At 42.0% G+C, this 144,179-nt stretch overlaps 2 protein-coding genes across 5 annotated transcripts; one reads left to right on the forward strand and one right to left on the reverse strand.

Moving 5' to 3' along the window:
• Positions 1-502: 502 nt before the first annotated feature.
• NGLY1 (N-glycanase 1) lies at positions 503-62,996 on the reverse strand (the record flags this gene model as incomplete). 4 transcript variants are annotated; one of them, XM_082840482.1, is made up of 12 exons in its annotated part: positions 503-1,446; positions 1,825-2,002; positions 9,138-9,323; positions 13,920-14,084; positions 15,121-15,231; positions 16,880-17,025; positions 18,382-18,503; positions 20,698-20,920; positions 27,289-27,457; positions 43,819-44,064; positions 48,606-48,720; positions 62,866-62,996. In XM_082840482.1, 12 exons carry the CDS (start codon positions 62,994-62,996, stop codon positions 1,271-1,273), a joined length of 1,968 nt encoding a protein of 655 aa, XP_082696608.1. In that variant the 3' UTR covers positions 503-1,270. The 4 variants fall into 4 exon arrangements, with proteins under 4 accessions (XP_082696608.1, XP_082696609.1, XP_082696610.1 ...); XM_082840483.1 differs by having other exon boundaries at positions 504-1,446; positions 48,606-49,113; positions 62,866-62,956; XM_082840484.1 differs by lacking the exon at positions 62,866-62,996 and adding an exon at positions 48,894-50,822 and having other exon boundaries at positions 504-1,446.
• Positions 62,997-72,855: 9,859 nt separating this feature from the next.
• On the forward strand, positions 72,856-76,453 carry OXSM (3-oxoacyl-ACP synthase, mitochondrial; the record flags this gene model as incomplete). The annotated part of the gene is made up of 2 exons (XM_082839333.1): positions 72,856-74,104; positions 76,051-76,453. The coding sequence occupies exons 1-2, from the start codon at positions 73,125-73,127 to the stop codon at positions 76,451-76,453; spliced, it is 1,383 nt and encodes a 460-aa protein (XP_082695459.1). The 5' UTR covers positions 72,856-73,124.
• Between the last annotated feature and the right edge of the window lie 67,726 nt (positions 76,454-144,179).

Consider the following 144,179-nt stretch of genomic DNA (forward strand, 5'->3'; position numbering starts at 1 on the left):
AGGAAGGAGACAAGGCTGTCCAATTTCACGTATTTGGCCACTCTACGATGCTATGATTAACTTAACAGTTTCAGAATTCCAGAAAATTTTCTAATATTCGAGACGTATTAATAAATTTAGATGCACAAGCTACCTTTAAGTGTAACTTTTTAGCAAGAAGGTGATCCTCAGCAGAGTTGGACTACAATTAAAAAGAAAACATAAGACCTTTGTTTCAGAATTCCAGTACATATTTCACAACGCATGTAAACGTGCTAGTGAGTTGCACAGGGTGAGGATGTCTGAGAACGTACTTTTCTGGCCGGGAGAGCTGAGAACTCGCTCTGCAGAACGTGACAAAAAGCATTTAGGGAGTGGGGCCGTGGTCGTCTTCGTCACCGCATCCCTTGCGGTGCACACAAACACTTCATAAATGTTCACTAAGTTTAACTGGAGAGGTTACATGGAACAAACACACACACACACTCTTGATACAGTGTATACACACTGAATAATCCCAGTTACATAGTTTCAAAGTCAAGAATAAACATTTTATTCAATGAGGTAGATAAAAATACTCAAAAGTAAACTCAAAAGTAAAGCATTTTCAGAAGTGTCCACATATTATGGATCTATAATGTATCTTTGAATTTATGCAGTGTTAACTGTTTTCATAATTCTTGTCTATTCAAGTGGTTTTCAATGTTTAGCATACTTATGATTTTTATTTAGCCAAAGTAATCACTAAAAAGATATAACGCAAAATAATTCATTTTATTTCTTAAATGCATACGTATTTACAGTCATAAAAATTTTCATGCTCTATAACTTATGAAATACTACACTTTCACGTTTATTAAAAATTAAAAAATCTTAGGAAATCTATTTCAATTACTTACGGAGAAATTAATGCCAGAATGATCAGAAACTGTCAAGTTACTATTATTAGCTTAAGATGTCATCATAATCACGAATAGCATTTAATCACGAATACCTTCATTTTACTTTTAAAACCATACTTACGACTTTTAGGTTAAAATCTCATAGTGGGGCAGTAAGACTTCACTCCAAATCAGAGTCACATATGGAAGGAAGCTTTTAATTCAAGGTTTCATTAGGGTCCACAGTAAAAAGATACATTTTCATGAGGGTTAACACGATGGATAGCCAACAAGGAAATATGCTAGTAGGGGGTAGAACACTGCCATCTAAGCATGCACGGAACCAACAGACTACTTTAGAACATGCTATGTCCTTGATTATTGCCAGCTTTTCTATAAAGTTCAGGTTCTCAAAGGTCACTGAATTTTATAATTATCTCCAAACAATTTTCTTCAGGGTCATTTAAGCTTTGTCTAAACAGCTGGGTGTGTTGCCAAGCAACAACACCATCTCCTCTGCTTAATTCTGCTTCCAAAATAACTTCAGTGGCACCAGAAAAATCATGATAGGAGCGAAGAATTTTATCTGTTGGAGAAAAAAAAAATTAACACTTTGCTTTTGGTAAGAACATAAAGAGGTAGTTTCGGAATGCATTTGACATACCTGCCTTATAGGTAAAAATCAACCCTTAAAAAATAAATACAAATTATTCTTTATGGAGGAAATGTGTCCTCTGAAAAAAGAAATGATGTTTTCTCCTTCCATCTGTGTTTCACAATGAAAAACATCAGCCCTACTATTAATAATGAGGTTAAACTACAGGTTTTAATTTTTTTTTTTTACTGCAACAGTATGAATAACTCTAGGCTAAGGAAAACTCTTAACTACATCTCAGATAAGCACAATCACCCTTCAGAGTGCTGAACACACACTTCACGATTACTTCTCCCGTCAAATGCTTACCGCCCACCAGCTCTACTTGTGCTGCATCAGATCTCAATTTCCACTGTACTGTTCCTGTCTCAAAGGTCTGGCTACTTGTCCTAATGGAAATGTTATCTACGTTGAGGCCAACTGACCCACATTCAAACTTCCAGGAAATGTAAGCATAAGACGATCCTTCCTTTCGGGTTAAATACACCTATAAAGTAGGTGGGAGAAAAGGAACTGTCAGAGATAATCAAACAGTGTAGAAAAACACATATAGTCAAAGTCTTATTGCCACAGGAACTATGCACAAATGGTTATTTAAAACATAACTTTTCCCCACTGAAAAGATTTTTACTGCTAACAATTTTTCATTTTATTAGCAATCTTTGCGATAGCGTCTTTTGCTATGGATGTAAGGTATTATTTGAATACAGGTGCCTCAATACGTAGAGCCCTAAGGCTGCATGCTAACCAAAATTTTGGTAAATCATATTCTCTTTTAAATTACCAACTCCAGCTATTTATTTATTTTTTATTAATTTTTTACATTTATTTATTTGTTTATTTTTGGCTGCGTTGGGTCTTTGTTGCTGCACGTGGGTTTTCTGTGGCTGCATCCAGTGGGGGCTACTCTGTTGCGGTGTGCGGGCTTCTCATTGCGGTGGCTTCTCGTTGCGGAACACGGGCTTCAGTAGTTGCAGCACGTGGGCTCAGTAGCTGTGGCTCGCAGGCTCTAAAGCACAGGCTCAGTAGTTGTGGCTCACGGGCCTAGTTGCTCCGCGGCATGTGGGAATCTTCCTGGACCAGGGCTCGAACCCGTGTCCCCTGCATTGGCAGACGGATTCTTAACCACTTCACCACCAGGGAAGTCCCCAGTCCAGCTATTTAAAATGAACTTTATGATGAATCCTGCTGAAAATGAAGTCTTTTTAAATGCAATTATTCCTTAATGTATCTTCTTTTCTAAGCCTGGGTTTTCAGATAAGCTTTCCTAGAATGAGATGGGCCATATCCTCTAAATCAAGCAAATACCTCAGTCAGTGCTAAGCAACGGGAAAGGTTTACAAGGCTAAAAGTCCATGCTCCCCGCAAGCCTCTCTAAACAGGATGCTGCCCAGGCCTTCACCGTCAGTGCTGTGACCACCGTCAATGTCCTCCCTAAGACGTCCAGACCGACCGCTGCCTCCAGTCCAGCTCCCTTCACAGTTTCATCCACACTCTTCAAATGTGCTGACGTGAAAACTGAACGTCCACAGCCCTGGCCCACTCACCCAGGCTTGAACCCCTGAGAACCTGACTCTTTTGTCATTTATCCCTAATGTCCAAACTCCCACAATAATCCATGCATTTCTTTGAAATAAGTCTTGAAAAAAAAAAAAACGAAAACCACTTTCCTTTGGTCTTACTGCACTTAACACTTCGGTCATGACGTTACACTCATCTTTCTGCAACTGCCAAATTCATGTTTTTAACATCCCACTGCCTCCTATGGTTTGCTGGTCTAGAACGTACAGCAAGTACCTGCCTCTTGCATGACATCCAAACTCGCAGTTTTCATGGTCCTTCACAAGTGCATCCCGCCTTGAACTGCCAATACTCCGTGACCCAAATATAACTGTTTTATTTCAGGTGTGCTTGTATTATCTAACTTAACCAAATCATAAACGCTCTGGGGGCACAGGCTCTGGATTTATGGGGTTTAATAAACAGTATTTAAGTACTAGAAACTTGCGTGCGCACACACATACGTTCTTTCAGAAACAGCTAATCTACTTCTCACGGGCAAGTAGCTGGCAGCACCGCATGAAACACACCTGCCATGGAAATGTCCAATTCCTTCCTGTTCTAGCCCTCAGCCATCAAGTAAAACGTCAGTCGCTGCTAGCATGCTGTTGATACGCTATTCTGCTCGGCAACCTCTACCTAGTTTTCCTCCAGGTTAAATATGCTGGCTAATTTGAGTTTTTAGAATCAGTGAGCTGGAGACAATGAAACCGTTAAACAATCACTCTCCAGGGAAGATGACTTAAAACTCCTTAGACCAGAAACACATAAAGCGCCTGCTGCTGTCCTGCACAACCATCCCAGCTGTCTGCACGGTCGCCTGCCCCACTCAGGTCCCGGGTACCTCACTCTAGCACCTCGGATGCGTGTGTGCCTCCTGCTCGCTCCCCCGAGAGCTGTGTGCATGGAGAGCCTGGGCTCAGGGCTGCAGCAAAGCTGTCAGGGAGCTGTTAGTCTCACCAACACTAAACTCCTGGGCACCTAGGGATTATCCATAATGTAATTACTCCTCCAGAGAGGAGGCTGGTAAAGGGGGCTACCTGGGAAAGAAGAGCCAGACAGAGGGGTCACTGGAAGAAAGGTGGTGGGAAGAAACTGAAAGACAGGGGGCAAATATATTTATGTCTCAAAACCTGTCTTCTGTGTCTTGTGTGTTTTCAGAGCTCAGTGGCTTCAAATGCCCCCCTAAAAGTGTGGGCATATAAAATACGATAGGCTGAAGTCAAGCTAACTTCAAAGTTCTAGTTTACCCCCAAGAACTGCCTTAATTATATCACGTGAGTCTAGGCCAAAATTTTTTTCTTATTCTTCTTTCTTAAAGCTTCTAATTTTGAGATATGATAGAAAAGTCTTACAGGTACACATGGAAAAGCAATACCTGATCACAGTAGAAAGTGAAGACAATCTAATTAGAACTGTTTTTAACTGTCACAGAAGGCTTATAATGGCTGTTGAACATGTCTGAAAATTGCTTTTTCTAAGACTTACACTTTTCAGTCCTGAAGGCATCAGTTTTTACAACTCTAAAACGTTAAAGGATAGGGTGAAATTCATCATTGAATTCTTAGATGCTTAAATCTTTAAGCATACTGTGAGAAAATAAAAGTTCTCTTAGGCTAAAGAAACAGCGTATGGAGATAAAGTAGACCCTATTTATATTGAAAATTCATGTCATCTTTTGGACGCAACATACTCTGTCTGTAGCACTTTAACCAACTTATTTAACTCAGCATTTTTAGAGACTGTAGGATGTTACTATGGTAACTGAGTACACTATGTATACTCAGTTCCATAGTACGCTATGTATATACTCAGTTTGGCACTTTGAAATGTACCAAAACATCAGGATTTACATAAACCTCCAACTGTGGTCCTGTCTAGGTGTGAAACCAACAGAACCGGTAATTATAATTTATTTAGGAGAAAAAAATACTTTATAACTTCTCAAACAGGCAACTGTTTGCTCTAAAGGGGAAAAAAAGCATTTTTGTAACTGTTGATCGTTCCGAACTTCCTGATTTACCTTCAACAAACGTTTTGCCTGTTGGCTTTTTAAATTTGTACGTGATCCACCCTGGCCCCTCTCTGGCATCTGTAGGCAACGAAAGCACATCACACACAACCTGTGGGGAGGAATGAGACCAGTGCATCTGTGGCTTCAGATCTAAGTTATACTGCTTGCCATGCACCCTGCTGAAACGGGTCCTGCGGGTTGTGGCTGCGACCACTACTCTCAAGACTGTGAACAATCTGCACATCAGCTTCTTTCCGTATTTCACATTCTTGGGAAGATCTGCACTTAAAGATTTTCTCATCACATGAGAAACATGCCAGGCTGGTTAGCCGGCTGTTATGGTTTCCTGGAGGTTCAGTTTGCACTGCACTGTTTGAAGCTGCTCTTCAGTACACACTTAAAATTCTCATTCTGCCACGGCTGCTGAGATGAACTCTGAGTTCACGGTGCAGTCAGTCATTCCTACAGATATCCAGCAGAGCAGCTGTATTTCAAGAAACCCTAATCGAATGCTAGTAAGCTGCTCTGGCTCATGAATCTTATTTTTGGTTATTCCAATTTTTCAACTGAGGTCCAATGTGAACACTGTCAGTTCCCACTGTATTTACATCTTTCCAGACTATGCTTCCTACTTATTCCATCTTTAGCCTCTGGATGGCCAGTGTGATGATGGCCCTCCTTTGCCTGAACTCCTGCAAGGTTTCCTATTGCATAAGTGCAAGGTCATCAAAGTCCCTGGGGCATGACAACCATTCACCCCTCCGGCCTTATTCCCCGCTGCTCTCCCCGCGTTCCCGACTGCTTCCTCTTCTCTGAAGGTGCGGGTGTTTCCCGCTTCTGTGCGTGTGCACACTGTTTCTCATGCCCCTCTCTGAGAAACTCCCCTCTGCCGCCCCCTCGGATATCATTTCTTCTGCAAGCCTCCGGCGTGAGGTGCAGCGGCTCTTCCTCGTGTGTCACACACGGGCCCATGTCCTTCCAGCGCCCACCTTGCTGACCGAAACAGCTGGTCCACGTGTCTTCCTCCTACACAGGCCTAGCTCACCTTGGGTGCGCCTCATTACTCACCACTAGGCCCTAAGTGCCGAGCACAGAGTATGACAGGGTGCACGGCTGCCGAATGGCTGAGGGGGTCAATTCCTGACATCACGCCGTGCGCCCGAAAGGGCTAACGTGACTCTAGTGGCATTGAGAATGACAAAACTGCTCAAAACTGCAAAGTACTGAGGAACATCCACGGGGCACAGTCTGAATGAACAGAGCTCCTGTGGTGCTCGACGTAGCCCTCGGGTGCCGCAGAATTTATGCCGTACACACTCAAGCGCTCGTTCTCACATCCACCCGTCTTTATTATTAAACATTTGCTACGTATCAGGCACTATGCTAGACATGTGAATACTGAGAGCACCGAAGTGAGTAGGAAAAGACAAGGTCTCTGCCCGGGCAATGTTTACAGTCCGGTAGGAGAGAGACAATCTGTTCTCACACACGTGCGTAGAATAAACTTCAGGAAGGGGAGGGGCATGATGCCACGAGTCAATACAGGGTAAAAGGAACCAGCCGGCCGGGACTGGACGGAATGAGGCTTACACAGGTCCTAAGGGTAAGAATAAGTTAGTCTCACAGAAAGGAAAGAAACGAGGTTCCGCGGGGAGGGGGGCAAGGCAGGGCAGTGCATGCAGAGAGCCAGGGGGCAGCCTGGTGGTGCAAGGCGAGGGCCAGACTCAGGAGACCGGAGCTGCTTCTCACCCTGAGAGCACTCAGTAACGAACGGGGTTCTGACAATGTTCTCCATGCTGTAGCCAGAAAAACATCTTTGAAGGGACCAGGGCAATGCAGGGAGACTAGTCAGGAAGCCACTAACATCACTTTTATCAGGGTGTTACTACTTGCTTCCTAAAAAGGAGACTCTTGATTGAGCTTTTTATGTTCCCTTCAGATCCAGACACCACTGAACAGTGTCTTTGCTAAGGAGTAAAATTCAGAGTCTCTGTGCTCCCGGGAGGCTGCCACTGTGAGAGCGTAAGGTTCTGTTCTAATCACCCACAGACGGGCTGCACGGGACCTGCCGTGACTCCAGCGTGGCGATTACTGAGTGGAATGCGCCTCTAGTTTTAGCCGAGTTAGAGAATCCCTAGCAGGGGGCGCCCTCGAACAGAACGACGAGAGATTGATTTAGGCGAAAAATTCATGTTTTAAATGGCGACATGTGACTTTGGAGTGATTAGTCTCTACAAGTGTAGTTAGAATTCCAGCATTCTTCTTAATTTACTAATTAAGTATTTTAACCGGGAATGGATTCATTTAGCTTTTTGAAAAATGGCGCCCCTCGTAAAAGCATACGAAGGCACAAACTTTGTTTCAGTAGGCTCTTGTTTCATACTTAATGGCCCTCACACCTCACCTGCCTTACGTAAAGCCTTCTCACACAACACCCCGGCTCCGGCCACGACCGTCCACTCAGAGATCTGGAAGCGAGCCCTGCCCTGCACGCTCCGGCCCTGCCTCGCGAGCACCTACTCCGCTCTCCGCGCGCAGCCCCAGAGGCGCCCGCGCTGTGGCGCTCTGCCAGCCTCCCGCAGTCCCCATGGCAACGCGCTGGCGTCCTTGTTACAGCGCCCTGCGTCGTGGCTGCTCACGCTTCCTGGGCTGTGAGGGCCGACACCGGTGGCACCTTCACCTGCGCGTCCTCGCGGTGAGAGCTGTGCCGGTTACAGCAGGCGCTCGGTGCGCGTGTGCCGATGAGCAAACGCGGGAGCAGGACGCGAGCATGCCACACACTAGCCCTGCTCCTCGGCACAGTGCTGTCTTCTCCATCAGGCCGGGGGTCAGGGCGCGAGGCATGCCTTGTCTCCAGTTCAGCACACGCTAGTCCTTGGGTAAATGCCATGTCTGTCCTCTCCTGCTTTCTGTTCAGAGCAATTCTTCAGGTAAGGATGGTTTTCCAGAAGAAGCTCATCCTCTCTCATCAGCGAGAAGAGTCAATTACAGATACACATATCTTGAAGTTTTAAATTTTATCTTGTATTACATTTTATGCCCTTCCTTAACTAAGGGAGAGAATTCCTCCATCTACAATCTCAATGAGCCTACAAATCATTCTTGGCTTAATACAAAAAGATGGTCAAAATAAGCACCAAGGTAAGTTTAGAACAAAAACCTATGGGGGGGTGGTGGTGGTGGTGGAAGAAAGCAGGGACCTTATCTTTGGATGTCCTCTGTACTCTGATTAATGGCTGGTACAGTGATAAGCATGTAGTAGATGCTCATGAACACCAGCAGCTGTTCATCTGTGACTCACCTGCTAAATCTACTATGTCTTACAAGTGAACAGCTTCTCACTTCAGGGGGCAAGTTAAAACTGCCTATGAGCTCATTCACTCCAGTGAAACCCATCGATAATATGGTCAGACCTACTGAGGTCATGTGAGTTGCTCTGAGCTTGTTTTTGGTGTGTGCCTAAGGGGGAGGGCAGTCTAAAAGCAAAGCCTCTCATTCCAGACAACAAGTGACAACAACGTACAAGTTGGTATAATGAACTACTACAGTCACACCATCCATTTCTCCCTTTATCTTTAGGAAACAGAGAAGAAATAACCAATATCGCCGCTCAATCATCGACATTCTTATGAAACAGAAGCGTGTTAGATGGTTAGCTCTTGGGACTTTGGACTAAATGGGTTACAGTCCCTAAGAGGCTGCCCGTAGCAGGCAATCAGTACACATCTATGAAGGAAGTGGATAACAGTATACTCTACATATTCATGCAAAAACTAGTCACATGAGTTGGTCATACACTTGATTATTTTTCCCCATGAAAGAATTAAATTCGGCCTCTTTGATGAAAATGGATACTTTCTTGATATAAACAGAGATTTCGAATGGACATTTCATTAAACAGAGAGCAGGATCTTCTTTTACAACTTTAAGCATTACTAAAAGTAATTTTGATATCCGTTTTCACATTATGCACAGCTGAAAAATGAAGCCAATCTATATTTGTTTAAACAACGACTGAAGTTTTAAACAGCTTCATGCATTACATTACCATGTTCCAGTCTGTTTCAACTTTTCTGAATATGGATTCCATTCTCCACACACCATTCTCCCATCCAGAAATGGTTTGGTTATTACTTGAAATGCGGACATAATGATTTTTTACTATATTATAGCAAAGGTGGAGCTGTTTAGAAATCTTCTCGTTTTCAGAGGGGATGAACAGGGTTTCTTTACTCTTAAAAAGAAAGCAGAATTAGCTTTTCAACATAATAGAAAACAGATACATAGAGAGGTACTGCTATGGATAGTGGTTAAGAGATTCCTTCAACTTGAAAATGAAAAACTGGTGCCATTGGAAAATCTGGAAAATATTTTACAGATTAAATATGAACAGGATGATGCTGACGTAGCACCAAACATTACTAGACAGAAAACAAGAAATATAAACTGTAGCTGACTTACACTTTTCGGATTTTGTGTCAACATGACTTCATTTCCACCACCATGTCTTAACTGGATGCTGCAATCCTCTCCTACAGCTGATTTCCCAGCTTTCAACTCTTCACCTCTCCACACAGTCATCAACGTGATTGTTAAAAATGTAACTTGGGACACATCACTTTTTTTTTTTTTGGCTGCACCACGTGGCATGGGGGACCTTAGTTCCCCGACCAGGAATCGAACCCACGGCCCCTGCAGTGGAAGTGTGGAGTCTCAACCACTGGACCCCCAGGGAAGTCCCTCACCTTCCTGCTTAACTGGCTCCACTGACCTCTCACTGCACAGGAACGCCACACCTCTACCAGGGCTACCAGGGCCCACGTGGCTTGTCCTGTGCTCCTTCTCCAACCAGATCCCACGGCACCCTTCTCTGCGGTCTCTTCACCAGCACCGTGTTACTTCTTCTTTAGTTCCTCACAAAGGCCCAGCTGCTTCCTGCCATGGGGCCGTGACACATGCTGTTCCCTCCGTCTGGAATGCTGTTCCTTCTACTCTCCAGCTACGTGATTCTTTCTCACCCTTCAGGCCTCAGCCTAAAGCCGTTTCACCAGGGTCCTTTCTTGATGCCCGAAGAGAGGACAGTGCCTGGGAGGTATAGCTGGAAACAATCTTCCGCACATGTGAAATTGCTACAAGAACTCCTGTTTCACCTTAAAATTCCAGGCAAATTTTGCATTCTATTACAAAATAAATGTTTATTTTAATGTAAAACAGGCGCCTGAAATCACCAGTTGAATCTCAGGTTTGAGGAAGAGGAGGTATTTGTCCCACGCCTGTCTGTGGCACCGACACAACATCCCCTCCCGCTCAGATGTGAGCATAGCAGCGTGTGGTGTGCGGGGCTGGGCTGCCCTGTGCACTGCAGGCTGCTTGGCAGCATCCCTGGCCTCTCACCCACCAGATGCCAGTGGTACTGCCCCTCACAGCTGGAACCCCCAAAATGTCCCTGGACATTACAGATGGCTCCTGGAAGGCAGTCATCCACTGTTGAGAACCACTGCTCTAGTCTGTATCAACCTCTTGCTTCTAACTAATCAATTTACTAATCAATCAAGATAGTAGGTGATGCTTTCCTGTTAAACATTGGGAACTAGGTAGTACACAATGTAAAAACTTCAAATGTACAAGGATCAATAAGTAGAATATAAAACATCTTAGAGATGGAAAGAGAAAAATATTTATAAATGTATAAACAAGATAATTCCCTAGCAGAACCTGGATAAGGTTAAAAAAAAAAAAAAGGGCAGTTTATTATTTTTAGGAGGTGATTTTCTAACTATGAATTAGTACACTACACTTTAAAACGAGCACGTAACAATACTTCTCAATTATTCTCTTCTCTATCAAAGATATTTCAGAGTGCTGATATAACCCAGGTGGAATTAAAATATTACCATTTTACCAAGGATAACTAATTACCAAAGGGAAAAGAAAAATATACGTTACTGAATATATCATATTTCATAATTTCTTTAAAATATAAGATTAAGACAAAACTTCTCTTTATGAAAATATCACCAATGTTTCCTTCTTTTTTCCAACCGATTTCAAGATATAGTTCCCTAATTTTTTAGGACTGACTTTTAAAACAAACATCTATTTGTAAAGAGGAAAATGATTTTTTAAATCCACGGCCCTAATATGGTCTCCAATAATTGAGAAATTTTAAAAATGTTCATCAGGGAAAACAATCCAGGCATAGGACCCAATTCATATTTTTAAAGTTTAATCAATGTATATGCCATGCAAGAGGAAGTGCACTCATCCACAAAAAGAAAAAGAAGCGAAGACCTAAATACCCCCATTTTAAACTGAACACAGCTGTGAATTACATTAGCTCTTTTCAATTGGCTTCATTTAGATTTAGACTTGTAACTTGCACTGCATCAGCAGTGATCTGAATTATTTGTTGAAATTAGATCTTGTAATTCTATAGCTGAACCAACACTTCTAACTGCCAGCTAAAGATGATGGGATAAATTTAAGAGTAAACAAAGTTTACTAGAGATAATTCTCCCCTTCGGGACATATTCCTTTATTAGAGAAATGAGGTGTAACTGGCAAATTTAGAAAAAGTAGATGTAAAACTTTGTGTGGAGCTGTCTGATACTTCTACTGTGACGGATTATTTTCCCTTCAAGCATTTTTCATTGCTTATCTTCTTAGACGTTTATATTAAATACTTTCTAGTGAGTCAACTTTAAGCTCCCTAAGAGCAAAGGACAGTCTATTGTACTTAATGTCCATTACAGAGCACACTGCTTTAATGCTAGTCCCTAACTCTAGAAATTACATTTCCATTGTTCATTATTTAATTTTGGGAGACTAATCAAGTGATAATATCTTCAAATAAGTTTGACTATATAATAGTACTCAGAGCAACAACACTTTCTAGCCCAAACCAGATGCAGGTAAGTATGTAATAAGAAATACACACTTTCATCTGCTGAATTACCCAGGTTCTATTATTTTTCCCACTTTATAAAGTTTTCCTAGCACTGAACGGGACTTCACAAAAGAGGATATCCAAAAGTTTAAAGAATGGGACTTCCCTGGTGGCCCAGTGGTTAAGAATCCACCTTCCAACGCAGGGGACGTGGGTTTGGTCCCTGGTCGGGGAACTAAGATCCCACATGCCGCGGGGTAACTAAGCCCGTGCGCCGCGCTACTGAGCCTGCGCACTTCAACGAGAGCCTGCGCGCCCCAAACTACAGGAGCCCACGCGCCGCAACTAGAGAGAAAACCCACACGCCACAACTAGAGAAGCCCACGCACTGCAACGAAGAGCCCGTGCACCACAACAGTAAGATCCCACATGCGGCAACCGAAGACCTGACACAGCCAGAAATAAAAATAAATAAACGAAAGTTTAAAGAACAGACATTCAACTTCATCATTCAGCACCAAAGTGCAAATTTAAAATCGGAAAAAAAAATAGATATATATGTACGTATAATTGAATCACTTTGCTGTACACCTGAAACACAACATTGTAAATCAATTATACTTCAATAAAAAATAAATAAATTTAAAAAAACCTATGTTTTCCAGGAAAAAAAAAGTAATTTCTTACTAAAAAAATAATATACAATATATTGTAAATAATAATATACAATATACAATAAATATATACAATGATATACAATATTGCGTTAATTTCAACTGTACAGCAAAGTGGTTCAGTTATTTCTATATATATATTTTTCAGGTTATTTTCCATTACAGGTATTACAAGATACTGGATATAGTTTTCTGTGCTATACAGTGAACCCTTGTTGTTTATCTCTTTTATACATGGTAGTGTGCATCTCTTAATCCCATACTCCTAATTTATAACCCATTCCTCTCCCCTTTGGGCAACCATAAGTCTGTTTTCTACGTCTGTGGAGTCTGCTTCTGTTTTGTAAATAGATTCATTTGTATTATGTTTTAGATTCCACATACAAGTGATATCATGTAGTATTTGTCTTTGTCGACTTACTTCACTTAGTATGATAATCTCTAGGTCCATCCATGTTGCTGCAAATGGCATTACTTCATTCTTTCTTATGGCTGAATAGTATTCCACTGTATGTATGTACCACATCTTCTTTATACATTCATCTGTTGATGGACATTTAGGTTGCTTCCATGTCTTGGCTATTGTGAATAGCACAGCAGCACAATTTTAAGCCAAAATCGAGAAACAACCCAAATACCCAACAGTGATGTGGATAAATTATACTATATTCACACAGTGGAATATTATACCACAATGAGAAAATAAATGTACTATAAACACGCAGCAACAAGTGTGAATCTCACTAAATAATGTTGAGACAGAAATCGTCCACAAAAGAGTACATCCTGTATGATTCCATTTACATAAAGCACAATAACAGGCAAAACTAGTCCATGATATTAGAAACCAGGAAAAAGGTCACTCTTAGGGGTGAAGGGCAGTGGCTGGAAGGGAACTCAGGTCGTTCAGACACCTGCTTGTCTGACTTCTTATTCTGGTTAGTGGTCACATGAGGAACCACAATTTGTGAAAATCTGTTAAGCTGTACACTTAAAATTAATGCGTTTTTATGTACTTTAGTCATAACTGCCCTAGAAATTTACGTAAGGTAACAACAGAAAAATCCCATTTTAATTGCTTTGCTAACTCTTGTATGTAATTATACTACATCAATCTATTATTGGTTCTCTTCAAATGTTTACATTTTTTAATAATTACCCTGCAAAGTTCATTGAAAGGTCGTGGCCAACCGTGTTTTTCTGTACGTAAAGGTCACAGGACAGGAAGTGGTAAAGTGAGAAGGTTATCAGGCTGTAATGAAGTAAATACCTCTGGATCCGTTTCACCTCGGGCTACTCTCCACGCCAAGGACCCAGATATCCTTCCTCCAAGTTCTCCAGGCTTAGGGCTTTTGGGAGATATAAATTCAACAAGCTCCACAATGATCCTCTGGAGAAGTTCTTTTCTTCTGTTTTCTGACAAAGATATCTGCCTCTGTAATGCACGTTTAAAAAACCGTCATTAACGATTAGGGGAATGCAGAGGTCCATCTCTAAGTATGAATATAATTAAGACATTTGTATTTTAACAGGGTCTTGGAAAGAAGTAACCAACTTTGTTTTCATACATGTAATTTTGGAAAATAGAAAGGACACTGTGGAAACAAAATACTTTTACAAATTTTATGTTAAGAAATCACTGAACACCCATATCCAACTTCCCATGCCCTTTACTGGCTTAAGTTTAAACAACTGTCCTGCTGAGAAAGGCGAGGACAGCAGGGAACAACACACACACACACACACACACACACAACAGCTGTCTGAATGCAACACAAAACTACAAAGGTATACCAACCTGAAGAAGCTAAGAACCCAAGGGAAGAAACAAACTGAGGTGAACTGAACTGCACCTCTTCTCCCTTCCAGGCATTTGCCAATCATCAAATGGCCCAAGGAGCCAAGCTCAAAACAGGTGAACGTGCTGAAACACTGAATCTCAACCACTGTAAGGTGATCTGCCCTATTCTAATTGCAAAATAATATGCGCATATATAAATATAAATATATATATATATATATATAGTAAAAAAAATTTTCAGTACTACCGAAGGGGTATAAAATCAAAGCTGAAACTTCCCTCTTGGACCCCCCAGTCCTCTTCCCGGAAATCCTCATTGTTAACAACTTCCCGTGCCTTGTTCCAGAAATTTCCCTATGTGGACAAGTGTGTGGGTAATTATATTCAAGACACAATTACTTCGAAAAATAAGGCAACATATTTTTTATGTCAACTAGTATATATAAGGAAATTTTGTTTCACTGAACTTTGAGATGTGACAATTTAAGCCAAAAAAAACCCCGCCTCACAATACTTAAAAACAAGTCCTCAAAAATTTTAAATATTTAAATATTTTTCATTGTAAAATAATGCTACTATTTGAAGAACTTCACTGGGTTAAAAATTGGCTATTCTTGATTATATAATATTTCAAATGTCCTCTGAAAAATGCCAAATGCCCATCACATACCTGCTTATTAAGTGTATTAATAGTTTCTCGAAGTAACTCTTCTTTAATTTCAGTTCTTCTGGAGATTACCTCTTCGTGTTTACAAGAATATCGCCAAGTGACATCAACCACCTCGAATTACAGGACAGAAATATTTAATAAGATTACAACCATCAACATTAATTTGCTAAATACCTAGAATGCATGTAATTCTTAAATAGAATTTTTTAAATGCTGTCCTTTGTTTAACATTTTAAAACCTGTGGAAAAAAAAATCGAAGAGAATATGCTTTTTATTCATTTTCTAACCAGTACACTTCCAAGAAAGACTGTGATTAGGAGATAAAAGTTTCAGAACATTTAGCTGTTTATAACTTACCTACAAAGCCGATTTCACAAAACTCAACAAATAAACACACTCCATTTTTATTGTACTGAATATATAAATTATATATAAATATATTATAGAACTGATTTTTGACAAAGGTACAAGGCCAATTCAGTGGAAAGGGATAACTTTTCAACAAACGGTGCTAGAATAATTCATTATCCATATGCAAAATAATGAATTTCAATTCACACCTTGGACTATCTACAAAAATTAGCCCAAAATGGATCACAGACACAAGTGTAAAACTAAAAGTATAAAACTTCCAAAAGAAAATGTAGGAGAAAATCCTTGTGGCTCAGGCTAGGCAAACATCTCTTAGACATGACATCAAAAAGCAAGATCCACAAAAGAACCAATTGATAAACTGGACTTCATCAATTTCTTCTCTTCAAAAGTCACTGAGAGAATAAAAAGACAAGCCAGATAGGGAGAAAATCCTTGCAAAGCACATACCTGAAAAAGGACTTGTATTCAGAATGTATGAAGAACTCTCAAAACTCAAGAATAAGAAAATGAACAACCCAATTAAAAAAAGAAAGGGCAAAGAAGAGAAATGGATGACAAACAATCCCATAAAAAAGATGCTCAGTGTTGGTCCTCAGGGAAATGCAAATGAAACCACAATGCAACACCACCACACGTCTCCTAAAAAGGGCTAAAATGAAAAAGTCAGACCATACTGTTAGCAAGAATATGGAGAAACTGGGAATTCGCACATATTGCTGATGAGAATGCAAAACAGCATCATCACTTTGGAAAACAGTTGAGCCAGTTTTTTAAAAAGTTAAACCATCACCTAACATACGATTCGGTCATTCCACTAGCAGGCATTTACCAAAGAGAAAAGAAAGCATATGCCCATATAAAGACTTGTGCAGCTGTATTTGAAATAGTAAAAAACTGCAAAGTACCCAAATGTCCATCAACAGGCAAATGGATAAACAAACCATGGTACATTCATACGATGGAATACTGCTCAGCAATAAAAAGAATAAATTATTGATACTTGCAAACACATGGAGGAACCTCAAAATAATTATGATGAGTAAAATAACCCCCCCCCCCCCCCGTCAAAAAGAGTCTATATGATTCCGTTTACATACAACTCTGGAAATGCACATTAGTGTACAGTCTCAGAGAGTAGACCTGTGGTTGCCTGGAGAGGGGCAAGAAGGAGCGAGAACGAACACAAAGAAACTCCCGGGATAATGGATGTGTTCACCATCTTGACTGCAAAGGTCATCTCTCGGGCATATACAAATGACAACACTTATTAAATTGTACACTTTAAACAAGTGCTGCTTATTTCATGTCAATTATACCTTCAAAGGCTGTCAAAAAAGAAAAAAAAATTTATTCTCAGAACACATTTTTTCTCTTCCGTCCTACCTCATCTTTAGAAAATGCGATGATGTAGGACAGCTTCTTGCCCCAGCCGATCTCATAGAGGAGGGGCTTGTCACAGACGTCTTCACACGCGTCACAGTGCAGCCACCGCTGCTGAGAAGGGGAGTACACTTCTGTCCAGACGTGGTCTACGCAAGTGACAGACAAAGACGCAACAGAAAGAGAAAAACGAAAGCTAAGTTTATAAAACCAAGACTTCCAATAACTATATACAAACGCCTAAGATGAGAACCACGTGATAATATGCAAGATTCTAAATTTTAATTAACAAGTGAGCATTTTGTGGCACACAAGACTCTAGAACACCTGCTTTAATTTCTCTTTCTCTCTTTTTTTTTAATAGGGGCAATTCTTGATGACTTTTTTTTTTTACTTTTTATTTTTATTTTCTGGCCGTGCCCTGCGGCATTTGAGATCCTAGCTCCCCAACCAGGGACCGAACCCGTGCCCCCTGCAGTGGAAGCATGGAGTCTTAACCACTGGACCGCCAAGGAAGTCCCTCTTTCTCTCTTTGAAATCCTTGCAATTGTTTTGGAAAATCTCCTTTAATACAGTCAGTTTTAGGCTTAATTAAAAATAATGTGAGCTGGGCTTGCCCGGTGGCGCAGTGGTTGAAAGTCCGCCTGCCGATGCAGGGGACACGGGTTCATGCCCCAGTCTCGGAGGATCCCACATGCCACAGAGTGGCTGGGCCCATGAGCCATGGCCGCTGAGCCTGCGCGTCTGGAGCCTGTGCTCCACAATGGGAGAGACCACAACAGTGAGAGGCCTGCTTACTACCAAAAAAAAATAATAATAAAATAAAAAAAAATAATGTGAGCTATAACTCTGAAAAGGGCAAACACATTGAACAGCACGTAAACCATAGGACTAATGCACACAGTTTGCTAATGTGAAGGAGTTAATTCCACTTTGGAACTGTAGGCCAGCAGAGGTCTAACAGAGGATGTCTGGTTACTGATGGTCTCTATCTGACTGTTAAGAGAACAATAACTATTAAGTGAAGGTTTCATTTTATCCTAAGAAAATAACAGAAACACAAGTAAAAAGATCTAAGAAGAAAAACTTTTTAACATGTGACACAAGTTATAACTAAATAAGGACAATATAAATCTCACATGGCTATTATTATATTTTATTGTATATTAAGATTACTAAATCTTTTACACTAATCTCTACAAAAATGAAGATTTCTACAGAACATTATTACACACGTTCTTATCCACAGAGAAACAGCACTACTAAAATGTCATGATAAGTTGTTAATAAAAAATGTTTATAGTGTAAAGTACCAGGCAAAATGCTAGGGGTACTAAAAACAATCCTGTGATCCCCATTTAAAAAAAAAAAAAAAAACCCCACGAGGCTGGGATTACTGCTATTTACAGAAGGCAAATGGAAACACAGACTGACAAGGCGGGACTGTACACCCCATCCTGAAGTCAGCAAGACCACCCTGGCCTCTGCCCACACGGCGTCCGCACCTGTGTAATCCCAGACGTAGCGGGCTTCGAAGCCCAGGGCTCTGCAGCACAGTGTGAAACAATTGGCCCACTCCCCGCACCGTCCACATCTTGTTTCCAGAAGTTTCTCGGGATTATTATACCTGGTTTAAAATAACAACAACAAAAAGCTTCGATTCATTATAGAAATCAAGCATTCTGAAGAATTTACATTACCTCCGTGCTAAACAGTAATATTTCTTAACTTCATATTCTTAAATAACAATTAAAGAGCCTAGATTACGTGAGGCATTGTGCTAGAATCCTGGGTGGAAAATGATTCAACAGTGGTACAGCCTTCAAGGAGCTTACAGTCCTGAGAGAGGGAAGGAGAGAACACAAATCATTTAAATACACGGCAGACTGTGATACCTACCCTACAACAGGTCAGAATTAGTGGCATGGGGGAGGGGTCGGGGAGGAGGGCTTGATCCTGAACTGGGCCTTGAAGGACAGGCAGGATCTGGACAGGCAGATTCTCTAGGAAATCTGCATTAAGCATTAGTGTTACTCTAACAAGTGGTATAATTAGCTCATTGTACTTCAAAGGTAAACAACTTTAACAAATAACTCAAGAAAGATTTTAAAGCTTAGTTGAACTCAGTTTTACTTAAAATACTATTCTTCTTTCTAACAACCATTTGGATTGAAATTTTATTCTGCTGAATTACTTAAAGGTGTTTGCTAATTTGCAAGTTGTGTTTTGAAATGTGTTGGCAACATTCTTTAAAAAAGTTACTCCAGTTATAAAATTATCATAAAGCTGAAGCACATCAAAATTTGCATATTGTGTTGAGAAGGATTTTGAGCTAATAAAGCTACTCAGGAAAAGTGAGCAGCGATGTCAGCTGTGAATGGACCGTATCTGCAATGACAAGCTATCTGTCTTCAATCAAGTAGATGCTCTTGCTTGAGCTAAGTTAAATGAATTTATGGTTTAGGTAAGGTAGTTACTGGAAGAAGTTGCGTATTAACCTGAAGATGTAACGGCAGCAGGATTAGAGCATCCTACGCGGTCTCTGATTAATAGTGTTCATCCTCCCAGTCCTACCCAGAGAACAGCTAACAGTAAGACAAGCACACGGTTAGGAGGGAAAAGGACGATGCTCGGTACAGACACCTTTGTTAGCCTCTGTCTCCCCGCACTATCAGTCTACACCCAACTGCTTAGACCTTATGAAGACAGGATTTAATCACAGACATCTTCTATCTTCACATCTTTGCAAAGTACCTGTGCACACATATGCTGAATGAAAAAATAACCTGCGCTTATTTTAGATAATTATTGGACAGTGGATTCTGTTTATCTTAGACTCTGTATATCACAGGACTGATTCCTCATTAGGACGGAACTGAGTCCCTAAGCCCCCAAAATCAGGTATTTCAAAAACTTGATATCTTTTCTTGCCTGATGATACAACCAAACTTTACAAGTATTGTCAATTAAGAACATCTGATAAGAGACTTATAAAGTAAAGGATGGAAAAAGTGAACAGAAAAGTTCCAGTTCCCTTAGTTTAAACTTAGAGATATGAGGGTAGGTTAGGTTGGTAGCAGAGGCCCCTAATTAAACTTCTGTCATTCAAGATAAAATATGATGAGGGGACTTCCCTGGCGGTCCAGTGGTTAGGACTCGGCGCTTCCACTGCAGGGGGCGCGGGTTCGATCCCTGGTCGGGGAACTAAGATCCCGTGTACCACACAGAACAGCCAAAAAAAAAAAAAAAAAAAGATGGTCCTATACTATACTTTCACCTTCCATATTTCCATCTGATGATTTTGAGTACAGCAGTGTATTTACTATCACAATGATCACTATTATTCTAGTGTTTCAGCATTATTTTGTGTTATCAGTATTATTATTAAAGTTATCAGAAAGTTAAAACTTATGTATTAAAAGAATAAAAATACAAGATTTACAGCATTAAGCTGCTAGGACTACACTCAATTTATATTCAAGAGTCAACAAACATTTCCTATATAACGCCAGACAGTAGATGTTTTAGACTGTGCAGACCATATGGTCTCTGTTGCCAGCATTCACCTCTTGACATTGTAATGTGAAAACAGTTACAGACCATAAGCTATTGAAGCAGCATGGATGTGTCCCAATAAAACTTTATTTGCAAAAATAGGATGTGGGCTGGATTGAGCCAGTCAGCCATAGCTTGCTGACCCCTGTCCTAGAGGAATATACTTCTAATAACTAAAACGAAGACTACAAGTTGATTTAATAAAATTCTCTTCTAACCATCCCAATAAGAGATTATTCTGACTTCAGTGTCCAGGGGATGCTCACCTTGGAAATCGATTGCTGAACTGGCAGGCGTCACAGTAATGATCTTCCACTCTGTTTGCACCCCACTTCCGCTCATCATCACTGGGGAACAATGACTCGCCTCTAGACTTAGTCTGGCCACCACATTTGCTGCACAAAATGTCATCCACCCAGTGAAAAAATTCTTCCTTAAACCAGTGTAAAAGCTCCAGCAAAAGAAAGTCCTCTTCACTTACATTAGTACCTGAGAAGTTACAACAGAACCAAGTAAGACTTAAAGCACAAAAAACTAAAAATATCCATGTGCATTTTATCCTCAAATATGAAGCTGACATATAGGAAAACAGAAGATGATCTAAAAGGTCTTCACAAATAGGATGCGGACAGAATTGTCAGTGTATTGTGAAGCAGGCCGAAATACAAGGACGTAATCCACTGCACACTCAAAGCAGTGGGACTTTACTGCATCCTCTGACCGACACCATGCTGAATACAACCACCTCTCAGGGAACTACTGACAGTTTGGAGTTGATCCTGAAGCACCTGGAAGGTAACAAAGTCTGATTTTGGAAAACATTTCTAAATGACTGCATTATATTTGTTATCAGGTATATTCACAAGTAAATATGAAACAATCACAGTTATTACAGGCAGAAATCACAGAATTCTGGACACCTTAAAAATCATCCTGTTAGCTTTTCTATTAGTGCTTCAACTGTACAATATATAATTCACCATCATTCAATATAATTTACAAAACACATAAAAGCACAACCATGTGTACTATCTATCTATCTATCTATCTATCTATCTAAAACAACCCTAGCAAGTGAGCATGACATATATTATTATATCCACTTTATCAAATAAAAAGATCTCTCTCTCGACCATATTCAAGACAGTGGTATCTCTGGGGAAAAGGAGAGGGGAAAACAATCTCGGGACATATATGGGGATTCTCATTCCTATCTTTAATATTTTATTATTAAAAATAAAAAAACATATATGAAGGAGATATATGGCATAATGTTAAGATCTAATAAAGTCTGATGCTGGGCACAGGTGTTTGATCTGTTATACGCTATTCTTGTATTTATGTTTGATACGTTTCAAAATAAAAAAACTATAGAAGAAAAAAAAACTACAGAGATATATTAAAAGGCCAAAATACATTATGTTCTTGAATGGGAAAACTCAAAGTTGTTAACTCTCCGCAAATTAACCTGTACTTTAATGCAATCAACTGAAATTACAAAATAATTTTTCATAAACTTTGACAAGCTAACTGCAAAATTCATGTGAAAGAGGAAAGGCACAAAATGGTCAACACAACTTTGACTAAGAATGAGATAAATTTGTCTACAGTACATCAAAACACATTACAAAATTCTAATAATTAAAATATTGTGATACTGATAAAGAACAGACAGAGATGAATGAAACAAAGCAAAGAGTCCTGAAAGATAGATTTCTAAGTGATACACAGTATTTAATAAAGTTAGCCTTTAAAGTAGTTCTAAGAGGATGGATTGTTCAACAAATGGTATTGGGACGAGTAGCTATCCAAATATCAGATCCCTACTACATTCATTCTAATACATATATATAAACACTATACACAGAGAGGGAATATTATAAAAGTAACAGTAGAAGTTTACGTTTATGACTTTGGTGTAGAAAACAAAACACAACTGTAAAAACAAAAACGGAAAAAATAATTTTCTCATTAAAATTTGTAACTTTTGAATTTCAAGATACACTGAATGAAATTAAAGAATACTGAGAGAAAAATGTAATGAGTCTAACAAAGAAAAGTATACAGAATATATTAAGAACGTCTATAAATCAGTAAGAATATTAACAGAACCCATTAGAAAAATCAGTAAAGTCCATAAAAGAGGTTCAATAATTTCCTTAAGTTGAAACAAACACTCCCAGACACTTCTGGTATAAATTGGAAGGCAATTTGTTTGGCAGGGATCCACTGTAGTATAAAAGTATCACACAACCCTTGATACTTTTATATCTAACCCAGTGAAACATTCCTTCATGTAGGCAGGCATGCTTTACAAGGATCTTCACTGCAGCAGCCTTCAGAACAGGGAAATCTTGGTGTCCCTCAGCGGGGAACTGTATAAATAACAGTGCATGCACACTACAGAGCACTAGGGGGAGGGAAAATGACTTCCAAGACATGTCAGTAAATGAAAATCACCACGGAGCTGAATATATGAGAGATGATACACTTTATTAAACCCATGCAACTCTATTTATTTTTACAGATAACTATTCATGGGTGGAAATACACAGGAAAAGATATGAAAAGGAACACGTCATGTGGTAATAGCTGTTACCTGCAGAAGAGGAGGTAGAGGACTGACTGGCAGGGAGAGTTCAGCTTTTCCTGTACAACATGAAAGTTTCTCAACAAGGAGATATTCGTGAATGCTGGACTAAAAATGAACTTTAAGAAAAACAGCACTCTCATCCTGTTTTCTCCAACAGGTCCCTACAGCAGAGTGATCTTTTTAAGAATGCAAGGTAGCCTGAGTCGACTGAAACCCTCCCATGGGTTTCCATCTCATTCAGAATACAAGCCAAAGTCGCCACTCTCGTTCTTTCAGCTGGCCCCTGTGGTAGGCCGAAAAGTAGCTCCCCCAAAAGATATCCACACTCTAACCCCTGGATCCCGTGAATCCTACCAAAGAAGGCAAAAAAAAAAAAAAAAAAAAAAAAGCCTCCGCAGATATGATGCAGTAAGGATTCTGAGCCAGGAAGATTATCCTACGTACTAAACGGGGGCCCTAAATGCAATCACACGTGTCCTTTCAAGAGGGAAGCAGTGGGACACTTTACAGAGGGGAAGGTGACGCAGCGGCAGAGGAGCAGGGTGTGAAGATGCTGGTCTTCTGGACTGCAGTGGTGCAGCCACAAGCCAGACTGCAGGCAGCCCCCAGAAGCAGACAGGGGCAGGGAGAGCTTCTCCCCTCCAGCCCTGCCCACACCTTGACTTCGGCCCAGGGATACTGATTACGGACTTCCGGCTTCTGGAGCTGTGAGACAGCATTCTCCCGCTGTTTCGAGGAGCCACGTTTGTGGTAATTTGCTACAGCAGCACAGGAAACTAATGTTTGCCTTTGCCTCTCTCAGCTTTCTGTCTTGCTCCTTCTGCTACGCCAGGTGCCCTCCTTCCATCCCCTAAACATGCCAAGCTCACTCCCACCCACGGAGCCTTTGCAGTTGCCAATGCCTCTACCAGAAAAGAAGTGTTCCTTCTTTCCTACTTACATTAAAACGCCATTATCCTGCCCTTATATTTTCAAGTGTGAAAGGATATACAGTTGACCCTTGATCAATGCAGGGGTTATGGGTGCTGATCTCCCCCATGCAGTGGAAAATCCATGTATAACTTTACAGTCAACCCTCTGTGGTCCCACATCCACGGATTCAACCAACCTTGGACCATGTAGTACTGTAGCATGTCTTTAGAGAAAAAAAATCTGCGTGTAAGCAGGCCCGCACAGTTCAAACTGTGTTGTTCAAGGGTCAACTGTATACACAATCTTAGAAGTTGCATTCTGATGTGATGAAATTATGGATGGCTTATCTTCCCCCTATTTCCTGAATTTTCTACATAAAACAGGTATTACTTTTATAATTAGAGGGAAAAAATGCCAGGGCAAACGTCAGCAGGGACATTGCTAACTATGTCTCCTCTGCAGGGCTCAGCACACACACAACATGACAGTAAGTACTTGCGAAATAGGCATGTATGTCAGGCATCACGTACAGGACCACAGTACTTTGAAATGGACAGAGCCTCCGTGACCACATGCTGATAAGCATCCTTGTTTTATAAATACAAAAAACCCAAAAAACCCTGTTAATTCAAGAAGAGGAAGAACTGTTTCAAGGTCTCACAACAAACCTGTAGCTTAAGTAAGTTTGGGGAAAGGGCACTTCTCTGACTCTAGGCCCCTCTGGTCTTCCTGTCTCACCTATGGGGGTGAGGCCCGAGCATAAGGCCCCCTAAGACCCTGAGATTTAACCCTAAGATTACAGAATGCTCCTCTCCCACACCTCACCACCACACCAACAGGACTCCGGTACAACAATAGGGGATGATTACAACTAAACCATCTGCAGGATGCAGACTCGAGCTAAGGAGGGGTCCTTAGGGAAGCCCACAGACAACAGAGGGACCCCAAGAACACCAGAGGAACCCAAAGCCCCTGACACTTACAGCAAACATTAAACACAATGTCGTTAACGGTGTCCAATTCCTAGTAAAATGGACATTTACACCTTTCACAAAAGGCCTGTTCACCTCAGTTCCTATTACCCAATACATCGTATCCAACATTTAACAAAAAAATTACGAGGCATGCTAAAAGGCAAGGAAAAACCTGAAGGAAAGAAAAAAGTCTGAAGAGGTAAAGCAAAGCATTAGAACCACTCATATACGGCACAAATTTTGGAATTAGGGAAGTTAAAATTACTATGATTAATATGTTTGGGGCGCTAATGAGAAAGGTAGACAACATGTGAGAACAATGTAAGCAGAAGGATGGAAACTCTAAAAAAATGCTAGAAACCAAAAATGCTCTAACAGAGATAAAGAATGCCTTTCACGGGCTCATCAGTAGACTGGACACAGCCAAGGAAACAATCACTGAGCCTGAAGACAGGTCAACAGAAACATCCCAAACTGAAAATCAAAGAGGAAAAAGAGAATAAAAACAAACAAAGGAACAAAACACCTAGAACATCCAATTATGGTGGGAGAATTTAAAAAATGGACCAGAACATCTAACAATGGTGGGAAACGGTTGATAAATAAAGGTAGAATAGGATACCCTATTTTGGAATATCAGAAGGAGAAGAAAGAGAGAAAGGAGCAGAAAAGATATCTGAAGTAATAATGGCCAAGAATGTTCCAGAATTAATGAGGCACCAAACCACAGATCTGGGACGCTCAGAAAACACCAACCAGGGTAAGTACCAAGAAACCACACATATGCACATCATATGCAAACTGAAGAAAACTAAAAACAAAGAGAAAATCCTGAGTGAAGCTGGGGATGGAGGGGGAGGTGAGGGGCACAGGTGGGAGAAACCTAAAGAAGAATAAAGATAGAAATTACGGTAGACTTCTCCTCATAAACAAGCAGGCAGCAGAGTGAATAGAAATTTAAAGTGTCATTGACAGAAAAAACCCCCACCAACCTAGAATTCTACATCCCAGGGATATCATCCTTCAACAGTGAAGGAGAAATAAAGACTTTCCGAGGCAGAGAAAAACTGAGGGACTTCACCTCTAGTATACCTGCCCTGAAAGAAACAGTAAAAGAAGTTCTTCGGGAAGAAGAAAAGTGATGGTCATAAACTCCGGTCTGCATACAGGAAGAGCATCAGGGGAAGAATGCATGAAGGTAACATAAAATCTGTTATTTTCCTCATTCTTACTTAGTCTAAAAAGTAACGGCTTAAATAATAACAATAGCAATGTACTGAGTGATTACAGTGTCTGGGTAAGTGAAATGAATGACAGCAGAGTCTCAAGGGATGGGAAGAATTGAGACATTCTGTTGAAACGTATCTGCACTACACACGAAGCAGCATAATGCTTTTGAAGGAGGGGGAGGGATAAATTGGGAGTCTGGGATTGACATACACACACCACTATATATAAAATGGATAAACAAGGACCTACTGTATAGCACAGGGAACTCTACTCAATACTCTACAATAAGCTGCACGGGAAAAGAATCTGAAAAAGAATAGATACATGTATCTGTATAACTAAATCAATTTGCTGTACACCTGAAACTAACACAACATTATCAATCAAGTATACCGATATAAGATAATTTTTTTTTTAAACTGGGAAAAAAATGTTTACTGTAAACTAGGGCAACCACCAAAAAAATACTACAGAACCCCCTAGAAAGGACAGTATTAAGAAATGACTTAACAGATAAAAACCAATTCCATAAAACTCAAAGTAAAAATGCTGAAGTTGGAAACATTTAACAACTAAAATCCTAAGACCATTAATGAAAATAACAAATAATTATTGCTTGATGAATGTGGCAGGCACTGTTCTGAGCCATTTACATGTACTATCTCAGTTACCTCTTAAAATTATCATTCCTATTTTCAAATGAAGAAACTGAGGTAAGGAGATTAAACTACTTGCTCAGTAAGAGTCGGAGCTGAATTTATACCCAGGTAGCTGGCTTCTATATCCACACTCTTCATCAGTAACTGTCTATTAAAGGGAGTCAGTGGTCTAATCACATGAATTAATTTTGAGTAAGGTTTTTCTCCGATTCACATTAAAGTCTTCTAATAATGCCATCATATATTCCATGGACTAAAGATCTACTATATCTGAAAGAAAAATCATATATCAATGATTAAACTGCAAATACACATTCCAGTGTGCATGAGGTGTATGCAATAAAAAATTATACTACTGTACTCCTTAAAAATCCAAATAGAACTGGGTTACGTATTTACAATGTCAACAGCAAAAGGCACGATTTCAGCATTCCCATTTATTTAGCAATGATGCATATTTAGCAATGAATGGTTATGTAAAGCCACTACCTTTATCCAATTTTCTAGCTCTAGATAACTTTTCTTGTGATCTCCTTTTTAGTTCTTGGACTGGAATACAAGCCAGCACTTTCTCCTGGACAGCAAGGTTCTCATAGACCAGTACATGCTGAATGTTGGACTGAAGAGCTTTTAGAATGACTGAATCACCAGTAGTAACCTAACAGAAAAAAAATAATGAAATTAGCTTTTCTCCATATGCTATAAAAATAATAACACCGGTTCTATGTTAAACATAATAAAAACACACGGGTTCTATGATTTCACAGATAAAGAATGCACGGATTCACTGAAATATAATAGTTATACCCAAAACCTTTACAAAATTAGTATTAGGAGACAGCCATATCTGTATCACAGTCTAAGACATGTCTGTATTTTCATCTGAAAGTATGTTACTGAGGATATAAATATTTAGGCAGGGATATGCTGAACTCTTGACCACACGCCTGGAACAAGACAGCACTCTAAGCAATGCATCTGACAGCTGTTTCCACTTCAAATCCCTGTAAACGACAATTTTTTTAGAACTTTATAGCGCATTAGCTACCGAGGACTACTCTCAAGGGATCAGGAATTTGGAGGAACTCCTGAGAGGAAAGGCAGATGCAAATGGACTAAGGAAGAAACAATGGCAATAGGCCCTCTAGAGAGAGTGGTTACAAAAACTAAGAAAAAGTTCTCAAAATAATCCCAAGGAGAGAGGAGCCTGAGGACCCGCAGAGCAGGAAGGGGCCTTGGAGTGAGCGTGAGGAAGGCTGCTGGGCTCCACGGGAGGAACAGCTAGACATTCTGGTCACCACTGTCAACAAAAAAGTGTGTCTCTGGGCAGTGAGGGCGGACGCTTAGACTTCTAAAAGGAAAGACGAGCGCCCCGGCTCGGAAGAGGCGCTGCTCAGGCAAAGCCCACCTGGCGGCATGTCCTGTCCCTCCCCACAGTGGCTGAAACCACGTGCGGTATTCACAGATAGGCTAGCAGGGACTCTCAGACCCCTGTGACTCTACAACAACCCGTATTGCTGAGAAGATGCACTAGAATCAACAGCAGGAGGAGGAACCTGTGGCAATGGCAGCAAATACAGAAAAAGACTAAAAAAAGTCTATCTTTAGAAGTGCAAGAGTACACTGGAGTCAGAGAAAGAAAACTATGGATCTAGGAAATTAAAAATGTAAACAAGCACAGATGGTGTGTCAAACAGCAGAACAAACACAGCTAAGTGATCAATCAGTTAGAAGATTGAGACATTTTCTGAGGATGCAGTACAAAAGAACAAATAGACACTGACACTGAGGATAAACCCCCAAACTTCCCAAATCCAGCTAACAGGAAGTCTAGAAAGTAGCGTAGAAAAAAATGGAAGAAAACACTTCTCAAAGAAATAATGGAAAATCTCTGAGAGTTGAAGAAAGAGCCAGTGTGAATGGGAAAACAAAAACTATACCAGGTATGTAATAGTGACATTTCATGACAGTAAAAAGGATTAAAAACAAAATACTAGAAGCCTTCAATGATATCAGACATCTCACTGGAAACAACGGAGTAAAATCTCTGAAATACTGAGAGAAAATGAGAACATATGGCGCATACCCAGGCAAACTAATTACACAGAAGGGCAAAATAAACACATTTTCTGATATGTAACAATGCAGAAAATATATCACTCCCAAATCCTATTTTAAAAAATTATTAGAAAAGTTATTGTCCCCCCCAAATATAAGATAGCCAAAGTAAATAAACAGAACACCAAGGAGTAGAACCTGGGATAAAAGAGCAGGAGCAAGTTAAATAAAAACCAAACAAACTAGTTAAACTTAAGTTCCGATTGTTATAAATAAATAATGATAATTGAAAAGCAAAATCTAAGAAAGGTGGCAGGGAAGGGAGAAGAGTAAATCCTTTCTGAGGTTCCTGTCTTGTTGTAAGATGTTGGTAGAAAAATATAAAGTAAATACCTGCATTAGAAATTTAAAGAGAATAATGAGAAGACTAAAAGGAGGATACTTAGCTTCCTAATTTTCAGAGGGAAAATAGTGGAAGAAAGCTTGATCAATCTAAACAAAAATAGAAAAAGAAAAAAAAACCAAGAAGGACACAGACAACACAAAATAAGATGTCAGAAGTAAGTTCAAACATATTAGAATTACAGTAAATAGGAATGGATTAACCTGTTTATTAAAAGGCAGAGATAGAGTAATTTAAAAAATAAAAACCAGTACCAAATACTTACTGTAATGTCAGGCACTGTATCAAGCACTGGGCATGGGTGCACAAAACAGACATCATCACTTTACAGTCTGAAGGGGAAGGCATTAAACAAGAAACGAGAGAATCTTCACATGAAGTCGACAAATGTTTGTGTGTAAATGTGTGTGTGCGTATGTGTTAGATGATGGAAAAATAATGGAGACCAAACCAGACAAGGACATTATCCTCACAGAGTAGGGAGTCTGTGGATACAGAAACAAATATTGCTACAATGATGCTAATTTACTCAAATATTTAAGGAGCCTTTACGACCTGTTAGGTACGGGGGATATAATGGTTAGACAGTTTATTCATATGTACGGTAAGAGTTATAAAGCAAACACAGAGGACAGTGTAACTGTACAACTAGAATTCCCTGGAGAAATGATATTTGCAGTAAAATATGAAGGATGAGAAGCAGCTGGTAACCAGGGAAGGGAGAAGACCATTCCTGTCACAGGGAGCAACGTGTAGGTAGCCGGGGAGTCTGCACAGGGGGATACACTTAACATGCTGTGAAGGATCAGAGAGAAAGTCAGTGTGTCTGGAGCACAGAGCACCCAGGGGAAATGATGGTGCGAGACAGCTGAGCAAGAAGTTGGGCTGGGGAAGCATCTAGATCTTCCCTGTCTCTTTCCACTGTAATGGGAAGCTATTAAAGAAACCTAAGCAAGGGAGTAAAATGATCAGATTTGTGTTCTCTGAGTCTGACACCAGCTGGCCTCAGAAGACTCACTGGGGGACCACTGCCGAACTCTGAGGGAGCGGAGGCTTAAACCAGCGTGGGGACAGAGGTGGGAGAATAGTGAATGGATACGAAAAACATGTAGGAAGTAGAATCAACAAATCCTAGTGACTGAACCGTGGGGTCAGGGGGCAGTTAGGAAAGTAGAAAAATATTTGGGAATGATTCACATATGAGCAACTGGGTCAATGGTTGAACCACTTATAATAGGAGAAACACCAGGAAATGGTCAACTGAGCTAAAAACTACGAACCGTCAAATAAAAATGAACTGAAGAAAGTCCATTAATTTAGCAGCATGGAGATCACTGATGATCTTAGTAATAAGTTTTGTAACAGTGTTAATAAGGAAAACAAGTTTTAAGAGACTCAGTGGTATAAGTGGTGTCCCGAAGTGGGCCAGGTGCCCCAAAGGAGCTGTACAAAGTGGTCCACTGGGATAGGGACAGAAAATATTACAGCTTCTATTTATATTATTTTTTTGTCCAAAAAGTAAAGCAATTTATTATATAATATTTAATATTTGGATCAATGGTGGCTTCCTCCCAGGCTACAGAAGCCATCCTGAGGGAAGAAAGTCCCACAAAGTGGAGGGGTTCACAGTGGCACGGCTCATTCCTACTTCTGCTCCCATGATGCTACAAACTTCTGCAGTTCAAATGTGCCTGGTTCAGCGGATTTACAGATTATACTGTGCGGTTTTAACTAATTTAACCCTCAACCTGGCTTAAAAAAGATTTCAAAGACCTCTAGGCACTGAGGCTAATACTTACAATGTAAGCACATGTGGAGTGTTACAAGAAGAAAATGGCAGGGCTAACCCATCTATTATTTTAGTATGAGCCCCTTCAACAGCCATATTTTAATGCCAAAAAAAAAAATCACAATCTACTGAGATCTGACAAACAAAATGATCAAGAGAATTTAAAATAAGACATGTCTATGTTCTTGAAATGATATAGTGTTAATACGTTTTTGAAATTAAAAATGTTACTTATTTTCTAGCTCCTCTTTACATTGTTTCATAACGTATCGAGTACACTGACATACTAGTATATGTATATAATTTATAAACAAATAAATACACATTGAGAGGACATGCTCAGAAATGTTTTACTGATGGGGCACATGTTAGAATGAGGAGACCTGCAAGACAAGTACATGAGGAGTACAGATGCAGGGATGCGTACTGGGGATTCTCCCTGAAAGTTGCTGTGAAGAGGAAGTGAGAAACACAGGAATGCACGATCCAGGGATACTTGTGTGACGGCTTGTTTCTAAGAGCTACATGAGAGGTTCATAAACGTTAATCTGCTTGGGAAGAATGCAGGTTTCCAAGCTCCCCCCTCTCTTTCTGGCTCAGCCTGTCTGGGGTTTGTCCGGGAATATGCATGTCCAGGTTATTCTGATGCCAATGGTCCAAGCTTAGATGAAAACTGGCCTAAAGCAAGGTTTCAATGCCACTGAGAAGAATCTCCAAGAAAAGGGGCAGGTCAAGACTGCACAGTCCACCTGCGATCCCACGGTGAACAGAGGAGAGGAACACAGGTACAGAGGACGGGCTGGCCTTTAGTAGGTGCAGACACATTTACTCTACTAACAGATGACAGAAGAGATGGGGCAGACCTGAAGGTGGGAAACCCAGGGCATCCACAGCAGGAAGGAGTGTGCTTTTTACCAGAATTGACACAGAAACAAACAAACAAGCAAACAGGGATGTCTCCATTTTACTTGAAAGAATTCCTATAAAGAGGAGACCCTTATGGTTCTTATTTATTTACTTATTTATTTATTTATTTTTACACACAGATTTTCATTTACTGAGAGGGTAAGAACTCATCCAAAGAATTTTTATTTTCATTTTTCACTCTGGAAATTACCTCCTTCACTGTGGTTTTTAATGGCACTCAAACAATCTTGAAGAATAAACTTTATTTTCTTTGCCTTATTTCTTTAAATACTCATTAGCACAGTGCCAAAAAAACTAATTCATAAAAATAGAAGTTTGCTGATTGCATGGCCATTATAGCAGCTGGGTAACCATGTAGATGAGGCAACAGTTAACTGCTTAAGAGTTAAAAGTTATTTGGAATACAAATGGGAGTTTAAAACGTGAAATCTGTTTTAGAGCAAAAAAGATTTTTTTCTTCACTAATCATACCTGGATTCCAATTATTTGGTTTCTAATGTGAGATATTTAAGACTCTTTATAAGAAAACAAGTACAATGTGTATTTTTGTCAAATCACACAAAATAGAAGCAGTGATAGAAGCAGTGGAATTTGGATCAGCAAATTTACTTCTTTAGTAAAGGACAAGGCTTCTCAAGCCCACCAGCCCTCTTTCTACCTATTTACAACCCTTTGCTTTAATGGCTTTTAAATTTAGAACCTGTTTTCTTAACATAAAAGTTATGTTTAATAAATTTTTAACGACAGTTTTAATCAACTTGTGACTTCAGTAAACATTTCTTACAAAAACCGCTTTATTCTATTTGTAACAGTAATAAATGTTGCAGAAAGTTTTCAGGAAATACTGAATGGTATAAATAATGTGAAATCACTATAATTTCACCACTCAGAGAAAATTATAGCTAAGATATCTGTGTACAGCTTTCCAGACCTTTTAAAAATGAACATATTTATGTATGTGTGTTTTTAATAAGAAAAATGAAAATACACACAAACACACAACATATGTTGTTTAATTTTGGAATTCTTAGTTTACCTTTTTTTTCACCACATAATTGTCTTCATGTCAAAATATACCACATCATCATTTCTAAAGGATATTAAGAATGCCAATGTAAATATGTGTCATAATTGCCTGTTGAAAGTATGTAAATATATGTTACTTTTAAGAATGGTTCACGAACAAGAAATTGAACATTTAAATCTTGTGTCCAAGGGAGACGAGGAGGAGATTTCTCCTCTTACAAAGTTTGCATATAGATCCAGACTAAGAAGTTGTCTTATGAGATTTAAATAGTTTAAAAATCGACTAACTCAGAGGTGCACAGCCAGGGGAAGAAGACACCAGGGCGGCCAGGAGGCTGAACCCGAGTGCTCTTCATGCTGGGCTCCTACCGTTTTAAGTCTGCATTTGAAGGTTCTGCAATTCTGACTTAACTCTTTTAACATCTTCAAGATGGAACAAATTTGACTTTGATGTGGAGACTAGAGAAGGGCTTTGCATACAATAAGCAGAATTGGTGTCAATTTAAAATTATAAACAGAACAGAGAGGAGACAAGATGGTGGAGCAGAGGGACCTGAGCTCATCTCCTCTCAGGAAAACAGCAAAATGACAACTAACTGCTGAACAATCATGGATGAAAAAGACTGGAACCTACCAAAAAAGATATTCTACACCCAAAGACAAAGAAGAAGCCACAGTGAGACGGTAGGAGGGGCGCTTTCGCTGTGTAATCGAATCCCACACCCACCAGGTGGGCAACCCACAAACTGGAAAATAATTATTTCGCAGAGGTTCTCCCACAGGAGTGAGACTTCTGAGCCCCATGTCAGGCTCCCCAGCCTGGGGGGCTCACATCAGGAGGAGGAGCCCCCAGAGCCTTTGGCTTTGAAGGCCAGCAGGGCTTGAGCGCAGGAGCTCCACAGGACTGGGGGAAACAGAGAATCTGCTCTTGGAGGGCGCACACAAGGCTTCACATGTGCTGGGACCCAGGGCAAAGCAGTGACATCATATCAGCCTGGGCCAGACCTACCTGTGGGTCTAGGAGGGTCTCCTGGGGAGGCGGGGGTCAGCTGTGGCTCATGTAGGCTCCAGTGCTGGGACACCTCAGTCAAAGCAACCAACAGGGTGGGAACACAGCCCCACCCATGAGCAGACAGGCTGCCTAAAGACATCCTGAGCACACAGACACCTCTAAACACACCCCTTGACATGGCCCTGCCCATCAGAGGGACAAGACCCAGCTCCACCCACCAGTGGCCAGGCACCAGTCCCTCCCACCAGGAAGCCTGCACAAGCCCCTGGACCAACCTTACCCACCAGGGGGCAGACACCACAACCAAGAATTACAGTCCTACAGCCTGAGAAACACAGACCACAAACACAGCAAGTTAGACAAAATGAGACGGCAGAGAAATATGTTTCAGATGAATGAACAAGATAAAACACCAGAAGAACAACTAAGTGAGGTGGAAATACGCAATCTGCCTGAAAAAGAATTCAGAGTAATGGTAAAGATGACCCAAGATCTTGGAAAAAGAATGAAGGCACAGACTGAGACGATACAAGAAATATTTAACAAAGAGCTAGAAGATTTAAAGAACAGAGATGAATAATACAATAACTGAAGTGAAAAATACACTAAAAGGAATCAATAGCAGAATAAGTGAGGCAAAAGAACGAATAAGTTAGATGGAAGACAAATTGGTGGAAATCACTGCTGTGGAACAGAATAAAGAAAAGAGAATGAAAAGAAATGAAGACTGTCTTGGAGACCTCTGGGACAACATTAAACACAGCAACATTCGCATTATAGTGGTCCCAGAAGAAGAGAGAGAGAAAGACCCTGAGAAAATATTTGAAGAGATTATAGCGGAAAACTTCCCTAACGTGAGAAAGGAAACACTCACTCAAGTCCAGGAAGTGCAGAGAGTCCCATACAGGATAAACTCAAGGAGGAACACACCGAAACACATATTAGTCAAACTTACAAAAATTAAAGACAAACAAAAAATATTATAAGCAACAAGGAAAAAGCAACAAATAACATACAAGGGAATCCCCATAAAGTTATCAGCTGATTTTTTTCAGCAGAAACTCTGCAGGCCAGAAGGGAGTGGCATGATATATTTAAAGTGAGGAAAGGGAAAAACCTACAACCAAGAATGCTCTACCCATCAAGCCTCTCATTTAGATTCGATGAAGAAAGCAAAAGCTTTACCGACAAGCAAAAGCTAAGAGAATTCAGCACCACCAAAAGAGCTTTACAAAAAATCTTTAAAAAACTACTCTAGGCAGAAAAGAAAAGACCACAACTAGAATCAAGAAAATTACATATGGGAAAGCTCACCATTAAAGGCAAACATAGAGTAAAGGTAGGAAATCATCCACACACAAATATGATATCAAACCCAGCAATTGTGAGAAGAGGAGAGTACACATGCAGGATATTGGAAGTGCATTGGAAATTAAAAGACCAGCGACTTAAAACAATCGTGTTTGTACATAGATTCCTATATCAAAACCTCATGGTAACAGCAAACTAAAAATCTACAATAGATACACGCACAAAAAAGAAAAAGCAATCCAAACAACACTAATGACAGGCATCAAATCACAAGAGAAGTGAACAAAAGAGGAAGGGAAGGGAAAAAACCTACAAAAACAAATCCAAAACAATTAACAAGATGGCAATAAGAACATACATACTGATAATTACCTTAAATGTAAATGCATTAAATGCTCCAACCAAAAAACAGACTGGCTGAATGGATACAAAAACAAAACCCATATATATGCTGTCTACAAGAGACCCAACTTCAGATCTAAGGACACATACAGACAAAGTGAGGGGATGGAAAAAGATATTCCATGCAAATGGAAATCAAAAGAAAGCTGGAGTAGCAATACTCATATCAGATAAAATAGACTTTAAAATAAAGAATGTTACAAGAGATAAGGAAGGACACTACATAATGATCAAGTAAATATATATGCACCCAACACAGGAGCACCTCAATACATAAGGCAAATCCTAACAGCCATAAAAGGAGAAATCAACAGTAACATAATAATAGTGGGGGTTTTAACACCCCTCTTACAGCAATGGACAGACCATCCAGACAGAAAATAAGGAAACACAGGCCTTAAATGACACATTAGACCAATGGACTTAATTGATACTTATAGAGCATTCCATTCAAAAGCAGCAGAATACACATTCTTCTCAAATGCACATGGAACATTCTCCAGGATAGATCACATGCTGGGTCACAAAGCACACCTCGGCAAATTTAAGAAAACTGAAATCATATCAAGCATCTTTTCCGACCACAACACTATGAGATTAGAAATCAACTATGAGAAAAAAACTAAAAAAACACATACACGTGGAAGCTAAACAATATGTTACTAAACAACCAATGGATCAATGAAGAAATCAAAGAAGAAATTGAAAAATAACTAGAGACAAATGAAAATGAAACACAACGATTCAAAACCTATGGGACCTGGCAAAAGCAGTTCTAAGAGGGAAGTTTACAGTAATACAATCTTACCTCAGGAAACAAAAAAATTTCAAAGAAACAACCTAACCTTACACCTAATGCAACTAGAGAAAGAAGAACAAACAAAACCCAAAGTTAGTAGAAGAAAAGAAATCATAAAGTTCAGAGAAGAAATTAATGAAATAGAGATGAAGAAAACAACATAAAATGTCAATGAAAGTAACAGCTGGTTCTTTGAAAAGATAAACAGAATCGATAAACCTTTAGCCAGACTCGTGAAGGAAAAAAAGGGAAAGGGCTCAATCAACAAAATTAGAAATGAAAAACAAGTTACAACTGACACCACAGAAATACAAAGGATCATAAGAGACTACTAGAAGCAACTCTATGCCAATAAAATGAACAACCTAGAAGAAATGGACAAATTCTTAGACAGGAACAATCTTCCAAGAGTGAACCAGGAAGAAATAGAAAATATGAACAGACCAATCACAAGCACTGAAATTGAAACTGTGATTAAAGATCTTCCAACAAACAAAAGTCCAGGACCAGATGGCTTCACAGGCGAACTCTATCAAACATTTAGAGAAGAGTTAACACCTGTCCTTCTGAAACTATTCCAAAAAATTGCAGAGGAAGGAACACTGCCAAACTCATTCTATGAGGCCACCATCACCCTGATACCCAAACCAGACAAAGACACAACCAGAAAAATTAAATTACAGGCCAGCATCTCTAATGAACATAGATGCAAAAATTCTTAACAAAATGCTAGCAAACCAAATCCAACAACACATTAAAAGAAGCATACACCATGATCAAGTGTGATTTATCCCAGGAGTGCAAGGATTCTTCAATATCTGCAAACCAATCAGTGTGATACATCATATCAACAAATTGAAGAATAAAATCCATATGATCATCTCAACAGATGCAGAAAAAGCTTTTGACAAAATTCAACACCGAGTTATGATAAAAACTCTCCACAAAGTGGGCACAGAGGGAAACTACCTCAACATAATAAAGGCCATATATGACAAACCTACAGCTAACATCATACTCAACGGTGAAAGGCTGAAAGCATTTACTCTAAGATCAGGAATGAGACAAGGATGTCCACTCTTGCCACTGTTATTTAACATAGTTTTGGCAGTCCTAGCCACAGCAATCAGAGAAGAAAAAGAAATAAAAGGAATCCAAATTGGAAAAGAAGAAGTAAAACTGTCACTGTTTGAAGACGACAAGATTGTATACATAGAAAATCCTAAAGATGCCACCAGAAAACTACTAGAGCTCATCAATTAATTCAGTAAAGTTGCACGATACAAAGTTAATACACAGAAATCTGTTGTTTCTATACACTAACAGTGAAAGATCAGAAAGAGCAATTAAACAAACAATCCCATATACCATCACATCAGAAAAAATTAAATACCTAGGAATAAACTTACCTAAGGAGGCAAAAGACCTGTACTCAGAAAACTATAAGATACTGATGAAAGAAGCTGAAGATGACACAAACAGATGGAAAGATATACTATGTTCTTGGATTGGAAAAGTCAATACTGTCAAAGTGACTATACTAACCAAGGCAATCTATAGATTCAACGTAATCCCTATCATACTGTCAATGGCATTTTTCATAGAACTAGAACAAAAAAAATCTTAAAATTTGTATGGAGACACAAAGACCCCGAATAGCCAAAACAATCCCGAGAAAGAAAAACAGAGCTGGAGGAATCAGGCTCCCTAACTTCAGACTATACTACAAAGCTCCAGTCATCAAAACAGTATAGTACAGGCACAAAAACAGAAATATAGATCAACGAAACAGGATAGAAAGCCCAGAAATAAACCCATGCAACTATGGTCAATTAATCTATGACAATGGAGGCAAGAATATACAATGGAGAAAAGACAGCCTCTTCAACAAGCTGTGCTGGAAAAACTGGACAGCTACATGTAAAAGAATGAAATTACAACATTCTTTAACATCATACACAAAATTAATGTTAAAATGGATTGAAGGCCTAAATGTAAGACCGGATACTATAAAACTCGTGAGGAAAACATAGGCAGAACGTTGTCTGATATAAATTGCAGAAATATCTTTTTGGATCTGTCTCCTAGAGTAACGAAAATAAAAAGAAAATAAACAAATGGGACCTAATTAAACTTAAAAGCTTTTGCACAGCAAAGGAAACCATAAACAAAATTAAAAGACAACCCACAGAATGGGAGAAAATATTTGCAAATGAAGCAGCTGACAAGGGATTAGTCTCCAAAATACACAAATAGCTCATGCAGCTCAATGTCAAAAAGAAAAAACCAAAAAAACCCACCACAATCAAAAAATGTGCAGAAGCCCTAAATAGACAGTTCTCTAAAGAAGACATACAGATGGCCAAAAAGCACATGGAAAGATCCTCAACATCGCTAATTATTAGAGGAATGCAAATCAAAACTACAACGAGGTATCACCTCACACCGGTCAGAATGGCCATCATCAAAAAGTCTACAAACAATAAATGCTGGAGAGGGTGTGGAGAAGAGATAACCCTCCTACACTGTTGGTGGGAATGTAAATTGGTACAATTACTATGGAGAACAGTATGGAGGTTCCTTATAAAACTAAAAATAGAACTAAAATATGACCAGCAATCCCACATCCTAGGCATATATCCAGAGAGAACCATAACTCGAAAAGATACATGCACCCCAATGTTCATTGCAGCACTGTTTACAATTCCCAGGACATGGAAACAACCAATATATCTATCAACAGATGAATGAATAAAGATGTGATGTGTATACACACACACACACACACACACACACACACACACACACACACACAGGAATACCACTCAGACACAATAAAGAATGAAATAATGCCATTTGCAGCAACATGGATGGACCTAGAGAGGATCAAGTAAGCCAGACAGAGAAAGACAAATATCATATGATATCATTTCTATGTGGAATCTAAAAAGATGATACAAATGAACCTATTTACAAAACAGAAACAGACTCACAGACTTCAAAAACAAACATGGTTACCAAAGGGGAAAGGTCTAGGAGAGGATAAATTAGGAGTTTGGGATTAACATATACACACTACTATATATAAAACAGGTAATCAACAAGGACCTACTATATAGTACAGGGAACTCTACTCAATGTTCTATAATAACCTATATGGGAAAAGAACCTAAAAAAGAATTGATACATGTATACGTATAACTGAACCACTTCACTACACACCCGAAACTAACACACACTGTAAATCAACTATACTCCAATATAAAATAAAAGTTAAATTTAAAACAATAAAAAAAATCGTCATTTAAAAAAAATCAACTAATTTTGTTATTTATCATTATCTAATATTATTTTTATAATTTCACTAATATAATCTCAAATGATAATTCTTTTAAACAGATACATATATAGTCATATACACAATGGGCAATAATTTCTAGAGTCATAAAAGCGTTGATGCAAAGTCCTCAACAACTTCATACACATTCTAAAAGCAGTCATATATCAAATAAAAGCATACGTTAGACTGGGCAATAACTGCCAAAGACTTATTTTAAGCAAATCATACTTCAAGAGTCACATGCTTTCAACCTAGAAAAAGTTGCAAAATTGGAAACAATGCTTCTAACACTCTGAGGCTCAGTCTCTGAAAAACTGTCTTTGCTGTTTTGAACCTGCTTTTGGAAGGCAAAGGGCATAAAAATATATAAAGGGTTATCAGGAAGTTATTTCATATAAGAACACTAAATACTCAGCATGTATAACCAGCAAATTTAAGAAATCAGTTTGGTCATTAGGAAAATACAAATTAAAGCCACAATGAGATACTACTTAACATCGACTAAAATGGCTATAATAAAAAAGACATTAACAATTATCAATGAGAATACTGAGAAATCGCAACCTTCACACTCTGCTGGTTAGAATGTAAAAAGGTGCAACAGCTCTGGAAAACAGCTTGCAATTTCTTAAAGCAATAAACATAAACTTGTCATACAACCCAGTGGTTCCACTTCTAGGAATCTACCCAAGAGAAATGAAAACATTTGCCCACACAAAGCCTGGTATGTGGACATTCATAGCAGCATTGTCCATAACAAGCAAACATGGCAAACCCAAATGTCCGCCATGTAATACTATTCAGAGATAAAAAGGAAAAAAATACTAATACATCCTGCAATATGGATAAACCTCAAAAACATACAAAGTAAAAGAAGCCAGAAGCAAAAGACTATGTAGTGTATCATTCATTTACATAAAATATCCAGAAAAAGCAGCAAAATAAATTTCTAACTACATCACCGTTTATTGAGCACCGGTATATTCCAGTACTTTATATCTTAAGGGAAAAACTTACTGGCAACTTCAACATCAATGACTATCACCTTGTCTTATATTTCCAAATTTTACTTGATACAGTTTCAACCAAAGAAATATATTAGGTGTGACACTCAACAGTGCTCAGGATTTGTCTAGTTTATATGCAGTTACATGCTTTGTTAATCTCTCTCCTGCTGCTTTACTTGGTCCATTTTAATTCTCAATATCCCCATTCAAAATGAGAAAGGGAGGAGAACATAATTGTCAAACTCTGTAATACAGCAATTAATGGTGATAAAAGCTTAAATAACAAAACACTTTTTAAAAATGTGTACTTCAGTGATCCATGGAACCAGGAGTTGGCTATAAAAAACAAGATTCATTCTAATTTCTCCCAACTCCCTTAAGGAATACAGAAAAACATACTTTGTCCCAGGGACTCAAGAAGTTAAGAGTTAATATACAGTAGTCTTCTAAGAGCATATGTGTTTGCGAAAGTTTGTTTTCTTCTAAACTCTAAATTCGTTTTGACAATAGGATGACAATTTGTTTTTAGTGTAGTATCCAGGCCCTTTCTGGTAAGTAATTAAAGACCTCAAACTATAACCGAGGGGCTTCCCTGGTGGTGTAGTGGTTAAGAATCCGCCTGCCAATGCAGGGGACACGGGTTCATTGTGGTGGCTTCTCTTGTTGCGGAGCACGGGCTCTAGGCGCACGGGCTTCAGTAGCTGTGACATGCGGGCTTCTGTAGTTGTGGATCGCAGGCTCAGTAGTTGTGGCTCGTGGGCTCCAGAGCGCAGGCTCAGTAGTTGTGGCGCGCAGGCTTAGGTGCTCCATGGCATGTGGGATCTTCCCGGACCAGGGCTCGAATCCGTGTCCCCTGCATTGGCAGGCGATTCTTAACCACTGCGCCACCAGGGAAGCCCCTGTATCACCCTTAACTGCAAAACTGATGAAGACCTGTTACCCAGAGGTGTAATGACATGCTTTAATCCTGTACATGAGTCCTGTATGAGGTACGTTAACACATACCCATAGAAGTATGTAACTCATAAGTAAATAGACACTTATTGGGTTATGCATTCAACATTTTATCACTGGTAAGATGTACAATCAAAAAAGAGTGGAAACCAGTGTCCTAAGGACTGGACTGGCTAGGGTTACTATTCTGTCCCAATAGAGTTAAGTAGTCCCACTTTTCTGTTGCTCTGCGGTAACTTTGTTCTGAATGAAGCAGCTGAGATACTTTACAGAAAGAATTACTGTTACCAAAAGCAAACCTTTAAGTCCTTTACAGTTTATTAAGCTTTCACATATGCTCTTATCTGATGCCCACGGCCACTTAATATCATTACTAGTTGATCCAATAGTATCCAGTAACAGTTTCTTGGAAGCATTCATAAACAATAGCTGTGTTTATTAGTATAAACAAACATTAGCTCTGAAGCTAATGAGAGGAGAAATATTTTAAAGACTTAAACATTAACCTAAGTCAACTGAGGCACAAAAGAATATGTTTTAGAAGCGTTAACCCTCCACAAAAATCTGGGAAACCACTCATCAAGAATTATTATTCAGGGGCTTCCCTGGTGGCACAGTGGTTAAGAATCCACCTGCCAATGCAGGGGACACGGGTTCGAGCCTTGGTCTGGGAAGATCCCACATGCCGCAGAGCAACTAAGCCCGTGCGCCACAACTACTGAGCCTGTGCTCTAGAGCCCGTGAGCCACAACTACTGAAGCCCACGTGCCACAACTACTTAAGCCCACATGCCACAACTACTGAAGCCCGTGTACCTACAGCCCGTGCTCCACAACGAGAAGCCTCTGCACTGCAAGGAAGAGTAGCCCCCGTTCTCCACAACTAGAGAAAGCCCACATGTAGCAATGAAGACCCAACGCAGCCAATAAATAAATGAATGAATGAATGAATAAATAAATAAGAATTATTATTCAAAAGGACAGACACTCTCTCTTCCCCTGCCAGCCCCTACCACCTTCAATTCTTTATTTTTTAAAGACAAGCTTAGGGTATTCCCAACCTACACTAAGGAATGACTGCCCATCATCTGACTACCAGGGAGGTTAGGTTAAAGGCTCTCCAATTATTCAGCTGGAGAAAATTAAGGGTAGATTTAACAACTGACTCTAGATGTAGAGTTCCAGTGTATGGAGGAGAGCAACCAGGTGTTTCACCAAAATTGAAAGAGGACATGAGTTTAAGCTGCCTACTGATAAAATTACTATAGAAAAGCCATGAAAATTTTTCTGACAGTGAAAATTTAGGAGTAAAGTGCTTAAGGACCTTTATTAAAAGGGATTTTTTTGTAAACAGGATAATTTCCTATTAAATAAGGTCATTTAAGTATACCGAGAATGCCTGTTAGACATCAGTAATTTGACTTCAGTTCTTCAGAAGTATATATGTATATGCTAGCACCACTATCAGTAAATTAATGATTATTTACCTTAAGCCTAAAGAAGCCCATTTTTTTATTGAATTGAGTTGCTGATAATGGTAGGTTGTTGGAATTAATAATTCCATGGTAGACAGCAGCAGGTATTACATCAGAAGTGTCAAAGCAATAGAGGAAATCTAACTTGATGGCCACACATTTGTCTAGCAAGTCCTTTACTTTTTCTAGGTTAAAGACATACGCTAATCTGTGCAACTGGTTTAAGTGCCACGGCAACAGGTACATTTACAAACGATAAATTAAATAAAACCCTGGCTGCCTCAGAAACAATAAGTCACAAGTTAACATTTAAAAGTCCAAATAAAAGACAGCCATTTCCCCACTTTTGTTACAGATCTGACAATTGTTTAAAAGAGCTCAGGAAATCTGAATGTATTAGAACTATAAGAACCAACAATGACTGAGACATAAATTCTGGAATAAGTCCTATTTTAAAGCTTCTGCTATATCAACACTTTGAAAGGAGCAGTCAAGGAAGGTTTAATTCTAACATTACCATTGGAGCGGACGGTGGATTTGATGACTGCCCTTCACTGTTCCCTGGATGCTGGGTTAACCCATTAGGACTGGAAGGCTGTGCTGTAGGAAGCTGGGTGCTGGCTGCAAGTTGCTGAGATAATTCTGCTTTGTGGCTCTTATCTGATCCATCCAATCTGCTACTTCTCTCTATGGCAATCAGGTCACGAATCTTTTGCAGCTGCTCCACTGAAGCTTTTTTAGGGAAGATAAGATGGGTTTCTCCCTGGAATTTATAAAATTAGGGAAAATTTTAACCTTTGCTTTATACTGACAGTCATTCTTACACAGTATATATAAAATGGAGCCAATACTACAGAACACATCATATTTTAACAATCTTTCCCTTTTCTTACCATTTTGGCACTTTTTAAAAAAATACAGGCAAAGGTATACTAGAAAATTAAGAAAATATGTCTCCTTGTTAGCATAAAATGTTTAGCCTGTTTTATTCGTTCAAAAGACCTTCAGAAAAATACTTTACCTTTTAGAAACACTGTAATGAGTCAGAAAGCCTCCTAAGAGATGCAAAAATGAACATTCCTATCTCCCCTGCAATAGTATATGATACAACTATTCTCCATGAAATTCCCTATGAAATAATGATACTATAGACACAGCCATTCAAAATGATCACTGGTCACATAAAACCAGTAAGAAGTTATATAACAACCTTTGAATCTTCTAAACTCAAGTCTTTAAGAATAGCTACATGACTAGAAGTCTGTGTATGGAGTTCACTAATTCTTCCAAGATAACAAAAATTACATCCTGAGGGTCAATTCAAAACTATGGAAAAACTATTGCTATTTAGTAATACAAAGGTGGTCCAAACAAAAACAGACCATCAAACAATAAAAATCTGATTCTTTAAGAAGTGATTCATTTAATGAATCCACATAATATAATCAGAGCGCTCTGAGGTACAGTAAACATTACAACAAAGCTCACAATGTAAAATAGTAAATTACAAAACAAACAAAAAAGTGAAATGAAAATATATTCCATCAAGGTTTAAGGGTTGAGAAGCAACAATGCTAAAACAGTAATTCCACCAACTGCAAATGAGATAACACAGTTGTTATAATATGCAGTGGACCAACCTGTAGATTGTGAGCATTTAAATTCAACTCCACAACTGAGAATGACCTTATCTCCCTGGTGATGGCAGATCTACAGGAATCAACTGACCAAAATATTACTCCATCACGACATGAAAATCAATTCCACGTGAATCCTTTTGAAAAAGCTGGAAGAGGCCAGCAATCTCCATGCATTACCCAAAACAGCTGTAAAAAAGACTACTACCATTTACTACATTTATGTGTTTCTAGGTACTGTGCTAAAAAGCACTTTACCCACATTATCTGAAGAATTCTTAACAACCACCTTGAAAGGTAGGTATTGGGTTTATCCCCGCTTTTCATATGGAAATATGAAGGCTCAGAGAAGTTAAATAACCTACCTGCCTGAAGCTACCAACCGTCAGAGCAAGGATTCAAACTGCATGACCTTAATCGCTATGCTATAACTGATTCCACCTGAGACTGAACAGAGATCAAAACCCACAAGCCTGTACAAATAGCTTGAAGGGTTGAGCAAAAAGCATTTCTACAGTTGTGATGATTACATACACGATGATTGGCACAAACTGGAACGCAGTGAATTTTCCAACAGGAGAAAGGAACCACTTCCTATCTATGATGAGCTCTGGGAAGAGAAACCAGACTCCTGGGTTAAAACCAAGCATGGAGGCCTCTGATCTCACACTGTGAATGGAGTGGCACTGAGGAAGGTACACGACACCGTGGCCAGAGGCAGGAGAGCCTGACAGCCATGTGGGTCTGCCTGGTCCACACCCCAGAGAGGGCACCGGTGAGACAGAGGCTGCTCCCTTCCCTTCCATCTTTTCAGGACCAGTCCTAAAAGAATGTATGATTATGACTGAAGTGTCTGTACGAAAAGGTTTAATCGACAGCACTGTATTTTCATAAAAGGACAAAACTGCAGGCTTAATGCACTAGACCCAATAACACTTTAAGAAACCAACGAGGATTCTAGTATTTAACAAAATCTATGTTTCTCAACGCATTCTTGGTGAGACAGTTCTCACTGCCAGATGCGAGTCAACCCCGTCCCTGCTCGCTAAATGCTGGTGACATCTTCCAGTCACCAAGACAACCAAAACTACGGCCCTCGAGGCCCTATCCTCCGCGAGGGTGGGGGCAGCTCCCAGCAAGAACTACTCCACTAAGCCAGCCTGACGGGTCACACGACCATTTGAATCCCAATCTTTCTCAACCTCCTCCTCAGAATTTTCATAAACAAGAATGCAGCCTCAGGGACAAGTGGGCGCAAAGGTGTCCAGGATTTTAATGTGTAACTGAAAATTTCAGGATAGGTCTTGGATTCCTACTTCATCTCAAAGCCCACCAAGTTTCTTTCTGGTGGTAGAGTTCAGTCTCAGCTCCGTTGGCTAACACTGATAAAACATTTACTTCCTACCGTGCGAAGTCCAAAGCCAGCCAGAAACTCTAAGTATAAATTAGTCTTAAAGCATGATCATCTTTTCTGAAATTGTGACTCTACTTGCATCAAATACTACTGCAAGTCTCAATCTGGCTTGTTACCTGGCACTGGCGTGACCAACTTACAAGTTTGCCTGGGACTGAGGGGTTTTCTGCGGGGCTGGACTTTCACTGCTAAAACCAGGACAGTCCCTGGCAAACTAGAGTGGTTGGTCATCCCTCCTGGCACTCAAGTATTTGATGAATGAAAGATAAATATGATTCCACCGAATCTGTGACACTTCAACAATGAGAAACAATGAGAAACTGAAACACTTCAACAGTCTCCAGTTGTCATTTACTTAATTTTCCTGTCATTTGACTCTCAAAAATCTGCACTTCCTTGAACAAATTCATCAATGTTCTCAATTTTTCCCATCTATAGTTTTAAATTCTTTAGGTTCAGATGTCTGTGAGCAACTACAAGCAGATGACGCCATAATTTATACCTCCACCCTGGCCTCTCCTTTTGAATCATCAAAGACTCATATATCCAACTCTCTCCTTGACACCTCTACTTGAATATTTAACAGTATATCAGTTATAATTATCCAAAAGACGGGTCGTTTTTTCTCCCCTGATACCTGCTACTCTCCAAGATTTTTCAACCTCGATGAATAGTACTCCCATCCACTCAGTTGCTCAAACCAAAACCCAGACGTCACCCTGATTCCTTCCTTTCCCTTACATTCCACATCTAGTTCATCGGCAAGTCCCACAGACGGCTTCAACAAGAAATCCTGGATCCCACTACTCCCCCAACTCCACTGCTGTCGGTCTTTACTTCCACAAATATTTACTGGGTGCCCACCTGCTCTGCTCCTTTCCCAGCAGCCAGCACACGGGGAGCAACACAGACACAAAGACTGTCCTCATGGAATCTAGACAAACCACTACCATTTCTCATTGAGACTAACATGATAAGCTTTATAACCGGCCTCCCTGCTTTACCCCTTGCCCCCATCCAGAACATCCAGGATATTCTCTTTCCAACAGCCAGAGCAATCTTCAAAAATACTCTTCCCTGCTTAAAACCTTTCAATGGCTTCCCATCCCACTCATCATAAAGTCCAATCTTTACCGCAGTTCCCCAAACCCCAGGCCTGCCTCTGTGGCCACTTTCTGTGCCAAGGCTACTCCTGCTAGAGATCCTCCACACGTGCGGATCTTTGTGCCTGAAAAACGCTCACCTGAGGGCGTCAGGTATTTGCATTGCTTCTCATCACTCAGGTCCCAGCTCAAACATGATCTCCTCAGGGGCCTCCCCTGAGCGCTCGTCCTTACACAGCTGCCCATCACTACAGTTGCTTATGATGTTCTTTCCATGCCTTATTTTCTTCTTTGTGCTCATCTTTGCTTTCACACCTACTGTCTGTCTAACCTACAGGAATGCAAGCTCCATGTGAGACGGGAGCTCTTATCTAACTAGTTCACCACTATATTCCCAAGGCCTGAAACAGAATCAGGGGAGGGAAGCAGAGAGGCGGGGAGGAAAGCACATCCCAGAGCAACTCAGCATATCTCCTTAACAGCTGCTACGGTCTTGCCAGTTGACTGCTACTGACTGCTTGGCCTCTAGAACCTGGCTGGACTTCTCTCAGTATTCCATAAACTAGAAATGGTTAAGCATATATGCATAAAGAAAACTCATCATCTTGAAAGCTACTTTCATTGTGTCATAAAATTAAACTATGCCACAAGATTCCACAACATGGAAACACCAAGCTTTTCTTTTGACCTAAAAACAAAAAAAACCCACTGAGATTCTTTTCTCCTGTCACAGAAGGGAACCCTTATGCGTGGCAACTAAACTCAACTTTTCTGTTTTTACTCTTCTCATTTCTTACTGGAGACAGGTGGTTGGACCCCCATCAGCAATTCATGTTTGCTCACATAGCAGGTTTTTGCTAAAAGTCTAAAGAGAACCACAATTTAGTCCTTGGGTTGCATGCCTGACCTCCCTATTCTAAAGGACTGAGATTGTAAGAATTCTCCCTGTGGGAGAGTTGTTATATTTTATTGTGAATTTAAAGCATATGGACTGTGACTTTTCAATGTAGAGTAAGTGAAGAAATAACTAGTTCCACAGTTTTCCAAAATGAATCAATCAATAAAAATATTCTTATTAGAAATTATCTATCAACATTATAATGAATGCTCTGTACATGAACTGCGGAGAAGAAACCGTGAACATACTTACCTCTTCAAAGCCCATTTCAAATAAACATTCAACAGCTCCTCTGACAGGCAAGAGTCTAGTAGAAAAAGTTGTGTTTCCAATCCGGATAGATCTGTATTTTTCATCATTAGGGTTTCTGATTAAAAAAAGAAAAGTCTGATTATATATAACAATTTACATTTTTCACCATGTTTTTGCATTCTTTTTCACATTTTATACTGGCTATACGCCTACGAGGTAGTAGAGATCCCAGCTTTAAAGAAAGAGGATGCACAGTCTACAAAGACAGACTGATTTTGTGATTCTTACCTTGTACACACTTACTGCAACATTACTGTTTAACTTCACAGCTGATAATATCAACGCTGACGTAAGGGAAACCCATGCGACATTCTATTTCTGTGCTGTTAAAACTAGAGACCTTTGTGAGTGTTTAGGTTGCTAAGAAAAAATTCCATGCAAGTTCCAGACAGGGGCAGAAAGTTTTGCCTGTTTTCTTCTGATGGATCTCAGTCATCGAGAATAGCGCCTGATGGACACGTAGATGGTGGTTAATAAATATTTGTGAAACGAATGAATAAAAGGAACTAAGAAGCTATAGACAAATGAATCACAGCTCCTCAAAGACGTTACTTCTGACAAACATGAACCTAGGTGTACCTTTACGGTCGCTTGATTTTTCTTTCTTCCCTAGACCAATGGTTGTTTTTACTATAATTTCTGTTTCTGCTAAAGATATATTTTTGTCACAGCAACTATGGTAATAAAATACAATGAAGATATGAATTTCTTTCACCATGATTAAGATTTTGAATAGTACACATGAGATGAGACCAGCACATGAAAAATCTTTGATTTGAGATTTGTAATAACGTTGATAAATCAGAAAGGCTGTAAAAAAAAAATCAGAAAGAAAATAAAAGGTTAAAGACAATCAAGGTATTATACTCAAAAGGCCTTCTGAACTTAATTCAGGATGATAAGTAGGTTTCATATCTGATACTGATGCCCTTAAAATGGTAGTGGCTTCCATCAGTATGGCATTAAGAAAGACTGAGGCTGTCTCAGGGGTCCACAGAAGCAGTGCTGAGGCTATCAGCCTGGGGTCTGGGATGATGGGGTGGCCAAGTGCTGGCAAATGACCAAACACCTTTGTCCTAAACTTACACATGTTCTCTAGATATGGTGATATAAAAACCAAAACAGGGATTGTTAACTGTGGAAGTTTCAACAAATTTCACATTTGTTTTCCATCAAGCAGTTCCTGTTGCCAAACTGTCATAAATACTACACAAAACTTTTTTAAACCTCTTTTAATTTCAAAAATTACAGAATATTCAGAGACAAAAGCTCCAAAGTAGTATCACTTAAAATGTCCAGATTGGTGCTGATCTGTAAACACTTTGCTTTTCATCCATGAGGAGTACAGAAATTGAAAGTATTCAGTAATTATTACAGCAATTTGACACGACCATGAAATTTTCATTGCATTTTACAAAAGTTATAGGTCCACAAAGGATTGGAAATTAAAAATACTGTTCTTTACTGCAGGTCATTTGAAAATCACAGATAACTGAGAAACACAAAGAGATACAGATGCCTTACTCTTTTATTCTGTGTATCAGATCAGGGTTTCTAAACCTTGGCAATACTGACCTTTGGCCTTTGCTATGAGGGCTGCCCTGGGCACAGTAAAATGTTTACACCCCTGGCTTCTATACCACACTACATCATAAGCATGCCGCTCTTTCTTACCACTTAAACATTAAACAGTGAACAATCCTACCTTTACCAAAGCTAGTTACAGGTAAATGAGGCATCTTTTCACGACACTCAACACATTCCACAGGGTGATAAACAATCAGTACCACCAGGATGGTATATCCCACTGGTGCAGAACTGCTTGAGCTATCTTAGTCTATTTTTTCCCAAGAGTTTCCAGATTTCTACATAATCAAAATCTTTCACTGGGCTTAATTTTCTAATTTTTCTTCCCTTTTTCACACTAAAAAATTCTTATAAAACTTACATGAGCTGTTCTGATATAGCTTATTATTTTGAGACATGTTTCAAAGGGTCGAAGCAGCTTCTCTGCTACAGGCTTTGTATAGCTTAGATTTTCCTCTCTAGTTTCTAACGAACAATGTTCTATCTTTGTACAACATCTGTGGACCTCACATATCATTTATGTGTTTTTCTCACTCAACGTATATTGCAAATAAAAATTTGAAAAATGGCAATAACATCCAGGTACCCAAATCCCAGCTTCCTCTTTTTAAAGGTGCTGAGCAAAACTTCCCTGGTGGCGCAGTGGTTAAGAATCCACCTGCCAAAGCAGGGGACATGGGTTCGAGCCCTGGTCCGGGAGGATCCCACATGCCGCAGAGCAACTGGGCCCGTGAGCCACAACTACTGAGCCTGCGCGTCTGGAGCCTGTGCTCCGCAACAAGAGGCCACGACAGTGAGAGGCCTGCGCACCACGATGAAGAGTGGCCCCCGCTTGCCACAACTAGAGAAAGCCCTCGCACAGAAACGAAGACCCAACACAGCCATAAATGAATGAATGAATGAATGAATGAATGAATGAATGTGTTGAGCAGACCAACTATAGTCTTGAGCACAGACTGATGTGAAAGTCAGCCCCTGAAGCCCTCAAAGGCTTACAGAAGTTGGCCCCAGGGCCATCAGACCTCGGATCCATCAGCTCCCATTTCCTGCCCTTGGAGAAGTGCCATACAAACATTCCTGAACCTCTCGCTTCACAGCATCAGCCTGGAGTGGCCACTCTCCTCGAGCCCATTACTACGCTCAGTATCCTGCAGCATCTGAAGTACCCCTACAGACCTTTAGTTTTGATCTTCTTCTTCCACTAATTTAATTTTCTGTGCAGACTTTTCTCAATATTTTTTGCTATAACTCTTCGATTTTTTTTTCCCTATCTCTGGTGACAATTAACTATTTCCACGACTTTATTATTTATCTTGCTTGTTAGCAATTATCTTGCACCTTAGCTTGAGATTTCTTTTTCTGGTTGTTGGATGATGATGTTGAATGAATGAGGTTTGAAAGGGCAGCAAAACTTCCTAAACCTCACTCAACCATCACTTTGAACACATTTTGGTGCCTTCCTAGCTGTCTTACCCACAGATAGACAAACTGTTTCATTTACAGAAAATTAGCCTGTGTATTTACAACCGAATAGTAGGAAAAACACCCGCTTTGCACCTCGAAAGTCATAATCTACCATATTTCTAAGATTTTACAACATGTTAATAATAAGCCTCCCACTGAGTCACAGCATTCCTTTTCTCAGAAAAGGAAAGCTTAAATGTTTCTCTTTCAGAAATGCTAGGAATTAAATATATCTGCGCATTCTCTAGCTCTCTTCCTCTTTAGAACGCATAATCCCAGGAAAAGTTCTCCCAAATGGAAATTTAGTACGTGAGTGCATCCTATAATCTTGCATTTTTATTACTGATGACAAAAGTTGGTTTGTAGGCCATCTGAAAAACTATTTCTAGTCCTTCTGAAAATCTGTTAGTGCAACTTACATGTAAAATTTTCAGAAACATCTCTCTGCCCTTAGAAAACATCTGGGAAGCATCCCTGGCTCTAACTCCACCATTCTCTGCAGCTGACAACAAGGGAAACATGTGCACGTAAACTAGCTTAACATGAAAAACTGAATGAGACTAACAAACAACACATGTGCCATATTCTCTATTTCTTTCTCTCTTTTGCAACAATCTTATAATGTAGGTATCGTTTGTTCCTTTTAAAAATGAGGAAACTGAAGCCCAGTTTACATACATTCTTAGGAAATGGTTGACTGGGACTTAAACCCACTGGTTCGATTACAAACACTCTCCACCATACAAGCTGCCAACAAACTCAGCCATCCTTGCTCAGTTTCTCCAGGTGTCAGTAATAACCCAGGTGAGAAATCTCAAGTTATTTCAGGTACAGTATTTTGTCTCCTCCCGTTACCAGCTCTACCCCTGGCACTCACTCATCAAGGACTGCCAGTCCCTGACTACAATTCTTCTCTCTGTTACATCCACAGTTATGCTTATGCTCTGCAGTAGCTTCAGAAGTGAAATCCATGCCTTGTGTCTTCTCACATCATTATTCCACGTGAATCTCTCGTTATGCTTCTTTTTTGAGTCTAGAAACTACAATTACTTTCTGTTGCCTATCATGTCAAATACATGTTCTCTTACCAAACCTTTGTTCTCAGAACTGTTCCACACTAGGTCATCCAGCTATCTCCTCACATAAACACGTAAGTGCTTAAACATTGTCTTGGAATTAATTGTTCTCTAGATTTTATGCTGTGGCTATTTTCCACACCTGTGTCTTTCGCCCAGACGTATTTATTTTCTTTGAAGGAAGAAGCCACTTTCCATTCTTGGCCCTTCCCAATCACACCCAATACAGTTCATAACCAGTAACTGTGTGCAGTTTGCAAAGGAAACTAGTGGGAAATCAAATATTGTTTTTTTTTACATCTTTATTGGAGTATAATTGCTTTACAATAGTGTGACAGTTTCTGCTTTATAACAAAGTGAATCAGTTATACATATACATATGTTCCCGTATCTCTTCCCTCTTGCATCTCCCTCCCTCCCACCCTCCCTATCCCACCCCTCTAGGTGGTCACAAAGCACCAAGCTGATCTCCCTGTGCTATGCAGCTGCTTCCCACTATTTACGTTTGGTAGTGTCTATATGTCCATGCCTCTCTCTTGCTTTCTCACAGTTTACCCTTCCCCCTCCCCGTATCCTCAAGTCCATTCTCTAGTAGGTCTTTGTCTTTATTCCTGTCTTACCCCTAGGTTCTTCATGATATTTTTCTCCCCTTAAATTCCACATATATGTGTTAGCATATGGTATTTGTCTTTCTCATTCCGACTTCACTCTGTATGACAGACTCTAGGTCCATCCACCTCATTACAAATAGCTCAATTTCGTTTCCTTTTATGACTGAGTAATATTCCATTGTATATATGTGCCACATCTTCTTTATCCATTCATCCGATGATGGGCACTTAGGTTGTTTCCATCTCCGGGCTATTGTAAATAGAGCTGCAATGAACATTTTGGTACATGACTCTTTTTGAATTATGGTTTTCTCAGGGTATATGCCCAGTAGTGGGATTGCTGGGTCATATGGTAGTTCTATTTGTAGTTTTTTAAGGAACCTCCATACTGTTCTCCATAGTGGCTGTACCAATTCACATTACCACCAGCAGTACAAGAGTGTTCCCTTTTCTCCACACCCTCTCCAGCATTTACTGTTTCTAGATTTTTTGATGATGGCCATTGTGACTGGTGTGAGATGATATCTCATTGTAGCTTGGATTTGCATTTCTCTAATGATTAGTGATGTTGAGCATTCTTTCATGTGTTTGTTGGCAGTCTGTATATCATCTTTGGAGAAATGTCTATTTAGGTCTTCTGCCCATTTCTGGATTGGGTTGTTTTTTTGTTATTCCTTTGGGTTGTTTGTTTTTTTGTTATTGGGCTGCATGAGCTGCTTATAAATTTTGGAGATAAATTCTTTGTCAGTTGCTTCATTTGCAAATATTTTCTCCCATTCTGAGGGTTGTCTTTTGGTCTTGTTTATGGTTTCCTTTGCTGTGCAAAAGCTTTGAAGTTTCATTAGGTCACATTTATTTTTGTCTTTATTTCCATTTCTCTAGGAGGTGGGTCAAAAAAGATCTTGCTGTGATTTATGTCAGAGTGTTCTGCCTATGTTTTCCTCTAAGAGTTTGATAGTTTCTGGCCTTACATTTAGGTCTTTAATCCATTTTGAGCTTATTTTTGTGTATGGTGTTAGGGAGTGATCTAATCTCATACCTGTCCAGTTTTCCCAGCACCACTTATTGAAGAGGCTGTCCTTTCTCCACTGTACATTCCTGCCTCCTTTATCAAAGATAAGCTGACCATACATGCCTGGGTTTATCTCTGGGCTTTCTATCCTTTTCCATTGATCAATCTTTCTGTTTTTGTGCCAGCACCATACTGTCTTGATTACTGTAGCTTTGTAGTATAGTCTGAAGTCAAGGAGCCTGATTCCTCCAGCTCCATTTTTCGTTCTCAAGATTGCTTTGGCTATTCGGGGTCTTTTGTGTTTCCATACAGATGGTGAAATTTTTTGTCCTAGCTCTGTGAAAAATGCCAGTGGCAGTTTGATAGGGATTGCATTGAATCTGTAGATTGCTTTAGGTAGTAGAGTCATTTTCACAATGTTGATTCTTTCAATCCAAGAACATGGCATATCTCTCCATCTATTTGTATCATCTTTCATTTCTTTCATCAGGGTCTTATAATTTTCTGCATACAGGTCTTTTGTCTCCTTAAGTAGGTTTATTCCCAGATATTTTATTCCTTTTGTTGCAATAGTAAATGGGAGTGTTTTCTTGATTTCACTTTCAGATTTTTCATTATTAGTGTATAGGAATGCCAGAGATTTCTGTGCATTAATTTTGTATCCTGCTACTTTACCAAATTCATTGATTAGCTCTAGTAGTTTTCTGGTAGCATCTTTAGGATTCTCTATATATAGTATCATGTCATCTGCAAACAGTGACAGCTTTACTTCTTCTTTTCCGATTTGGATTCCTTTCCTTCTCTGATTGCTGTGGCGAAAACTTCCAAAACTATTTTGAATAAGAGTGGTGAGAGTGGGCAACCTTGTCTTGTTCCTGATCTTAGTGGAAATGCTTTCAGTTTTGTACCACTGAGGACGATGTTGGCTGTGGGTTTGTCATATATGGCCTTTATTATGTTGAGGAAAGTTCCCTCTATGCCTACTTTCTGCAGGGTTTTTATCATAAATGGGTGTTGAATTTTGTCGAAAGCTTTCTCTGTATCTATTGAGATGATCATGTAGTTTTCTCCTTCAATTTGTTAATATGGTGAATCATGTTGATTGATTTGCGTATACTGAAGAATCCTTGCATTCCTGGAATAAACCCCACTTGATCATGGTGTATGATCCTTTTAATGTGCTGTTGGATTCTGTTTGTTAGTATTTTGTTGAGAATTTTTGCATCTATGTTCATCAGTGATATTGGCCTGTAGCTTTCTTTCTTTGTGACATCCTTGTCTGGTTTTGGTATCAGGGTGATGGTGGCCTCACAGAATGAGTTTGGGAGTGTTCCTCCCTCTGCTATACTTTGGAAGAGTTTGAGAAGGATAGGTGTTAGCTCTTCTCTAAATGTTTGATAGAATTCGCCTGTGAAGCCATCTGGTCCTGGGCTTTTGTTTGTTGGAAGATTTTTAATCACAGTTTCAATTTCAGTGCTTGTGATTGGTCTGTTCATATTTTCGATTTCTTCCTGATTCAGTCTTGGCAGGTTGTGCCTTTCTAAGAATTTGTCCATTTCTTCCAGGTTGTCCATTTTATTGGCATAAAGTTGCTTGTAGTAATCTCTCATGATCTTTTGTATTTTTGCAGTGTCAGTTGTTACTTTTCCTTTTTCATTTCTAATTGTATTGATTTGAGTCTTCTCCCTTTTTTTCTTGATGAGTCTGGCTAATGGTTTATCAATTTTGTTTATCTTCTCAAAGAACCAGCTTTTAGTTTTACTGATCTTTGCTATCGTTTCCTTCAGTTCTTTTTCTATTATTTTTGATCTGATTTTTATGATTTCTTTCCATCTGCTAACGTTGGGGTTTTTTTGTTCTTCTTTCCCTAATTGCTTTAGGTGCAAGGTTAGGTTGTTTATTCGAGATGTTTCCTGTTTCTTAAGGTAGGATTGTATTGCTATGAACTTCCCTCTTAGAACTGCTTTTGCTGCATCCCATAGGTTTTGGGTTGTCGTGTCTCCATTGTCATTTGTTTCTATTTTTTTTATTTCCTGTTTGATTTCTTCAGTGATCACTTCATTATTAAGTAGTGTATTGTTTAGCCTCCACGTGTTTGTATTTTTTACAGACCTTTTCCTGTAATTGATATCTAGTCTCATAGCATTGTGGTCGGAAAACATACTTGATACAATTTCAATTTTCTTAAATTTACCAAGGTTTGATTTGTGACCCAAGATATGATCTATCCTGGAGAATGTTCCATGAGCACTTGAGAAAAATGTGTATTCTGTTGTTTTTGGATGGAATGTCCTATAAATATCAATTAAGTCCATCTTGTTTAATGTATCATTTAAAGCTTGTGTTTCCTTATTTATTTTCATTTTGGATGATCTGTCCATTGGTGAAAATGGGGTGTTAAAGTCCCCTACTATGAATGTGTTACTATCGATTTCCCCTTTTATGGCTGTTAGTATTTGCCTTATGTATTGAGGTGCTCCTATGTTGGGTGCATAGATATTTACAATTGTTATATCTTCTTCTTGGATCGATCCCTTGATGATTATGTAGTGTCCTTCTTTGTCTCTTCTAACAGTCTTTATTTTAAAGTCTATTTTGTCTGATATGAGAATTGCTACTCCAGCTTTCTTTTGGTTTCCATTTGCATGGAATATCTTTTTCCATCCCCTCACTTTCAGTCTGTATGTGTCTCTAGATCTGAAGTGGGTCTCTTGTAGACAGCAAATATATGGGTCTTGTTTTTGTATCCATTCAGCCAATCTGTGTCTTTTGGCGGGAGCATTTAGTCCATTTACATTTAAGGTAATTATCAATATGTATGTTCCTATTCCCATTTTAATTGTTTTGGGTTCGTTATTGTAGGTCTTTTCCTTCTCTTGTGTTTCTTGCCTAGAGAAGTTCCTTTAGCATTTGTTGTAAAGCTGGTTTGGTGGTGCTGAACTCTCTCAGCTTTTGCTTGTCTGTAAAGGTTTTAATTTCTCCATCATATCTGAATGAGATCCTTGCTGGGTAGAGGAATCTTGGTTGCAGGTTTTTCTCCTTCATCACTTTAAATATGTCCTGCCAGTCCCTTCTGGCTTGCAGAGTTTCTGCTGAAAGATCAGCTATTAACCTTATGGGGATTCCCTTTTGTGTTATTTGTTGTTTTTCCCTTGCTGCTTTTAATTTTTTTTCTTTGTATTTAATTTTTGACAGTTTGATTAATATGTGTCTTGGCGTATTTCTCCTTGGATTTATCCTGTATGGGACTCTCTGTGCTTCCTGGACTTGATTAACTATTTCCTTTCCCATATTAGGGAAGTTTTCAACTATAATCTCTTCAAATATTTTCTCTGTCCCTTTCTTTTTCTCTTCTTCTTCTGGAACCCCTATAATTCGAATGTTGGTGCATTTAATGTTGTCCCAGAGGTCTCTGAGACTGTCCTCAGTCCTTTTCATTCTTTTTTCTTTATTCTGCTCTGCAGTAGTTATTTCCACTATTTTATCTTCCAGGTCACTTATCTGTTCTTCTGCCTCAGTTATTCTGCTACTGATCCCATGTAGAGTATTTTTCATTTCATTTATTGTGTTGTTCATCATTGCTTGTTTCATCTTTAGTTCTTCTAGGTCCTTGTTAAATGTTTCTTGCATTTTGTCTATTCTATCTCCAAGATTTTGGATCATCTTTACTATCATTATTCTGAATTCTTTTTCAGGTAGACTACCTATTTCCTCTTCATTTGTTAGGTCTGGTGGGTTTTTATCTTGCTCCTTCATCTGCTGTGTGTTTTTCTGTCTTCTCATTTTGCTTAACTTACTGTGTTTGGGGTCTCCTTTTTGCAGGCTGCAGGTTCGTAGTTTCTGTTGTTTTTGGTGTCTGTCCCCAGTGGCTAAGGTTGGTTCAGTGGGTTGTGTAGGCTTCCTGGTGGAGGGTACTAGTGCCTGTGTTCTGGTGGATGAGGCTGGATCTTGTCTTTCTGGTGGGCAGGTCCACGTCTGGTGGTGGGTTTTGGGGTGTCTGTGGACTTATGATTTTAGGCAGCCACTCTGCTAATGGGTGGGGTTGTGTTCCTGTCTTGCTAGTTGTTTGGCATAGGGTGTCCAGCACTGTAGCTTGCTGGTCGTTGAGTGAAGCTGGGTGCTGGTGTTGCGATGGAGATCTCTGGGAGATTTTCGCCATTTGATATTATGTGGAGCTGGGAGGTCTCTTGTGGACCAGTGTCCTAAAGTTGGCTCTCCTACCTCAGAGGCACAGCACTGACTCCTGGCTGTAGCACCAAGAGCCTTTCATCCACACAGCTCAGAACAAAAGGGAGAAAAACTAGAAAGAAAAAAAGAAAGAAAGGAAGGAAGGAAGGTCGGAAGGAAGGAAGATGAAAGAAAGGAGGGAGGGAGGGAAGGAAGGAAGGAAGGAAGGAAGATGAAAGAAAGAAAGAAAGGAAGGAGGGAAGGAAGGAAGGAAGGAAGAAAGGAAGAGAGAAGGGAGGGAAGGAGGGGGAGAGGGAGGAAGGGGGAGGGAGGGAGGGAGGGGGAGAGGAAGGGAGGGAGGAAGGAAGGAAGGAAGGAAGGGAGGAAGGAAGATGAAAGAAAGAAAGAAAGAAAGGAAGGAAGGAAGGAAGGAAGGAAGAGAGAAGGGAGGGAGGGAGGGGGAGAGGAAGGAAGGGGGAGGGAGGGAGGAAGGGAGAAAGGGAGGAAGGAAGGAAGGAAGGGAGGAAGGAAGGAAGGAAGGGAGGGAGGGAGGAAGGAAGGAAGGAAGGAAGGAGGGCAGGAAGGATGGAAAGAAAGAAAGAAAGAAAGAAAGAAGATAAAATAAAATAAAAGATAAAATAAAATGAAGTTAATAAAATAAAAAGTAATTATTAAGAAAAAAAATTTTTTTAAGAAGAAAAACAAAAAAAAAACGGACAGATAGAACCCTAGGACAAATGGTGGAAGCAAATCTATACAGACAAAATCTCGCACAGAAGCATACACATACACACTCACAAAAAGAGGAAAAATGGGAAAAACCATAAATCTTGCTCTTAAAGTCCACCTCCTTAATTTGGGATGATTGGTTGTGTATACATGTATTCCGCAGATGCAGGGTACATCAAGTTGATTGTGGAGCTTTAATCCGCTGCTTCTGAGACTGCTGGGAGAGATTTCCCTTTCTCTTCTTTGTTCGCACAGCTCCCGGGGTTCAGCTTTGGATTTGGACCCGCCTCTGCATGTAGGTCGCCTGAGGGCATCTGTTCTTCGCTCAGCAGACAGGACGGGGTTAAAGGAGCTGCTGATTCGGGGGCTCTGGCTCACTCAGGCCGGGGGGAGGGAGGGGCACGATGTGGGGCGAGCCTGCGGCGGCAGAGGCCAGCATGACGTTGTACCAGCCTGAGGCTCGCCGTGCGTTCTCCCAGGGAAGTTGTCCCTGGATCCCGGGACCCTGGCAGTGGCAGGCTGCACAGGCTCCCTGGTAGCAGGGTGTGGACAGTGACCTGTGCTCGCACACAGGCTTCTTGGTGGCGGCAGCAGCAGCCTTACCCTCTCATGCCCGTCTCTGGGGTCCACGCTTTTAGCCACGTTTCGCGCCCGTCTCTGGAGCTCCTTTAAGCGGCGCTCTTAATCCCCTCTGCTCGCGCACCAGGAAACAAAGAGGGAAAAAAAAAGTCTCTTGCCTCTTCGGCAGGTCCAGACTTTTCCCCAGACTCCTTCCCGGCTAGCTGTGGCGCACTAGCCCCCTTCAGGCTGTGTTCACGCCACCATCCCGAGTCCTCTCCCGGCACTCCGACCGAAAACTGAGCCTCGGCTCCCAGGCCCGCCTGCCCCGGCGGGCGAGCAGACAAGCCTCTCGGGCTGGTGAGTGCCAGTCGGCACCAATCCTCTGTGCGGGAATCTCTCCGCTTCATCTTCCACACCCCTGTTGCTGTGCTCTCCTCCGTGGCTCCGAAGCATTCCCCCTCCGCCACCCGCAGTCTCCGCCCGCGAAGGGGCTTCCTAGTGTGTGGAAACCTTTCCTCCTTCACAGCTCCCTCCCACTGGTGCAGGTCCCGTCCCTATTCTTTTGTCTCTGTTTTTTCTTTTGCCCTACCCAAGTTCGTGGGGACTTTCTTGCCTTTTGGGAGGTCTGAGGGCTACTGCCAGCGTTCAGTAGGTGTTCTGTAAGTGTTGTTCCACGTGTATATGTATTTCTGGTGTATCTGTAGGGAGGAAGGTGATCTCCGCGTCTTACTCTTCCGCCATCTTCCCCTCGTCCCCCCGAATTTAGTCAAATATTGTTTTTTAAAGAATGAATGAAGCAAGTTTCCTAGGGAACCCACATGGAATGCCAGTAAAACTACTGCAGATTTTTGAAAGGTAGATACTGAGGAAAGCTGATTTTTATCTATAAGTCAGTGAACTGAAAAAACGGTTCAAACCCATGGTACACTGTGCATGCAAATTAGTATATACTTCATTGTATAATTTTATTAGCTTTACGAGCCTTAGTTGGGGAATAGGATAAACATCATCTGAAGCAGAAATTTCAAACTTAACCCAAAGTATTATTTTCACCAGTGTATAGTGACAAATATCACTGTTAACAGCAACAATTAAAAAACTGCAAATGAAATTCTCAGTTCAACACTCACCCTATAAAATACTATGTCAGATCCTGAGTTAGGAGCAAAGGATATCAAGACAACAATCCCTTATCTCTCATGCTAAAGGAGTTCCTAAAACAGCAAAAGAAATGATGGTTTCCTCTATTCTCAAATAAGTTAGATTAGCCTGTCTGTAATGCAGTGTAGCTAAGGGATCAAGAAGAGGCCTGGGGCTTTTCTGTTAAGAGGCAAGCAAATCACTGGGCTTCGAAGCAGAAGAAAAGGTGAGGTTTTTCCCCCCCTCTGAAGACCAAACGAGTTTGAACTGTAAGAATGAGGGCAGGAACTAATACTATTACTTAAGACAAACTAAAAAGGGTAGTTTTTCATACCATCTCCACTTATATGAGTTCCAGACTCCTAATTCCCTTTCTGGATAAAAAACCTTTTTAAGATAAGAAACATAAGCCATAGTAGAGACTATAACATACACTGACAGCATGCCACGTTTCTTCTATGAGTTTGGTAAACACTCATAATGACGATAATGATGGAAAAGACTTCCTTCCTCAAAACACCTTGATCTCAGCATTTGTGGTTTCCCTGGATTGAAAGCAGAAGTGAATCCTCATTACAAGGGCAACTCCCTTTTCTGAAGAATGGGGTTTAAATAGTTTGGTGGCTTTCCAGATGGGAGGTGCTAGCTGACGGCCTCTGGAGAACTCTGCCTCGGAGTTCACTGTGCAGAACCCTCTGGCATCCTTGCGCTCTGAAGAGCTGTCAGATATCCCAGGGCTGAGAAGGTGAGCTGAGAGGGTGTCACAGAGGAGGAAGGCGGCCCCCATATAGGTCTTAACTGTGCAGCTGTGCACAGTGCACATGCTGCATCCCTCTCTGCATCTGTCACACAACAAGGGCTCAATATGTTCTTCTTTCAATTCACTTTTTAAATCATTAATGTTGCCTATATGAGCCATATTAAAACTGCCATGGGTTAAGACACTGCACTTGTAACTAAGGTCTCCAAAACTGGGTCACGTGAAATCTATAACCTTGACACTGCGAAGGATCTCCTTTTAGACTTCAGGCCAATACATCCACCCCTTAGAAAAGCAAGCGCACCAGGGGCTGGGAGGCGGGGGGCAGAGCCTATATGATCACGGCGCCCTGATAAACGAGCTAACAGCACTAAGGCGGAGGCACGTGGGGCTCCTTTTCCCTCCCCCACACATCCCGTCCCTCAGGACACCACATCATTTGATCTAAGAGTGGAGGGACGTAATGCTTCAAAATGACTAATAAAACTTACTTCCCAATTCCCCAAATCTGTAAGGTTCCTTAGAGGTCTAGAAGTGTGCTCAGAGTAAAAGGAAACAAACTACTCTTAGCCAAGGTTATCCTCACAAACACCACGGTAGTGTTAGGCTCTAGTATTAGGATATTCACAAAACGCTGGGAAGAAAACATCTTGTCCGTGGCAAACTTCTGAGAAGCCCAATGGCAACTGAAGGCTGCTGCTGGGTAAAACGCACGCAGTGGGGATGAAACGCTGTCGCCGCTCCTGTCCTGACACGTAAGACTGTTCAAGCGCCGGACCGAGGCCAGAGCCCGGGGCGCGCCTTCCCCTCCTCCGCCCCGCGCGTCCCGGGACCCGGCTCGCCCTGGGCTCCGCGACAGCAGGTGTCCGGTCACAGGTGCAGAGACTCCCTCCGCTCCGGCAGGGCTGGGCCGGGAGGGTCTCCAGGCCCCTGGCGGGCGGCCCCAGCTCCCCCCCGCCGCCCCCCTGAGCGGGAGCCAGGCCCGGGGCCCTCCCGGCCTCCGCGCCCCCGGGGCCGGCCGGGCGCCCCCAAACCCGGCCGCGCGTGCGCCGCGCCCCGCCCGCTGGCACGCGTCCCTCCCGCGGCCCCGCACCTGAGGATGTTGTCCGCGTAGGTGAGCAGCAGCTTGGAGGCCTCCAGGAAGGTCTCCGGGGTGTTCTGACAGAGCTCGGCCACCGCCGGGGACGCGGACCCACAGGAACTGCCCAGCGCCGCCGCCGCCATACTCGAGCGCGCGGCCGTGACCCCCCCTCCCCCCGCCCGCACCGCGTGCGCCCTGAGCAGGCGCCTCAGCTCGCCGCGCTCTGCGGCCGGCCGGGGGGCGGGGGCTGGTCTCCAGGGGCGGGGCTCGGCCGAGAGGAAAGGGGCTGGTCTCCAGGGGCGGGGGCCCGGCCGAGAGGTAGGGGGCTGGTCTCCAGGGGCGGGGCCCGGCCGAGAGGGAAGGGGCTGGTCTCCAGGGGCGGGGCCCGGCCGAGTGGGAAGGGGCTGGGACTAGTCTCCGGGGCGGGGCCCGGCCGAGTGGGAAGGGGCTGGGACTAGTCTCCGGGGCGGGGGGGGGGGGGGGGGGCCTGCAAGGCTCGTGGTGGGGGGCAGGGCTCGTGTGTGTGGGGTGGTCTCCAGGGGACGGGGGTTTTCCAGGGGGTTGGGGTCTGATATCCTGGGCTGGGGACTCGGCGGGAGGTGAGGGGGACGGCTGGTCTCCAGGGGGCGGGGACTAGTATCCGGGACCGGTGGGGTTCGTCTGGGAGGAGCTGGGGGCTGTTTGGGGCCGTTGGGGGCTTGGGCCGACAGGGGCCTGGTTGTCAGGGCCTGGGGACTTCGACCAGGCTGGGGTGTGGGTCTTGGTCGTCCGGACCGAGGGGCTTTGCCCATGTGTGTCTGGTGGTCTGGACCGCGGGGTGGGGTGGAGGGGCGAGGGTTTCGCGCGGGGGTAGGGGGTGCTGGCTGGTGCATCGCGGGAACCCAGGTTCCTCGGCGCCTCGGGGCCGGCCTCAATAGATCCAGCCAGACGGTGGAGAAACCCCCTATATTCCAACCACCCCTTTGCCCCCAGATGAAACTATTCTACAGCTTCCTCCTCGCAGATGGTCAGGCCTTCCTAAGTAAATGTGGATGAAAGACCCCAGAGGGAAGCAGAAAACCACGTTCAAAACCAAACACATAAACTCTGCTGGGTTTCTCCTATATGGATTTTTTTTGGAATTAGATAAATGATTGAAAATCTCTTGCATAAGCCCCAGCTCAGAGAATATGATGCCTCTGTAAAGAAGTTTTTTTCAAAACTGCAGTTTGCAACATAGTGGGTTGTGGACTCTACTGACCAAAGTAAAACACATATCCAATAACGACAAAGTAGAATGGAATGGAGGAGAAAGGAAAGACAGCAAAATTATGCATCCCATGTAGTAAGTGTACGTATTAATTTGTGACCTTGTTTCGCAGGTAGATCCTGTGATCAGTGTCCTTTTTTCCTCTTAAAAGAAGAATCCTAACATCTTTAATCCATCATCTACCTCTCCATGACCTTGAAAGTGTACTTTACCAATGCCTTCTTTCTTTTCCAAACCTCAACAAATGTTTTTCTTGACACTATATATTTTTAAAAGTTGTTTGTCTAAGTAGCTTCTTTGAATATTCTTGACGCTTTATCTTCAGTTTGCTTTTTAAATTTGAAATTTTCTTCCAATGTCTCTGAGCAAGACCCTGAGCAATAACCACCCACTTCAGTTACCATTCACTTGCCAGATATGTGTGAGAAGTTTTTAATAAATATGTAGGTTTTTGGACCAGCTTCCAAGAATAGTGTTTAACTGATAGTGTGTTGCTAGCTGCTGTAACTGAAATTTTCAGTGACGTAACACGAGAAATTTCTTTCTTGTTCATACAAGAGGTATCATTTGTCAGTGAGCAGCTTTCCTCCAGATAATGATGCAGGGCCCCAGGCTCCTTTCCTCCCATAGAAGTCAACAAACATTTTCTATAAAGGACCAAATATTAAATGTTTAAGGGTTTGTGGCCATAGGGGCTCTGGTTCAACTATTTAACTCTGCCTTTGCAGTTGTTCCATAGGCAATACAGTTTGTCCTTGAACAACGTGGGCACCAACCCTCCAAGCATTCAAATTCTGTGTATAACTTCCTCTGTATCTGAGGTTCCACTGTATCTGTGGTTCTGAATCTGAGGTTGCAACTCACAGTGGGCCATGTAGCACTGTAGCATTTACTGCTGAAAAAAAATCCTCATATAAGTGGACCCATGCAGTTCAAACCCATGTTGTTCAAGGGTCAACTGTACTTAAAATGAATGTGTATGGGTATGTCCAATGAAACTATTTACAAAGACAAGCAGCCTTCTGGATTTAGCGTGTGGTTTGCTAACTACTGCTATATGGCCACAGAGACTTTTGCATTTAGTTAGTGATGGGGCAGAAAGACCGCATACCTGCTTCTTAACCACATGGGCCCAGAAATGACAAACAGCATTTTCTCTACTGTATCATTAGTGAAAATGAAGCCCCACCTAGATGAAAAGGGAGAGAGACTGGGAAATGTAGTCCTTAGCTGGACAGGCACCACCCACAACTCTGGGAATTGTGGGATGGGAGGTGGGAGGCCTGGGATGTAACTAGCTGTCTCTATCACAAACAGTATTCCCCTTGAGTTTCTTCTTTCCATCAGCACACTCATTTATTCTTATAATAATTGTATAAGGTTATCATATACTGTCTAGTATTTATGACTTTTTTTAAGGCTACAGAACACTTTTTTTTTTTCAAATAAACCCTTAGGAGGAAACCTAGTATATACAAAACACCAAAGTGGAGGCGCTCTAGAACTGAAGCAGGAATGCTTGTGTGGTGGGGGAGGAATAGAATGTTATCAACTTAGCTTTCCCCTTGAGTAGATAATGGCTTTAAGGTACTTTTGTGAGGGACATGCAACCACAGTGTGAAAACCAATGCCATAAAATTAATGCTGTTAAAATAACGTACAGTCCATAAAATCATAGAAATCCTCATTTCAATGGTAATTCACTAAATTATTGTTTATTTTAATTCACCTGAAATTTAAATCCTTCCCAATTACTTTTTTTTTTTTTAATTTATTTCTTTTGGCTGCGTTGGATCTTCATTGCTGCGCGCGGGCTTTCTTTTTAGTTGCAGCAAGAGGGGGCTACTCTTCGTTGCGGTGCACGGGCTTCTCATTGCAGTGGCTTCTCTTGTTCCAGAGCATGGGCTCTAGGTGCGCGGGCTTCAGTAGCTGTGGCGCACGGGCTCAGTAGTCGTGGCTCGCGGGCTCTAGAGCACAGGCTTAGTAGTTGTGGCACACGGACTTAGTTGCTCCGTGGCATGTGGGATCTTCCCTGACCAGGGCTCAAACCTGTGTGCCCTGCATCGGCAGGTGGATTCTTAAGCACTGCACCACCAGGGAAGCCCCCCAATTACTCTTTACTTTGAGTAACTACTCTCTCTCTTGGATACCACCATCTATGAAGCTATTAAGGGAATTTATTATAACAAGGGACTTGGCTCATTCTTTTCCCTGTCTGCTTCTTCCACTTAAGTCAAGTTGAAAATATTTTGATTCTTCAGTTTCCTTTAGAAAAGTTAAAGGTTTTAAGCTAGTCAATCTCTTTTTTTTTTTTTTTTTTTTTTTGCAGTACGCGGGCCTCTCACTGCTGCGGCCTCTCGCCCATGGCATGTGGGATCTTCCCAGACCGGGGCATGAACCCGTGTCCCCTGCATCGGCAGGCAGACTCCCAACCACTGCGCCACCAGGGAAGCCCGCTAGTCAATCTCTTTATACCCACCATTGCTCCAAACACATAAAAGGATGTTCTAGTATTAAATCAGCTTTGAACTTCCTGTTCATTCACTTGATTTTTTTTTTTTTTTGCTTCAAGATAATGAATTTCTTTTTAGGATTCCAGCTTTGTTAAGAACATCATCTTTAAAGTTGACATATGGTGGCACTATTCTTAAAATGAAATAAAGATATAACTCACTGAAATTTCCCCAGGATAGGTTTTGTCATAAAAAAGAAAATGTTGGGACTTCCCTGGTGGCTCAGTGGTTAAGAATCTGCCTGCCAACGCAGGGCACACGGGTTCAAGCCCTGGGCCGGGAAGATCCCACATGCCGCGGAGCAACTAAGCCCGTGTGCCACGACAACTGAGCCTGTGCTCTAGATCCCGCAAGCCACAACTGCTGAGCCCGTGAGCCACAACTACTGAAGCCAGCATGCCTAGAGCCCGTGCTCCGCAACAAGAGAAGCCACCACAATGAGAAGTCTGCACACCTCAAAGAAGAGCAGCCCCTGCTCGCCGCAACTAGAGAAAGCCTGCGCGCAGCAACAAAGACCCAACTCAGCCAAAAATAAATAAATATATTTAAAAAAAAAAAGAAAATGTTGACCTCAGTAAAGGTTATTGGCAAGGAGAAGGGTTGAAGCCTCTTAGGAATTGATGTGGTAGCTCACTACTGTGTGACTGTATTAAGTAATTAAGCAACTATTATTTATTGAGCACATGCTGTATGCAAAGCAGTCTGAGATGGATGACATAAGAAACTTTTAATCTAGTAGGAAGGACAAAATGAATAATAATACCTTACATACAGATAGCCCTTCAGTTGATGAAACAGAGTTACTGTGAAAAAATCATTTGGTAAGAAATGCACAAAGTGGTATATGCATAAGGGTATGTGTTTATTAATTCATTCTGTAATTCATTCATTCACCAAATAGTTATGAAGCCAATGGCCGTGCGCCACACACTGTGAAGCAGGGGAGGAGATGAGCACAGGCCCCGCCTTCATAAGAGTCATCGAGTTCGAGCACTGGTGAGACCAGCAGTATCAGCATCACCAGGGAACTATCAGGATATTCTCAAGCCCCACCATTAAAGATGAGGCCCAGGGCTTCCCTGGTGGCGCAGTGGTTGAGAGTCCACCTGCCGATGCAGGGGACACTGGTTCGTGCCCTGGTCCGGGAAGATCCCACATGCTGCGAAGCGGCTGGGCCCGTGAGCCATGGCCGCTGAGCCTGCGCGTCTGGAGCCTGTGCTCCGCAACGGGAGAGGCCACAGCAGTGAGAGGCCCGCGTAAAAAAAAAAAGATGAGGCCCAGCAATGTGTGTGGTAAGCCCTTCAGGTGATTTTGGTGCACGGTAAATTTGGAGAACTATTAGTTTAGAAGAAGGAAAATTCCACTGTGGTTGCAGTTTCATGGTAGAAGAATTTGAAAAGAACCCTTAAATTGGGAGGTTAATGAGATGAGGAAGGGCAGGACTTTCCAGCTGTGGGAGGAAATGCCCCCAACACACACTTAATTAAGGACAGCATCCTAGCACTCTCTCCTCCGTGCCACTGCCTTAGTTTAGGGCTTCACCAGTCTTTTTTTAATTTTTTTTAATATTTATTGGAGCATAGTTGCTTTACAATGTTGTGTTAGTTTCTGCTGTACAGCAAAGTGAATCAGCCATATGTATACATATATCCTCTTTTTTGGATTTCCTTCCTGTTTAGGTCACCACAGAGCATTGAGTCCCCTGTGCTATACAGTAGGTTCTTATTATTATCTATTTTATACAGTAGTGTACATATGTCAATCCCAAGCCCCCAATTCATCCCCTCCGTAGAGCCTCACCAGTCTTAACTCTCTTCCCCATGTCCACGCCCACATTCCCCAATCCCCCTGCACATGCTGCAACGATGATCTTTCTAAACCACCCATCTGATCCTGTTATTCTTCTGCTGAAACGTTTTCTATGGCTACCCCTTGCCCACATGTAACTGAGCAGGACCCTATGAGGCCTTCCCAGAATAGACCTCCACTCACATCCTACACCTGCCTTTTGTTTGTAGAAAAACTTTAGTTGAAGAATAACCAGAGACGTGAGAAAATGCAGAAAGAAAGGAAGACAGTCAAGCAAGACCAAATAACAATACTTTAGCCAGTAAACAGTCAAGGACCTTTAGTTCTTCCTCCAGGACTATAAAGAATATTCTGAGCCACATCCTTTGAGCTGTTTTGCAGATACTGAAAACCCCACAAGGTGGAGGAAGTTACCTGTCTGCTGCCCACAGGCATGTAGGCCTCAGACCGGTTGGAACCATAAGGCTGACGATGCCGACTCCCCATTACCTCACCACCAACCAATCAGAATGTCCACGAGCTGACCACGCCCTGCTCCTTGAACACCGTAAGACTTCTCTCGACCCCCTCCAGGGCGGGGCGCACAGTCTTGAGGGCACGAGCCCACTGTGGCCCCCTTTGCCTGGCAAAGCAATTAAGCCATTTCTTTCTACTTCACCCAAAACTCTGTCTCTGAGATTTAATCTGGCACCAGTGTAGAGGCCAGATTTCAGCAACACACACTCTACCGCCAAATGATGTCACGAGTCAGGCAAGAAACTTGAATGTACTAAGTGGCTTTGTTAAGACAAAAGAACTAGCAGAGAGTCCGGTGAAGGGAATGAGAGAGTTTACCATTTCCTTCCTAGAGGAATTTAGATTCAATAAAAGAATGTTGCAGTCCATGTTAGACCAGGGCTGCCTGCATATCATTTCTGACCTACAGGATCAAATCCAAAGTCTTCTGCACAACATCCAAGACTTTTTCAGATCAGCCCCTGCTTCACTCTCATGCTTTCACTGTTGCTTTGTCCCACACCTCACATCCAGCACTGGCCACATTGAACTACTACTAGCAGTTTGTGGAAGATATCAGGTATCCAGGCCTTTGTTCTACTCTGTCAGGATGCCCTTTCCCACCAAATTTACTAGACAAACATGTACTCATTTTCAAGATGCAGTTCAAAGGTCAACTTTTTTGAAGGCTTTCCTGACTTTGGAAGGTAGTATTGACCCAGTTGTCTCCTTTGTATTATTATAATTCTGTCATATTCTTCTATTCCAGCACCTGTTTCAGTGGTTTGCACATATTTGTCTCCATGGCTGTTTCCTTAGACTATGAACTTCCTGAAAGCAAGAACCATACCCTATTCATTTTCATATGCCAGCTTCTAGCACAGCTTAGGAAGAAAATGAATGTTGAACAAAAGAAAGTACGAGCAAAGATACAGAGATGAAAAAAGACAAGCTGAAGTCAACCTAGAGATGATAAGATCACTTTTGCTGGGTGTTGGGCTGCACCCTACAGGCCTGCAAGCCCTGGGCTTACCCAGCTTCAAGACAAAAGAAAGAGCCCAGAGTCAGTGACAGAGACACCAGTGGTTTAGTGGATGGGGGGATCTTACGTGTCTGAAGCAAGGTCGTGGAGTGACACCCCACCGTCTGCAGCAGACGGTGGGCAGGACATGGCAGCAGTCTTTGCTCCAGGGGGAGGGGGAGGTTACCAGTTATAGGAGAATTGACATCAGGTTGGCTCATCGGTTACCAACAGTGAGGCACGCCCCTCACTGCTTCTTTGATGAACTCTCACATTACAGAGGTTCTGATCTAAAGATTAGTCACCAGCTGGGGCTGGGGGCAAGTCTGTAGGAAGGTCAGTCACGTGAGTAGGCTGTAGGTGAAGCAGGCACTCGTCAGGCAGAGGATGTACAGAGTGCAAGAGAACAGCCATCTTGGATGGAAATCTATTTTAATAGAGAATGGGAACTATATCTGGAAAGGTAGTTTTGAATCACATTACAAAAAATTTAAGTAAACATATGTCTGAACAAGAGGCTATGGCAAGTGGAGCCTTTTTGAAGATTTTGGTACATTAGCTAAAACACCATGGTATTTTAACAAGGAATATGGTACTAAATCATACAGTATAGCTATTAGAATATCATAAAATCTCTCACCCCTTTCCAGACCAAAGGAAAGATCAGAGGTAGAAATAAAAATGAAAAGACTTTTGGTGGCTTTACTTTCCTACAATTTTTTTTCCTGTTTTTTGGCCACACTGCACAGCTTGCAGGATCTTAGTTCCCCAACCAGCGGAAGCGGGGAGTCCTAACCACTGGTCCGCCAGAGAATTCCCTCTACAATATTTTAATTGACTTGTCACTTCTTATCCAAGATAATTTTGTGATGTTACAAAAGAAAAAAGAACAGCATGTTAAAACTGTGTTTCATTTGAGTTTGGCTTCAAAAAATATTTTAGGACTTTTCGCACTATGATTTTAAAATATTATACAGCCATGAAGAGAGGAGACAGCAAGTTTGGGTACCTCTCACTCCTTAACTTTTAGTTGTATTTTATAACCACGTTTGTTTTAATTTCTCTTAAAGTAACTCTATCGTCACTGAAAGAAGGTCAACCTAAGAAGTGACTGAATAGGCCTTGGATCAAGGATGACTCAAGGTCATACTAGGGAACTACTTTAGAAAAAGTCTATTTCCAGACACATTTAAATCCAGTACTAACCAGGAAAAGCTAAGCTTCTCCCAAATTCTTCCCTAGAGCTGGGAAAGAAGACAAAGCACTCTACTTGGAAGCCATCAAGAGGCACACTGTCCAGAAAGAAACAAATACGCTGAGAGGTTCAGATGCAGGTTATATGGTCAATCCTTTATCTACAGAAGAAAGCAGGACACAAAACGCACCTGGGTCAGCACGTGAGCAACAGATGGTCATCTAAACAAATACTACCTTGCTGATTTCTTGCTTTTTTATATTTTCATCTTATTTTTCCCTTGATAGATTCACAGTGAGCTCTGAGCAAATAAAAGTTATAGAATTTTTCGAACACTTAGAAATAAATGTCTACATTCTTCTCTATTCTGTTCTTGTCTCCATTCTTAGACACTGGCTGTGATATTTTGAGCACCGCCCAAGAGCTGAAAATAAGTTTCAAAAAGTAAAAGTAACTTTATTATTACAAAAGCATTGTTTGTATACTATAGAGAAGATGATAAATAAAGCTAAGCAAAAATAAGGGGGAAAGGGAATCCCCTGGCGGTCCAGTGTTTAGGACTCCAGGCTTCCACTGCATGGGGCCTGGGTTCCATCCCTCGTCGGGGAACTGAGATCCTGCACACCACAAGGAGTGGGCAAAAAAATTTAAAAATTAAAAAATAAAATAAGGGAAAAACACCGCAATCATTATACTTGCTTGCAGACCAGACCCCGCCCCCAAGAAAACCCTTTAAAAAAAAGGAAAAATACAAGTTACTACTTGGATCTTCTAAGAAATTATCAACATCTTTCCACATTAATAAATATTCACTTATAAAATTATTCTAAATGTTTGCACATTACTTAGATGTACCACAAAATAGACAACTGCGGTGAGTCCTACTTTGCTATTATAAACAACTCTGGGCGATACAGAGATCACTGTAACGATACGGTAACTTCTTTAATTCTTCCTTAGCATTCCGGGCGAATATGACGGAGTCCCTCTTCCCACAACAGGCGAATATCTGGGATTATTAGCAAAAGAAAAAAAAAGAGATCCCTTTTTGATACGCAAAAATGCTATCTCCCCTCGTTACGTGCTCGTTCCCAAGTTATGCTGGAGTCGGTGAGGGGGCGCCCGGACCCTACCCTCACCGTCTGACCTCCGCCAAGGTGACGCGGGGGAAGGGCGCCCTGCCCAGAGGGCGCGCACGCCGGGCGTGCGCGTGCGCGCCTATGCGGACGTGTGTGTGCGCGGACGTGCGCGGACGTGTGTGTGCGCGGACGTACGCGGACGTGCTGTGCGCGTGCGCACGCCCGCATCGCGCGTGGGACTGCGGCTGCGCTGGCCGCCGGAGGCCGGGTGCAGGTAGTGGGTGCTCGCTCCTCTTCTCCTTCCGCCCTCCAGCTCCGAGTCGGATCGGCGCTGCGTGGGGAGAGGGGTGTGGAGGACCCGGGTCAGGTGTCTTTTCCTCTCGCCACGCTTTCCTCGGGTTTCTGGGTTGGTGCGGGGAGTTGGCCACACCCCCTTCCCTTCCCCCCCCCACCCTTGACCTTCGCGGTCCCCGAAACCCTGATCAAAAAAGTTCTCTCACCGCCACCCCAAATAATAGGCCCTGAGGTGTGTTTTGTGCCTTTTGTAATAAGGCCTCGGTAATCCTGAAAAAGGATGCTTTTCGCAGCCTATATCCGGCCAGGAGTACGTGTATATTTTTCATTGTGAAGTTCTGTTGTGAATCGAATGAGTCGTCTTTTCAGCTCTTTATCTTGGAATGTCTGAGGGTACTGAGAGTCTAAAAAGGGTTGAGTCCAGACAGGTGGTTTGATAAGTAAAAGTGATGTAACATTATTTTCCCTGCGCTCCTTAACAGCTCATACCAAGCATCCGAGAAAAACCACCTTGGATGTTGTTTCTTAGGCCTTTAAGGTATTTCAACAACAGTCAATACCTGCTGGGCGTGTCGTGGTCTGCTACGGAACGTCTCTGACCCTCCGAGTCTCAACCATGCTGTCAAACGGCTTGCAAAGTTTCCTAAAAGTTACAAGCCCTCATCTAATACACACAGGGTCGTGCCAGCGATTGATAAGTGAAAGGAGGTTTTTCGGAACTGTGCCAACACCCAGATTGCGTAGGCGGGTTGTCGTTACAGGCATTGGCTTAGTGACTCCTCTGGGTGTTGGCACTCAGCTGGTGTGGGATCGTCTTATCCAGGGAGAGAGTGGAATCGTTTCACTGGTCGGTGAAGAGTATAAGAGTGTCCCTTGCAGTGTTGCAGCTTATGTGCCAAGAGGTGGTGATGAAGGTCAATTCAACGCACAAAACTTTGTGCCCAAATCAGATATCAAGTCCATGTCTTCTCCCACCGTTATGGCCATTGGGGCTGCTGAGTTAGCCTTGAAAGATTCCGGCTGGCATCCTCAGTCAGAAGCTGACCAAGTGGCTACTGGTGTTGCAATTGGCATGGGAATGGTTCCCCTTGAAGAGATTTCTGAAACCGCGTTGATGTTTCAGACGAAAGGTTACAGTAAAGTCAGCCCATTCTTTGTCCCTAAGATTCTGATCAGTATGGCCGCAGGCCAGGTCAGCATTCGCTATAAACTCAAGGGCCCCAATCATGCAGTGTCCACAGCCTGTACCACGGGAGCTCATGCTGTGGGAGACTCTCTGAGGTTCATAGCCCACGGCGATGCTGATGTGATGGTGACTGGAGGTGCCGACGCTTGCATCAGCCCTTTGTCGCTGGCTGCGTTTTCCAGAGCCCGGGCTTTGAGCACAAACTCTGATCCGAAGTCGGCATGTCGGCCATTCCATCCCAAGAGAGATGGTTTTGTGATGGGAGAAGGTGCAGCTGTGCTGGTGCTAGAAGAACACGAGCATGCTGTTCAAAGAGGGGCTCGGATCTATGCAGAGATTTTGGGCTACGGACTCTCAGGTGATGCCAGTCACATAACCGCCCCTGATCCTGGAGGAGAAGGTGCCTTAAGGTAAAGACTGGTTGTTTGTTCACATTTCTTCAGGTAAGACTCTTTATTGGAGTCTCAGCTTAGGGGAAACTGTAGTATCTGGCCTTGGTGTACTGTATCTCTGTTGTGTTCCCATTTTAGACTAACTAGTGTTTTTGAATTCTTTGCTTTACCACGTTTGAAATATTTGAAAACATGTGAATATCCTTACAAAATCTGGAGTTTTAGCGAAGGCCGGTAACGTTGTGAAGAAGGCCGTGTGTGACTTTGCCACATTTTCATCCCTTCAGTTGTGCTTAACAGCCGGCAGGGTCAGCAGGCTCCCTTCTGCAGCCCTCCATCAGACCTGGACAGTACAGTTAGTGCTTTGTCCTACGTGTACCTGGTCTCTGCTCCATTTCAGCAGGGTTCTGCTGCGACTTCTCATCACCCAGGGATCTTATTAAAATGCAGATTCTGACTCCGTAGGTCTAGGGTGGTGCTCGAGATGCTGCGTTTCTAACCAGCTCCTAGGTGGTGCTGATGCTGCTGGTCTGAGGACCGCACTTGGAAAAGCAAGGTGCTTTTATTGTGAAAGAGGTAGTGAGTTAAGTTAAAAAACCCACAAAACAAAAGACTCCTCTGACACTAACATTATGTGTCAGTATGTTTGTTCATAGGTTAGCTTGCTTAGATCATATTACGTTTTAACCAGTTAAATTAGCCGGGGGTTGGCAAGCCTTTTCTGTAAAGGAACAAGTAATATTTTTGGCTTTGTGGGCCAAAAATATTATCCCAGCTACGAGGGTCTCTATCACAGCTACTCAGACTCTGCTTTGTAACTGAGAGTAGCCATGGACAGTACGAAAATGAATGGGTGTGTTCCGATGAAAGTACAGTTGACCCTTGAACAACACGGGTTTGAACTAAACGGTTCCACTTACATGCGGGTCTTTTCGCTAAGTACATACTACAGTGCTACAGGATCCGTGGTCGGTTGAATCTGCGGATGTGGAATTGGGGGAATGGATGGCCAACGGTAAAGTTATAGGGGCATTTTCCACTGTGTGACGGGTCAGCACCCCTAACCCCCAGTTTGTTCAGGGGCCAACTGTGTTTACAAAAGCAGCATCTGGCCAGGGTCATAGTTCACCGACCCCTGAATTATATTTCTGAGTTTTAGTGAGTAGTTGCTAGTGCTGGAAATGTCAAGCCTAGTAGTCAGCTAGATGAGGAAATAGTTATGTTTAGGTGAAACCTTCCAGCACACTTCAGATGATACTCTGAGCTGCCTCTTAAAGAAATGTATGCAGCCCAGAGATCAACAACTAAAAAAAAGGGTGTTAACATCCATGAGATTTTCAGAGGTTTTCCCAGAGAAGTGTTTTATTTTTGGATTTGTTTCTCTTGGGGTTTGGCTTTGTATTTCTTCATTTATTTAGAATTCTCATATCCTGAATAGACAATTTTTGAAAGGGTGTTTGAGGCTTAAAGTAATAGGACAGACATTTTTTAGATTATTGGGACATATTCCAAGTTTTACATTTAACTGTGAAAGAAAACATTAAAGCATAGTTATAAATTTTTTCCTCCACGTTTTAACTCTACAACACACCCCACTGATAAGAAATTCCTAGAAGAGAAATTATTCTAGGCCTGAGTCTATGTGGCTTTTTCCTCAAGGAAGAAAGGACGATTCAAATAAAATGGAAATACATTTTATTAGAGATTGTAAAATCCATAGGTTTGTATGTTTATGTCATGGTGATGAATCAGTCCAGGGTCCTGGGGGTGCCTTGTTATTCCCATGCAGACAGCATTCCAACTCACACGGTAATCCAAGATGCTGTTCTGTCATTAGAGCATAAAGGGTTCTTTTCATCCAGTGTACTTGGATATTTCTTTTTCGTAAGCCATACAGACAATGAATACCTTGCTAAAATTAGATGTCGTTTCGATAAGTTCAGTTGCTTTTCTCATTTTATTAGATGTATGGCTGCTGCTCTAAAAGATGCAGGTGTACAGCCTGAAGAGATATCCTACATCAACGCACATGCTACTTCCACACCATTGGGAGACGCTGCTGAAAACAAAGCCATCAAACATCTTTTCAAAGAGCACGCCCACGCCCTTGCGGTTTCCTCCACCAAGGCAGCCACGGGACACCTGCTGGGGGCTGCCGGGGCCGCTGAGGCAGCTTTTACCTCCCTGGCTTGTTATCATCGAAAACTGCCACCTACTTTAAACCTGGACTGTACAGAACCAGAATTTGATCTCAATTATGTTCCACTCAAGGCACAGGAATGGAAAACTGAGAAAAGATGTATTGGACTCACCAATTCCTTTGGTTTTGGTGGTACAAATGCAACACTTTGTATTGCTGGCATGTAGGACAAATCATCTGTCATTAAATATTGATTTTTTTACCTGTTATAAACTGCATTAAGTTGAGAAATAATATGTTTACGTAAATGCATGTTTTTATATATCAGTATCCAGATACGCGTTATCTTTGTCAGGGTTTCTCAGCCTTGGCACTGCTGACGTTTTGTGCAAGGTAATTCTTCGTTGGGGAGAGGGGAGCTGTCGTATACATCGTGGAATGCTTTACAGCATCCTAGTCTCTACCTGCTAGATTCTGGTAGCACCTGCTTCCCCAGTGGTGACAACTAAAAATGCCTCTAGACATTTCCCCCTGTTTCTTGGGGAGGGGGCACAAAAGTGAGAAGGGAACAGCCTTCCCCATGTGTTAATGGGCTGCTCGTATTACCTTTGCTGCAGCACTTTATCCCCTATATACGTAAGTCTCCAGTCATGTTCATTCAGTGGTAATCAGTCTTAATTCTCGTGGGCGTATGGTTGGTTCAGTTGAAATTTATTGGGTGCCAGCTGTGGACCTGGTTTTGTACTGGCCACCAGCAATAAAGTGATATGTCAGGACAGGCTTCCTAAGGGTGAAAAGGTCTCAGTCAGGTTACAGGGGAAGGAAGGAAGAGTATTCCAGCCAGGAGGCGTAGTGTGGAACGGCTAGGAAATTTAGAGAAAACCTCAGGACCAAATGTAAATATTTCAATACTTATAGCCTGAGATGGGAGTAGGAGATAAAGCCAGAAGACCTGGTGGAAATCAGGTCACAAAGAACCTTATAAGTTCTGTTAAGGCAGTGAGAGTAATGGAAGCCATCTAAGGTTTGGTGTGTTAACGATGGTTTTGTAACGTGTCAAGTTGGCTAGACTGAGCCGCGTTTCCCAGAATTCGCTCTACCGTATGTTTTTTGGTTGGGGCTGGCCACGAGAGAGTCTTGTAGGAGATATGCAGGGTGGCGTGAAGCAGCAACCATTTTGTAGCTCACGTGTGTTGTGGCTTTGCTGGCTGACTTCTTGAGGTGAGGCAGTGGCTGAGCCTGTAACTGCCCCACCCGCCCCTGGACCCTCCCTCAATTTCCCTGACTCCTGGGCCACATGCGTTTAGCTTCACGAATGGCCCAGCTTCCACCCCATGACGCCAAGGTCAGAGGAAGCAAGAACTGACAGGGTGAGGTTCATTCTTGTGGCTGTGCGTTCCAGCTGGTTGTTGGAACTTTACATCCATCTTCCCTTCCCAGTCGCCTGCCCGGTGGACTTGAGTCTCCAGCAGCGGAAGAGAATATAGGTGGACCTAACAGCCCTACAGAGACTGTTTAGCCGGTTCTTGTAACTGTGTAGGTCAGATCCCTGTAATAAGTATCTACATCTGTATCTCTCTTAGCGGTTCTCTCTCTGATTGAACCCTGACCGATACATGTGAAGAATGGGAGTTGTTGGGAGTAACATAATCACATTTCCTTTTAGAAACATGACTCCGGCTGCAGAGCAAAGAACAGATTGGAGGGAAGCAGGATTCCTATAAGGGAATCCAATCAGAAGGGGAGAGCAAAATCCAGGTAAGAAAAGATGGTGGCCTGGATGGAGCAGGATATTTTGACCCAAGGTTATTTTAAAGTTGAAAATCACGTTCATTTTTTTTTAGTCAGTTTTACTAAGGCATAATTTACATGCAGTAAATTGCACCCATTTCAAGTGTATGGTTAAACGAGTTTTAATAAAGGTGTTACACACACTCGAGGAACTACTACCTCAATCAGAATATAGAGCATTTCCATCTCTGCAGAAATGTCCTTGTGCCCCTTTGCAGTCAATCTCCCCAGCTGCAGAAGAACTTCCTGTCACTATAGATAAGATTTGCCTTTTCTAGAGTTTTATATAAGTGGAGTCATACCCCTTGGTTCCTGTCTTCTTTCTCTCAATTTTTTTGAGATTTATCCATATTATTGAGTGTATCAGTAACTCTTTCCTCTTTTATTACTGATTTTTAAAAATTCTTTAATAGATAGAGATACTTTTGGCTTTTAATCTTTCCCTAATCCCTACTCAGCTTATTTTATAGCATTTTACTTAATCTCACTGTTATTTTTTAGATGGATGGGTATTGCCTTTTGCACGGAAGACAAGGATTTAAAATTTTTTCTAAAACTGATAGCTTCTGAAGTGAAGAATCCTTCCTTTGAAAATCACAAATCTACAAGGACACAGTTGTATAAAGGATATACGGTTGACTCTTGAACAACATGGGTTTGAACTGATCCCTGGATTACTTGTGCAAGGATTTTTTTCCATAGTACATACTACAGTACTACACAGTCCACAGGTTGGTGGAATCCACAGATGCAGAGCGAGCGATACGGAGGGCCAACTGTAAAGTTATACACAGACTTTTGACTGCACACTAGGGAAGGGGGGTCAGCAACCCCATACCCACGTTGTTCTAGGCTCAACTGTGTATATATGTGTATGTGGTGTATATAGATAGACGTGTGTACATCTATATATACACACATTACTGAGACTATTGAACTGGTAGAAATTTGACAGTTTTTTTCTGTGGTCTAGTGCCAAGAGGATATGACTACTTTTGGACCCAAAGACCCTCCTCTCCCCCTGGGTCTTTATGTTTAAGGAAAAAAGTAGACAACTTAGGGTAATAAAAGTAATAACAGTTAGCTTTAGTTTTAATTCAGGTCCCCTGAGAAGCAGACACCAGGAGAGGATTTCCTGTGCAAGTCTTCGGGGGGAAAGGCCTGTGAAGGATGAGGGGAGAGGGAACAAGAGAAGGCAGGGAGCCCCTCCGACCGTGATGAGAGTCTGACACCCATCAGGAGGGGGGGCAGGGATGAAAGAGGGTGGACTAGAAAGGTTTCAGATGGAAGTCCCATTGTAAGAGATTTTGGGCCAGGCCGACGGGCCAAATCGACCGAGAATCTCATGTTGAAGGAGTTCCAGGACCCTCAGGGGTGGACCTGCATTAGTGCCCCCACTGTGATCAGCGGCAGTGCTACCAGGGCACGGCTGGAGACCTGAGCTGTGCATTTTTCGTGGCCAGTGTGCTGCACTCCTTGTACCACAGTGATCTACTTCTGCAAGCAAGTTTAGGGGGCAGGTCCTCTGTGAGTTCTGTGGGCCTCTCTTTCTGAGGGAGAATTTAGAAGAGGGACGTTAGTGGGACAAGCAGTAGCCCCTGATCCTGCATTGGTTTCGGGTGCATACTGGTTGGTACCCATCCTCTCCCTAAGCCACTGTTCTTTCCAAATTCCCCTCACCTTCAGGGATTATCTTGGCAGGCTTTGGCGGCTTCCCTGGTGGTGTGGCTCAAAACCTTTAGTCCTGAAAGGCTGAGCCCTTGGCAATCATACCACACTCTTCGGACAGCAGTTGGAGCTGTGTCCTAGGCACTGGGATCAGGAAGCCAGCGGATACCAGGAGGCACCCAAGCAGACCACCGGGATTCCATACACATGCTACCTTCCCTGGCTGGTCAGGGTCAGATTCCACAGCCAGCATGCTGACTTTCTGGTCCCTGGGCACAGGGAGGCCAAAGTGTCCTGGCTGTAATGAGACACTTTCTGTGGCCCCTGGCAAGAGTGTGCATACCCTCTGGAGATCAGAACTTTTAACGCTGCAGAGCTCAGAGTGGCAAGGATGGAAAGCATGAAATTCCTCGCTGTGATTGGATCACTGGGAGTGATGGTAAGTGGGGCCACCCCTGTTCCCCACCCTGCTTTGTTTCTGGACCTGTGTGTTGTTCTTACTGGGGACTTAGCCCGTATAGAAGTCTTTGATTTAAGCACATACTGCATCCCCAGGATGGCATTGCACCCATTCAGGAGGTTGCCTCTCAGCTGGTCATTCAGGGGTGCCTTTGGAAGGCAGTTCATCCTTCTAGGAGGCCGGCTGCTTCTGCATGGTATGATGTGTCATACAACCCGGGGACCCCGTGTCATTGGCCTATGCCCACGGCCCATCTTTGCTGTGAAGTAGGTCCCCTGCTCGGTGTCAGAGGAGGTCATCAGGAGGATGTATATCACAGCAATAACCAAATTTCCTTGCCAATTGCATTATAATGAGCTCTCATCAGATCTTTAACCTTAGCCATTTTAAAGTCTTCTGTCATTTACAGACTTTTGTCATGCTCTGATGCTTTTGCAAAAGTGTTCCTGTAAGAGTGCTTCATCTTCAAGATTTGTGGAAGAATATAGCTTTCTGATAACTAAGATCATGCTACTAAACAGTAAGAATTTGCAGAACTCTAATGGAAAAACTGATGAGGATGACTATCATTTTTATGATTTTTTAAATTGGAAACACTGTTGATCCTTTTATGTTTTGTTTTCCCAGGTTTAAGAAAAACAATTTTCTTTTCTCTTAAGCTATCAGCAATTTGCTAACATATACCATTGTGAACAAAGAGGAAACATTCACCTTTTCCTCCCTAGCTGACCCCTGCAGAATTCAGAAAGTCTTAGAATGAGCCTTCTTAGTTTCATGGCAGTATAGTTATTTGCATAAGTTCAACAAGAATCTGTTCATCTTGTAACAGGAATGAATTGCAGCAGCCAGGGGTTTGAACTCAGCATTTGGCTGGCGACCACTCATGAGCCTTGGCCGTTAACCCTTTGCCATGACAGTTGGGCTGATCTAAAGGGATTAACCCTGTGGTTTGAACAGCGGGGAGTCGGGAGGTGGATGTTCATGAATAAACCCTCGCTGGGGCAGGATGTGTGGAGAGACGTTTCGGTTCACCTGTAAGAGGCTGAAGCTGTCCTCACTGGCTTCCACCTCCCGGCTCATGAGGCGCTGACACCCCCTGGCAATCAGGAGGCTGATGCCCTAGCTTGGGTACCAGCCCTTGAAATACAGTGAGTTGGTTCATGCAGCAACAGCGTGTCCTGTATGTTCTAAACGGTGCCCAGGGCAACTACCAGAGGAGTCTGGGACCACCCCCTGGAGTTCCCTGCCAGCGAGGGGTTGGCAAATTGATCGTATTGGCCCCTTCCCTCAGAGTGAGGGTTCTAAATATGCCGTGGTTCCTGTGGACACTGCATCTGGCCTAACCCAAGCTTTCCCCTGTGGCTGCACGAACCAGGGGCTGCCACCCTTAGGTGATTAGAGAAGCTGAGTGCCCTGTAGTGATACCCTTGTCAAATAGTGATCGGAGATCCCATTTCAAGGGCCATGCTGTGCAAGACTAGGCAGAGGAACATGACGTTGAACAGAGGGTTCATCTCCCCTGTAACCTGCAAGCAGCAGATTAAATCACTAACAGGTCAAACCACCTTGGCTGGGTGGACTAAGCCACTGTCCCAGACTATATACATTTGAGTGATCAACCAGTAGGGACTGTGGCCCCATGTGCCAGTCCGGGGCCCCCTGCTGAGACCCGCAACACCATAAAATATGGAAGTGTCAGGGGGTAGCAGTGCCCTGACACCACGGATCAACGTGGTGTGCTGCTGAGAACACCCGGCCCCCTCAAGCCCGGGACGGGCGTCGTGTGCTGGAATTTGCAGTGGGACGTCCCACCAGGAGAGGAGAGTTGCTCCCTGCCCCTGCGGGAGGGCGTCTCCACCGGGACCCCGTTGTCCTGCTGCCAGCTGTGCCCGGATTGGAGCGTGCACCATTGAAAGAGGGGAGCGGGGGGGGGTCTGGGTCCTGCTTTGACATAGCCCACCTCCGGTCCATCCCTCACTCCTGACACTGCTGCCTTCCCGGTCAACATGTATGGCCAGCACAACTGGGTCAAGGTCCTAAAGCTGCCCACCTCCCTCTCCTGGAGGCCAGGTGGGCCCGTTCTCTTTTCCACTGGTACCAACATGTGGCCGCCATCTTCGTTCCTCCATTGGCCTGGAGGTTATTCTAGCTCACACACAAGCCCTCACCACATTCACCCAGCAAGCCTTAAATGATAGCTGGCAAAGCCTGCCCCTACCGGACCCTGAACTGTCTCTAGTGAGAAAAGCCGTCCTCCAAAATAAAATGGCCTCGGTCGGACATTACCACTGCCTCACAAGGAGGCCCCTGTGTGTTATCCAGACAGAATGCTGTGTGTTCACACCTGATGGTCTGTTAATGTGTCTTCTTTATTAAAGCAAATGGGGACTCAAGCGAGCACCCTGAGTGAGCCACTGTCCCCAGCCTGGGACATTTAGTGAATCAGTGGTTTGGATCATGGGGCTCTTGGTGGGAAAAGTTGCTACTTACTTTGGGAGTCATTATGTTGATCTGTGTTTTCTCTTGCCTGTGCCTGTGTTGCTACAGTGTAGCCAGACAGCTACCAAACAGGCCATCTCGATGCTAGTGAAACTGCTCGCGGACCTCTCAGAGCCATTGTGGAGGGGCTGAAGGGGCGTGAGAGACTGTAGGAGTCAAGGAACCAGGAGGGCTGGAGTGTGCGGGGAGGTCATTGAGAGGATGCGACCGCTGGTTGACCCTGGAGCTGGCCCCGGGCAATAGGAGGCTTCACAACCCCTCCCCTGTCCTTGAAAGGTACCTTCCGCCCACCATTCCCACAGAGGGAGTTGTTTGCAAGGACGCAGCCTTGAGAGAGCAGTGTGGTGTTGAGACCATCTGGACTGAACACATGACTGAACCCAGTGAAGTTCTCTGTATAAACTTTAAGATTTGGTGGGTGGAGAGGTCTCCTCCTCTTCTGGCGCCCAAGACAAGCCTCCTGTGTAAGTTCCCTTCCTTATTACACCTGCCACCTACCTGCCTCTTTCTTTGGTCCCTCCTTGTCTTCCGTTTGTGGGGGCCAGGTTCAGATTTCTCCCGGGAAGCTCCTGAATTTTTGAGCCAACACTCAGAAGTTGTGTTGAAGGGAATCCACGCCTGTGGACCTGCAGACAGTGGTGCCGGCTGAGGCTCGGTGGCAGAAAGGGCAAACCCACACCTGAAGTTGGAATCTACGCCTGCGAGGGTGAACCGCAGGTCCTCCTTTTGGAGCGTGGTTGGACGTGCAGAGGCAGCAGTACCTGGATTGTATTAAGTAAGCAGAGGCAGCGGTAGCTAGATCCATCTTGGTAAGTAGGGGTCCGCAGTGTTGGGCCCACATGTGGCCTTCATCTCGGCCGCTGTGGCTTCTTTCACAAGCCTTCTGTGTAAGTTCTGGGTGGCCAGTGACAAAGGCTGATAGTGTCAACGGACAGATTCGTTTTGTCTACGTGGTCGTTCAGTGCCTCTACCCTATGAGTGTTTTCTGGTGGGTGTGAATGTGTGATACGAAAATCTGTACTCTCCATGGAGTGTCTGGGTGTCCGTCTGCGTGCCTCTGCTCCAGACCGTCTCATCTCTGGTCTTCCAGAGATGTTTTCTTTCCAGACCCCTGCCTGAAGGCCAGACCTTTGGCCACTGTCCAGAAATACTGATGTATTCTCACTTCTTGGGCAGTTTCTCCTGTACAAAGTGGATGACCAGATGCCTTGCTTGCAGCTCCGCCCATCGGGAAGATTTCCCCTCACCAGTGTCTTTCAAGTGAACTTGTTGAAAGATAAACTGAGGCACAGTAAACATTTTTAAGAGTTGATTTGAACGTTTTTTGATTCGAATGGGCCAAACCGTGAGTGTTTAGGTGACTTCACCAGCAGGAGCTCAGGGACCGACTTGTAGAGAAAAGGAAGCAAAGCGAAGCGAGGACATATTGATTGGCTACAGCTTAAAGCCTAGTTGGCTGTTGGTGATTTGTTGTCCTTAGTTTCAATTTAATAACCTCGAGGCATTTCGGGCTTAGGTGTTGGTTTGGTGACTTAGGCTGCCAGGACATGGGGGCCACCTCAGTCTAACAGCCTCCTGTTTGATTAATTTAACACCCTGAATATGACTTTCATGCAGCTGCCACCTGTTTTCAACTTGAACTACTGCAAGGGATATTTAGGAGACAGAATCAGAGGATTTGGTAAATGATTCCCCTTGTCTTCCTTCCCAGATTCTTTGCTTCTCTCATAATCCTCTGTATTTTCTATCCCCTGCTAAAATATAAATTCCATCAGAGTAGGGATTTTTTCTTTTTGGCCATGTGCCATGGCTTGTGGGATCTTAGTTCCCCAACCAGGTGTTGAACCCAGGCCCCAGCTGTGAAAGCACTGAGTCCTAACCACTGGACCACCAGAAAGTTCCCAGAGTAGAGATTTCTGCTGCTTATTTCTCTGCTATAGTTCCTGGCACCTAGAACAGTACCTGCACAAAGTGTGTCCCCAATAAACGTTTGTTGGATGAACAAATGAGCAGATCTCAGAAAATTGCTCCACCGACCACAAGGCTAGTGGGAGGCAACTTGATTCCTGCCCTCTCCACTTTCCCCCATCTCCTTCTTCCAAAACTCCACCAGATTGTATCCCCAAAATAGCCCCCGCACAGCGCTGCCCTCCACCTCCACTGCTGCTGTCCATCTCCCCGAGTTCCCGCAAGAGCCAACTCTTTGCTCTTCCTCTGCCCACCTTCCATGGCCTCCCGAGCACCATTCATTTTGTCAGGGAACCGCTGACTGAAACCACCCGCCTGGGCTGGGCGTGATGATGACCGCTTGCATGAGTTGTGTCACAACAGGAGGTCCCGATAAGGAACGTGGTGCTGCCACTGAAAACTAACTGGGAGAATTCAGGAGGGGCTGAAAGCAGGAGGGAGGAGGTGCCAGCCCATAATATGTCTGGCCAACCTCCCAGAAACCCTCACGTTGGAATCCATCTTGGCTGAGAGACGCGTGCACCACGCGGGAGGACGCTGAGTGATACCAAATATGGGCCAAGCAAGATGACTGGCCACAGGCGCCCCGGAAACTAACCCATCACCGTAAAACCCGAGACTGTGAGCCACGTGGCAGCACAGTTCTCCTGGGTTCCGTTACCCCGCTGCTCTCCGCCCAGGTGCCGCTTCCCGATAAAGTCTCTTGCTTTGTCAGCACGTGTGTCTCCTCGGACAATTCATTTCCGAGGGTCAGACAAGAGCCCGCTCTCGAGCCCTGGAAGGGGTCCCCCTTCCTGCAACAGTTTTAGTCATAGCTGTCAAGTTGATCTTTTTATGATGTAAATGAGATCGTGCCCCTTCTCTGCTGGAAAGCTTCCAATGGCTGCCCGTTTCACAGTAGATGAAAGGCAAACTCCTTACCAGGGCATGTGATGTGGCCCTGACCCCCCTGCAATCCCACCTCATACTGCTTGCATTCAAGCCAAACTGTGCTCTTTTTCTTCCTCACACATACCAAGCTCCCTTCTGCCTCTGTCTGTGCTCTTCTCTTGTCCTTTTTCATTTATGTGCAAATTGGCTTGCTCCTGTTATTCAGGTCTCAGCACAACTGCCTCTTCTGGGGGGAGCCTCCAATCTAAAGGAGCCCCCTCTCTCCTTCCTAATCTCTCTCCATCCCAGAGCCCTGTTTTGTTTCTTTACATCTATCACGATCAGAAATGATGTCCTTTTAAAAATTATTTATTTATTTTGGCTGCGCTGGGTCTTCACTGTGGCTCTCAGGTTCTTCGTTGTGGCGCGTGGGCTTCTCTAGTTGCGGTATGGGGGAGGGGTCTTAGCTCCCCGACGAGGGATCGAACCCCGGGCCCCCTGCATTGGGAATGCAGAGTCTTAACCACTGGACCACCAGGGAAGACCCAATGATGTCATTTTAAAAATATTTTTTTCCGGGCTTTTTATTCCTCTGTTAGAATGTACACTTTATGAGAAGAGAAATCTTATTGATCTTGGGAACAAAAATCGTATTCCCAGAATCCAGCAAAGCGTGTGGCACGCACACGTGTGCACACACACACCGACACAAAGAGAAGAATATTAGTCCTAACAGTGACTGACAATATCTCTGTTTCAGGAAGACGGTGAGGAAGACCAGTTCGTTCATGGTCATAGAAAACCGAGAGGGTTGTCATTACCGTCTCGAGGAAGTTCTCGGGATGGCCCTCACGGCTGTGATGAGTGAGGGCTGCAGTGCTTTTCTCTGCCTAGTTACTAGAGGCTCAGCTTTGGTCTTTGAAACCAAGGAGGAAGGGTCATGGTTATCTTGGTAGTTTCTTTAGAATTGCTTAAAAGCAGTGTACCTTGAATTATAAAAACCTACTTATGTTGTTTTGAACAAAAATGCCTTTAGCTCAGGGTTCAGCCATTTTTTTTTCCGTAAAGGGCTGGAGAGTTAATATTTTTGGCTTTACGGGCCACATGGTCTCAGTTGCTGCTTCTCAGTCGTGCAGCTAGTAGTGCAAGGCAGCCATGAGCAATACTTAGACAAGTGACAAGCGTGCAGGATTCCACCTGGAGGGGGCGCTGGAGGTGGGAGACAGATTTGGCCAATGGGCTGTAGTTTCGCGACTCCTGCTTTAAGTCTTCAAGGAAGCTCATTCTCTGAAGTGTTTAGCCAGCTAGCCTTTCTGTGCCCGTGGGATGTCTAGAAATTTTGCAGCGTAAAATTAGAAAGCTGGACTTCCGTCCTGGAATAATAACAATAATTATCATAGCAATAGCTAATGCTTATGTAGTATGTCAGGCAATATTTCAACTACCTTTCTTAACGTTTTTGCATTTAATCCTCACCAAACTTGGGTCCACTAGCCCGTGCACGGTAAAGCCAATCTACTGACACCTAGTTGTGGTGAAAGAAAGTGCAGTTTTTATTGCAGGGCACCAAGCAAGGGGTCCAGGGCAGCTAGTGCTCAAAACACCTGAACTCCCCGATAGGTTTCAGCAAAGTATTTTTAAAGACCAGGTGAGGGGGGTGCAGGTTGCAGGGTATGTGATCAGCTCGTGCACAGTTCTCTGATTGGCTGATGGTGAGGTCACAGGGCAGGATCACAGGGGTTAATATTAGTCCTTAGGCTCCAGTAGGCCTGGGGACTGGGGGCTCAAGGTCATCAAGTAGGTAGCATCTTCCATTTGGTGGGGGATTTTGATATCTGTGAAACAACTCAGGAAGTGTGCGTCACATACTGTTATCCAGGTACTTCAGAGAGGGGCTAGAGCAGAGGATACGGGGGAGGGGTCTGTCCCGGGAAGGCCCCAGGGGGTCCTGCTCGGTTACAACTGTGTAATTTAGGTAACATCATTGTCCCCATTTTATGGATAAGGAATTTGAAATTTAGTGAAGTTAAAAAGCTGGTCCAAAGTCACACAGTCAAAAAATGGCACAGCAGGGACTCAAGAGTGTCTTCTGACCCTAAAGAGCAGACTTTTACCCTCATGAATATACCACCGGCCCAAAGAGCAAGGATTGAGGCTCTACCAAGGGAAATCTTATAGGCAGGGGCAGAGCCAGCTCTTTTGGACCTTGTTCTGAATTGGGAGGATGAATCATGCAGTTTCCTGAACATCTCCTTTTGTTTCTTTGGAAAGATGGGACCTGTTTTGTTTTTGCAGGTACTGACACATTAAATTAGAATATATAAAGACGGGTAACCAAACCCCAACTTGAAAATCAAAATGATCCTTCCCTAAGTATATATATTCTACTCTTTCCAGGTTTAATATTAGTATATCTTTATAGTTAAAAAAATTCATCATAGTATCTTAAGGGAATTAATTTATAGGTTAAAAACATTGATGGTATATTTTTCATATACCATCAGATGGTATGTGATATATGCTCATTTAAAAAAACTTAAAGCAGAGCAGAATAATATGTGTCAGCCCATTGCCACACCCCCTCACCACTGGCTAATAACATTTTATAACCTCAAAGTAACTGACACATGTATTGCCATTTTGATCTGGCCTAACTTTAGCAAACAGCACATGAGGATTTCCTTTATCCTTCTGTTACCGAGCAAGGGCTCTTATGCCCTGGTGCAGAAAGCCAAACTCTGACAGCGGGTGTTTGCAGTAAAGTAGTGGTTTATTTGCAGGCACCACGCAGGGAGACCGGGTAGCTAATGCTCAAAAGACCCCTAACTCCCTGATGGCTTTCAGGCAAGGGTTTTTAAAGACAGTGTGAGGGGAGAGGGTCCTAGGTTGCACGATCAGCTTGTGAACCTTCTTCTGATCGGTTGGTGGTGAGGTAACAGGTGAAATTTCTGGAATCTCAACCTTCTGGTTCCAACCAGTCTGGGGTCTGTGTGCTTGTGGTCAGCCTGTAGTCACCATCCTCCCCTTGGGCGGCTGAGGGGGGTCATAGTTCTGCAGAACAGCTCATAGATATGCACCAGATTGTTATCTATATCCCTTCAGGAGGAACTAGGAGTCCTGTGACTCTACTGTCCTGATTGTTAACTGCTTGAGTCTGCTCTTTGGAACTCAGAGAAGGCCCAGGAGACGGAAGCCTTTTTCCTACAAATGAGAAACGGGGGGTATGGGAAGGCTTCTGTGTCTGGGAGGGCCCTGCAGGGGCCTCAGTTTCAATCCTCTCTTTTCTTTGATCTCCCTCAATCTTGAGGGGACCAGGGTGGGACAAGAAAGGGAATAAACTTTTGCAAAGAGAGGTTAATCATAAACTCAGCAGGGGCACTCGGCTTTAGGAGGACTTGGTTTCACTTTCACTGCTTAATTCCACCCTAGCCAAGCTCTGTTAAAGATGGACTGGTGGTGAATAAGCCACCTGAGGTTTCCTCGCTTTCCAGAGTGATGTTGGGGGAAGAGTGGGAGCTTTAGACTCAGTAACCTAGGTTTAAATCACTGTCACTAGGCCTCCTTTTTCTCATCTGTAAGTGGAGTTGTTACTGGACCAAACCTGGGTCCACTTGCCCACCTTGCAGCAAAGCCAATTTACTGACACCAGGTTGTGGTGAAGGCAAGTACAACATTTATTGCAGGGCACCCAACAAGGAGAACGGGTGACTCCTGTGCTCAGAAGAGCCAAGCTCCCCGAGGGTCTTCAGGGAAGAGGTTTCAATGGCAACATTTAGGGGGGAGGCTGCAGGGTGCATGGCTTTCTTCTGATTGGTTGGAGGTGAGGTAATAGGGTGGCGTTTCAGGAATCTCAGTCATCAGCCTCTGATTCCAACCAGCCTGGGGTCTAGTGCTCGTGCTCAACCTATAGTTACCATCCTCCACCTGGGTGGCAGGAGGGTCTTAGTTTCTGCAGAACAACTGAACAACCTATGCATCGGGTTGTTAGGTATATTCCTTGAGGAGGAACTAGGACTGTTTTATCACTGTACTCTTGTCATTACTTTTCTTGTTCAACTGCTTTTCCTTTGTATCTGCATTCCCTCTCTTCCCTAATTAGTAAGGGCATGTGCCTTCTCTTCGGAACTCAGGGAAGCCCTAGGAGAATAAAGCCTTTTTCCACAAACAAGAACTGGGGATACAGAGGGGCTTTTGTCCTCGGGTGGACCCCACCGTGTACTGCTCGGTTTCAGAGTCAATAATGTTATCCATGCATCAATGGTTTTGAGCCTCAAATGAGGTTATCAGTACTGTACAGAGAATACTAAGTGTATCCTCTGTACAGAGAGCGGCTATTTTGTTAAGAGCTGAGTGTGGGCTTTTCCATATGTATGGATTCTCTAGGACCTTCGTTGCTAAGTCCAGAAAATTCAGTTGGTTTGGATTTTATTATTATTTTCATATTTCTATATCTATGTAGATTTATTATTATTATAGCATCATCCATGTGACCTATTATTACATGGGAGAAAAGCTTTGTCAAGGTAAAAAGCACCATATCCAGACTTTAGGATTTTCCCCCAAAATAAGCAGTGTGAAGCATAGAAACGTTAACAAAGAAGCTTATGACATTCCTTCTGAAGAGATGAAAGATGAGAAAGCTGCTGCTCTTGGCTGGCTCAGGCCCACCCCTTCCTAGCAGCAGCGGGGGATCAGATGACCTCTCAAGGTTCCTTGTCGCTGGTGGTTTTGTTTTTTGATGTCTGTTTAAAGATTACGCTAATACTGCTGATGTAAAATCCTTTGTACACAGTGATGGTTAAAAATACTGGCTCCTGACCTGAATCTATGCCTGCCTGGTTAAAATCATATACTTGAGATTAACAGGATTCAAATGCTCGTGTCTTATATAAGCCATTGGGTCTTTTTTTTCCTCCTCAAAAAGATTTCTTGTTATTGTATTTTGGACTAAAGCAAGAGGGGGAAGGTTGATTAAAAAAATACATTTAAATACAGAAGGATTTAGATTATTTTAATAACTAAGCTTAGTTTTTATATTGTGGGTGAGAAAGAGGAATGAATAATAATGTAGAATGCAAAGACCCAGGAGGTGACTCCCCCAGAAAGCTATCACTGGAGCAGCATATTAACTAGGAAAGAGTCTTTGTAGCAGAGAACACAGAGAGTTCCCAGGTCTGTAAAGCACCATGTATCTGATAAGTAACTTGTGTAGTGCTGTGGGAGAATGGGCTCTGGAGCCAGCCTTTGGGGCTTTGGATGCTGGTTCTGAGCTTTTATGGGCTCTGTGATCATAGCAATGCATTTAACGTACTTGTGCCTCATGGTTCTCATCTGTAAAATGGGGATAATAATAGTTACCTACTTCTTAGGGTTGCTGGGAAGATTAAATGAGTTAATAAGTGTGAAGTGGTTAGCATGGTGCCTGGAATACAATGTGTTCAATAATAGCAATTAATTCAAAATCTTAAGTATTATTGTGTTTTATTTTGTTTCCTTTTTGTTTTCACTTCTTTGCTGGTTTTTTTTTTTTATTATTATTATTTTTGCGGTACGTGGGACTCTCACTGTTGCGGCCTCTCCACCTGCGGAGCACAGGCTCCGGACGTGCCGGCTCAGCGGCCATGGCTCACGGGCCCAGCCGCTCCGCGGCATGTGGGATCCTCCCAGACCGGGGCACGAACCCGTGTCCCCTGCATCGGCAGGCAGACTCTCAACCACTGTGCCACCAGGGAAGCCCTCTTTACTTTTTATGATGGAAAAATTTTTAATTTTTAATAATAGAGAGAGGTATAATAACCCCCATGTATTCGTTAGCAGTTATCCATTTGTGGGTAATCTTGTTTTACCTAAATGCCCATTCACTTACCCTACTTTTACTTGATTATTTTGAAACAGATCTCATCCATACTCTATTTCATTTTTAAATCTTCCAGTATGTATCTCTAAAATAAAGGTAGCAAATTATGGCCCAAACTCTGTTTTATGAATAAAGTTTTATTGGAACACAGTGAAGGGGTCCACAATATGCCACTGGTGGATAAAAATTATTTTGAACTGAAGTCATCTGAGGATAGGCTTTTTTTTCTGAACTCTTTTATCTGCCTAAGAGCAGATCCTCCTAGAAGAACTCAGTTGTGATGAAACTCCCCAGGAATGCTCAACCAGGCAAGATTAACTCTTATCACAGATATGAGAAGTTGGAACCACATCTAACCAGACATTGTCACAAAACTATACCTGTCATCTATTCTCCTGAGGGCCCATTTATCTTTCCTAAAAGGCATTTGGTTTTCCATAAGTGTGCTTTCTTCCCCTCCACTTCCCCTATTAAGATAATTTGTAGGTCCCAAATTATAAAGATAAGATACCTTTTTGAGTCATGTTTTTCTGTGAACTCTTGTGTATGTGCATGAATAAAAATCTGTCTTTTCTCTTCCTAATCTGTTTTTTTATTTCTAAATTTTAATTTTATTGGAGTATAGTTGATTTACAATGTTGTGTTAGTTTCAGGTGTACAGCAAAGTGAATCAGTTATACATATACATATATTCATTCTTTTTCAGTTTCTTTTCTCGTATAGGTTATCACAGAATACTGAGTAGAGTTCCCTGTGCTATACAGTGGGTCATTGTTGGTTATCTATCTTATATACAGTAGTGTGTGTATGTTCATCCCAAGGTCCTGATTTATCCCTCCCCCTTTCCCCTTTGATAACCATAAGTTTGTTTTCAATATCTGTAAGTCTGTTTCTGTTTTGGAAATAATTTCATTTGTTTCATTTTTTAAAACATTAAATTCCACATATGAGTGCTATCATATGATATTTGTCTTTCTCAGTCTGACTTACTTCACTTAGTATGATCATCTCTCAGTCCATCCATGTTGCTGCAAATGGCATTATTTCATTCTTTTTTATGGCTGAGTAGTATTCCATTGTGTATATGTACCACATCTTCTTGATCCATTCATCTGTCAATGGACATTTAGGTTGTTTCCATGTCTTGGCTATTGTAAATAGTGCTGCTATGAACATTGGGGTGCATGTATTCCTAATCTGTTTTTTAATCAGTTTAATTCACAGACCCCAATATCTGAACCTAAGAGGGTAGAGAAAAGTTTTCTTTCTCAACACCAGTGATGCCCATTCATGTACTTATTGTGTGTGACTGCTTTTGTGCTACGATGGTGGAGTTGAGTAGTTGTGACAGACTTATGGTCCACAAGCTTAAAATATTTACTATCTGGTCCTTTACAGAAAATGTTCACCAACTCCTGCTCTCAAAGACAAGCAGACTCTCTTTCTTTTTAAAAAAACATAACCAGAATTCATTTTCACACCTAATAATTTTCACACCTAATTTCACACCTAATGCATTAACAATAATGCATTAATATTATCAAATATCCAATTGGTATTCAGATTTCCCCAGATACCTCATAAATTTTAAAAAATATGGTTATATTAAAAACAAGGATCCAAATGAGGTCAACACATTGTCATTTTTAATCTAAAGGAGGCAGTCGTCTTTTCTCTTTTTTCCCCTTGCAATTTAGCTGTTAAAGAAACAGATCATTTGTCCTATAGCGTTTCCCACATCTATATTTTGCTGGTTGAAGTCTATGGTGTCATTTAACGTATTCCTCTGTCCTCTGTATTGCCTAGCAATTGGTGGTTAGAACTGGAGACTTAACCCAAGTTTACAAGAACATGCACTGTTCAAGGGTAGTATGTGCCTTCGTGACACAGTACACAATGACTATCATTTTGTGATGTTAGCAGATAGGCTGCATCTTTTTTTTAAACATCTTTATTGGAGTATAATTGCTTTACAATGTTGTGTTAGTTTCTGCTGTATAACAAAGTGAATCAGGTATACATATACATATATCCCCATATCTCCTCCCTCTTGCATCTCCCTCCCTCCCACCCTCCCTATCCCACCCCTCTAGGTGGTCACAAAGCACCCCACCCCTCTAGGTGGTCACAAAGCACCGATCTCCCTGTGCTATGCGGCTCCTTCCCACTAGCTATCTGTTTTACGTTTGGTAGTGTATATATGTCCATGCCACTCTCTCACTTCATCCCAGCTTACCCTTCCCCCTCCCTGTGTCCTGAAGTCCATTCTCTACATCTGCATCTTTATTCCCGTCTTGCCCCTAGGTTCTTCATGACCATTTTTTCCCCTTAGATTCAATATATATGAGTTAACATACGGTATATGTTTTTCTCTTTCTGACTTACTTCACTCTTTATCACAGTCTCTAGGTCCATCCACCTCACTACAAATAACTGAGTTTCCTTTCTTTTTATGGCGAGTAATATTCCATTGTATATATGAGATAAGCTGAATTTTAAAAATTGCTAATTCTGAATAAAAATCAGCACTGGAGGAGATGCCTCTTTGAATACGGGAAGGTCCACCCACGACAATACTGTGAAATTATTCAAATGTATCCTTATTGACTGGGCATCACGACAGCTATAAAAAGGGGGAGATGAGCAGACCTTCCCTGGGGGCACATCTCTGACTTCTACCCATTCTGATAACCTTAAGTAGAGGTAAGTCCTCTACATACAAATGAGTTCCATTCTGTGAGCACATTAAGTCCAATTTGTTCATAAGTCCAACAAAGTTAGCCTTGGTACCCAACTAACACAATCGGCTATACGGTACTGTACTGTAACAGGTGTACAATACTTTTCACACAAGTAATACATAAAAAACAAGCACAAAAATAAAACATTTTAAATCTTACAGTGCAGTCCCTTGAAAAGTACAGTAGTACAGTACAACAGCTGGCCTCCAGGAGCTGGCATCGAGGGAACAGGCAAGAAGAGTTACTGACTGGAGGAGGGAGGGGAGGTGGGAGATGGCAGAGCTGAGGGATCGTCAGCAATAGGGGGCGGAAGGCAAGCTGCAGTGTCACTCACACCTGACGCTGATGGCGCAGGATCTGGTTCCTTGCTGGATTCAATTCTATCCACCCTCTTGAAAAAACGATCCAGTGATGTCTGGGTAGTAGCTCTTTTTTTCTCGTCATAGATGACACGGTAGCACTGGGTTGCATTCTGAGCAGCTGCTGCAACCTCCGTGTACCGTTCTACCTTCTGATCCTGTACCTCAAAAACTAACAGCGCCTCCTCAAATAAAGAAAATCCCCTGCCATTTCCTGCGTTGTGAATCTCTTCAGTTCTTCAGTTACTTCTTCTTCCTCTTGTCTCTCTTCATCCTTTCGCTGGATGAAGATCCAGTTCCATCAGGTCTTCATTAGTAAGCCCCTCGTGTTGCACGACAAGGAGTTCAATGTTATAAGAATGAGCGGCGTCTACCATCTTTTTGCTCGCTCCACTCTCCAATTATTTTCACTTTTGTTTCCATTGTTATTGCTTGGCACTTCCTAGCAGTACCAGCTACATCACCGCTGTTTCTACGCTTGCTTCCGGACATCCTGGGCTTGAAATAAAGATACTGTACTACTGTACTGTATACAGTGCTAAACAATAAAATACACAAAAGCACAACCACTTGTAGAGGATGCACGCACGTGACAATGTATGCCAGACACGTGAACTAACTTACGTGATTGGACATGCGAACCCACGTTCGCATCTTTGAAAGTTCGCAGCTTGAAGGTTTGTATGTAGGGGACTTACTGTATCTGGAACCTACCCCCTTCCTGTCATCTCCCAGGCTCCTGCTACCCTGGTCCACATCACCACCCTCTCCCATCTACATCACTGTAGTAGCCTTTTAGTCAGTCTCCCTGACTCTGTACTTGCTTCCCTACCACCTGTTCTCAACCCAACAGCCAGAATAATCCCTTTAAAACCAAATCCATGGCACAATTGCTTTGCTCAAAACCTTTCAGAATAGGTATTGAAGTCCTTGCAATGGTTCACAAGCTTCTAAAGGATCTACACCACTTCTGCTAACTCTGCTCCAGCCTTGCTTATCTCTTTGCAGTTCTTTAAGTGTACCTGTCACATCCCTTCATAGGACCTCTGCACTGGCTGTTCTTTTTACCGTTAGTGCTCTTCTCCCAGATGCGCGACCAATTCTCTCACCTTCTTCGAGCCTTTGCTCAAATGTCACCTTCTCAAGAATCCCCAGGCTAATCACTCTTTTTAAATATTGCATTCTGAGTATTGAGCCGCGTTCCCTGTGCTATACCATAGGTCCTTGTTGCTTATCCATTTTAAATATAGCGGTGTATACATGTCGATCCCAATCTCCCAGTGTATCCCCCGTCCCCCCGCTCGCCCCCGGAAACCCTAGTTCATTCTCCAAGGCTGTGAGTCTGCTTCTGTGTTGTAGATCAGTTCATTTGTATCACTGCTTTAGATTCCACACGTAAGCGATGTCATGTGATCTTTGTCTGTCTGACTTGCCTCGCTCAGTATTCATCGACTATACTCCAGTAGAACATAAAAATTTAAAAAAAAAAGGATTCTGCCTCCTACTTCCACACTACTGATCCACACTACTACTAACCCTGCTCAACTTCTTAATTTTCCAAGGTATTAGTCACCACCTAACATACCTTATAATTTACTTAGTTGTCTGGTACTTGCATATTGTTTCCTGCCAGAAGGGAAGTTTCCTGATGGTAGGGTGCTTTGGTTTCTTTTTCTTATAGATTTTATTTATTTATTTATTTATATTTATTTATTTTTGGCTGTATTGGGTCTTTGTTGCTGTGTGCGGGCTTTCTCTAGTTGCGGTGAGCGGGGGCTTCTCTTCATTGCAGTGCAGGGGCTTCTCATTGCGGTGGTTTCTCTTGTTGCAGAGCACGGGCTCTAGGTGCGTGGGCTTCAGTAGTTGTGGCACACAGGCTCAGTAGTTGTGGCTCGTGGGCTCTAGAGCACAGGCTCAGTAGTTGTGGCATGCAGGCTCAGTAGTTGTGGCTCGTGGGCTCTAGAGCACAGGCTCAGTAGTTGTGGCATACAGGCTTAGTAGTTGTGGTGCATGGGCTTAGTTGCTCTGCAGCATGTGGGATCTTCCTGGACCAGGGCTCAAACCCATTTCCCCTGCATTGGCAGGTGGATTCTTAACCACTGCGCCACCAGGGAAGCCCTAGGGTGCTTTGTTTTGTTCACTGAAGCATCCCTTGTGCCTGCATCAGTGTCTGGCTCAGAGAAAGTGCCTAAAACATATTGATACTTGCTGAATGAATGACTGAATTTCTGTCACTTATCCCTGTAAACAGAACACAAATGCATCCCATGAGCCAAAAGGCCTCTGGCTCACGTGACTACCCCCTCACCCAATCTTTTGTTTTTATTCCTCTTGGCAATTAGTCTGTGTGCCAGACACTGTGTTAAATGTTTTCCAGTATTATCTCATTTAATCCTTGAAACGACCTTTAAGAAAATAGGTGTTGGGCTTCCCTGGTGGCGCAGTGGTTGAGAGTCCGCCTGCCGATGCAGGGGACACGGGTTTGTGCCCCGGTCCGGGAGGATCTCACATGCCGCCGAGCGGCTGGGCCAGTGAGACATGGCCGCTGAGCCTGCGCGTCTGGAGCCTGTGCTCCGCAACGGGAGAGGCCACAGCAGAGAGAGGCCCGCGTACCGCAAAAAAAAAAAAAAAAGAAAAAAAAAGAAAATAGGTGTTATTATTATATCCATTTTCAGATAATGAAACTCAGGCCTGGGAAAACTTAACTCCTGGCCAAGCTCACATAATAAGATGCAGATTGAGAACTGGAACTCAGATCCATCAGATACCTAAATCACTGCTTGAAACCACTAAGTCGACTACTTCCTCAATGGGTGGAATTGCTCTAAGTTTAGTCATTTATGGCAATTTCTCCATTCATTCATTCAACAGATATTTATTGAGCACTGACTATGTGCCAGGTCCTTGGGACATACCAGTGAACCAAACAAGAATCCTTGCCCTCTGACCTTTCATTATGTCTACCTCTTTTCAGAGCTGTGATTCAAGGCTAATGTTGAAGGGGGATCAGGCAGGGCCCTAGGGGCTATGGTCTTTGGTCATAGAGAACATCCCTCACATAAAATCAGTCTTCTTACGTGGTGCATATATACAATGGAGTACTACTCAGCCATCAAAAAGAATGAAATAATGCCATTTGCAGCAACATGGATGGACCTGGAGATTATCATACTAAGCAAAGTAAGTCAGAAAGAGAAAGACAAATATCATATGATATCACTTATATGTGGAATCTGAAATATGATACAAATCAACATATCTACAAAACAAATACAGACTCACAGATACAGATAGGGAACAGACTTGTGGTTGCCAAAGGGGAAGCAGTGGGGGAGGGAAGGATTGAGAGTTTGGGGTTAGTAGATGCAACCTGTTATATAGAGAATGGATAAACAACAAGGTCCTACTGTACAGCACAGGGAACTATATTCAACATCCTGTGACAAACCATAATGGAAAAGAATATGAAAAAGAATATATGTATGTATAATTGAATCACTTTGCTGTACAGAAGAAATTAACACATTGTAAATCAACTATACCTCAATAAAATTTTAAAAACTCACTCTTCTTCATCCCAACTTGTTATGATACTCTATCTGAAGTACCTGGATTAATGATAATTTTGGTGAGCTATAAAAGGCCTGCTCTAAAGTCCTTTTTTTTTTCTGTTTAGATTTGTCCCCACTTTATAAATGAGAAAACGAAGGCTTAGATGGTCTTGAGACATTCTCAAAGTCAGTGAGTAAATGGCAGAGCTGGGATTTCTGGCTTCAGATTTTAGGCTCAGGATACCCTAGTAAACACCAGAGAGGCACGTGGTGATCTGAGTGGGACCTGGTGGGAGTCAGGGGTGGTGGTGTTCTGTCCGGCAAATAAGAGGAAAATTGAACAAGAAAATTAAGGGATCCTGGAAGCCCAGACTTACCTGTGTGTTTTCCTGCAGCAAGGAACAGGGCATCTTTGTAGAACAGGGGGCACAAGGGCAGGTCATTACTTTCGCGGGGCGGTAGAGCAATGAGAAGAACTAGGGCAGGGGTGAAGTTGGGAGCCCTACTGGGCGGACTCTTTGCTTGGAAGCACCAGGATAACTTTCTCTGATATCCAGAGAGCACAGCCTCAGAGACATGGGAGAGAGGGGTAGAGAAAGTCACGTGATCTAAGCCACACCTCTCCACCTCACCTTGCAGGACGGTCAGCCCAACTCAGGATGCTGCAGGTAACATCTCTACTGGGTTGAGACCAGAAATGTCTAAAGAGCAGGGATTCTGTTTGTTTCCATTCTGTTCTTCGTGTCTACACTGGAGATGTAATAGAAAGAGACTAGGCTTTGGGTTCAGAAAAGGTTTTTTTTTTTACATTGTGGCTCTATCACTTACCACCCAAGTTATTTAAGTTTCCTATCTGTAAGAAAGAGTTAAAGAGCTAATAGTATTTATAAACATTCATTCATTTATTAAACACATGTGTGTTGGCATCTATTATATATAAAGAACTGGACATGATCGATGTCAGGATAAGCTAATTTATATAAAGTTCCTGACACATACTTGTTGCTCAGTAAGTAGTGGCTGTTATTATTGTTATTATTATTACTGGTGTGCAGGCGTAAACCAGCAATAAGTCTTCTGGAATGGTAGTAGTACAGATAGCACATCAGTTAGCCGTCCAGCTAACTAACTAGGGGCTCTAGTGCCCTTGTGCAGCTTTATCTGCTGGGGGGTGATTGTTTTCCTCCCTAACTGGAAGCGCCATGTCCTTCTGCCATGGCTAGGTGACTTCTGGCAACCCTGTCAGCCGTGTCCCAAAAGGAAATCATGCTGCTTGCCTTGAATAGCTTTCTGCTTCACAATGCTTGATAGGGATTTGCTAATAATTTCGACCTGGTAAAGAGTCAGTCGGTAGAAAACGAGAAATTTTAATGAGGATTCTCATTAGCTATTCCTCGCAAATAATGGAGCATTAATCTAACTCAAGATTCTTGGCAAAGCAATTCTCATTTCAATTCTCACAAGTAATTATTATTTACTGTTTATACCGCTTTGTATTTCCGTACATTTTTTCCGTTATCTTTTCCATTATTCTTCGGGGAAAAAAGTATCCCAGAAAACAAAACCCTTTGAGGCATCTTAACATGTTAATCTCCATTTCACAGATGGGGGAATATGGGACATTTCTTTAGCAAACACCAATGTATCCTGTTATGCTTACAAAAATAATACAAAGTTTTCTCTTAATGATTAGCCACAACCAGTGCCTACCATTAAACAAGAAGTACACATACACACACACACACGCAGAGGTAGAAAAGATGCTCTTGGATTAATGCTTGTAACATTCAGTGAGTAAAAATGACTCTGCATGATTTCTCTCAGAATATTCATGTGTTGAATAAACCTGTATTAAAGATGATGATTCCATCACCTCTTTGCTGGTTTCCTGCCTTCAGAATTCCTGTTCTCCTCCTTGCTTCTTCATCCACTCCTTTTTTTTTTAATCAAAAAAGGCAAATTTAATAATGGTGAGTCTTGGGACTTCCCTGGTGGCTCAGTGGTTAAGAATCCACCTGCCAATGCAGGGGACATGGGTTCAAGCCCTGGTCTGGGAAGATCCCACATGTGGCGGAGCAACTAAGCCTGTACACCACAGCTACTGAGCCTGCACTCTGGAGCCTGCCAGCCACAACTACTGAAGCCCACGTGCCACAACTACTGAAGCCTGTGCGCCCAGAGCTTGTGCTTCGCAACAAGAGAAGCCACTGCAATAAGCCCACACGCCGCAATGAAGAGTAGCCCCTGCACGCAGCAACGAAGACCCAACGCAGCCATAAATAAATAAATAAATAAATAAATAATGGTGAGTCTTTTCATGAAGGTGGTAGGTGCAAACTATTACATTTAGAAATGGATAAACAACAAGCTCCTACTGTAGAGCACAGGGAACTATGTCCAGTCTCCTCGGATAAACCATAATGGAAAAGAATATTAAAAAAGGAATGTGTATATGTGGATAAATGAGTCACTTTGCTGTACAGCAGAGACTGGCACAACATTGTAAATCAACTTCATCTACTCTTAATTCAGTTTATCAAGAATTCAGTCAATTTCAGTTGCATACAACTACAAGCATTTATTCTTGGCTCATGTACTCTGGGGTGTCTGGGCTGGTTTGCTCTGTGTTGAAGGGGCAGTGTCTTCCCAGGGTATGTTTTTCTCATGGCAATGGCCCAAGTGCAATAGCGTAAGCTTAATGCATAAGCACATTTTAAATCTTTGCTGGTGGCACGTCTCATCAGCCAAAGCAAGGCACGTGGCTGTCCCACAGGTGAGGGGCAGGGAAGCTTACTTCTCCCACTGAGAGGCCAGAGCAAGGGTTTGGGTGTATTATTGGTGGGAGTGGAGAGACAGTAAAGCCCTGTGGACACAGGTAGTGTCTTCCTCTCCCCCTTTGGCCCTGTCTCCTCTGACTTGCCCTTTAGAGAGTAATGGCGACTGCAAGACAGGGTCACAGTAAGATAAAGTCTCAGCAAGAACAGTTCCTCAGGGATGTTCCAGGTAGAACTATAACACCTAAGGAGACTAGCCGGGGGTTTCCTAGGGATGTTAGACTTGCGGCCAAGACACTTGAATAATTCTCTGTCCTTGTATTTTAGCCCTTTGCCACGTGACGTTGAAGACCTTCTCATCAAGAGGTTGAGTCCATTTCCCTGTCCCTTGAATCTGGGCTGGCTGGTGACTTGCTTTGGCCAATCCCAGTCATCAAGGGCTTTGCACGCTTCTGTTCTCTCCTTGCCACCAGCATGGGAACAAGCCCAGGCTAGCTGGCTGAAAGATAAGACCATGTGGAGGAGCGTCTCTGCTGGAGCCACTGCTGATAGCCCAGTGCACAGCTACAGACTGGAGTGTGCTCACATCAGCAAACTGCCTGGCTGACCCATACATGTGTGGGCAGTAATACATGGATGCTGTTTTGTTTTTTTTTTAATTGAAGTATAGTTGATTTACAATGTTGTGTTACTTTCTGCTGTACAGCAAAGTGATTCAGTTATATATATATATATATATATATATATATATATATATATATTCTTTGTTTAATATTCTTTTCCATTATGGTTTATCATAGGATACTGAATATAGTTCCCTGTTCTCCACGGTAGGACCTTGCTGTTATGGCATCAAGTTTTGGGTGGCTTGTTAGGCAGAAGTACTAACTTAAACACCCTGAAACTTGCCATCTTGGGCTGCCTGGTACCATAGCATCACTTTCCCAGATCCTACATATTCTTGGGGCAAGCAAGAGGTGATAAAACATTCCCTGATACCTTCTCTCACTGCCCAAACCTGCCTCCCTCCAGTTCAGGAGATTTTTGTGACTGACTTTTGCACAGTAAGTGTGTATCATGGGTAGGTATTTCTTTAGGAAGATTATACTATACAAATTGGTTTTGGAGAATGTTATTACTGATATGATAAAAAAGGAAAGCAAAGCACACTGTGTTTTCTGTTCCAGCTGTCAGATGCATTCTGATTTCTGTTACAATGATAATTAATTTTAGCTGTGTAGAAAACCCATTTTCTTTGAGGAATCAGTGAACTGTAGAGAAATTTGTCAGTAACTGTTGTCTGGAATTTTAGTCTCCATGTAGGAGTGCAATAATTTTACAATGACTGCTAATATACAGAAAAACCAACCCAAGATAAAGAAAGCTATTTGGCACTATTGTGTATTTCTAGAAATATAAGATTGAAATCAAATGAAAAGGTAAGAGGCCTGATATCAAAGCTCTACTTTTTTCTCCCCTATTATATTTTATTGGCACTAAAATACAATATAAAAAGAGAAATGTGAAGATACATGTGGTGACTTACAGTTCAAACTTTTACAATTATCTTTGGAATTTGAGGAAAATATCAATTTTTGAAAGTGTCAAAGAAACACTCCATTTTTGCAGTTAATTGATAATTCCACTATATATTTTCTGTGGTTTAGTGTTTTGTTATCGGTATTTTTCTGCTCATAACTGAACTCTACTAGACTAACCTTCACTTTTGTGGGCATGTGTCACTAGTTAATTTTTTTCGTCTTTGGGCTCTAATGCTGGTTTTAATCAGTCTATCCTAGCAATGGGGAATGTATCACAAGTGAAATCTATACAAAATAAGAGATACAACAGGATGTTTCACACTTTTTATTTACACTGATAAACCTAGTAATCTACTTGGGAAAATTTTCTCAGATGTGATGGTGGATTTGCACTGTTCCATTCACACTTCACCTCCTCTCCCTACTGGAGGACAGAGATGTTATTCCTCTTTGTGATATCAGGGTCTAGCATATACAACCACTGAATAGCTGCATAAGTCATTTCGGGTTGCCAGGGGGTCATCCCAGCAAGCCTCTCGGTAGAGCCAGTGGGAACATAAAGGATCCAGGCCTTCTTTGCCTATTGACACTTACTCATAAGTTTCACCAACAGAAGGCCTTTGCCTTAAAGTATTTCATGTGATGTCTTGGGATTCTTCCTGAGCCCTGGTACTTCATCACTAAAGGACTCGATTTGCATGATAGTCTCTTTTTAAATGACTCATTAAGAGGAGAAAATAAATATTTCTACCAAGGAACTTCCCTGGTGGTGCAGTGGTTAAGAATCCTCCTGCCAATGCAGGGGACACGGGTTCAAGCCCTGGTCCGGGAAGATCCCACATGCCGTAGAGCAACCAAGCCCGTGTGCCACAACTACTGAGCCTACACTCTAGAGCCTGCGAGCCGCAACTACTGAGCCTGCATGCCACAACTACTGAAGCCCACGCACCTAGAGCCCGTGCTCTGCAACAAGAGAAGCCACTGTGATGAGAAGCACACGAAGAGTAGCCCACACTCGCTGCAACTAGAGAAAGCCCGCGTGCAGAAACGAAGACCCCAATGCAGCCAAAAAAAACAAATAAAAAGTGAATTAAAAAAAAGATTTCTACCAAGAATGTGAGTGCAGCAATTTTTGCGTTTTCTTCATTACTTTATCTCCAGCATGTAGAACAGTACCTGACACATAGCAGGATCTCAGTAAACATCTGTTCAATTAATGAAAAGAAATTTGAAGAGGATAGAGACTAAGAGATCTAGGGGAATTCTCACACCAGCTGAAGAAACACCGAACCACTACTTCTTCCTTAGATTCCCTGGCAGGAGACGGCTGCCTTGGGAGAAAGCCTTACATATCAATTATAAAGATACATATCGTATATTAACACATATATGTGGAATCTGAAAAAATTGGTATAGATGATCTTATTTGCAAAGCAGAAATAGAGACACAGACGTAGAGAACAAACGTATGGATACCAAGGGGGAAAGGGGGGGATGGGATGAATTGGGAGATTGGGATTGACATATACACACTACTGTGTATAAAATAGATAACTAATGAGAACCTACTGTATAACTCAGGGAACTCTACTCAGTGCTCTGTGGTGACCTAAATGGGAAGGAAATCCAAAAAAGAGGGGATATATGTATACGTATAGCTGATTCACTTTGCTGTACAGTAGAAACTAACACAACGTTGTAAAGCAGCTATACTCCAATAAAATTTTTTTTAAAAATTAAAAAAAAAGATAAATGTGCTTTACACGTCCTTTCCCTTTCCCTTTATCTGAATCCCTGCCCTCCGCATTTTCATAGGCTCAGGTCAAGTTCAACCCCAGCTCAAAGGTGAGGTCTTTTATGATTATTCCTCTCTCATGATCTCCCCCTTATCTGAACATGTGGGATCAGATTTGTCTGTGGGATCATACTAAGTTTTTTAAAAAAATATTTATTTATTTGGTTGCACCAGGTCTAAGTTGAGGCAGGTGGGCTCCTTTAGTTGCAGCTTGAGGGCTCCTTAGTTGCGGCTCTCCGGCTACTTAGTTGTGGCAGGCAAGCTCTTTTAGTTGCAGCTCTAGGACTCCTTAGTTGCGGCTCACCGGCTCCTTAGTTGCAGCACGCAGGCTCCTTAGTTGCGGCAGGTGGGCTCCTTAGTTGTGGCATGTGAACTCCTACTTGCGGCATGCATGTGGGATCTAGTTCCCTGGCCAGGGATTGAACCTGGGCCCCCTGCATTGGGAGCACGGAGTCTTAACCACTGCACCACCAGGGAAGTCTCCTGTCGGCAATTTTATAGATATGCAAGGAGCTCAGACAAGAGGGCCGGGCTGGAGATGCACGTTTGAGTCATTGGTATATGGGTAGTGATGAAAGTCATAAGAGCGGATGAGATCACTCATGGAGAAATGTGTAGAATAAGAAGAGACCAGGGGAAAGCAGCACTTCTCAAACTTGAATGTGCACATACATCACCTGGGAATCTTGTTAAAATGCAGATTCTGATTCAGAAGCCCTGGGGCAAGGCCCAAGATTCTGCATTTTCATCAAGCTCCAGATGATGACGATGCTACTGCTTCACAGACCACACTTGGAAAACCAAGGAGGTAGACGATTGGAACTTAAGGAGCAACAATATTTAAATAATAGGCAGAGGGGGAAAAAAGCGGCAAAGGGATTGTGAAGAGTAGCCAGAAATGGAAGAAATCAGGAGAGTGATTATGTCATGGAGTGAACGGTGGAAAGATTTTCAAGACAGAGAGCGTGTTCAACTCGGTCAAATGCTGCTGAGAAACAATAGCAAAGACAGAACAGACTCTTCTGGGTTTTCCAGGAAGAGGCATCTGATGACCTTAGGGCAGTTTTCGTGGAGAAAGGAGGATAGATTGCTTTGAAAGGATGCAGAGAAAGCAAGCAATAGCAAAAACTGGATGTATATAATTTTCAATACAATAGAAATTTGAACAGGTTTATATGCTGAAGAGAGGAGAAAGTAGAGAAGAAAGGCTGAATGTGCAAGAAGTGGTATAGTAGATGGAGCGAGCCCGGAAGGTGGGAGGTGACAGGAGTTAGACAAGAGGCAGAAAAGGATGGATAAAGGCTGAAGTCTGAAGTTTGAAGGAGGAAACAAGTGTAGGGAAATGGAATTCTTACATGAGGCCTCCATTTCTCTATGAAGGAAGGTTAGGGTTGTGCGTGGAAAATTGCCAGAAGAAGGGGCTATGCTGAGGTAAGGGGCTTAAGGAAAATGGTGAAGGTGTGAAATAGCTGTGGAGGACAGTGGGAAAGGGGATTGACCAGGGACAGAATTTCTCGGTAGAACTGAGTTTCTATCTGAGGTTTAAAGCTTTGAATTTGTAATGGTACCAATGCTCCGAGTTATGTCATTTTTCTCCAAGAGAGTTGCTCGGCAACCTGGGTGCAAGTGCAGGATAGATGATCCATGGTCATCTTTTCACTGAGCAGGTGTCGTAATCCACATGAGGTGTTTCAGATTCTCGGCTCACATACTTGGGTGTATCCACACCCACATGGAATCTTGAATTTGCCATTGAAAATACCCAGGATGGGGACTTCCCTGGTGGTCCAGTGGTTAAGAATCTGCACTTCCACTGCAGGGGGCACGGGTTTGACCCCTGGGTGGGGAACTAAGATCCTGCATGCTGTACAGTGCAGCCAAAAACAAACAAACAAACAAAACCAACCAACCAACAAAAAATCCACAAAAAACCAAAAAAATTACCCAGGATGGAATTTCTACATATTGTGCTGGTAAATGAAGCTTTGGATCTAGGGGAATCACTGATTCCCAGCTCAAAGAGATATTAGGGAGCTGCCAGCAAAAGTTAAAAACTAGGATATCTTATTCTCTAGAGCTTCACTATCCAATATGGTAGCCACCAGCCACATGTGTTTATTGAGCACATAGAATACTGCTAGTCTGAATTGAGATGAGCTGTAAGTATAAAATACACACAGGATTTCAAGACTTACTACTAAAAAAAGAAAGCAAAATGTCTCACTAATTTAAAAATATCGATTGCAAGTCGAAATAATAAGATTTGGCTATATAAAATAAAAGAAATTGTTTAAATTATTTTCACCTTTTACTTTCGGAAACATAGCTACTAGAGGATTTAAAATTATATGCGTGGCTTACATGAAGTTTCTGTTGGATAATGCTGCTCTAGATTCTTCTCTTCTCTGGATCAATTAATCTTTCCTCTTAGTTAGTCTCTATTTCTGCTTCTCATGTTAATCACTGTGTCCAGTGGTATAGCTAAGTCAAGTCTTTTCTGAATTCACATGGCGGCTGACTTTGCCACCCACTTTTTGCTGATGACTATTTGGAGGAGCAATTAAGTCACATGACTGAATTAACCAGAGAATTTTCGTCAGAAGTCATTTCGATTGGCAACCTGCCCATATGCAGAGGCTAAAAGCCTCACCCAAACGATGAAACTAGTTCTTCCTATGTGCCAGCTGACTCTCTCTTACTGGAGATGGACTTTTACTAACATTCATACAGTAAACCCAGGGAAGGATTCTGATTGGCCGTATGTGCACATCCCTGAACCAATCACTGGGTTCAGGAGGGTGTTGCCCTTGACCGATCCTGTTTGGGTCACATGCCCAAGCCTGTGACTGGTGGGGAGAGTTTGTTGCTAGAAGAAAGGAGAGAGGAAAGTGTGTATGTGGAGCAGACAAAATAGTAGTTCCTACAGGCGACTATCATTAGCAAGACATCTTCAAGCTCAAGCCTCTTACGTGAAGGGCAGGTTGAGCAGTGCTTCTGCTTGGTAGAGCTTACGCAGGATGGAGTTTTCCCACACAAGTGTGTGCAACTAAAAGCAAAAATCATTCTGAATCAGACACTAAGTGACCTGTACATACAACACTTATGCTTTCTCTGAATCATTTGCTTGCCTTACAGTCTTATAGTATTTTCATGGTTTTATTTGGCAAAAGCGTAGAAAAGACTTAGCTGTAAATGCTGAGTAATTTTTTTGAGTGTATTTTTTTAAAAGATTTATTTATTTATTTATTATTTATTTATTTATTTTTGGCTGTGTCAGGTCTTCATTGTGGCACTTGGGATCTTTGTTGAAGCATGTGGGATCTTTTACTGTGGTGTGCGGGCTCTTCGTTGTGGTGCATGGGCTTCTCTCTAGTTGTGTGCGGGTTTCCTCTTCTGTAGTTGTGGTGTGCAGGCTCCAGGGCATGTGGGCTCTGTATTTGTTTCGCGCGGGTTCCAGAGCGTGTGGATTCTGTAGTTTGCAGCACGTGGGCTCTAGTTGAGGCACACGAGCTCAGTAGTTGTTGCAAGTGACCTTAGTTGCCCTGCGGCATGTAGGATCTTATTTCCCTGACCAGGGATCGAACCCGTGTCCCCTGAATTGGAAGGTGGATTCTTTACCACTGGACCACCAGGGAAGTCCTAACTGCTGAGTAATTATGTGCTGCTCTAAGTGACTGGGCCATTACCCACAGTGAGTTAGTGTGCAACCTGCACAGAAAAACAGCCCTTGGGTTTGTCCTGTAATTAGTCCATATTTGCGGTAACTACATTCCAGAAAAATGTTCCTTGGCCCACTTTCAACATATTTTAAGAAAACTAAAATCCGTATTATTTAAAATCATGGTATCGTGTTGCATGAAAAAAACTAATTCTTGGTAGTTGGTAAGTTGGTAAAGTGAGTCTTTGGGAATTCTCTTTGGAAGGAATATAACCTGGAGATATGAGAAATTTAATTGCTGCTGTTCATCAGCAGATTGTGATTTTGTTTCTATGGTATGCTTTTCTTTACCTGTTGCGTTTGGAATTTGAGGACATGGTCTGTCGACAATCATTGACAAAGTGTGAGGATATCTATAGCTTCAACCTGTAATTAAATCAATTTTCATAGCCACTCATTATACCATTCCTGTGAGGAAGGCAGTGATAGAGAAATGGAGAATCAGAGATATTAAGAAGTTTTTCTAAGGTCATATGGATAGTAAGTGGCAGAGCTGGGGCTTAAACCTATCAGATAGGATGCTTTCAGCTACATATGGCAGGGTATCTGGCTAATATAGGCTTAAACACAAAAGACCATTAACAATCTCACATGAACAGAAGACTGGAAGCAAGTGGTTCCAGGTTAGTTCAAGGAGCTAGGCTTGTGTCTCTTTGATTCTCTTGACCTTCCCCTCAAGGCCACAAGATGATTGCAACAGCTCCAGCCATCACATCTTCCCATTACAGAATCAACCCAAAGCAGGAAGGGAGAGATAGGATAGCTCTCTCTCCTTCTCCCTCTCCTCCTCCCTCTTCCTTTTTCCCTTCGTCGTTTCCTGCCCACCTCTTCCATTCTGTTTCTCTATTTCCCCCTCCCTCTTTCTTCCTTGACTTTGTCTACTTCTCTCTCCCTCCCTCCCTCTCCATCTCTTATCTCTTCTTTCTCTCACTTTCACATTCTTTCCTTCTCACCCTCTTTAATTAGGGGGTACATCTTTCCAAGAATTAATTCTCCAAAGATTTCTCCAGGTATCAGTGTGGCTAGAAGTTGGTTACATTTTTATTCCTAATTGCAAGGAGGTCAGGAAAAGTGAGTATCTGGCATTTTTAGTCTCCGTCACTGGAGGCAGGTTTTGCTGTAACGTAGGACAGTATTGCAAAGTGAATATGGAGTTGATAGCCAACGGTGTCTACTATATCTCTGTACTGAAAGTCCAGTGCTCTTATCTCATCAGATTTATTTTTATAGCTCAGAATTAGAAACAGAATTAGAATTTATTCATTTTTTAAAAATCCATTTATTGAGAGTCTGCTCTTTACCAGACAGTGTAGTAGGTGTTCTGGGACTTCAATGATGAATAGGTGCTGTTCTTGCCTTAAGGGATAAACTGTCAGTGAAGGAAGGCAGGACCTAGATGAAAATGCTTTAAATGTAAATCAACACATAAGTGCAATTGTACTGGAAAAATAAACTACAGGAGTTTAAAGAAACAAATATTACCTCTAGCAGGTAGTTGGTATTGAAGAACTAAAATGAATGTATCCCCATTTCAGTCCTCTACTGGGAAGTCTGGCTGCAGTATGTCGCTTGGCAATGATGCAAAGCTCTTGCAGTGTATGTTAACATAGAGAGAGCTGAATCCCCATTTTTGGTAGAAAGTGGAGGACGGTGATTTGACAATGTCATAGCTGAATCTGTGTGCACAGTCATACTAAGCCAAGACCGAGGTGTGTACGTTAGACTCTTTTGACAGCAAACCATTCTCTTTTGACAACAAACTACTTTAAGTAGCCTTGGAGAACAGTCACCTTGGGACACTGGCCAACTTCGGATTGCTGTGCTAAGCAATATCACTGTTTAATATCACTGTGTTTGTTCTTTTTCTGGAATACATATTCCATTTGGTACCCTGTGGGCAAGATGCTTGTAATTGGGTCTTAAAGTTGGCTATTGACTGTCTATAGTTTTGGGAGCAAACTTTCAAGCCAATAGAAGCATGGGCGTAGGACACCTATACTAATATGAGAGTCTCATAGATGAGATGAATCTTCTCCATGAAATCTACCTTTGACATTTAGATTATTTTATTTATTTTTATTTATTTATTTTGGCTGTGCCACGTGGCTTGTGGGATCTTAGTTCCCTGACTAGGAACTGAACCCATGCCCTCTGCAGTGGAAGCAGAGTGTTAACCACTGGACCGCCAGGAAAGTCCTCCCTAGATCATTTTAGAGGCAGAAATTCTTTGTATCATATCCTACTTAGGGACTGTTCTTCAAAATATGAAGCGTTTTCCTCTTCAAAAGTAGACTCTTTGTCATGTGCTTAAAAACAAACCCTGAGTGGCCCTTGATATAGTCTGTTGTATACAGTAGGAGTTCCATAAATGATAGCTTTATTAAATGATGATTACTTCTTAGAGGCTTTGAGCAAATTATTAAAAATAGTCTCAAATTTGAAAATTTTCCTTATAGGACATTAAGAGTCTCAGAACTAATAAAAATTGCATTTGTAGACGCAAGAGGGAGGGGATATGAGGATATATGTATACATATAGCTGATTCACTTTGTTATAAAGCAGAAACTAACAACATTGTAAAGTAATTATACTCCAATAAAGATGTTAAAAAATTGCATTTGTAATAAAGTACACTGAGTAGTGAAACAGGTTTGTTTTTTTGAACAGGTTTGGTTTTAAAAATTTTCAAAAATATTTATTATGAAATAAATAACACACACAAAAAGTATAAAGCATAACATAACAAACACCTTTGTTCTTCCCACCCAAGTTTAATAAAAAAATGAAACGTTTTTAAATGAGTAGTTACTCTTTTCTCATGCAGAAAAACTGGGACTTCCAGTATAAATCTTGACAATGAGTCAGGAATTAAATTCAGAGCAAAGTCTATTTTCTCCTATGTTTAATTTTTAATAAAATCAAGGTATAGTTGATGTACAATATTATGTAAGTTTTCGGCATACAACATAGTAAGTCACAATTTTTAAAGGTTATACTACATTTATAGTTACTATAAATTATTGGCTACATTCCCTGTGTTGTACAATATATTCTTGTAGCTTATTTTATACATACTAGTTTGTACCTCTTACTGTTCTATCCCTGTGTTGCCCCTCTGCCCCCCACTGGTAACCACTAGTTAGTTCTCTATACCTGTGAGTCGGCTTTTTTTTGTTATATTCACTAGTTTGCTGTATTTTTTAGATTCCACATGTAAGTGATATCATACAGTATTTGTCTTTCTCAGTCTGATTTATTTCACTTAACATAATACCCTCCAGGTCCATCCATGTTGTTCCAAATGGCAAACATTCATTCTTTTTATGACTGAGTAGTATTCCATTGTATATATGTACCACATCTTCTTTATCCATTCCTCTTTCTACTATATTTAATTTTAAAGATGAGTAATTTACTTATCTTTTGAGCATGTTACTGCTTCTGTAAAAATAATACTTGTACACTTTTTTTTTTTTTGCGGTACGCGGGCCTCTCACTGTTGTGGTCTCTCCCGTTGTGGGGCACAGGCTCCGGACGCGCAGGCTCAGCAGCCATGGCTCACGCGCCCAGCCGCTCCGCGGCACGTGGGACCCTCCCAGACCAGGGCACGAACCCGTGTCCCCTGCATCGGCGGGCGGACTCTCAACCACTGCGCCACCAGGGAAGCCCCAATACTTGTACACTTTTAAAGTCAAATGATACAGAGAAAAACAAGCACCTAGAACTCGACAATTGCAAGAAAACCTCAGATGACATTGTTTCAGATATTTCTCATGTGTGTAACATGTGGAAATACGTACACATTTTACATGAATGGGTTCATATCAGTCATTCTATTCTCTAAGTTGTTTTTATCCTTCCTGCTCTATAATATGTAGTGGGCCTCTTCCCATTTAAAGAAGAAAAGAGTCTCCTTCAATTTTTATGGCTGATAAGTTTTCATTTTCTTGTATCATGATGTGCTTCAAAAGGCCCCTATTCACGGGTATTTAGGTTTCTAGTTTTTCCATATAGTAATCAGTATGTTGCTGAACATTCTTGTACATCATTTTGTTTTTATCTTTTTAAAACATTTCCTTGGATACATTCTTAGAAGTGGGTATGGTGGATTGTGCCACAGGCTGCATTTCCCCCCCTCGTATTCGTGCCCTTTGCCGTGTAACCTTTCAGCTCTCTCCCACTGTGGGCAGGGTGTAATATCTCCCCTGGGCTCAGATGGCTGGCTTTGGCCAATGGGGTGTTAGAAATGGGATGCAAGGAGAGTCTTGAGAAGTGATTTTGCAATTGAACTTGGGCCATTGCCGTAGGACATTCCTAGCTAGCCTGCTGGTTCCAGAAGGACAGTGAAAGCAGAACAGGCCCAGTTAGTCTGACTCAGTAAAGTTCTGAGTAAATCAGAGCCGTCCACCCAACCCACAGAAACTTGAGTGAACGCAGCAAGATGAGCAGAACCACGCAGCAAGCCCACAGATATGTGAACACTAAATGCCGGGTTTTGTATGTCAGTGAGGATCTGTGGTTGTTTGGTACTCAGCATGAATGTGGCAACAGACAACTGATACAGTGGCATTTGGCTGTTTATTTTTTATTAGTACATATATTAATTGGTAGTTTTTTAAGCCTTAACATATTTTCCTGGAATTTTTTTCAAGGTAATAAATGCAGTTCAGCTGAAGTGATAATGTCCATCCATTATAATTAGATACATGTAAAAGAACAAAACAAAGACACAAACAAAAACCTCCTTGGTAGTTTCTAGACTGCATTCCTATCTTGGCCTTTTGCATTTATCTAATTTCATATACATGAAAATATTTTCAATAGTAAAAAGAATAATGACTAATTGGTTGTTCAATTACAGAAAGAAAATGGGAAAGTTAACTTACTAAGAACAAGGAAAAATGGCCATATTGGTGAATCGACTTTACTTTTAAAGTTGGCTTAAAAGATTGCTAATTTACTTATATTTTTAAGAGTCTTGTCAGCCCTTACAATGCTGTGTGATTAGTTTCTGACCACAGTGAGTATTATCCTAAGTAAATTTAGGGCCATGAATCTGGCCTTCTTTCTCTAGCCCTGTGCAATATTTATGCTGAACTAATAGAAAGTTTTCGTCCTGTCTCGCTTTAGACTTTGAAATGCGATCATTAGTTCCTGTAAGTTAAGCAGGATTGAATTTCATTGCTTATTACCTTTAAAATCCACAGATAATCTCCAAACCTCATTTGAATGTTTAGCATCCATGGATTCTGTAACAAGCCTTCCACTCAGAAATGTAATGAAGGAGCGAGATGGACATTTTATTTTATTTTTTCATTTTTGGCTGCACTGTGTGACACCTGGGATCTTAGTTCCTCCACCAGGGATCAAGCCCGTGCCCCCTGCAGTGAAAGCACAGAGTCCTAACCACTGGACCACCAGGGAAGTCCCAAGATGGACATTTTAGGGTTCCACCTCCTTGTTCCTTCTCACAAGCATCTCTTTTTGACTGTCTTTTTTTTTGGCTGCGTTGGGTCTTCGTTGCTGTACGCGGGCTTTCTCTAGTTGCGGCGAGCAGGGACTACTCTTTGTTGTGGTGCACGGGCTTCTCACTGCAGTGGCTTCTCTTGCTGCAGAGCACGGGCTCTAGGCACGCGGGCTTCAGTAGGTGTGGTGCGTGGGGTCAGTAGTTGTGGCTCGTGGGCTCTAGAGTGCAGGCTCAGTAGTTGTGGCGCACGGACTTAGTTGCTCCGCGGCATGTGGGGACTTCCTGGACCAGGGCTCGAACCCGTGTCCCCTGCATTGGCAGGTGGATTCTTAACCACTGTGCCACCAGGGAAGTCCCTTTTTGACTGTCTTGGTTCTTTCAGAGTGTGGGTCATGCCTCTTGATTTCTTTACCTTCCCATCCAGTATGAGTCCCATGATACATCCCTTCCACCACAACCCTCACATCACCAGGGCCCCCATCTGTTTGTGTTCCCAGTGCACCTACCATGCCAACCCCACTCAGAGCAGCCCAGCCCTGAGCACCTCGAGGAAGCACATCCACCATTCCCTGTGGACCCTGGCTCCACTACTATGCCCAGCATTGTTCCATACGACCAGTTTTGGGGAGAGAATGGCCATAATCAGAGTGGGTATTCCTCCACTTTCTTTGTTCCTAATTGCCATGGCTCTAGACTTTTTTCTTCTCATCTACCTCCTATACTCTTCCCTTAGTTGTTTTTCTCAAATATGATCACATTGTTCCCCTGATTAAAAACACCCAGTGGATCTCTTCTGCCTATAACTTCTGGCATGGCATCCAAGGACTTTCACAATCTGTTGGCCCCCTATTTTCCAGGTTCATTTTCTGCCTCTAGCTCTGGGGAACAGAGGAGAGGAAGAGGGAGGGGAAGGTGACTGGGAGCTAAAAGGGCCTGAGGGGCAGCCAGGGTAGAACTGGCTGTCAGTCAAGACCAGGTGAGTGTAACAATTTGCGAGATTCCAGGCAGGCACCACGTTCTAAGAGGCTCCACGCTGGAGGAGTAAGATTTGAAAGTGGAGGGAGGGGTCTTAGGCTGGATTTCTCCTAAAGTGGAACTTGAGATATCCGTTTGTGCAGAGTCAGTTTATTAAAAAATATGATCCCAGGGAGCAAGGGTGCAGGATGCAGGAATGAAGCCGGAAAGGAGGGAAGGCAGTACAAGGATGCATTGTTGAGCTGGACCAGTGCTGGAGGCATCTGGTGTTGGATCCAGTGAGACTTCATGAGGAGCCTTAGGAAATGCATCCAGGAATTGTTTTCTTGGGCAGGGGGTGGAGAATGCAAGGGGAGAGCATTTACTAATCAACATCTGTCCCCCATGGTCAAGGGTGGTCTCACTGATGTTAGCTTCCCTGTAATCTGGATTGAGAATGCATGAATTCCTGGTGATTTGGAAGACATCTTGGGTTTGCCTCAAAGGAATCCCTGGGCACAAAGCAAGAGGTTCTCAGTACAGCTAAAGGCAAGGTACAACCCAGTCTCCCAGGGACAAAGGAGGTCGAAGCCTGCATAGAACTAGTAACTGCAGCAATGGCTAAAGGAAGACGTGGGGTTAAGAGGTTTCTGCAATGTGCACTACAAGCATCTGATTCAGGTGACATGCTGAGCCAGGGTCACTGAGGGAAACCCACCTGAGACAGTGAGAGACCAGGCTGGGCACAGCCAGGACTTCTGCTCAGAGCCTCGCCACGGCCCCTGTCACACTCATGTGTCTGTTTTGTAAATAAGTTCATTTGTGTCAGTTTTTTAGATTCCACATGTAAGTGATATCATGTGATATTTGTCTTTCTCTGTCTGGGTTACTTCGCTTAGTATGATCATCTCTAGTATACATTCATCATTTGGTGGACATCTGACTTGTTTCCTCCTTTTGCCTCTTGTGAATAGGGCTGTATGAACATTTGTATACAAGTTTCTATTTGAAGACCTGGGTTCAATCCTTCTGGGTATATACCTGAATGAAACGTACATTTATTTTTATCCACTTTATTTATATTTCATGTAAGACACAAACATTTTTTGAGGTGGTATTTGATATATTAGCTCAGTTGGATATTAGATAACATTAAGAAGTTTAGAATGATGAAATGAGAAAGCAAAAATTTCAAATGAAAATATGTGAACCACAGGCTGCACCCGGTTGCTACAGTTAAACTGAGAATTTGACTCCAAGGACATGGCAGGTGTCAAATGCTTTTCTAAGTAAGAAATGAAACCAGAAGTAAAACATTCACATAAGCCATGAAACTTAAAAGACTGGTTTGACTACATAGAAATGAAGAACTTTCACGTAATAAAAGGGAAACAAAGTTAAAAGATAACTAGGAAATTGAAGGGAACTATTTCCAATATTGGTAACAAAAGGCCAATATCTGTAATATGTAAACAGTATTGACAAATCATTAAAACAAATGACAGGCACTTCACTGGTGGTCCAGTGGTAAAGAATCTGCCTTCCAATGCAGGGGACGTGTGTTCAATCCCTGGTCAGGGAACTAAGATCCCACATGCTGTGGGACAACTAAGCCCATGTGCCACAACTACTGAGCTCTTGTGCCTCAACTAGAGAGCCCATGTGCTGCAAATTACAGAGCCCACATGCCCTGGAGCCTGTGCACCACAACTAGAGAGAGAAAACCTGCACGCCACAACTAGAGAGAGGCGCGCATGCCGCAACGAAGATCCTGCACGCTGCAGTGAAATATCGTGCAAGCCTCAATGAAGATCCCACGTGCTGCAGCTAAGGCCCGACACAGCCAAAAATAAATAAAATAAAATAAATTAAAAAAATAAAACAAATGACACAATATACTAGGCGTTTTGAAAAAGTAAAGATTTGGGATGGGGAGAAGAGTCTGGTAGATTGGAAAAACATTTTAAAGACATAACATTCATTATTGATGGCGATATGGAGAAAAGGTAAAACAGTGTTATTGGGAAACCTTTCTTGCAGGACATGCTGATAGCATGGTACTGGTGACAGACACGTAGATTGATTTAGATCAGTGACACAGATTAAGGAGCTCAGAAATAGACCCTCACAGGTTTTTGACAAAGGATCAAAGGCAATTCAATAGAGAAAGGATAATCTTTTCAACAAACGGTGCTGGAGCAATTGGAAAGCCAGAAGCAAAAAATGAACCTATTGTACAAACCTATCACTTATATGTGGAATCTAAAAAAGTCAAACTAGTAAAAAACAGAGTGTAAAATGGTGGTTGTCAGGAGATGAGGGCTGGGGGGATAAGACTGATGGTGTTTAAGGGTATGAACTTGTAAAGAGTAGTAAATAAGCCATAAAGGTCTAATATAAAACATAATGAAAGGGGCTTCCCTGGTGGCGCAGTGGTTGAGAGTCCGCCTGCCGATGCAGGGGACACGGGTTCGTGCCCCGGTCCGGGAAGATCCCACATACCGCGGAGCGGCTGGGCCTGTGAGCCATGGCCGCTGAGCCTGCGCGTCCGGAGCCTGTGCTCCGCCACGGGAAAGGCCACAGCAGTGAGAGGCCCGCGTACCACCAAAAAAAACAAAACATAATGAAAGTAGACAATAATATTGTACTATAACTATATAATACTGATAAACATCACTACAACAGTCATATTACAATATTTAAATGTATCAAAGTAATACACTGTACACCTTAAATTTATACAATATTACATGTCAAATTTATTCAATTAAAATCTTTTTCTTTTCAAATTAAAAAAAAGAATGAACCTGGACACAGACTTTACACCTGTCACAAAAATTAACACCTTGGAGTGAAACTTTGAAACACTCGAGATGAAAAGAAAATCCTGAAGGATAAAAACCAAATTACCTACAGAGGAAAGAAAATCAGAATGATATCAGACTTTTCATCAGCAATACTTGATGCATAAAACCAACGTGCAGTAGGTTCAGAATCAATGGGAGAGCTCTATGGACAGAAAGAAATGGACACCAGTAGAACTTACATGCACCATTTGGCTATTAGGAGAGGTAACGCCTCCTGAAGCTTATACGTCTAGACTTTAACTGAGACAGAAAACTAAGCATTCAACCTAAGCCTGGAGATGGGAGCACAGTAAACTTGTAAGAAATGGAAGTGGAAATAGTGAATTCAGTCTTGGCTAAGCTAATTAAATACTGTGAATCTGGACACCTATGATTTTCCTCAACTGTGTATTTATTCTCTTTATATCACCTATGCAGAGTAGTTATCAAAGCTATTCATTTAATCCCTGTGCCGCACTGTACTTTCTATAGAGCCTGTAGCAGCCAACAGCGTTTTCTTTGGGGAGAGCCTTCTGGTCAGTGTGATGGCTCAGCTCATGACAGCTCCTCCTACCATAAGACATGATTTCAGTGGAAAGACTTTTGCTCAAAAACAATGTAGTTTAGCCTCATAGGTTCATCAAAAAGTAAAATGCCAGGAGGTGCAGTTCCATCATGTGGAGAACTTTTGATGCATTCTCTCAGCTACTTGCCAAATTCAGTCTTGTAATTAAAATCACGCTTATAGCACCAGATGGAATTTTATGCAAGCACACGCGGATGCGTTCCAGGATGGTGAGAGGAGCTTCAAAGCACAGCTGCCAGCTCTGTGGAACAGGGGGCTGGAAGAACCAAATCCCCCAGTGGGTGCTTGTGAGTACTTGCCAGACAGCAGACCTCTCAGTTTGCCAATCAGGTAAATGGAACGTGAAGAATGATTTGCGTCAGGCACAGTGTTGGGTGAAAGCCCTGCTGTTTAAAGCCCTATCCTGGGTCTAGAATGTTTTAAAAGGTTTTTGCTTCCTTTCCAGTTTTGTTTTGATTTGATTTTTCTGATTTGTGGAGAAGTTCTCTCAAGCAGCTCTGGGCATGCAGAACTTTGTTAAATTGATAACCGTCATAAGGACAGAAAATCAACAGAAACACTGGAATTTTAATCACTCACTTGCTATGTTTTTAAGGGCAACAGGCTGGAATTCTCAAGAATCGGTTAAATGGGTTTTAAAGCAAAGAGTCATCATACACAGTTTTTTTGTTTTCTGGTTCCTTGAAGTCAAGTCAAATCCCAGAATGTTCCAGGTGATCGTGGAACGTTTCATTGGCACTGTGAGAAAATGCCCTATATTTGTGTCCAGAAGTTATCTTGGGGCCCCCATACATTGAAAAAGAGTAATTTTCTATGGCAGAAGAGGCATATAAATTTGAGAGAAGGGGACAAGTGAAGAAGAGAATTTTGAGCGCAGTCGTCAGGGATGAAGGGGAAGTGAGAGCAGTAGGGGCTCTCAGTGCTTAGTGTATTATTCTGGGAAGTCGCCGGAGTTCAGAGGAGGCTTCCTCTCTTACCCAGGATGCTGCACCCCCTCCCCGCCTCTGCCCTCCCTCTCCCCTGGCAGTGTCAATCACACAAGCTCAGTTTTAGATACTGGGCTTTTTCCTGCTCAAGGTTTCATTTGGAGAAAGAGCTGCTTGCCTAAAGCGTGTGTGATCACCACTGCCCAGACTGAGAAAGACTTAGGAACCGTCGTTCAGGGACCACATACTGACTTACTTGATTTTGCAAAACTGTCTTGTTTTCAAATATGAGTAATTTTATGGTTCCCTATTCTCTTTTCCCAGCTGTTTAGCAGTAAAATTCCCCTGAACTGCAGTCATGTTTAACAGCTCCTCTTGGGGGTATAGAGGAGGAAACATAAGGAATAGAATGGGTAAGCACAGTTATTAAACTACTAGAAACAATAAGATAATTCTCTGAGTCCAATTATAAATTAATATCTGAAAATCAGCAGATTTCTTATGTAAAAACATGAACAAGTTTTATATGAGCTGTATAGAAATTTATATAGGAAATATAATGGAAAAATATATTCCATTCATATTGGCATCATGAAACAGAAAATATCCAGAAATAAATCTAATGAAAAATGTAAAGGATCTTTTGGAAGAAAACTGTAAAACTCCATCATGGAGCCATAAGGAAATCTTTTTTTTTCTTTTTCCTCTCTCTTTTAAAGTTTTTTTTAAATTAATTTTTATTGGAGTATAGTTGCTTTACAATGTTGTGTTTATTTCTACTGTACAGCAAAGTGAATCAGCCATACGTATACATACATCCCCTCTCTTTTGGATTTCCTTCCCATTTAGGTCACCACAGTGCATTGAGTACAGTTCCCTGTGCTATACAGTAGGTTCTCACTAGTTATCTATTTTATACATAGTATCAAGTGTATATATGTCAATCCCAATCTCCCAATTCCTCCCACCTCCCCCCCTTTCCCCCTTGGTATCCATACATTTGTTCTCTACATCTGTGTCTCTATTTCTACTTTGCAACTAAGACCATCTCTACCATTTTTATAGATTCCACATATACGTGTTAATATATGATATTTGTTTTTCTCTTTCTGACTTACTTCACTCTGCATGACACTCTCTAGGTCCATCCACATCTCTACAAGTGACCCAATTTCATTCTTTTTTATGGCTGAGTACTATTCCATTGTATATATGTACCACATCTTCTTTATCCATTCCTCTGTTGATGGACATTTCATTTGCTTCCATGTCTTAGCTATTGTAAATAGTGCTGCTGTGAACATTGGGGTGCATGTGTCTTTTTGAATTATGTTTTTCTCTGAGCATAAAGAAGTCTTGAAGAGATAAATTACATACTTTGTCTTGAGATGAGACTTTCAATATTTATCATGCTATTGTCATTTAAATACAAATCATGGAGCTTTTTCTAAGACAGAAGATGAGTTACAATAGTCCTTTATTATCAGTTGCATAGAACCTTATGGAATGGCTATACCCTGCCTATGGTGAAGGTAGTCCAGTTTTTCTGTATTGGAAACAATGTTTCAAGAACTTGCTCATACTTAAAAAATGATTTGTAGGTGCTGTTTATATATTATGGACATTGACCTTTTGTTACCTATGCTGCAAATAACTCCCTCCAGTTTCCTAGTTATTTTTAAACTTTTCTTCTCTTTCATTGTACAGAAGTTCTTCATTTTTATGTGCATAATCAAAACCTGTTTTTAGGTTTCGTGGCTTGGGTAAATGTCTTACTTTTGGTTTCCATCTCTTACTCAGAAAAGCCTTTGACACCTGCCAGGTGCCTAGGAGTCAAATTCTCAATCTAATTGTAGCCACCATGTGGAACTGTGGCTGCCAATTTATGACTCCAGTGGCTTCTGCTGACCTTGGCTGTAACCCTCTGGATGCCGCTGTCTCTCAAGATCTCAGGGTGCTGTGTGTCCTGCCACCTCAGTTCTCTGACAGGTCCAAGAAAAGTCTCTGATTTTCAGTTTGTTCAGCTTTTTCTTTTTGTAAGAAGGGAGTGATGCCTTCCAAGCTTTTTCCATATTGGGGCTAACACCAGAAGACTTTTACTGTCAATTCCTTTTATTTAGGTGCTACATAGGTGTATGTAGATGTAATTTAGTAAGATGAGGACTCCTGGGTGAGGAGCTGGTCTTGGGGGCCACATGTCAGGAATCAGTCACTTCTGAAAGAGCTTTTAGACAACGAAGGGAAGGTGTGCAGTGGTTGGATGCATAGGCTTGAGTCAGGGAAAGCACTGGGGCTGGTCTGTTGTTTAAGGTCTCTGGTAACTTCCTGTCTTCCTCAGCTGAAGTCCTTCCTACCTTCTGTAAGACTCTCAGTGATGTCTTGTTATTGCCCTGACCTTCACTTCCCCTGTCTCTTCTTGCTGACTGAGGCTAAGCCACTTTGACCTTTGGAGACTTCTTAAATTAGTGAGAGCTGCTCCTGCCTTACAGCCTTCGCCCTTGCTATTTCCTCTGCCTCAAATGGTTTTTCTGCGTGGCTTCCCTCACTTCCTTTAGGACTCAAAAATCACCTGCTCAATGAGGCCTTGCCTAGAATTGCTTATCTCCAATTCACCCACCTGTCCCGGCTCTTCTTATCCGCCCCCCCTCCTCAGCACGTGTCACCCCCTTACCTGCTCTGTCTCATATTCTGTGTTGTCTACCTCCCACTTCTCCTATAAGATTGGGAGAAACGCCACAGGGAAAGGCACTTTTCTTGCTTGCTTCACTATATCCCCAGGTTCTAGGTCCACCTTATAAAAGTAAAAAGAAACAGGTGAAAGTAAGTTTAATAATATACTGTATTATAACATGAGAAGACTCACAGATATAGAGAACAAACTAGTGGTTACCAGTGGGGTTAGGGGGAGGTACAAACTGTTGGGTGTAAGATAAGCTCAAGGATGTATTATACAACACGGGGAACATAGCCAGTATTTTGTCATAACTGTAAAGGGAAAGTAACCTTTAAAAACTCTATAAAATAGGGACTTCCCTGGTGGTGCAGTGGTTAGGAATCCGCCTGCCAATGCAGGGGACACGGGTTCGAGCCCTGGGCCGGTAAGATCCCACGTGCTGCAGAGCAACTAAGCCCGTGCGCCACAACTACTGAGCCTGCGCTCTAGAGCCTGCGAGCCACAAGTATTGAGCTGGTGCGCCACAACTACTGAAGCCCGTGCACCTAGAGCCCATGCTCCGCAACAAGAGAAGCCACCGCAATGAGAAGCCCACGCACTGCAGTGAGGAGTAGCCCCCGCTTGCTGCAACTAGAGAAAGCACGCACGCAGCAATGAAGACGCAACGCAGCCAAAAATAAATAAATAAATTAATTAAAAAAAATTGTATAAAGTAATAAAAAAAATTTAAAAATCCTGCATTTAACCCATTATATCCAAAGCATTATCATTTTACCCTGAAATTATTAATGAGATAATTTACATACTTTTTTATGTTTGAAGTCTTCAGATTCTGGGGTGTATTTTACACTCACAGCACATTTCATCTCCACAAGCCACCTTTCAAGTGGCTGGAGGCTCCTCTGTTGGACAGAGCTGGGCGGCCTGCAAGCCTGAGTTAGAATTGGGACATTTTTCCTGGGAGAAGTGGGACATTATTGAAGAGTTTTAGGTAGAGTTTAGGAGTGACAGGATTGGTCTTGTTTTCACTGTGGCAACAGAGTGGAGAACGGAGGAAGGGACTCGAGCGGGAAATTGCTTCAGGAGCCTAGGAGACAGATCTGCTGAGGACAGATGCAAGGGCCTGGACTCGGGTGGTGGCAGTGGGAAAAGACAGGAGAGAGAAGATGCAGCGGATATCTAGCCAGTAAATTCCACAAGGCTTGACAACAATTGGATTCAAAATAGGCAAGCTACCATTATACGTCAGATAATAATTTGATTATAATAATCTTTTGTCCCCTGTCAGAGAACCAGAGAACAGGTTGGACTGAAACACCGTTTTGAAGAGTTTCTTCTCTATTTCCAGATATCGGTTATGATCTGCGTGGAGCTGCCATATTGGTTATGGCAGCACTCACTTTAGTTTTTAGTGGATAAATCTAAACGGCCACATGATGGTGCCAAAGCATTGGTAGTTAATATGGCTTTTCAGACCAGCTTGCAAATTCCTTCTTGTATAGAAACGTGGCCACGTTGGCTTCAGTTATTTTATTTTAAGAAACAAAGTCATGGAACATAAATAATATTTTTGTAGCTTCAAAGTAATGTTTTATTTCTAATCAGTTTCTTAAGTCAACAGGTAGACCTGACTTAGTTCTCATGATGTTTTATTTGTAAAACTGGAGTTTTCTAACCCAGAGGAGCACATTCTCAGAGTTGTGCTGAAGAGGGAAACAATTATATACTTTTTACATTTAAGAATGAGACCAGTAGGATCTGTATCTAATAGTATTCGCATTTCTTAGGGAATGCAGAAATTTCTCCATAGTACTTTGGGAGATATACTAAGTTTCAGTAAAAGGTATTTATAAAGCTGATGAACCCAGATACCTGAATGCAACATTCAAAATGATTAGTTAGGGCTTCCCTGGTGGCGCAGTGGTTGAGAGTCTGCCTGCCGGTGTAGGGGACACGGGTTCGTGCCCCGGTCCGGGAAGATCCCACATGCCGCGGAGCGGCTGGGCCCGTGAGCCATGGCTGCTGAGCCTGCGCGTCCGGAGCCTGTGCTCCGCAACGGGAGAGGCCACAACAGTGAGAGGCCCGCGTACCGCAAAAAAAAAAAAAAAAAAAAAAAAGGTTAGTTAGAGGAGGTTCTGTGCCCTATACATGGTAGATTCTAAATTAATATTTGCTGACACAATGACTACAAATATGAATTAATGAAAATCAGAACCACCTGTTGGCTAAAGTCTGTCACTTTTTCCAAATTTAATAGCCAGTTTTTATTGAATAAAAAGCATGGAGTGCAGAAATTTGTAAATATTAGGGACATAATTTTTATTTTATTTTGCCATTATGGTTCTTAACATTTTTTTAAATTTAATTTTTATTTTATATTGGAGTATAGTTGATTTACAATGTTGTGTTAGTTTCAGGTGTACAGCAAAGTGATTCAGTTATACATATACATGTATCCATTTTTTTCAGATTCTTTTCCAAGATAGGTTATTACAGAATATTGAGTAGAGTTCCCTGTCCTTTGCTGATTATCTATTCTCTATATAGTAACGTGTATATCTTAACCCTAAACTCCTAATTTATCCCCCACCCACCTTTCCCCTTTGGTAACCACAAGTTTGTTTTCTATGTCTGTGAGTCTATTCTGTTTTGTAAATAAGTTCATTTGTATTATTGTTTTAGATTCCACATGTAAATGATATCATATGGTCTTTGTCTTTCTCTGTCTGACTTACTTCACTTAGCATGATAATACAGATACAATTTTTAGCACACCTTGGAGACCCAGGAAGGAGTCATGTATTCACTAAACATTCTCTGCGAGTTTACTATCAGGGCTATGAGTTTGGGATTGGCAAATGACCATTGATGCCATTAAATAACCACCTTCTAAAAATGTAAATGCCAGCAATATTCACAGCCACAAGAATTACCAAGCATGAAACCTCAAGTGCTATCAAGATCTAGAATCATAAGTTCCACCAAGTCCCAAGAGGCCTTCACCAAGTGCTGGCTCCACAAAGTGCAAGAAAAACGCCAAAACCTAGAATAGTATGTGCCATTAAAAGTGTGAAAAAGTGCCACAAAGTGCCAAGATACTACTAGTGTCACTGATACCTAGAAGTGCAAGTTCTCTCAACTTCTAGACCAGAAGTCAGAGAACTATGGCTTGCAGGCCTGCTACCTGGTTTGGTAAATAAAGTTTTGTTAGAACATAACCACACCTATTCATTTACACACTGTCTATGGCTGCGTGTGTGCTATCACAGCAGAGTTGACTAGTTATGACAGAGACCTACAAAACCTAAAATCTTTCCCATCTGATTATTTAAAGAAAACGTTTGCTGACATCTGTTCTAAAACTCCCAATTTCCCCCAACCTATAACTACAAGTGTCATTAATTCCTAGAACCAGATTTGCCTCAAATACTTTATTTTATTTATTTATTATTTTGGCTGTACTGGGTCTTAGTTGCAGCACGTGGGATCTTTGTTGCGGCACGTGGGCTTCTTAGTTGTGGCATGCGAACCCTTAGTTGCAGCATGCATGCGGGATCTAGTTCCGCGACCAGGGATCGAAGGCAGTCCCCCTGCATTGAGAGCACAGAGTCTTACCCACTGGACCATCAAGGAAGTCCCCAATACTTTATTTTTTTAAAAAATATTTATTTATTTTTTAATTTGGTGGCGCTGGGTCTTAGTTGCAGCAGGCGGGCTCCTTAGTTGCGGCTTGAAGGCTCCTTAGTTGCAGCACACGGGCTCCTTAGTTGTGGCATGTGAACTCTTAGTTGCGGCATGTGAACTCTTAGTTGTGGCATGCATGTGGGATCTAGTTCCCTGACCAGGGATCGAACCCAGGCCCTCTGGATTGGGAGCACAGAGTCTTAACCACTGTGCCATGAGGGAAGTCCCTCAAATACTTTATTATTTATTTATTTTTGGTTGTGTTGGGTCTTTGTTGCTGCGTGCGGGCTTTCTCTAGTTGTGGCGAGCGGAGGCTACTCTTTGTTGCAGTGTGTGGGCTTCCCATTGCGGTGGCTTCTCTTGTTGCAGAGCAAGGGCTCTACGTGCGCGGGCTTCAGTAGTTGTGGCTCACGGGCTCTAGAGCAGAGGCTCAGTAGCTGTGGCGCACGGGCTTAGTTGCCCCGCGGCATGTGGGATCTTCCGGGACCAGGACTCGAACCCGTGTCCCTTGCATTGGCAGGAGGATTCTTTTTTTTTTTTTTTTTTTTTGCATTACGTGGGCCTCTCACTGTTGTGGCCTCTCCCGTTGCGGAGCACAGGCTCCGGACGCGCGGGCTCAGCGGCCATGGCTCACGGGCCCAGCCGCTCCGCGGCATGTGGGATCTTCCCGGACCGGGGCACGAACCCGTGTCCCCTGCATCGGCAGGTGGACTCTCAACCACTGCGCCACCAGGGAAGCCCAGCAGGAGGATTCTTAATCATTGCGCCACCAGGGAAGTCCACCTCAAATACTTTAAATCAAAGTTGTTACCAAGTGCAACCAACAGTGAGAAACACAACGCGTCAATGAGTAAACTTACAGAAAACATCCTGGGAGGAGTGATTAAGCACTGACAGAAGGGGCCAAGGAAGTTCCTAGACTCCATCTTTGCATCTCATTCAGAATATTATATAGACAAAGATTACAGTTTTTGTCACCATTCTCATGTTGTTATTAACTCTATAATTTTGAAGTTTCTTAGGGACATTTTCGTAAAAGAAGAAATAAAGAAGGGGAAGTAATAAATGTTTTTCATATATGAACTCTTCTTGGATATTAATTCTCAGTTTCAGGAGTACAAATGTCATTAACCTTGAAATATCAGTGTCGATAAAGCGTTAAGAATATAAATGAACTCACAGGACTTGTTGACATCTACTTTAAATAGCAAGTAAATACTGTCAGAAGGGAAGGGACTGTTGCAGCAAGTTTGGTGACTAGGCTGATGTAAAGGCACAAATGTTATGCCACATAATGCTTATTTGTTACTTGTTTAATTTAAAAAATAGAAAGGAAAAAAAGCCTCACCTCTGGATTTGTGTAGCAGATTAGAGATGGACCAGTAGGGTCCTCAGTCCGGAAGGAACAGATTGGCTGATATCTGGGACTTAGAAGTCAGTCTGCAAATGAAACGCCCCTGAGAGGGAACAAGAAATCAAAACTACGTATATATTCAAAATCGTGGGAGATCCTTGGGTGCCGTCCAAAAGAAACAGCAAAAGGCATGAGCTAGAGTCTGAAGTGCTATTCCCCAACTGTGTGGCATTGGGTGAGACACTTAAGTCTGAACTTCAGTTCTTCATAAATAAACTGAAGCTCATCACCATCACCATCACCATCATCATTATCACCATCATCATCACCATCATCATTATCACCATCATCATCCCCATTATCATCAGAATTATCATCATCATCATCATCACCATCACCATCATCATCACCTTCATTATCACCATTATCATCACCGTCACCATCATTACACCATCTTCACTAGTATTGGGAAGTTACTTATTATAAGTCACCTTTACATAGATTATCTCTTTTAATCCTCACTGAGAGCATAGATTATTTCCCTCTTTTGACAGATGGGGAAATTGAAGCTTAAAGTATAAGAGACTTTCCCCAAGGTCACACAGGAGTCAGTGACAGAACTGGGCTTCTCCATGGCCCATTGTTTTAACCCTATGCTAATAAAAATTCTGCTTCGGTAAAAGTTTTTTGAAAGGAATTTCCAAAGCTTACGAACAATTAAAGAGTGTTACTATCCTTTTATCTGGTAATCTCACTTCTGGGGATATCATAAGAAAATACTCCTATAAAAGTAAAGTGGAAAAAGACATTCATTACAGCATTATTTATCATCGTAAATCATTGGAAACTTCCTAAATGTCCAACAAGTGAGAAAAGATTAAGTAAATAATGATAAAGTACAAAAGAATCTTAAACATTCACCATGAGGTCTATTTAGTAATGCAGTATAATGCGTAGACTCATTATGTGAAAAACTGGAATTTACCATTTTATCAATATTATGGTGCCAATTCAGTAAAATTTGACATGTGAAAAGAGAGTAGAGCAATATAAAGAAAAACATCAAATATTTTTTCCTGAGTTTCTGATTTTTTGGGTGAATTTTTCATCTGTTATTGTGATTATAATCTGTATGAAAATGAACAAATTTGAAATGCCATATATATATGTATATACCTGCCCTGTGTAACTCATAGAACATGGTAAAGATCAAACAAGAGAATATGAGTAAACTAGATAAACTGTAGGACAATTCAAATACTGCCATTAAAAAGTCAGGCTGGGAAGAGATATGGGAACATATGTATATGTATAACTGATTCACTTTGTAAAAGTCAGGCTGGGGAATTCCCTGGTGGTCCAGTGGTCAGGACTCTGTTCACTGCTGGGGCCTGGGTTCAAACCCTGATCAGGGAACTGAGATCCCACAAGCCGTGTAGTGTGGCAGGAAAAAAAAAAAAAAAAGAAAAGAAAGAAAGAAAAACATTGGGCTGGAAAAAGCACATGAAGAGATGCTCAACATTGCAACTTATTAGCGAAATGCAGATCAAAACTACAATGACGTAGCACCTCACACTAGTCAGAATGGTCATCATCAAAAAGTCTACGGATAATAAATGTGGAGAAAAGGGAACCCTCCCACGCTGTTGGTGGGAATGTAAATTGATGCAGCTACTATGGAGAACAGTATGGAGGTTCCTTAAAAAACTAAAAACAGAACTACCATATGATCCAACAATCCCACTCCTGGGCATATATCCAGGCAAAACTAATTCAAAAAGATACATGCACCCCTCTGTTCATAGCAGCACTATTTACAATAGCCAAGACATGGAAGCAACCTAAATGTCCATCAACAGAGGAAGGGATAAAGAAGATGTGGTACATATATACAGTGGAATAGTACTCAGCCATAAAAAAGAATGAAGTAATAACACTTGCAGCAACATGGATGGACCTAGAAATTATCATACTAAATGAAGTAAGTCAGACAGAGAAAGACAAATGCCATCTAACATCATTTATATGTGGAATCTAAAAAAATGATGCAAATGAACTTATTTACAAAACAGAAACAGACTCACAGACTTCGAAAACAAGCTTATGGTTACCGAAAGGGAAAGGTGGGGGGAGGGAGGGATTAATTAGGAGTTTGGGATTAACACACACACACTACTATATATAAAATAGATAATCAACAGGGACCTACTGTATAACACAGGGAACTCTACTCAATATTCTGTAATAACCTACAGGGGGAAAGAATCTAAAAAAAAGTGGATATAAGTATATGTATAACTGAATCACTTTGCTGTACACATGAAACTCACACAACATTGTAAATCAACTATACTCCAATATAAAATAAAAGAGAAATTAAAAACAAAAAAGTCAGGCTGGTCTAGTTAGGGACAGAGATCTTGTATTCAAACTGAAAGCAACCTTGGGATACCAGGACAGGCAGGTTGGCTGCTCTTTTTATCCCCCGTCACCATCAAGACCAGAGATCTGCAAACCATGGCCCCAGGACCAAATCCTATCTATCATTTTAATAAATTAATTAAACATTAAAATTAAAAAATTTTATTGGCGTAGTTGATTTACGATGTTGTGTCTGCCTGTCATTTTTATGGCCTGTGTGCTAAGAATGCGTTTTACAATTTTAAGTGGTTCCAAAAAAAAAAAAATCAAAGAAAGTTATTATTTCATGACACATGAAAGTGTTATGAAATTCGGCTTTCGGTGTCCATAGTAATGCCTGTATTATTGGCACAGAGTAATACCTATTTATTTACATATCCCCTAGGGCTGCTTTCCTGAGACAGTAGCAGAGGTGAGTTGCTGCCGTAGAGACCCGATGGCTCACAAAGCTTAAAATATTTACTCTCTGGTCTTTTACCAAAAGAATTTCCTCACCTTTGATTTAGGCCAACTCAGTTCTCCGAATCTTGTCCTGGCCTCGTGAGAATATTATTTAATAGATATTTCTCAATTGCCCTTAAATGGTTAGAAAGGCTGCCTTTTCTTAATATTTAGATTTTAAAAATGTTTTCAAAACATCAGGGATGGGGGCCACTGAATGGCCATGACATTGACCAACAGCAGTGTTTGTTAATCTGCGAACACACGTTCCGATGGCCACTCCGTAGATGGCATATAAGACCCGTATTGGGTATTGGGAGATGCAATCTTTGATCTGTTCAAAGTGTGACCACCTGCCCCTCACCCGTAATAAGGAAGCCACTGTTTGATTCCTGAGGCCCCTTCCAGCTCTACATTTCTACAGTGACGCCTCATTTAAAAAGTTGGTGGTTCTTCATGGCGTTATCAGTGTTTCTGTTCCTTTTATGGTCTTTCTGACTCTAGGGAAAGTAACCCATCAGGTTTAAGGCCAGGAATCAGAACTTAAATGGCTACGTGGCCCAGACAGGTCAACTAAATGAGAGAACCCACCTGAGTTCATACATGGGTCATGGGAAGCGGGCCGGCAGTCTGAGTGCTTCCCGATCTGGAGGGAGCAGCCGTCACTAGCCTCACACTGACTATTAGGTATTGCTAGATCTTTCACATTTTCAACAGGTCATAGAAAGTATGGATTCCAATGTTTGAATGCAGGAAACTATTTAAAAAATGTAAAAATAAAATGTAACCCATCCCCAGCCCCAACCCCTAAATACAGGATGGGTCTCTGGGTTGTCATTTTAAGAGGTGCCAGGTCTTCTCCCTACGAGGATGTACAGCAGTTTCTCCAGGAACATCTGTCTATTGGAAAAATCCTTTCTTTAGAGTGTGGCATCACGCCGAGGTGGCTGAACATGTGTCTCCAAGTGGACTTGGGCCTTACGGTCACTTAGAACTTGAAGGATTTAAAAAGGCTTTTAGTATCATGGCTCTGATTCTCAACAATACTACTTCCAAAGCTTTTCAGACAAGGAATCCTGCCCACCCTTTGTACTCCCTTTGGAACTGATCTTTTCTTTGTTTGGTTTTATGATGTTACTAGAACAGCCTCTTTAGCTCGATTAGAAGGGGAGTGAAGAGCCAGGGCCTGCCATGTAAACAACTTCTGCACACACTAAGCTTTTATTTCTTCTTTCTTCTGGGTCCTGGGGACATGGCATGGATTTATTTATGGAACAGATGTCTGCTGAGTGCCTGTTATTTGTAGGAATTGCTGCAGGTGCTGGAGACACAGCAGTGACTTAAATAAAATTTCACTCTCCTAGGACTTAGGTTCTAGGGCGGGAGCTAGAAAGTGGATAAATACATGTAATGTCAGATAGTGACAAGTGCTAGGGGAAGAAAACGAAGCCAAATAAGGGGAGAGCACCATTTTCAGTGGTATTGTTGTGGAGAGCCTCTAGGAAGAGGTGACATTTGAGCAGAGACCCAAATGAAGTGAGTAGCCGTTAGAACACTTCTAGGCAGAGAGAACAGCAAGTACAAAGGCCCTGTGGTAGATTTCTTGTTGTGTTTGAGGAATGTCAAGGGTGCAAGTCACCCTTGACGCAGAGCAGTCAGCCAGGGGAAGAGTAGAAGAAGAAATGAAATCCAGCAGGACCCAGATACCAGATCATATGGGTTCTTACAGACGTAATGAAGACTCTTATTTTAAAAATGTAGGACAGCCATGAGAGGGGTGACAACTTTTTGTTTTTATCCATTTTAAAAAATTAATTAACTAATTAATTAATTATTGTCTGTGTTGGGTCTTCGTTGCTGCACATGGGCTAGTTGCAGCGAGCGGGGGCTCCTCTTCATTGCGGTGCACGGGCTCCTCATTGCGGTGGCTTCTCTTGTTGCACAGCATGGGCTCTAGGTGCGTGGGCTTCAGTAACTGTGGCACATGGGCACAGTAGTTGTGGCTTGCGGGCTCTAGAGCGCAGGCTCAGTAGTTGTGGCACACGGGCTTAGTTGCTCCGTGGCAAGTGGGATCTTCCTGGACCAGAGATTGAACCCGTGTCCCCTGCATTGGCAGGCGAATTCTTAAACACTGCACCACCAGGGAAGTCCCGGGTGACATCTTTTGATTTATCTTTTAAGAGGCTTACTCTGGTTGCTATAAGAGCAGGAGTTTGCAGCAGGGAGACTGTTGGGAGGCTATTGCCATGATCCAGGTACATGAATGATGGCCTGGGCTGGTAGAAGCGGGTGTGCGGAGAAGAAGTTGTGATAGGAACAGAGTAAAGGGACAAAGTAGGTGATTAAATAGCTAATCCCACTAGGGGATCGTAAGTAAAGGAAAAAGTATGGGAGACCCTGTAAATTAATGATCACTCAAGAAAGCAGGTTTGCTTAACCACAAAACCAAGCAGGCTTGCTTAGCAACAAAACCATGCAACAGAAGCACAAGACATGCCCCCAAACAATAAAACGATGGTGTCATGAGACCCACATCTTGCCCAGTGAGCTCAGTAATTTAATGATTCCTAGGACATGCTCCTCTGCACACGCTAAAAACACAAATATAGGGAAAAGGTGACTTTATACTGAAACCTGAGATGATTTACCATTTTTAGCATGTGTTACCGCAGTTTGCTCATTTCCATTGTGCCATGACAGTCCCAGCTTGATCGTGTAGGGACAAGAAAACTTCCACCTGACGTGGAGGAGGAGCTCACGATGGAAGCCTGACGTCTGCTCCAGAATGAGGAAGCAGGGGGCTTCCCTGGTGGCGCAGTGGTGGAGAGTCTGCCTGCTGATGCAGGGGACGCGGGTTCGTGCCCCGGTCCGGGAAGATCCCACGTGCCATGGAGCAACTAGGCCCATGTGCCACTTGTAGGATATGCATGCACATGACAATGTACGCCAGACAGCGAACTAACTTACATGGTTGGACATGCGAACCCACGTTCGCATCTTTGAAAGCTCGCAACTTGAAGGTTCGCATGTAGGGGACTTTATTTCTTTCTAGTGCCTGACACAATGCTTGTACATAATTGATGTTTAATGACTGTCGAATACACATACACACACACACACACACACACACACACATATATGAACTAAGAGGAAATACTGTTGGGAAGAAGGAAATTGATGGGAAATAAGCTGAATTGAGTGTCTTACCATCAGTGGTTTGTGATTTTGGTGGAACACATTTGTGGACCTCTAAGGCATTCCATTTGCTTGGTGGTCAGGCTTTTCTTGGTGGTCTCCTTATATCCCAATCAAATAGGTTGATTGAAAACCTCCCTGCAGTTAAACAGAATCTCAAGACACATTCTGTGTGTATGACTCCATGAAATAGCAAATTACTGAATAGGCAACTTCTGAAATTTCATAAAAAATACTTAATATTTTTCTCTACCTTTGAGAACAGATAGTAATTTGAAGCTTACTGACAGTGGAGGGATATAGACATACCATTGTCTCAGATCCTCTGAAACTGAAGCATTTAAAAAATATGCTATATGTTTATACAGCCCCACATCCTATGTGCCAAGTTTTCCTCTCCTTTGAATATAAGATATAGAATGAAAAAGTGTCAAAGATGATCTTACTGGAGAAATGCTTTGCTTGTTGTTAATTTTCATGTTGTAATACCAAGAAAGGAATGACATGAGTATGCTTTTGAAATGAAAAAGGGAAGAATAAGGTGAGCAGATCAGAATCAAGGGGCGGGCAGGCAGGGGCCAGGCCCCTCTTACGTCTTTACTCCTTACTGCTGGCTAGCTCTCTGGGTCTGACCAGGGAATGTGAGGTAGAATAATAGGAAGAACTACCATTCAGATAAAGAAGATGTGGTACATATATACCATGGAATATTACTCAGCTGTAAAAAAATGAAATAATGCCATTTGCAGCCACATGGATGCAACTAGAGATGCTCATACTAAGTGAAGTAAGTCAGAGAAAGACAAATACCACATGATGTCACTTATATGTGGAATCTAAAATATGGCAGTAATGAACCTATCTATGAAACAGAAACAGACTCGCAGACATAGAGAACAGACTTGTGGCTGCCAAGTGGGAGGGGGGAGAAAAAGGGATGGAGTGGGAGTTTGGGATTGGTAGATGCAAACTATTATATAGAGAATGGATAAACCACAAGGTCCTACCGTGTAGCACAGGGAACTGTATTCAGTATCCTGTGATAAACCACAAAGGAAAAGAATATAAAAAAAGACTGTATATGTGTGTATGACTGAATCACTTTGCTGTACAGCAGAAATTAACACAACATTGTAAATCAACTATACTTCAATAAAAAAAAAATAGAGAAAAAAACCCTACCATTCATTTGCTGGTTTAGTCAATCAATAAATTAACAAACAATGGCCGAGACTTGGTATTTTCATCGGGCACCAGTAAGTGCCAACTGAGGGGATAACAGAAAACCCAAGTAGAGGTTACTTTTCTCACACAGTGAGAGGCCAGTGATAGGCAATCCCAGGCAGTAGTTGCTGCTCCGTGGAGGCTATTTCTGCCTCTCACTTCTGCCCCGCTTTGACTGTCGCTTTCATTTTCATGGTTGCCAAGAGGGCTGCTTCACCTCCAGTACTGGGTCTACATTCCAGACATTTTTCATGTATCCTCTGCTAAGCACAGTGCCCAGCTCGTGGAAGCCATTCAAATATTTATTGCATAAGTGAGTACATGGCAATTCAGTGAAAGCATCTGAAGTACAGATGGGTACGAAAGCAAAAGCTAAGTATTCCAAATGATTTAAAGGCCGACCATTGTCAGATGATCTGAGCAATTTATTTTTGCATTGCTGCCCGTTGCGTTCTCTGGAAGTAGACACAGAGATGTCGTTTACGAACAAGATAATCGGGATCAGTACATGTTTAAGGCAAGGGGTAGGAAACAGAGTTAACCAGAGGAAAGAGCTGCCAGGCAGTGGAGGCCAGCGAGGCTGCAGAACAAGCCTTGCCTGTTGTCTTACACTGGGTTGAAATGTCTGGGTCTCCATATCCCACCCGCTCCCGCCCCGCCGCAGTCACCTGATGCAGGGCTGTGGGAAGGCATGGACTTGAGTGAGGTGCTCTCTGTAGCCAAGACTGTGGAGGGGCTGCCAGCTGCACCTGACCGGGGGAGTGCATTCTCCACATCTGGCGTCCAGCCCTTTCTTGAAGGATGGCTCTGGTGCCCTAGTTCCATATCTGCTACAGCATGACATCTCACTTTTCTCGTCATAACATAAAAAGAAAACAAGTTCCAAGAAACAGCAAGAGGGAAAGGGATACCGACAGCAGAAAGCTTGGCTGGAGGAAAGAAAGTGATGGCTGTTGATGCTGAAATTTATCAATAGCTCTTAACATTCAAGTAGAGCTGATTTACAATGTTGTGTTAATTTCTGCATACAGCAAAGTGATTCATTTATACCTATATATACATTCTTGTTTAAAAATATTCTTTTCCATTATGGTTTATCACAGGATGTTGAATATAGTTCTCTGTAGGACCTTGTTATGTATCCATTCTATATATACTAGTTTGCATCTGCTAACCCCAAACTCCCACTCCGTCCCTCTCCCAACTCCCTCCGCCTTGACAACCACCAGTCTGTTCTCTATTTCCATGATTCTGGTTCCGTTTCATAGGTAGGTTCATTTGTGTCACATTTTAGATTCCACATGTAAGTGATATCATATGGTATTTGTCTTTCTCTGACTTATATCACTTAGCATGATAATCTCTAGGTACATCCATGTTGCTGCAAATGGATGCTGAAATTCAGAGGTGACTCTGCCCAGCTACGTGCAGCATCAGTAATGAAGGATTCTCAATGGACAGAAGTCTAATGTTTCATTAGCTGCAAGTTCTATTTAAAGCTGAATTGAACTAGAAGAGCATGGTTTATAGATGGGATTTCTAATGCAAGGTCCCCACTGTTTCAGCTCTGAGTTTGGAAACTGAGCTTGGAGAGCCCGAAGAGAGCGCCATCTTGTGGTGAGAAGAGGAAGTAGCTCATTTCAGGACGCTGCCTTGGTTTAAAAAGTACATCATTTTTACCCCCTGGGATTTAATGATTGTATCTGTCATCTATGTATCTGTCATCTATGTACGGATAACTAACAGTGCTTGCGTTTATGATCCTTTCACTTTGCCTTTTGCTTCCCATATTCCTTCCTGCATGTATGTCCTTGTACACAGTCCCCTACTTGGTTCATTCTTTCTGGTCGCTTTCTGAACCTCAGGTGACCGCACCGAATCAAGGACTGAGCTGAATTTGGTTTAGGGAGTATTTGCTTGTAAATAATGAAAGATTCTTGGTAAGGCAAATGCTTTCAGGACTCGGGATGACTTGATAGTGGTGTACTTTGGCCACTTTGGCATGAAGTGAGAGAAATATTCGGGAAGGAGAGAGAAGTAGAGACAGAGGGGCCAGGCTTGCTTAAACTCAATTTATGCTATGTTTATAGAAAATTTAAAAATACGTTAAAACGTTATAAGCATATAGTCTGTTTTGTTTTGCTTTTGAGCAGTGCAGATAGGACATTTCCTCACCCACCAATCACACTCTTCTTAGCAGACAGACCTTGAGCACTGTCAGAGGGACCCAAACATGACCATGAAGGAACCGCGAAGGGAGGAAAATAAGGTCATTTTGGTGTCGGCATTCCCAAATCAAAACTATTATTAAAGAAAGTTCCTTCCAATGAGAGCCTAGACATTTTTTTTTTCTTGGCCATGCCATGTGGCTTATGGGATCTTAGTTCCCCGACCAGGGATCAACCCCTACCCCCTGCAGTGGAAGCGTGGAGTCTTAACCACTGGACCACCAGAGCCTAGACATTTGTAAGAGGAATCCCTTGTTCTTAATGAGATGACCTTGTTTTGATTTTGTGTTTTATGCTTTTTATTGTATGTTTTATGCTGTTGTTATTGTCTGTTTTATTGCTTTTGAAGATTCTGAATAACGTCTTGATTATTTTGGTAGGAAATCATCATCAAAAACAAATTACTCTTATTAGAAATGTACTGTTGTGTTTTGCTTTGTGAAGGAATATTTAAAGGCTCCGCAAATTTGTACAGAAGACAGAGTTTACTTGCAGCCATCCAAGACGTGCTGCCACTTTTGGGACCTCCTCGGACAGGACTGAAAACTGTGAATCCATCCTTCACACAGATGAGATGGACAGACCTGGTGCCTCCTTCTTTGAAGAATTTGCACTTTGATTGAAAAATGATTGTTTTCTGACTATAAAAATAATGCAACTTTATTATGGAAACTGTGAAAAATAGAGAACAACATACATATACAAAGTAAAAATCTCCTGTAACCCTACTACCCAGAAAGAGCCACTGTTAATATTTTGGTGTATATCTGATGAATATTTTTAAATTGTCTATATATCTATAATTTATAGATAACATATGTGTTATATGTAATGTTTCTGTATCTAATATTGTATAGATAAGTACAGACAACCTCATAATTTGCCTTTTTCACTTAATTATTCAGAACATTACTCTTCTGTTCTAGCATACATTTTAGTGGTTGCAAAGAATTTTAACCTGTGGATGGATCAACATTCTTTAAGCAGATGCTATCATTGGAAATTTAGTCGTTTTCAGTTTTTATAGATACTTTTGTATAAACATATTGCCATTTAGTCTTTGAGGTCTAGTTTTTGTCTTAGAATACATTCCTAGAAGTGCAAGTGTTGGGTCAAAGGTAGTCAGATGTCTGAATTTTTGATATGATTGACTAATTATGTTATAGAAAGTGTGTAACGTCCTAAACACTCATTTGCAATATTTAAGAAAGCACACTTCACAATAACATACACAACCCTGGATATTGTCATTAAAAAGAGAGAAAGAGAAAAGCTGCAGTTGAATAGGCAAGTAGCAGGGCTACTAGTAAAGACTGACATTTTTTCATAAGTTTATTTGTCCAATGCACTTCTCTTCTCGTTTGCCCTTTTTCTTTTTTTCATTATGGTTTATTACAAAATATTGAATAGAGTTCCCTGTGCTGTACAGTAGGACCTTGTTGTTTATCTGTTTTATATATCATAGTTTGTATCTACTATATATAAAACCTCAACCTCCTAATTTATCCCTTCCCCAACTTTTCCCCTTTGTAACCATAAGTTTGTTTTCTATGCCTGTGAGTCTCTTTCTGTTTTGTAAATAAGTTCATTTGTATCATATTTTAGATTCCACATATAAGTGCTATCATATGGTATTTGTCTTTCTCTGTCTGACTTACTCCACTTGGTGTGGTAATCTCTAGGTCCATCCATGTTGCTGCACATGGCATTATTTCATTCTTTTTGATGGCTGGGTAGTATTCCATTGTATATGTTATCAAAAGTGGGGTCCAGCAGCTCACCACTCAAAAGCCAGTGAAGAGCCAAGGTTGGTGGAAAGGAAAGTTTGCTTCATTCTGGAGGCCAGTAACCAGGGGTGGAGGGCAGACTCCTGTCCAAAGGCCAGCTGCCCCCACTGACAATCAGGGGGCAAGAGCTTTTATAGACGGAGGGAGGGGGCTACATGCAGAAACAGTGCAGGCAGCTCTGACGGTCACCTTGAAATTAGTCATGCAGTGGTCTGATCAGTGTCATCTTGACTGTTTTAAGTACAGTTAGTCTTTAGTTCCAGGGTCGGTTGGTTCCTATTTCCTTGAGGCCAGCTCTCGGAATTGTGGCAGCTTATGTCATGCCTACAGCCTGGTCATCATGTAGTTAACCTCTTCCACCTGATGGGTTGTCTTTTAGTATCTACAAGACAGCTCACAGGAGAGGGCTCAGAATATTATCTATAGCCCTTGAGGAGGAACTAAATGTCCTTGACTTTGCTTAATGACTAAACTATTATTATTTGGTCTCCTTTGACTGTTTTCCTTTGTTTCTGCATTTTCTCACTTCTTTGATTAAAGTTATTCCTTGGCTAAAGTTTTTCCACAGACAAAAGAAAGGCTGAGCACATGGAGGGGAAGAACCATGGGGTCCTGCTATGTTTCATATATATGTACCACATCTTCTTTATCCATTCTCTGTCCAGAGGCATTTTGGTTGTGTCCTTTTCCTGTTGAGGCTTTTACTCTTCTTATTGTATGAGGTATTAAGAAATGTAACTGTTGGGACTTCCCTTGTGGTCCAGTGGTTAAGACTCCATGCTTCCAATGCAGGGGGCACGGGTTTGATTCCTGGTCAGGGAACTAAGATCCCACATGCTGCACAGTGTGGCCAAAAAAAAAAAAAAAAAAATTAGTAATTGTCATATATTTTACAAGTATGATTTCTAGTTTAACCTTATTTTTGGTATTATTTGCCTACAAGTCACTTAATTTTTCTATAATATTATGTATCAATTTTTTTCTTCAACAATTTCTTCTTTGTTTTGGGGTTTGAAGATTTTCATTTTACCTGAGACCAAAATTTTCTTGTTGAAAATTTTAGGGCCTAGCCAGTAAACAGGGCAGCATTTTGGGGGTACAAATGTAGGTGGGTAGAGAAACTTGTTTACCTTTTTTTGGTATCATACTCTGGTTCCAAATGGGTTATTGTTTCATCTTCATTCTTTTAAGTAGTATTTTTAAAAAAATTCTTTCATTCATTCATTCATTCATTCATTCTTTCTTTCTTTCTTTCTTTCTGCCTGGTCTTAGTTGTGGTACAGGGGATCTTTGCTGCCACGTTCAGGATCTTCATTGTGGCATGCAGACTCTTAGTTGCAGCATACAGGATCTAGTTCCTGACCAGGGATTGAACCCGGGCCCCCTGCATTGGGAGAGCAGAGTTTTAACTACTGGACCACCAGGGAAGTCCCTTTTATGCAGTGTTAAAAAATTTATTACCCCCTGCTTGTTCATTAAGCTGTTTTAATGCTCCCTGATGTTGATAACATTTGCCTCCTGAGGTACTCGTGATGGATCAAGTGTGTTTTTCCTTCTTCCTTTCCTACCTTCCTTCTCTTTCCATTGCTTCTCTTCCTCCCCTCCTTCCCTCTCACATTTCCCCCTCCTCCTCTCTCTCTCTATTTCAGTTACATTAGTAAATAATACTTGAGACCTAGAAACTATTCAATAAATAGTAGTTCCCATAATTTTTTAGGTCATAGGAATATCTCGGGTCTTTATCTAGTGGAAACTCTGTTCAGTGCATCCAAGATTATGTTCCTTTGATTTCTTAGAATCAATGGATTTAGATACTTTGGATTTACTTTGTCTGAGTTTATTACCTTCCCCTTATGTTGTTGAACACAAGTCCCTGTGCCTGATGCACATTGAGGGCAAGCAAACTGAAATGTCAGAGTTTGGAGCAGAGAAAGGTTTATTGCAGGGCCAAGCAAGGAGAACAGGTGGCTCATGCTCAGAAGACCCAAACTTCATGATGGTTTCCAGGGGAAAATTTTTATAGGCAAAATTTGGGGTGAGGGCTACAGGGTTCATGATGTTCTTCTGATGCGTTCTCAGTGAGATAGCAAGAATCTCGTGCTCAGCCTGAAGTTACCATCCTCCTCCTGGGTGGGGGCCTTAGTTCCTGTAGAATAACTCAAAGACAGTGTTATGTACATTCCTTGAGGAGGAACCAGGACCCTGCCCCATGGCTGCACCATTGTTTCTTTCTGCATTCCCTCACTTCCCTGATTAGTAACTGCTTGAATCTGCCTTTTGGAACTCAGGTAATGTCTAGGAGGTTGAAGCCTTTTCCTTGGAAACAGGAAAAGGGGGACAAGGACAGATTTTGTACCCAGGAGAGCCCCACAAAATCCTGTTCAGTTTCACTTACACTCATTGAAGTCCATCTGTTGGCATTTTATCCCTATCACCTAGGCTTACTTATACTCCAAAGATCTGTGTTTATCTGCAAATGTGAGGTTTGGGTTTTTTTTTTTTTTGAGCATTCACTCTTTACATAATTTGTTAAAATGTTAAATTCAGAAACTACCATACAGACTGGAGAGATGTGTTTAGGTATTTATCCAGGGAAGCTATTGTTTTCTCTAAACTAAATAAATGGAGTAGTATCAGAGTCACTTCCTGGGGCATCTTCTCAACTCACAAAGTCCTGGTGTAAGCAGATAGGGAAGGGGGTCCCCAGAGAAAGAGAACCAGGCATGGCTTTCTTGACATAAGAGAAGCCATTTTGGCCTAAGCCATTTTGTTTGTTTGTTTGTTTGTTTTGCGGTACGTGGGCCTCTCACTGTTGTGGCCTCTCCCGTTGTGGAGCACAGCCTCCGGACACACAGGCTCAGCGGCCATGGCTCAGGGGCCCAGCCGCTCCGCGGCACGTGGGATCTTCCCGGACCGGGGCACGAACCCGCGTCCTCTGCATCGGCAGACAGACTCTCAACCACTGCGCCACCAGGGAAGCCCCTCAGCCCTGTTTTTACCCAGGCCTCTTCAGGTTTTGAAGTTTATAAGCCTGGTCCCATTGGTGTCTACCTCCATCAGGGTGGAGGAAGATTTACGGTTACAACCTGATTTTTTCCCTTCAGTGGGAAAAAAAAAAATCCTTGCCACACAACCTTTAGTATCAGTACCTCCAGACTTCCCAGTGCCTTCAAGCTTTGACATCCCCTATATTATTAGGCTGCTATTCTCTCTGGATATTGGATATCCCTGTGCTTGACTCAGGAGATGTATTTGCTCCAGTCTCCATCATTGAGTGTGTTTCGGCAAGGATTCAGCAAAAGCTTCTGTTACACACTTAACGTATTGAAGGAAATACTTTTCGGAAGGGAGGTAGGGGAAACCCCAAGGGTTTGAATAAGTGTTTTAAAGGACTGAAAATAACGGAAGCAAGTGGAACATAATTAGATAAACAGCCAGAAGTTGTCATCTGTACTGACTCCTCATGGATCTCCAACCTTGGCATGGGATGATAGTTAAAATCCATTGGTAATTGGAAACTAGATTCCCCCCCTCCTTGGAAATTTTCCCTTTGGTGGTTTCTTATTCAATTCCCTACACTTATATAATCTAAAGCCTCTATTTTGTAGACCTAGAAATAATTGAATAGAATATATTGCATAGAATATAGAATATGTCTTCCAATTTGGGAAAGCAGGAAACATTCTAATTTAATAGGTAACATTTTCCTTGACCTTCTTTCAACTCCTAAACTGAATGTGAAAGTTTTTTGTTGATTATCCATTGTGTTCTTAGGCCACTGTAGGTGTCTATGAACATGTGGGTGAGGGACATCATCAAGATAAATAATCCTTGCCCTCAGTGCTTTTTATTTGATGGAAGAGATAACATGCTCACCCAAATACTGGGATACAAATACTGTGTGGTGCTTGTTATTGAGAAGTATAATTTTTGTTAGGTACCATTTGTGATGTGCCTTGAGAAATAGGCTGTAATTTGGCAGGAATGGCTGGGAAGTAAGTGGGGCATTCTAAGTGGAAAGAACACCTGGGATAAAGGTTCACGCAGGGTCCTTTAGAGAAATGGTAGTTAGAGGAGTTTTGACAAGATAAAAGGCATATTTAGGGAAATAATGGGCTGTGAGACTAGAGGGGTAGGTTTGAGCCTTTTGGGAATGGCTTACGTGCTTTGGGAGTGTCTATGTTATTCTGTAGGCCATAATGGCTACTGAAAATTTTGTGCCATGGTAGGCCTGTTGTCCAATTAACTCGAATTGGGAAGGGTGTTCTCAGTACACGTGGTGGGGAGTTCAGGAGTTCCAGTTAGAGACAAGAATAGTGCAGAATTGCCTTGCTATTTTCACATGTATGGTTTGAGCTTGAAGGATGCTGGGTCAGTAGGAAAGGGTAAGAAGTGGCAGAGGGAGACAGCCTAGGTCTAAGTGAACTAGTGTTGAAATAAAGTTGCCCTTGAGAGAATCTCAGCAGTCAAACTGAAGTGGCCAATGCATGTCTTCGTTTGCATGTCTTGGTCCTCGAGAGCCTTAGTTCTAGAAAACTTCAGGCAGCAGGAAAACTGGATCAATTGGGAGGAACTACCTTGTTTCTGGAAGGTTATCCAACTTGAAATAAGACCCCAGCCTGAGGCTGGAGGTGCAGGATCTGTCTTCAAGTAGGGGTGGAGTGTTCTAGCAAGGATTAGTTCATTGAAGCGTTTTCATCAAAAGGATAGAGTTAAGGGACCACATAGCATGGTGGTTAAGTGATGGGATTTTGCAGTCAGGTGACCTAGGTTCAAATCTTAATCGAGCCGTGTTTTTAGCTATGTAACCTTGAATGTATTCCTTTACCGTTCTGAGTTTTGTTTCTCTTTCTGCTCATGGAAAAAGTGCCCATGTCATAGAATTATTGTGAGGATTAAATGATATAATTTAGTGAGGTGCCTGGTACATTCCAAGCTTTCAGTAAATGGTTAGCGTGCTGGCTTGTCTGCTGTCAAAGAAACATCAGTACTCCCCACCTTGAGGTCTCTGCCTGCCAGAGGAGAGGCTGGGCTGCACTTCCTTCCCTCACCTTCCCTGTCCAGATCTGGGTGAGATTTGGAAGCTAAGAGATGGAGGCCCTATTCTTTAGAGGCAGTTGCAGTGGGACACAAGGACAGAGAGCTTCCCAGGGAGCCCCCAAGAATCAACCACATCAGTGCTTCAGGCCAAGATGGCTTCCCAACCCTTTCTCCCGGGGCTCTTCCAACAGGTACGGAAACCTCTAACTCCTTGTATTAAAATACTTTTTCCTGGATACACAGAGTAGCTTCTGTTTTCCTGACTCAACCTTGGCAGGTATAAGTAACTATTGTTATTATTATTCATTTTGCAAGGCAGGACTTTTACTCCAGAAAGGGAAATTGGAGAGCAAATTAGTAAATCTGAATGGAAGCTTGGTCGCAGGTCAGAGGCTCGGGTCACGGGCCTAATTTTTGGTGTTCACCTCTGCTCAGCACCCTACAAACTCACCACAGTCTGGGCTGCTTGGTGAGAGGCTAGAGCATGGGAAGAACTGGAGTCAGGTGTCCAAAGCGTGGAGGGAAAGTTTACCGAAGACAATTGGAAGTGTCTGAAGCAGAGGACCAGGCAAAGGCAAAAAGGACCAGATGCAGGGAGGAGTAACCAGTCCTAGAGGAGCCTCCCCGTGAAGTGTCAGCGTTGGGTGAAGACTCAGAAATGTCACGGTTGGAGCAAGGCTGGGACCCTCCGTGGTTACGAGGGTAAAGCTAGAAAACAGCCAACGATGCAGCACATGGCGCCCGTGGGGTTTCCATATATGGTCAGTATAGGGAACAGCTGAACTTTAGGGACACAGCATGGACTGGACCGGAAAGCCAGATTGTTTAGGGCCGTAAGATGAAACTTAGAGTCCATGGGGTGACGATTCTTAGACTAGTCATACACTGGAAACTTGGTTACAATTGACTCAGGGCTGGGCAGGGTTTGAAGAGCCCCAGTACCTGTATGGGACCAGGTGAGGCACGGACCGGCACCCGGCAGATCCCAGGCTCAGGCTTTGAGCAGCCACTTAGGTGTTCTTTCTGTAGCTCCACAGATGTTGGAACACATTTTCAAGGACAAAGAGTGATTTCTATCAAAGAGATGTAAAATAAAACCTTGAAATTATGTAATGATACTTGTCAGTGTTTATAGCTGGCTGCACGAATTTACTGCGTACATTTCTAAGAAAATAGTACCTCATTTTGTGCCTTGCCTCAGCACTTTCTAGTTGATGCTCAGAGAGTCATCCATAGACATTTTTCACTGAAGACAGACTCTATTAATTTATTACAAAATTTTATTATTGTTATTTAAAAAATGACACTTGACCCGAAAGTCTTAGCCATTTTTATTGCTACTATTTGTGAATTTAAGAGTTCTGCTTTCTTCAAACCAACTGACTTTTACTCAATTAGCTTTCCTTTGGCGTTTTCTGATAAGAATTTTTGAAAAAATATTTTTATTAGAAAATATTCAAATATATTTACAATTACGTAACAAAGAGGTTTGCATCAACAACTCAGTTCTAGTAAATATCTTCCACATTTACT

This window comes from Leucopleurus acutus (assembly GCF_964270905.1).
Source record: "Leucopleurus acutus genome assembly, chromosome: 5".
In the NCBI taxonomy this organism is placed as follows: domain Eukaryota; kingdom Metazoa; phylum Chordata; class Mammalia; order Artiodactyla; family Delphinidae; genus Leucopleurus; species Leucopleurus acutus.